The sequence below is a fragment of the Lissotriton helveticus genome, chromosome 2_1 (assembly GCF_964261635.1).
Source record: "Lissotriton helveticus chromosome 2_1, aLisHel1.1, whole genome shotgun sequence".
In the NCBI taxonomy this organism is placed as follows: Eukaryota; Metazoa; Chordata; class Amphibia; order Caudata; family Salamandridae; genus Lissotriton; species Lissotriton helveticus.
Window position 1 is genome coordinate 1,506,129,259 of NC_136059.1, and position 144,179 is coordinate 1,506,273,437.

At 46.8% G+C, this 144,179-nt stretch overlaps 1 protein-coding gene across 1 annotated transcript; it reads right to left on the minus strand.

The window, feature by feature from the left end:
- Window positions 1-9,346: 9,346 nt before the first annotated feature.
- LOC144818721 (C-X-C motif chemokine 2-like) lies at window positions 9,347-83,071 on the minus strand. Its single transcript, XM_078676395.1, has 4 exons — window positions 82,715-83,071; window positions 71,567-71,696; window positions 43,212-43,298; window positions 9,347-12,601 (listed from the first exon to the last, which is right to left on the minus strand). The coding sequence occupies exons 1-4, from the start codon at window positions 82,773-82,775 to the stop codon at window positions 12,583-12,585; spliced, it is 297 nt and encodes a 98-aa protein (XP_078532521.1). The 5' UTR covers window positions 82,776-83,071; the 3' UTR covers window positions 9,347-12,582.
- Between the last annotated feature and the right edge of the window lie 61,108 nt (window positions 83,072-144,179).

Below are 144,179 nucleotides of genomic sequence, written 5' to 3' on the forward strand. Positions count from 1 at the left end.
CATGACGTACAATAATCGGGGAAGGGCCATCATTTTAAATAAAACCGCCCGACCCATCATGGAGAGGGGGAGGGTCTTTCAATGCTCCACGTCTCCGTGAAGTCTATCTAGTTGCGCCAAAACGTTCATGCGGAAAAACTCTGCGTCCGATGCTGTGATCCATATTCCTAGATACAGAAATGTCTCTCTCCATACCAGCCCTCTGCAGTTATCCGCTAGTTGCTGCCCCACCAGAACATGCCCCAGGGACTTGTCCCAGTTGATACGGTACGCAGAGTACTCCCCAAACGCACGCAAAATAGCCATCAGCCTCTGTATGGATGTGGCCAGTTGTTGTACATATAGTAAAATGTCATCCACGTAAAGCGATATGGGTTCCTCCCAGCCTCCTCCCAAATCTATACCCCGTACCTCTGGATCCGTCCGTATCCAGTGGGCCAGTGGCTCTAGTGCCAAGGCATACAGGGTCGGGGAAAGGGGGCAGCCCTGCCTTGTGCCTCGCCCCAGCTGGAATTCTTTCGACAACGCACCATTGACTCGGACCCTTACAAGCGGTTCCGTATATAAGAGCTTCACCCATGACCTGAAATTGTCCCCAAACCCCAGCTTCTCCAAGACTGCGTAGATGTACTGCCATTCTATGCTGTCAAAAGCCATATGGGCATCAAGGGAGAGCAGGGCCGCCGGCACCCCAGGACGCGCAGATAGCGTCTGGATTACCCCAAACAGGCGTCGCAGATTGAGCCGCGTGCTTCTGTGTGGCATAAAGCCCGATTGATCCGGGTGGATCAAGGACTGGACAACCGCCCCAATCTAGTAGCCAGGATCTTCCCCAAAATGTTCGTTTCATTGATAAGGAGAGATATGGGTCGGTAAGAGCTGCACATCCCCTGAGGTTTGCCGGCCTTGTGAATGACTACTATCGTAGCCGAGCGTAGATCTCCCGGGAGGTGTCCCGTCTGCTTTGCCTCGGTGAACATGTGGAGAATGTGACGTGCGATTCTACTTGCTACACATCTAAACGCCTCTGCCGGGAATCCGTTGGGTCCCGGTGCTTTCCTCGTCTGTAAGTCCCCCATTGCCTCCTCCACTTCCTTGACCGTGATGTCTGACTCTAGGATGTCTTTGTCAGTTTGGTCTAGGGTGGGTAGCTGCAAAGGGGCCAGGAAATCCCTGCACTCCTGCTCCCCTCTAACTGTTTGCGACCGATAGACCGTCTCGTAGTAGAGCGCGAATTCTTCCGCAATCTCCACGCTCGCGGTTCGGACTATCCCATCTGGCCGCCTTATCTCCGGCACCCAGTTCCGTTCCCTATCCCCCTTTTCCAGCCAGGCTATCATCTTGTTGGCCTTGTCCCCTAAATCGTACACTCATCGCTGGGTGGCAAGGGCACGCGATTACGCCTGTTCCGTAAACAGGTCTTTCAGTTCTTTGGCCATAAGGCCTATGCTGCCTATCTTGTTCCTGTTCCTGAGTGTGACCTCTTTCATCTTCTACATCCTTGAGCTGCAATTCTAGCTGGTCAATTTGGGCATATTTGTCCTTACGTCGGTGCCCTACCTCCGCCTGGACTAAATCCCTTTCTGCAAAATATTGGTCTACCCTCTCTCTAAACTTCTCTTGGAATACCTGATCCTTAAAGATAAAAGTGTTTAATCGGGGGGGGGACACTCCAATCCCACCTTGGGCCCACCAGCTGCACCCCCACCGGGGAATGGTCAGATATCCCCCGTGCTTTGTGATGCCCATGCCTGAAAAAGCCTATACAGCCCGTCTGTGTTTAAGATGTAGTCAATCCGGGACCCAGAACCATGGGCCGCAGAGACATGTGTGAATTGTCGAACCTGTGGGTTATGTGCCCTCCATAGATCTACCGGGTCCATAGCTTGCACAAATTCCTTAAGGCGGGCCACCCCCCCTCTGGCCAAAGGGGTCTGTGACCTGTCAATGTCCCTTGCCATGACCTCGTTCATATCTCCTCCCAGGATCAGCATCCCATTAGGCATGTCCAAGAACAATTTCCCAACATCAGGGAGAGTGGCCGCGTGCAACTTAGGGGGGACATAGAGGGAGCATAAGTTGAGTGTTCTCTCCTCCCATTGTGTTGATAGCGCCGCATACCGCCCCAAGGGTCTAACCACTTTTTCCCCATGATCAATGGCAGGGAGTACTTAATAAGTATCCCCATGCCCCTGGAGCCCGTGGTGAAGCCAGCGTGTGCGCGTAGGGTGTACCCAAATCTATCAAGAGCCTTACAGTGATTTCCTAATAGGTGCGTCTCCTGGAGGAGACCGATATCGAGAGCGTGTCTACGAAGATATTGAAGCACCATAGTGCGCTTAATCTTATCCTGCAGGCCATTTACGTTCCAGGATACAACATTAATGTGCTGTGTTTTGGGTGTGTGTGTCGCAGCCATCTTGCAAACCAATAGTAAGGGGCAGTTTATTATGTGTGCGGAAAAATGCTTGATTTCAACTTCCTGTACATTTGAAAGGTAGCTGCTATTTAGCTTTACTGTTCCCTAAGGTGTAGGAAATAGTGACTCATGGAAGAGCCAGGCGTAGTTGGTGACATGACATAACCTATGTGTACACTTGAATGCATTTCTATGCTCTGCCTCTTAACATAACTGGGTTACATTGGCTGAATACCTTGCTAAAACTCACTCAGACATCAGCCAATTGCTACTGACCCACTCCTAGGGATCCACCATGCCCCCAATCCCGACCTGGAGACTAAACACTCTAGCCTTGGATGATCCTGCTTTACGGACAGGCTTTGGGAATGCGATTTGTGACTACATCATAGAAAAAAGGGCACAGCCTCATATCCGCTTGTGAGGTGGGAAGCATTCAAATTGGTCCTTCGGGGACACTGTATAACCAATGCCGCTGGAATTCACACTCACTTGCACAAAGAGATCAAGTGACAGCTTTTCGGTCGACCTGCCCCCCAGTTGCACACAGAACGTCAAACCCTCCTGGCACTCATTGAATGCCTCTGAAGCTATGACTGTAGGGCTTACACCACCATAACCTATTACGAAAGAGACAAAGCAGTGAGACTACTGGCTTGGACAGCTAACCCAGAAGGGCGAGCCTCTCAGATCCTTCATATACACACATCTGATGGTAGAGCAGTAAATACCAAGGTTACAGTCAATAGGGTTGAGTACAACGCCCAGCTCTAGGCCTGGCAAGACGGAACTCCCTCCAGCTCATGCCTGATTACATTCTAGACATGGACAGGAGCAGACTCCCTGATGCTGTGGCAACACTACTTTGAGGGGAGATACTGGTTCAAGATGTCAGGTAAGCCAATAAGGCTCTAGCCCGAGGTAAGATCCAGGGCACAGATGGCATCCCCATAGAATGTTATGCAACCTACATCAACACCCTTGCTCAGGTGCTGACCAAACTGTTTAATACAGTAAAATATATGATTTCTCTTCCTCTGATGCTCCACGAAGCCCTGCAATACCCGTCCTTAAGAAAGGGAGAACGAAAGAGCTGGTCACTTTCTACAGACCCTATCTATATTAAACGTAGACTATAAAATACTGAGTAAAATATTAGTAAATAGACTATTTCTCCAGATACAAGACCTCATTCATGAAGATCAGTCGGGATTCATCCCTGCCTGAAGCACTGTGAATGACATCTGCCAACTAATAAAAGTCATGCACATTGCTCCACGCTTGCATCTGAAAGCTTTTGTTATAGCTGTTGACATTAAGAAGGCATTTGGTTCCCAGGACTTGGATTACCTGTATGGTACCGGGGCCACCCTGGCACTCAGTAGTGATTTCCTGAGCTGACAATCCTTCCTTACACAACTCCAGTTGCCTTGGTGAGGACTGGTTTTGTTATCTCTTCACCACATGCACTTGAGAGCGGCACTTGCCAAGACTGTCCCTTTTCCCCACTCCTATTTGCCTTGGTAATGGACCACTCGCACCTACGCTCCACTCTGGTCGCCATTTTCATGGGTTACATGTGGACGGTTACTCACTCTTTGTCCCCCTCTAGGCAGATGACCTCCTTCTTTACACTTCAGGAGAGCTCACCGACGTTGAGGGAACAATCACTGCACTGACAGACTTTGGATTCCACTAGTGCCCAAAAATTGACTGAGACAAGTCGACCGCCTTCCCACTATATATTCCCCTTAAACGGGATCCCCTGCGAAGTACCATTCCTCCTTCACTGGGAACGGATTACATTTTGATACCTTGGAATACGGGTTTACCATGCTGAAATGGAGCTGATTGAGGTCAATATCTGGTTGACTCTTGCCTCCATATGTAGCTCTATACAGTTTTGACTTACCCTCCTTCTGTCCATCATGGGAAGAATCGTCATATCAAAGATGATACTACTTCCCTGACTACTCTAAATCTTTGCCATTTTAGCTGTTCACCTTCCCAGGACTCTTTTCATTGAAATAGATGGCCTACTAACTTGACTTATCTGAGATGCAGAATGCTATCATGTGGCACTGGGTTAAAGGCGCCTTCCTGCAGACGAGGGTGGACTCGTGGTGCCTGATACTGGGCTTTATTACCTTGCTCTAGAATTGAGATGGTCAGCTCTAGCCGCTGCACCACACCTCTCCACTGGGCTGTGAACTGTCAGACAAAGACTAGGCCAACGTGCTCCACTACACCCCCATATCTCCCACAATCCCGCTTTAAACTGATTCAATATTATTATCTTCACAGGGCATATCCAACTCCTAAACAAGTTAATATGATGTTTACATACGAGCTGCCTGTCCCAGATGTCACCTAGAGGACCCTGGCTATTACAATATGGTATGCGTTTGACCCACCCGTAAAACCATCCAGGAATTCAGTGACAACATTTATTAACACTGCCATGGGATGTAATCTTGATAGAACCCTGACTATGTCTGTTAAGACTGCTTCCCAAACCACGCACAAGAGTCATCCCCTGTAAGTTTGCAGACCTGGACCATATTCTGGCCCGTCGTTACATCCCCTACTGAGATGGAGACGAGAATTATCCAAGTGGGCAGAACGCAAGAGTGCCATAATGAAAAAGGAAGTACAGATGGGGCCTCTGCAGCTCCGAACACACACAGGTATGGAACCTGATACTACACGAGTGCCCCCTGTTGACTCCAGATGGCTACTTGCCTCTCCCTTTGAATGCCGACTCTTCTGAGGAGGACTGAGCAACAACCACCCATTCTGGGATCCCGTCGACACCTGTATGTTGCACACTGCCCTGTGATGATCACCTTGGGAATCCACGGGACTCCCCCTCCTACGCCTCACCACATTATAGTATCACACGCGCACACCACTTCCCTTCTACTATAAATAACAACTACACCCCAATCACTCAGCATCTTTTCTTTTCTCTTTGTTAGTTCCTTGTTTCATTATTGTCCCTTGCTTTTGCTCCTATTTTCCTGCACTGTACCATTGACTAGCGGGCTCATTCACACCCCTCTAGATGGATGACTGGGGAGAATATAACCACTAAACTCCCCACTTGATGAATATTTGACTCTAAGTTGCATTGTTTGCTCTCTGTACCATGTTACTATGTGGTGCTTGATTATCCCCACAAGCACTCATGTTGCTGTCATGCCTCAATGTTCCTTGCTCTAACTTCACGTTCTCCATGGAAAACGCCAATAAAGTTTGTTTTTTTAAAAAGTGGCTGGTGACATCCTTGGTGCTATGATTTCTTCTAAAGGACTAGTTTTGAATGATCTGAAGAGTAGACAATTGTCTAAAGTTGGTTGACCATCTTGCAACCAATACCACAGGAGCTTTAATTGCTATTCAGATGGAGCTTGTTGCAATTAGGGCACTGGTTTTCCAAAACAGGCTTGCTTTAGATATCATACAGAGGAAAGAGAGCTGAGTCTGTTGTATGTTAGGTGTCCTGCTGCCCTGCACCTATATGCCTAACAACAATAGTGGAATGAATACATTTGTCACTAACATTTTGGAGGGTTCTAAGGACCTGAAGGAGCTGGAGGAGACAGGTGTCCGGTAAGCAATAGGGAAAGGGCTTTCTGCAGTTGGTAGATGGCTTAGTTACATTTTAGGAAATATATTAACTCCTCTAAAGAGGAATTAAACTAATAACTGTGAAGAATGGACCGAAATGTAAGGGAGGAAAGCACCTGACAAAAGGGAATGGGAGAAAATAAATGAAAGAAGAGATGTACCTTGAGGAGTTGTAGAGTCACATTTATGATGAACTGAGGGATTTAGAAGCGTCTAAATATAAGCTGCAAAGGTCAACAACTAGTATATGAAATATAGTCTCAAGGGGATTTATGAATGTAATGTATGATGACTCCTAGAGTCATCAGATGGGGGATGGGTGTGATTTCTTTTCTAAATGCTTTAGCATACATTTATTAACAATAATCTGCAGCAGGTATCTATACTTATTGAGTCATATTCACCTTAAGTTGACCATAATTAACGTGGGCCTCAATTTAAAGTGGTTCACTTTTAGTTGTCATGCCATATTTCTCTGCCTGTTGTGTACTTTTAATCTTTCTAATTTCAGTAGCCAAACTATACCAGTCAACCTTAATCAAAATGTATTTCATGTTTAGTTTCCCTTTGAATATGTATGTGTGTATGTTCCTTGGAGAGTGGAATAATGAATCCCCACTTGCGCGTGGGAATGTCCTGACTGCTGACCTACTTGTTTCATCCCACTTCAAGATATACAGCTGAAGCTCACGCAGCGAGGACTCCATCGAATGCCAGTCGGTCAAAATAAATTGAGTTTGTTATTGCAACTTATTCAATCCAAAGTGGATCTCTTCACAGGAATGGAGGGAGTAGTAACATTTTGTAGAAGAAATAATTTAAGGTAAGCATTAAGTTAGTTAGATCAACTGCCTCAAATTGTAAAGCGCTCTGATATCCTTCGGGATCAAGTTTTCGCTATATAAAACTTTATAAATAAAAAAATTTAAAAAACTGCCCTTTCTGCCCTCCTTAGAGCTGACGCGTTCCTTGCTCTCAGCCAAAAGGGTTAGACTCGTGGGCCAATCCCTTCTCACTTACCTGACTGAATCTTCCTTTGATTCTGCCCTAAGAAGCTTTACCTGCTGACACCTTCTGCCTTAATTTCCCCCAACCTACCCGACCTTCCGAACTTATATAGAAAAGGAACTTCCCTTCATGGGAAACTGAGCCTGCTTTGATTTACTTTATGACAACTTTAACCGTTTGTCTTAGTATTTGCAATTTGGAATTGCTTTGAAGCAAATTTAACAGTGCATTCCTGTATAGATTACTTATTTATGACTAATTTGAATGGTTTGAGTTAATAATTTGCTAATAAATCTTCATAGTTTCCAAATTTATCATTCTTGATCTTTTTTGTGAGGCCACATATGCTTCACGTTATTTATTTAACTGAAAGACAATCATAAGAACACAAGACATTGATCACCTATAAATAACCGCAATACATAAATGCTGTACAGGCAAAAGATATTTCAATCCTCACCTATTTTGAACATATGTGTGAACAATTTCTTTCAACAACCATATTATTCAGCATATTGTCCATTGGGTTTACTAGTAGTCATGTCTTGTGGTCTAATAATGCGCCAACACGTGTTTCGGTATAGGTCCACAATCCTAGTCACACCTTCTTTAGGGTGCTAAAAAAACTCCACTTAAGGATTGTCTTTACATGTGAAAAGGCTTATGCGTAGAATGAATGTGCTATGAATGGTATGATTGATGAGTTAGAGTACCAGTGGCGATTGGTTATCATTATCTCTGTGGGTTCAATTAATTTTTCTCTTTATATTGATGGGCCTGTGTCATGCCTTGCAATGCAATATGCATGGACATAAAGTTATTTATATGACTATAATGAAATATATATATTTTTGATAACAAAATTGCAATCAGTAAACATTTATGTTTTTTAGATCTTTTATCTCAAGTATTGTTTCAAGCATATGTATAGACACTATGACTCTGTCAGGATCCCTCCGGAGGTCTCGACTTATCTGATGCTTTGAGTCCTTTCTCCCTCTCTCATCTCCCGGATTCGGAGATATACCTGCCTGAAAAAGACCCGACTGAAGGAACTCATTACTGGCCCTTTAAGGGTCCGCTAGAGACCAACATCAGCCACGCCCCCTGGGGGTGGAACCCCGCGACGTTGTCCAGTGAAAAGACGCCGTTCACCAATGAAGGGTGTGTCCCCACCCGGAAGACGGAGGAGGAAGAGACCGTGACGTTTCCAGTGAGCAGCGAGCCGCGAACGGAGGAGAAGACGCCGTGTGTCGACCTGCCCGGAGCCCTGAGGAACTGTCTGGAGACCAACGTCCCTGTGCTGCGCCCCGCCACGGTCCCGGAGGAACGTGGCTAGAGCAGGTACGTGCTCATCTCCTGGGTCCTGGGAGGTCTTTGCCTGCTCTGTCAGGAGGCGGGAGGGAGCCGGGAACCTGATCAGGGAGAGCCAGGGGCTCAGGACGCACTTAGCATAACTAGTCCATCCTCCCCGTTCATACCTCCGGTGACGGTTCCCTATCCCTGCACATTCCCAGCCTCACGGTGAAGCCTCCCACCACTTCCTTCCCCATTATTATCCCCAAAGCTCAACACTAATGGAGGGCTCTCTCCGCTTGTTTTTGTTTCCCCCTGTCGGCGGAGATCCGGACAGCCTTGTCCCACAAGACGCCAAGGAGGGAAAAGGACATGCCCCTGAAGAAGACGTCGGGAGAGCAAAGCATCGGGCCGACTTCATTGCTTGGACGCACTTTCTTTCTCTTGCAAGACCCATTGTAACCTCAATAAATACCCTTTTCTGAGCTAAATTACTGTGTGGACTCACGTGCTTACATATCACAGGTTACAGACTCCTAGATGACTTGACTAGTATCTTCCAAAGTACAGCAAGATATTCCGCCAATTGATTTGATCAGTTAGATTGTTTAGTTCTTTTGTGTAAGGGAGCATTATACACCAATCCTGTACTTTTAAGGATCCCACACTCCTGTATGTGTGTGGTGGGGTGCTTTGCTAAATTCCTAACAATGGACAGAGTGACATGTCAACCCAGGGCCAGAGAAGAAACTTTGTATAATGTCTGGAAAGTGTATCTTGGACTTTGTGATTGGTGACAAGCTCTTTGGTGGTCAGATGCATTCAGGTCTCTGGCATCACCTGGAGCCGTTGGAAGAGCTTTGCACATTCACTACTTTAAGATTCTTAATGTTTTTATACATTATGTCACTGTACTTAAACGTTTGAAAATAAAAACCTGGAGCATACCATAGACTGTTAAATCCAAATGTAATATTCAAACTGACATCAAAATATACTTGAACAGTGTTTAATTATCATAAAAGGAGTACACAAAATCATGTGAAAGCAGCAAATCATAATTCAGACATAATAAAACAGCGTTGTGAAGCAAAGTAGTTGGCAAGCATAATCACATATAGGAGCACTGTAAAGTTCAATCAAGCAACCTTAAAGGTTGACAAAGTGACAAACAGAAACTATAACCAGGGTCGGGCTGGCCTGACAGATCAGTGTGTGGTGCAGTTTTACAGCATTTTAGGATGGTTTTATGTCCAGATGGGCCAGTTTTTTACTGTTTATTTCCCATATATGACCACTTTTTTTTTAGTTATATCCTTCGCTAATGTGTGCCACTTTTATTTTGGTGCTTGGACCTATTTCTTGTCCAGTCCGACCCTGGCTATGACTTTTTTCATTGCTTTGTTATGAGAGAATAGTTTTGGATTGGTGTATGGCGTTCAGAACCACTTTTTGGAGGTGAGCACGCTTCTCCATAGCCCAAAGTTATGCTTGAAAGTGTTTGTAATCTGAGATAGGGATCTCTGCAGGAGCAACCTACACCCAGGGGTATATGACACGGGGAGAACACTCTGGGTGTTCCCTGCATAGTGGGATTTCATTCACCCAGATTATCAAGGGAGAGAATTCAATTCGGAAATATTGATTACAGACAACAGGATCATCTTGGGTAACAAATGCTTGGCATATGTGTGGTCATGGATCTTGTTGGCTTCAGCAGCAGGATTTATTGTTTTAATAGAGTAAACAATTGTTTTAATAGAGTAAACATGGTCCAGGGGCAATAGAAAGATTTAGAAAAGAGCTAGAGTAGCTTTACATGTTTTGTCTTTTTAGGCACATGGAGATTAAGTGATCTGCCAGTATCACAGTAAGTTGAGCAGAGGCCAAGTTTTGAACCAGGTCCCCATATGCCAAGGTCAGCAGATATTTCCCCTAGGTACTAAGGGGCATATTTACAAGCACTCAGCCCAACCGGAGCACCATTTTTTTTATTCTGCAGTGGTGCAACGTCATTTTCCATATTTTCAAGGTGGCTCTAAGCCCCTTTGCGTAGCATAACGCCAACTTGTCAATATGCCCCTTTCCTCCTCAGTCCGCTGCGGCAAAGGGCCATGCAATGGGTGTTGCTGGGGGTCTTCTACCAAAACACCCATTACTTTGTGAAGCTGCCCCAGATTTACAATGCTGAGGCAGTGCCAAAAACTAACGCCAAGGAATTACGTGCGTTAGAATGGCGATAAGTGCATACATTATTAATGTCTCCTGTTTTTTTGCTCTGTCCATGTGTGTTGCATTCTGCAGCACACATAGAAGGTGCAAATCACCATTATTAATTGTTTATGTGCAGGAAGATGTCCCTTCCTGCATATAAACAATCGTCCCTACAGCAGGCACCCTTTCAACATGGCAGCAGGATGTCTGCGCTGGTGCTAGGCAGCTTTTTTTGCACCAGGGCAATGGGATGCGCCATATTCTTGAGAATACGGCGCATCCCGGCATTTTTAAAATGTCGGAGCGCGGCGCTCCCAAATCTGGCACAGCTCCATGCTCCAACATTTTATTAGAAATATGCTCCTTAAAGACTGTAAGTTGATGTTGATGCTTGAACATGCATATACATGTTTACGTTTCCAGGCTCTGTCCATATGCGTTTAACTGTGCGTTTGCTTGTGTGTGATTTATATTTGTATTGTGTATACATGTTTTTATATGCACCTCTGTAGATGTTTTAGAGCATGCAGGTGTATAGAGAAAGGGAGAGTTTTTACACATCCGATGAACTGCTGTTTTAATTTATTCATAACAGATTTGTATATTTAGAATGGAGGAGGGTGATATGACAAATTAACAAGGAGAGCCGAGTCAGAGCTGAGGTAAGGGTCAGCTCTGGCCCGAAAGCCAGTGTTCAAAGTAAGTCTTGAAAATATTTTGCATATCAATCATGCGGCACAGACCATGTTAGAATATGATTAGTTGTCTTCAAAATAGTGTATTGCTTTTACACCAAATAATCTTTAGTGCATTAGATTGTTTGAGAAGTATTTATTAAAAATGAGAGGTTTTAAACTGTAACTGAGAAATATTCCTGCCTCCGCCCTGATGACAATGCCCCAAGTGAACTAAGAGTCCAGGCAGGGTTCATGCGTATCCTAGATGTGGCCTATGTTCAGATGGAGCAACGTTATAGACTATTAAATCAAATGCACAAGAGACAGAGACGTTTTTAAAACGCCCACATCCTGCACTCACATATTTGAAGGTGCTCTCATAAGTGACAAGGAACAGAAAGCAGGCTTGGTGAAATAAAATAATTGCAAATAATTTTAAAATTAGGTCAAGCGGGGAGCCATGGATTTTACATTGTGCATTTCAGCTTCTAGACGGGTATTTCTTTCTGATATCAAAACTAATACTTTTTCCTTAATTCTTGGAGAATGAGATTAGAGTGTGAGTGTCAGACATAATTCACTATTCATTGTTGCCAATTTCACACAATTCAAATCTTGGCCAATGATTTAAGAGGAGTTCAAAATAGACACAGCCTATATAACATAGCTTTTTCAGCGCAGGGAGATTTGCCAGTATTTACCGGATACAGAGCCAAGGCTGGGATTCAAACCTGGTGGCCCATGCTTTGGCGGATGTACGTCATGACAACGCGGGCTTTTACACCGCGCTGCCATTACGACGCATCCATTACAATGCAAGTCATTACAACGACTTGCGCTGTACGCGCTGGATTTTGGAATAGTACGATTTACTATTCCAACTCCAGCCTACGCAACAGTAGGGAAGGTGTTGGAATAGTAAATCTACTATTCCTTAGTATCTAGCGCCATCCAGCGCAAGTCGTTGTAACGACTTGTGTTGTGATGGCAGCGTTGTAATGGCAGCGCGGTGTAAAGCCAGCGTTGTCATGGCTGTCTCCCGTTTTGGATGCTGTAGCCACTAGGCCACATGATTCTGGGCACAAGGTTCGAAGAGGACTTCGCGCTGAACCAGAGCCAATCATCTGGCTCGGATTTTCAGTGCCTTGCCCACCTCTAATTTAGAAACAGACATTACAGTTCATATTTTAATGAATTGCAAAATCACGTAAAAAAATATGCCGATTTACAACGCCTTAAAAAGAGTACAACTGTACATTGTTTACAGGACAATATAACAGAATGCAGAAAATATTCAGGTACGCCTTGCTCTGTAATTTCCTTTTGCACTTTTCCAAGTCAGTCATTCCGAAAGAGCCTGCAAAACAAGAAAAATAATAGAAAAAATGGGATATCATTAAATGAACAGATTACTTGTAAAAGAATGAAAAGATATTTCATTACATAGCACGTTTCATTTACACTTCAAGATGTCTTGGCCCCTACTGTATTGCAGAAGACGTAAATGAAGCATTTAAGTTTCTCACAATTGTTGATACTCAGCCTTTGGAATAATAATAAAGATGCTTAGGTGATGCTCTTTTTCCAGAAGGAGAGATGAATCTGGGCAACATGTATCCGCACTTAGCCTTATGGTTGAGAATCTATTTGGAAGAACCAACGCGGGAACCTTCAAAATCACACGGATTTAACAATGCAAGGCCATGCACAGCAGACCTAGGAAGAATCTGCAGACTGAGAACACTGAGCTAACACTGAGGTTTGAAACCTTATCAAAGGTTTAACCAGAATAGATGATGAACTACCTGTATGTGACTCAGGAAGTAGCATACTTCGCAGCAAGTGCCATCTGGCACCAGGCAACCCACATCAGGCTTGAGTCTCGCAAGTTCAGTATGATTTACTGCTCAGATATCAGCTTCGATTATATTTTTAATGGAATCATTTTGATCCTGGGAAGTAGATTTACATTTTCAAAAAGGTACATTTTGCTATTAAATACAAACATTTAATTTTGGGTAAATTATATCAGTTTCACCAGACCAAAGCATGCCATTGCCATGATTAAATACCATGTCATACTGCAATGTCAGATTTTAATTTGTTGTAAATACTAACTTGGTCTCTAAATATCAGATATATATTTCCATCTAGTACTCAGTTGTACTGCTCCAACATGGACAGATTATGTCCTACAGGTGAACATGCCAATGTATCCCTATCACATGACTGAGATTCTTACTCAATGATGGCCACCATTATGTTTGAGATGACTGCTGTTAAGACAAGGGTGCTCACAATCGGCCTAGTTTGAGAATCAGTATGGCGAGGCCATCCATATACAAGGAGTGGCTTGTGGATCTGGGCTCTGAATGGTAGAATAGCCACTGTTTTTGAAGTGTTGACCAGGTGGGATGATGGGCTCATGTACCACTCCATGTATTGTTTACCTGTCTTATCTTCTGATATTGCTGAGGTTGACTACTCACTGGTAGCTGTTTCTTAGCTGTTTTTCTTCTTTCCTTATTATTACCCTTTTTTGTATGACTTTTCTTTATTAGTAATGTGCAGGGTATGTTGAGCGATGCTCTGTGAAGCAGTGCCGGGCCCGGGGGGGGGGGGATATAGTGTTGTCCACACAGTGTTGGTTGGTTGGCTGTTCAGTTGATACCTGTGATGTATTGAGAGGCGGGTGCATGCTGAGTTTGAGGCAGAACATTAGAGACTCCACTGTGGTGCCCCAGAAGGCCCTGATATTCTTTAGTTACACCTGGTGGAGTTGGAGCATGCCTGATATACATATACCCCATTACACATAAAATGACTATTGTGAAATGAAAGCACCGTAAATTGCTTAGTTGGAACAAGTGGTATGGCAGGACTGTCCAGGCAGCATTGGATATATGCTCTACTGTATAGAGGTATACATTTCGTCCGCTGCAGGACAAACATATGGGGAGAGAGAAAACCATTAGCTAGAGAAAAGAAGGGAGAGGCAGGTATATGGCACTCAGTACTCATTGTAGGCCAGTGGGCTCTCGTGTGGGGCAGGTCAAGAGTTCCTTTTTCACGCACCTCTTCAGTTGTTTAATGAAAAAGGCAGGTATGTCCTACTTCGAGGTAGATTGAATGGTGATTCACTCCTGTTGCTCTGTCTTACCCACCAAATGCAGCACCTATAATTATCTGACTAATTTGATGGAAGATTAGGCTTAGATCTATCAGTTCCAATCAATGTTCCCTCTTATTTTTTTTCCTCTGTGCACGGCAGTGTAAGGTCTATGTGCGCTGCAACTAAGGCTATGTGCGCCAGGAACCATAACGCGCGTGTGGGTGCAGCGCCAACTATCACTCCAAACATTTGCTTAAAAAGTGAAAAGACTGTGCATTTCCACACATACAGATCCACGTGAACGGTGTTAAGGCAGGTTTGAAACTGTCCCACATAGCAATTTGAAACCTTGGCAGCTATGTTGCTGCATTTCTTTTCTTAATAGAGCTGGGCTGCGGGGTGATTGTGCATTTGTTACTTTTTTCATGTTAACTGCACCTCATGACGGGCGCTGCTATTAACATGAAAACTTTAAGACATGCTCTCTTTGAGCAGGCGAAAATAAAATTATTGGGGCATATTAACACGGGCTTTATCTCAGCTTTTTTGGCTTTAAAAGCCAAAGAAGCATAGATAAATCTAGCACCCTATCAGCAACAGGGTGCTAACACACAAATTTGCATGTTAGCACCCTTTTACTCTACGCTTCCCCTCCCATCTCTAGTGGGATGCAAAGGGGGCGTTCCAGAGTAAAAAAATAGGAGAAATGTCGCTAAGCGACATTTCTCCTATTATCAAGGATTTAGCGATAGAAAAAGCAGAGCTATCCGTGGTTAACGCTGCTTTTTTACGTCTCGTATTTTTCTGATGTAGCTATGATATCCTATGTAAGGTGGATATCATTGCTAAATATGTCTATCCCTATCAGCAAGCTATCGCAAAACCTTGAGGAATTATCTCTTTATTTCTAGCGATAATCTCACAATTGGCATCTTGCGCTCTGAATTTTATCGCTTTGGAGATAAGCGTTGTTGATAGCACGCTATCTCCGCGATAAAATTCAGAGTTGACCGGCGATAATTATCCTAGCGCTAAGTGCGCTTAGCGATAATTATCGTCTGGCCTTGTTAATATGCCCCATAATATCTTAGTTATTATAATTTTATTTTTCACAGTTTCAGGATTGGGTTTAAGGTAGGGCCGCATCAGGCATTAGACTAGCGCATGTTAATGCTGGTTTGGACATCACTGCATTAAAATGCGTTAGTTAGGCATTCTAGCGTCCCTCTGACAATACTGCAAGTTAGGCGCACTGCCAATGAGGCAGCACCAGCATGCTGAAATTGTCTAACATATATGATCATGCAACAGCGCCTTCAAAATGCTATGTGTCAGAGATAGAATACTCATGAACAGCACTGAGCAGGTATGCCAGAGTTTAACAGATCAATTAGCCTTGCCCCAACCAGCCTTCATGTGAGTCTACTCTGGGGGTACCAGCCATCACGCGGGTGATCCCTGGGGTGGGTCTTGCCTGCAGTTTTCACACAATCACACCACCCTTTTGGTGACCAGAAGCACACAAATGCTTCGAAGATTGGACACACTGGCAGTCAGTAGCTTTGTTTTTCCTTGTCGCACCCGCCAGCAGAGAAGTCACATTACCTGAGCCTATTGCGCAGGATGTTATAGTTTTACAGCCTGCTGGACAGATTCCCTCCTACGCCCCCGCTTCAGCCTGGACAGAAATTGTTTTGGGTTTTTTTTGTAACTTTTTATTATATAAAACAAAAGGAAACAACACATCAAACATACAAGCAAGGCAATACAGCAATATTACAGCCATTAGGTCTGCGCTCAAGGAGGACGGGAGATACATGACAACAGGAGAAAGAATTTTCGAATACAGATGAGGGGAGGGTGCCAAAGGTAGAATTGCATATGAACAGCACAACACACCACAGCTAGAAGGAATGTGGTCAGGGCGACTGGGAAGGACTAGGAATTGCAGTGAGTGGGGGTGTACAGATATCTCCACGGTATGAGTTCCACTGGTCCCAAATCTTCCTCCATTTTTTTGGTCTGCCTCTTGCCATATACACTGTCTTCTCTCTGAACATGCACCAGTCCAGACTCTCTTTCCAAGCAGTCACTGTAGGCGGCCTCGGAGACCCCCACAACTGTGCATCCCTCTTCGCAACCATATTGGCAAGAGTCACCCACCGAAGCTGCGACGCGTCATAATCATTCAGACCCCACACATTCAATAAACATTGCCGGGCTTCCGGCATCATCACAACACACGTTACTTCATCCATCACCTCATGTATACGCTTCCAATATCGCACCACCTCAGGGCATTCCCATATGATATGGAGATAGGTGCCAAGGAGACCACACCCACGCCTACACATGCCATCTGTGGAGTAGCCCATATGGATCAGACGGGGACCGGTGACATAGATTCTGTGGAGGATCTTGAGTTGGACCAGACGGAGGCGAGCTGGAATCGCCACCTCTCTGGGAGAGGAGATTGCGGACTGCCAGTCCTCATCATCAAGTTTTTTTTTTTTACGAGAGATGAAATATACTTTATTCGAAACAAATTTCATAAAAGTACAATTATACAGTATCCGAAATACATTAACATATTCCAACCCGTATACATTGAACAAGGATAAACTATACATGAAAACATTTCAGACATCGGGTAACAGTTTTGACCTGATATACCAAGCATTCGCCACATATTTGGCCACACCGCAAACCATATGCATTGAATTGGCATTAGTTAGAATGATACGCACAGCTATTCTATGGTCCCTCACCCCTAAATTCCTACAAACAGGTTTCAACCATCTTACTCTTGGTTGTTTGTAAGCAGCACATGCAAATAGGAAGTGACCCAATGATTCTTTCGGGCAGGAACAACCTGGACATTTTAGCTCTGTTCCTCTAAATCCCTTCCAACCTTCTTTGAATGAGTTAAGGGGTAAAATACCATATCTGAATTTCAGAAACAGTGTTCTATCGCGAGGGACCTGGATGAAATCCATAAAAGACTCTAACTTTCTAAGAGGCTTGTGGTCAAGGAAGGTATTAGTTAAACGACCCCAATTTGGGTTCCTGAGTTCTTTTGCAACAACCCAATCCCAATAAAGTTTTTTAACAATTGGTTTTGAAGGTGGCATTTGCGAGATCCAACTATCCTCCAGAACTATAGATATCACCAGCCTCTTTAAATTGTTGAGCCATTTAATTTTATTGGCTACATTCAAACTAATCAGCTCATCCAAAACCTGGGCATAGTTAGAAAGTTCAGGGGTCCTTCTAAGACGAACCCAAAATAACAAGGGGCGAATTTGCACCAGATCAGAAATCGATTTTTTACCCAGGTCTAGAAATAAAGGTTTCAAGGGGGACGATAAGGGTAGCGAAACCATATCTCTAATAAATTTATTTTCCGCCACTACTAAGGCTTTTGTATTTTCCGCCCCCCAGAGTTCTGAACCATATACTGCCGCTGCCAATGCTTTCCCTTCATAAACTGCCAGGGTAGGAGCTATGGGTCTACTAATGGATCGTCGCTGATTCTTAGAAATTACTCCTGAAACCCTTTTGAGATTTAAAACCATTTTAGCGATATGGGCAGACCAACTCAAATTATTACAAAGTCTCACTCCGAGGTAATCAAATTCTTCTACCACCTCCAGCGGAGTGCTATTCAACAAGAGGTTTACCCTCCTGTGTTTCTTTTTGGCAGTCAACACCATCAACTTTGTTTTCGAGGTATTTATTGACAACCACCTATCGTTACAGAAATTGCAAAAACAATCAAGCAGTTTTTGCAAGCCCATGGGGGATTTCGACATGAGAAGGGTGTCATCGGCAAAGAGGAGAGTGGGTGTTTTCTCTCCTGCAAGGACGGGGGCATCAGCAGGGTCCTCCCTCAAATGGTCTACCACCCCATTGATAAAGAGGGAGAACAGAGTTGGAGCCATCACACACCCTTGTCTCACTCCCCTATTTACCGGAATCTTCTCTGTCAGTTGGCCCGGGGTTCCCCAGCGAATCCTAGCATAATTCCCCTCATGGAGTGTAATATTAAGTTGTAGGAGGTAACTAGGAAAACCCATATCGGATAAAACCGACCAGAGCTTAGCCCGTGGAATGACGTCAAATGCTGTCTTCAAGTCTATGAAAGCCAGGTATAGACTGCCCTTGGTAATAAACACTGACTTCCAACAGACTGCACAAAATCTAAAGACCTGGTCTATTGCACCTACATTGCATCTAAACCCGGCCTGAAAATGGGACAAAATGCCTTTATCCACAAGCCAAGACTCTGTACGATTTATGATCACCCTTCCAACCACCTTCTGAATAATATCTATCAGACTTATCGGTCTGTAATTGGCGGGGTCATCCCTTTCACCCTTTTTATAAATGGTTATCACCTCAGCACCTTTCCAGGAGTCAGGAACAGAGTGACCAGACTGAATCAGATTCATCAGACAAGATATATACTTAGCCCACACATTTGGTTCGTACTTTAACATATCCCCTGGAAGACCATCTTGGCCTGGGGCCTTCCCGGGCAGTAATTTAGAGATGGCATCTAATACTTCACTCTGAGAAAAGAAATCTGTGTTGGGGATCAAATATTCACAAGACATGCTTTCGGGGATAGTAACTAATGGTGATATCAAGCTATCCAAGCTGTCCTCACAGTACAATTTAAAAAAATGGGAATACCATTCTTGTTCGGTAATGTGATTTAAAATGGGTCCTGCTCCCTTTCTATCTAGAGCATTGATTAATTTCCAGAATATAACAGTATTTTTTCCACATGCTGCTTCCTTCAGCTGCTGCCAATGCTCTTCCTCCCAATCTCTTTTTGCTGATTTTATACTACTTAAATAATCTTTCCTAGCCAACCGGACGGCCACAGAATCCTTACTTCGTATTGCTTTAGTAATTGCTTTCCTTTTAATTCCACAATTAATCGTGTACCACGGATTACTTTTAGGTTTCATACCGTTAGAACGAGATTTTACCATTGGCTTCTTACAAAAGTGGGCTCCCAATTTGCTTATTAAGTTGTTATAGGAGACCGACAAACTGGGATCGACTAGATTAACTAGCGAGGAAACTAGAGCTGTCAATCTACTGGTTTCTTCAGATACCAATTCTTTAATATTTTGGAGCTTCCCCTCATCACATTTGACCACATTCCATTTTAGCTTCCGGTTATTATTTGTGGGGAAAACTTCTTTAGTTATCAACTCCATTTTCCGCCTAATAGCGCGGCCACTTACCCACTGAATTTGCATACATAAGGGGTTATGGTCACTATAGGAAGACTCCCTGACCTCCATGTCAATTACGTCGGGCCAGGAATGTTCATCTAAGAGGATGTAGTCGATACGAGAGGGGCACCCTAACCTATTAAAGGTCATTGCTCCTTCGCGATCTGACTTTGTGCGGCCATTAAGAGCCCATAAATTATGATCTAACACCAGGGCATTCAACTGAATAACTCTCGATGACCATTTCTTAATGGGGCTAAGTTTTAATGGTGGTATGATCTGTCTACCATCCACTACATTGGACCCCAATGCTTCTTCAACATCTAAGGGTTCGAATGTGCAGTTAAAATCCCCACCAACCAGTATTTTGGATCTGGTTGGGAGGTTTGATAGCTTCACATCCAACAATTCCAATATTGGGGAAGCGAGCCCTCCCTGGAGGCCTCTAGCATAAATACAAAAGATTTCATAACTATAGCCCCCTGCACAATTCTTTAAAGTAATGTGTAAGATGTCATTAGAAACATACTTATTAGAGATAACGCTACAGTTCAAGGATATTTTCACCCAGATATGTAACCCACCGGAGGGGCGCCCTCTCCCCAATGAAACTGCTGGAACATAAAAGGTAGAATAACCATTCATGTATTCGGGGGATAGGCACCACGTCTCTTGAAACATACATATATCAAAATTGTTAATAAAAATGTTCCATTCAGGGTTTGCCAAATTTTTCTTTAAACCTGCAATATTCCACGATAAAATGTTGATAAAGGAACCCGGTGCCTTGGATTCCATTCGTCCTATAGAAGCTGTATCTAGCGTACAGTTACCGACTGGAACCATGGGTTCAATACTATCTATACCTTTGCAGGTAAAACCTGCAATAGCCACTCTGTCTACAGGCGGTTTTACTTGATCACCAGGTGAAACCTGCACCACCCGACTACCCAATCGCTCAATGGGCTGGGTAGGGAGTCAATCGACTTCCTCCAGACCATTGAAACGATTGTAGCATTGGATAGGATAATCCAGCTGTGGGCCCAACCATCCCTCCTTAAACCAATTTCCACCATTGTAGGGTCTACCTCTCCCTCTTCGGACTTCTTGCCAATCTCCATTTATGGCCCCTCCCCAATTATTGAAACGTTGTTTCCCTTGGGTTTCAGGTCTCCTCCTACCATTTTCTTGCGTGGTAGCCCTTAACCAGCTCCATCTATTATCATGGTTCCCCGAGGGCATATAGAAAAATGACAGGGGTTTAACAGAGATCTCTGAGTCATTGTTACTGCAATGCCCAGAGCAAATAAACTCTACTAAACAAGGATCTTCAAATGTAATCACCACACAATCTCCTTTGAGATGTTTCTTTATCTCTCCTACCCATGGTGCCCTCTCTACCATAAGAATATTTTTATTAACATTGGGAGGGGGGGGGAATTCCTATCCAGCCAGTGACAAACTTTATTTTTGAGACCCCAAAATGTTTCGGGCTGGCTGGTGTAAGCTCTGGGACACCTGTTAACACTATCACAAATGGGCAGGCGTCCGATGGTAAGCTAATATTCCGCCGTGCCCTTGGTGTCTTCACCTGGGGAGGAGGGGGGACAGCACTTAAAGCAGAAGAACCAGCTTTTTCCAGAGGTTTATTAACGTCTGCAGAAACTTGTTTAGCGGCCACTTTACCATCCTTCTGCACAGTTGGAACGGTAGGGCAGGTCTTAATTAATTGATTGGGTACTAGTAAAGGGTTCTTGACCAATGGCAGTGGGGTTCCCAGTGTACCGGGGATATTCTTCTGGATTACTTGAGTTGCTTTTTCCCCCTTACAATTCAGGTCCTTGGATATGATTTCAAGTTGGTATTCTATACCCTGGAGTCTAGTTTCCAAGGGCAAAAGCAAGGACCTAATAAGTGCCGCTAGAGAATCAAAAAATGGCGCATTCTCATCCTCAGCACTCTCTACAGATTCATCTGGACTACCATTGTCAAGAATGCTAGCCAAGCTTGTATCAGATGCAGTTACATCTGGTAACCCTAGGGGCAGGGGGTGGGATACACGGTGTGGCCTGACAGTGTCAACTGGGCCATCCATACTTATCCCTCCCTCCTGTAAACCATTGCCCACACAAACTGAATTCCCCGTACAAGGCAATGTATTCTGGTTAACTACCGTATCACTAAACACCTCTGGAACAGTTGATTTTGGGGGGGAAGTTATACATTCTACAGGGAACCCTTCCGACTGTGAATGGGCTGTGTGTATAATAGCAGAGATAACCACTGGAGTAGTTATAGGGGCGGGCTCAATTGAGGGTACTGGCAGTGTGGGTGCAGGGGGTATATTTATACATTGGGACTGGGCCACAACCGATATAGGGGTCACATGAGTGGTTAACAATTGGGGCGTATCTGATATACTCAAATGTTTGTTCGGAGTACGAGCCAAGGCTATATTACCCAATGACGATCTTTTGGCATGAAGCAAATCTTGAGAAACCCTCCGTTCCATCAAGACAATACCCTCGTCAATTAGGGTGTTGGTGCGAAGGATAAAGCTATCCAGAGTATTTGTAAGTTTTTTTGTTGTTATATTCTTTGCCTCCGCCACCGCCTGACTTCGGGTTTTTCGAGATGACATAATATAAGGCCAGCAAGTAACTAACCAGGGGTACTCTAATCAAGAATAGAAGAGCAGATGCTTAGGTAACAACCCCTGCAATGTTAAATATTACAAAATTAAAACTAGTACACTTGGTGCTGCTAAAAAATAAACATTAACATCCCATACTTAAGTACAACACGCCAATTACAACAACAGTATTCAATTAATATGACCTGCAAGGGGTTGCGGCCAGTCCAGTCCCTACGGTCCTCGGAGGGCCTCAGAGGGCCCGCCCTTTGCCCGGGCTTAGCCCCGGGCTCGGTCCCGCGCGCGTCCCGCGTGCGCGGTCACCCAAAGGTTTAAATAGGGAAGCTGGGGGCGGGAAGAGACACCAGGTGCGCTAAGTTGTTAACGCGCTAGGCACCCTGGGTCTCGCAGTCCCGGCCCGGCAGTGACAGCGGTGGGTCCCAGCGGTCCTCGTGGATCAGGAGCAGGAACACCCAAAGTCTTAAAATCCTTAAAAACCAACAGCAACAAAGTATCCCCGTGTGAAGACTTGCGAGCGGCTCCCGCGGAGCGGGGGCCGCGAGTCTTAAGTAGCCGTGAGCCTGGGAAGCTGGGGCGGGAAGAGACACCAGGTGCGCTAAGTTGTTAACGCGCTAGGCACCCTGGGTCTCGCAGTCCCGGCCCGGCAGTGACAGCGGTGGGTCCCGGCGGTCCTCATGGATCAGGAGCAGGAACACCCAAAGTCTTAAAATCCTTAAAAACCAACAGCAGCAAAGTATCCCCGTGTGAAGACTTGCGAGCGGCTCCCGCGGAGCGGGGGCCGCGAGTCTTAAGTAGCCGTGAGCCTGGGAAGCTGGGGCGGGAAGAGACACCAGGTGCGCTAAGTTGTTAACGCGCTAGGCACCCTGGGTCTCGCAGTCCCGGCCCGGCAGTGACAGCGGTGGGTCCCTGCGGTCCTCGTGGATCAGGAGCAGGAACACCCAAAGTCTTAAAATCCTTAAAAACCAACAGCAGCAAAGTATCCCCGTGTGAAGACTTGCGAGCGGCTCCCGCGGAGCGGGGGCCGCGAGTCTTAAGTAGCCGTGAGCCTGGGAAGCTGGGGCGGGAAGAGACACCAGGTGCGCTAAGTTGTTAACGCGCTAGACGCCCTGGGTCTCGCAGTCCCGGCCCGGCAGTGACAGCGGTGGGTCCCGGCGGTCCTCGTGGATCAGGAGCAGGAACACCCAAAGTCTTAAAATCCTTAAAAACCAACAGCAGCAAAGTATCCCCGTGTGAAGACTTGCGAGCGGCTCCCGCGGAGCGGGGGCCGCGAGTCTTAAGTAGCCGTGAGCCTGGGAAGCTGGGGCGGGAAGAGACACCAGGTGCGCTAAGTTGTTAACGCGCTAGGCACCCTGGGTCTCGCAGTCCCGGCCCGGCAGTGACAGCGGTGGGTCCCAGCGGTCCTCGTGGATCAGGAGCAGGAACACCCAAAGTCTTAAAATCCTTAAAAACCAACAGCAGCAAAGTATCCCCGTGTGAAGACTTGCGAGCGGCACCCGCTGAGCGGGGGCCGCGAGTCTTAAGTAGCCGTGAGCCTGGGAAGCTGGAGCAGGAAGAGACACCAGGTGCGCTAAGTTGTTAACGCGCTAGGCACCCTGGGTCTCGCAGTCCCGGCCCGGCAGTGACAGCGGTGGGTCCCGGCGGTCCTCGTGGATCAGGAGCAGGAACACCCAAAGTCTTAAAATCCTTAAAAACCAACAGCAGCAAAGTATCCCCGTGTGAAGACTTGCGAGCGGCCCCCGCGGAGCGGGGGCCGCGAGTCTTAAGTAGCCGTGAGCCTGGGAAGCTGGGGCGGGAAGAGACACCAGGTGCGCTAAGTTGTTAACGCGCTAGGCACCCTGGGTCTCGCAGTCCCGGCCCGGCAGTGACAGCGGTGGGTCCCGGCGGTCCTCGTGGATCAGGAGCAGGAACACCCAAAGTCTTAAAATCCTTAAAAACCAACAGCAGCAAAGTATCCCCGTGTGAAGACTTGCGAGCGGCACCCGCTGAGCGGGGGCCGCGAGTCTTAAGTAGCCGTGAGCCTGGGAAGCTGGAGCGGGAAGAGACACCAGGTGCGCTAAGTTGTTAACGCGCTAGGCACCCTGGGTCTCGCAGTCCCGGCCCGGCAGTGACAGCGGTGGGTCCCGGCGGTCCTCGTGGATCAGGAGCAGGAACACCCAAAGTCTTAAAATCCTTAAAAACCAACAGCAGCAAAGTATCCCCGTGTGAAGACTTGCGAGCGGCACCCGCGGAGCGGGGGCCGCGAGTCTTAAGTAGCCGTGAGCCTGGGAAGCTGGGGCGGGAAGAGACACCAGGTGCGCTAAGTTGTTAACGCGCTAGGCACCCTGGGTCTCGCAGTCCCGGCCCGGCAGTGACAGCGGTGGGTCCCGGCGGTCCTCGTGGATCAGGAGCAGGAACACCCAAAGTCTTAAAATCCTTAAAAACCAACAGCAGCAAAGTATCCCCGTGTGAAGACTTGCGAGCGGCTCCCGCGGAGCGGGGGCCGCGAGTCTTAAGTAGCCGTGAGCCTGGGAAGCTGGGGCGGGAAGAGACACCAGGTGCGCTAAGTTGTTAACGCGCTAGGCACCCTGGGTCTCGCAGTCCCGGCCTGGCAGTGACAGCAGTGGGTCCCGGCGGTCCTCGTGGATCAGGAGCAGGAACACCCAAAGTCTTAAAATCCTTAAAAACCAACAGCAGCAAAGTATCCCCGTGTGAAGACTTGCGAGCGGCTCCCGCGGAGCGGGGGCCGCGAGTCTTAAGTAGCCGTGAGCCTGGGAAGCTGGGGCGGGAAGAGACACCAGGTGCGCTAAGTTGTTAACGCGCTAGGCACCCTGGGTCTCGCAGTCCCGGCCCGGCAGTGACAGCGGTGGGTCCGGCGGTCCTCGTGGATCAGGAGCAGGAACACCCAAAGTCTTAAAATCCTTAAAAACCAACAGCAGCAAAGTATCCCTGTGTGAAGACTTGCGAGCGGCACCCGCAGAGCGGGGGCCGCGAGTCTTAAGTAGCCGTGAGCCTGGGAAGCTGGGGCGGGAAGAGACACCAGGTGCGCTAAGTTGTTAACGCGCTAGGCACCCTGGGTCTCGCAGTCCCGGCCCGGCAGTGACAGCGGTGGGTCCCGGCGGTCCTCGTGGATCAGGAGCAGGAACACCCAAAGTCTTAAAATCCTTAAAAACCAACAGCAGCAAAGTATCCCCGTGTGAAGACTTGCGAGCGGCTCCCGCGGAGCGGGGGCCGCGAGTCTTAAGTAGCCGTGAGCCTGGGAAGCTGGGGCGGGAAGAGACACCAGGTGCGCTAAGTTGTTAACGCGCTAGGCACCCTGGGTCTCGCAGTCCCGGCCCGGCAGTGACAGCGGTGGGTCCCGGCGGTCCTCGTGGATCAGGAGCAGGAACACCCAAAGTCTTAAAATCCTTAAAAACCAACAGCAGCAAAGTATCCCCGTGTGAAGACTTGCGAGCGGCACGTTCAATACCATCAGCAATCCAAGCTGCACGAAGGCGATCAAGCAGACTCGATCGGTCATTAATAATTTTCTTATAGAACAATGAGATAGCACTGTCTGGCACATGACCGTCTAGTATACGATCTTCGAGGGGGGAGGATTCCGGAATGTCACTACCCACTGGCAACACAGAGTTCAGAGCATGGCGCACCTGGATATAACGAAATTTTTCCCTGTCACTCAGCTTGTACTCTACTTGCAGATCCGAGAAGGTCTTCACCTCTCCTTTAACCCAGAGATCACGCACCTTACTAATGCTTATAGTGTCCCATTTATCAAATCCCTTCGTCCGCCACAGGCCACCCAACCTCGCAGAGGCATAGAGCGGAGTCGCACCAGTTATTTTATCACTCCAGCCCATAGCCGCTGTTGCGCTATGCCATACCCGCACGGCTATAGCGGTGGGTCCCGAGAGTCGTGAACGCGAGGGTCCCGAATAAAGCGCCCTGTAGTAATCACCACCCGGGAGCAGCCACTTATCCATTTCAAATGCTGGGTTCAACGTCGGGCCATACATCCCGTGGTTGATGGCAGCAAGGTGGGAGGCCCAATAATACCGACGAATATCCGGAAGCGCTAGACCGCCATCATACCAGGGAAGTGTCAACTTTGGAAGAGCGATGCGGGAACGTCCGTCCCATATTAATTGTCTCTGCAACGATTCTACTTCCCGAAAATATTTCGACGGGATGACATCGAAACTATTCTGAAGTGCGTATAGGAACCCCGGTAAGGACATCATTTTAAAAAGAGCCGCACGCCCTAGGGGAGATAACGGTAATTTACGCCAACGCGCTACATCAGAGCGCAACCTTTGAAGTGGGGGGAGTAAATTGCGTTCATAGCGAACCGCCGGATCCAACGAGATGAACACACCCAAATACTTAAAGCCAGACTGCGACAACTGGATGGGACAGCCCCGCGGCAAACGAGGGACATCACCCGCAAGTACATAAATGTAGGATTTCGAGCAATTAATGATAAGGCCCGAGTTCTTCCCGAAGGAGTTAAGTACGTCAAACAATACGTTGAGCGATTTTTGGGGAGAGGTGAGGTACAGTAAAATATCATCCGCGTATAAGGAAATGCGATCTTCAAATTCCGGCGTCCAACGTCTACCCTTCAGCGAAGGCTCCCACCGTAGCCAAGCGGCGAGTGGCTCCAACGCCAAAGCAAAGAGGAGCGGGGACAGCGGACAACCCTGCCGCGTGCCCCTCCCAAGAGCAAAAGGCACGGAGACACGGCCATTGACCACCACCTGTGCCAGTGGCGTTTCATACAGGAGTTTGACCCAACCCATAAAACCAGCGCCGAATCCAAAATTGGCGAGTACCGCCCAGAGATAAGACCATTCGATTGTATCAAAGGCCATCGTGGCGTCTAAGGACGCCAAGATGGCCGGTTCACGCAGCGTCGGGGCCCTTGCGAGAACACCATGCAAACGTCGCAAATTTAATGCTGTGTTACAGTGCGGGATAAAACCCGATTGATCCGGATGAATCAGGTCGCTAATAACCGTAATCAGACGATTAGCAAGTAGTTTGGCGAGGATCTTAGGCTCCGCATTTAAGAGCGAAATGGGTCTATAAGACGAGCAAAGATCCCTTGGCTTGCCCTCCTTATGGATCACCACAATGGTAGCAAGACGCTGATCTCTAGGGAGGGAGCCGCTATCTCGCGCAGCCAAAAACATATCACGGAGATAGGGAGCTAGAGTATCAGGGCGCAATTTATACAGTTCAATAGGAAGGCCGTTGGGACCCAGAGCTTTGCCGGAACGAATGGAGCGTAGCGCGAGAGCCACCTCATCCACAGAGGGCGTGGCATCCAAACAGTCCCGATCCGATTCCGACAAACATGGAAGTGCTATATCTCGAAGCAACAACTGCGAATCCTCCTCGGGCCTGTCAGACACTGAGGTATAGACCTTTCGAAAATAATCAGCAAAGCATTCAACAATTTCAACAGGGTCCGTTACACGCACACCACCACATGTCTCAACCACCGGAACCACTCGACTCGCTCTCTCTCCCTTCTGTCCAGCCAGGCAATCAATTTTCCTGCTTTATCACCCACATCATATAGCCGTCCCTGCTGGTCCCTACTCATCATCTTTGCCGCATCAGTAACCAGAGTTTTATATTCTAATTGTTTAAGGCGGAGGACATGTAATGCCTCTCGAGTGACCTCTCGTTCCAATGCAGTCTCCAGGTCTGTGATTTCCGTCTCGAGCTGAACAATGGCCTCATTCTTACATTTCTTTGCACACCCCACCAAAGACAATGCCTGTCCCCTGATCACAGTCTTAAAAGCTTCCCATAACGAAACAGGCGAGGATACAGAACCAGCATTCTCAGTAAAATACAGATCAAATGATTTAACCAATTCAGTGCGAGTCTTAGGGTTAAGAAGATACCAGGGGTTAATCGGGGCCACCCTCCCTTCGGCGCCGATGTTAAGATTAAAATGAAACCAAATAGGGGAATGATCTGATATACCCCGGGTCAAGTGTTTAATCTCTCCAATCGAAGGGGACAGGGCAGCCGGTATCAGGATATAATCCAATCTAGAAAGACTATCATGAGCTCCCGAATGGAAAGTAAACTGTTTTTGCTCTGGATGCATTAGTCTCCAACAGTCTATAAGTCCCAATGTTTCCAGGAAGTCACCCAACCAGGATTGCGCAGCAGGAAGGTCTCGGGGCGGATAGCGGTCTATTCTGCCAGAAATGATGGAGTTAAAATCACCACCCAGTATCAAAACACCCTCCGGGAGACCCAGAACCATCCGCCCCAGATCCGTAAATGTCGTGGATTGTAAGCCCGGAGGGACATACACCGACACCAACGAGATTGATTTTCCCTCCCACCGCCCAACAAGTGCAACATATCGACCCCTGGCATCAAGGATCACATCGTCAACCTCTAGGGGGAGGGAAACTCTGAGCAAAATACCCACTCCTCTAGAACTAGTTGTAAATCCAGAATGGGCAGCAAGACGATAACCCCGTCTATTAAGAGCGTGACAAGTATTTCCTATCAAGTGTGTCTCCTGTAGCAAAACGACATCAGGCGAAAGGCGCCACAGCAGTTGCATAACCACCCCTCTCTTTATACGATCCCCCAAACTATTCACATTCCAGCATAATACTCTCAACCCCCTACCCCCCATCCAGATCCACAATGAACTCCCATTGCAAAACGAGCATCACACCAATGTCAAAGTTAATGAAAGCGCCTTGCCTTGAAAAAGAAAAAACAAACAATCCCAGAACATAACCCCTCCTCCCCCAAAGTTCCCCAACACAACTACCCCCCACCCTGCCCCCCTGCACCGACTCGAAAGCCACCCCAATTTGCAGCGTGCCTGTCGCCCTGACAATTACAAACAAAGAACTAATCTACACAAAGAAGACCCCAGAGGAGGAAAGGGGTCCCGCCATCCCCGCTATCTCCCAAGTACAAATGGAATGATCAAGGAAGTCAATGAGCCTCAGCTGGATACGTTGAACAGTGTTCCGGACACAGGCACCATAATCATTCTTGGTCCATCAGTCCCCCCTCAGCACCACCAGCACGTTCCTGGCCAGCACGGCGAGCCGGCAAAGTGTCCAACCAGTCACTCGCTTCCTCAGGTCTGACAAAGAAGAATGTGCGATTATCATATTCATTAATAAAAGCAGGGGGGTTATTGGGGTCTCAGGGAATTTATTTAACGACCGCTCACCACTATACTCCCCGGGGATAACCAAGCTAAATACAAATAATAGTGGTGGGTCAAGAAGAAATTCTATGTACTCGACTATGTGTAAAGAAGAATATTCAGCGGCAGTAGTCCACTAGCCAGGATACATCATTCATGATTGATGAAAATACCCATCAGTAGCTATTCCTGGGCGCCCTTTTCATCATGTGGGTTCCTTCAAACCATGAAGGATGGTTGTTCTGCTCCAGTGTGATTGATTTATACTGGACAAGGCCCAATGATAGTCTGGCTGGGTCTCAGGGAGCTACTGTGAAGCAGTGCGTGGGGGTGTGGTTAAGTGCTAACAGTGCAGGATTGTGATTTACGTGGGTATAAAATTAGATAAGCATGAGGAAAAATTATTTATTGCAGACCTCAATGTTTCTAAGGATTAAAAGAGTATTGCGAAATTGGTAGTTTTAACTAATAGCTACCAACAGGTTTCGGTCGACATGTTTCAGCAGATTTAGGGATCACAAGGGTATCCACTGCATTCCTCAGGACCTGTGTCGCTACTGCTTGTGATACGTGAAAAATAAAAAGGAATTTTATCACCTGGGTTCTATTGAAGAATCATTCTCCCGGCATTTAATGCAGGAGAGTACCGCCTCACCTCACCTGGCTCACAGCGGAGGTGACCTCCCCATACAGCCAGAGGGACGCTGGAAGTACCGACGGACAGAGCGGTGCTTCATTTACCTGTGCTGTGAGCCAGGTGAGGTGAGGCGGTACTCTCCTGCATTAAATGCCGGGAGAATGATTCTTCAATAGAACCCAGGTGATAAAATTCCTTTTTATTTTTCACGTATCACAAGCAGTAGCGACACAGGTCCTGAGGAATGCAGTGGATACCCTTGTGATCCCTAAATGTGCTGAAACATGTCGACCGAAACCTGTTGGTAGCTATTAGTTAAAACTACCAATTTCGCAATACTCTTTTAATCCTTAGAAACATTGAGGTCTGCAATAAATAATTTTTCCTCATGCTTATCTAATTTTATACCCACGTAAATCACAATCCTGCACTGTTAGCACTTAACCACACCCCCACGCACTGCTTCACAGTAGCTCCCTGAGACCCAGCCAGACTATCATTGGGCCTTGTCCAGTATAAATCAATCACACTGGAGCAGAACAACCATCCTTCATTGTTTGAAGGAACCCACATGATGAAAAGGGCGCCCAGGAATAGCTACTGATGGGTATTTTCATCAATCATGAATGATGTATCCTGGCTAGTGGACTACTGCCGCTGAATATTCTTCTTTACACATAGTCGAGTACATAGAATTTCTTCTTGACCCACCACTATTATTTGTATTTAGCTCGATTATCATATTCAACACGCAGTCGGGCCGGGAATAACATAGCGTATTTTAGTTCCATGTCTCTTAGTCGCCGTTTCACCCCTTGAAATCCCATTCGTTGTTTCTGGACCGATTGGGAAAAGTCCGGATAGAAGTTCACAGCAGCGTTCTCGAACTGCGTAGGGCCGCTTGTCCGTGCCGCCTGCAGAATGGCGTCGCGATCTCTGAAGTTGAAAATCCGAGCAATAATTGGACGGGGGGGGAAAACCGGGCTTCGCCTGTCCCCCTGGCACTCTGTGCGCACGTTCGATGGCAAAGAACTTACTCAGGCCCTTGGGTGCAAGATGATTAAGAATGAGGTCCTCCACTCGAAGATCTGTGGCGAGTGAACTAGAATCTTCCGGGACCCCAATAATACGCACGTTGTTGCGCCGTGCACGGCCTTCAAAATCCTCCAAGCAACGAGCAAAAAAGTCATTAGCAGATCTAAGGTTGCGCACTTCTGTTTGTAAGTCGGACACATCCGTGGTTAGGCTGGACGTCTTTAGGTCCAATGACTTCACCTTCTCGTTCGTCTTGGCCAAATCAGCTCGAATGAGGTTGACATCAATAGCCACCATGTCCAACTTCAGAGCCAGGGCTTCATACTGTTGGCCAATGGAAGACTGAATACCAGCAATGGCGCCCATCACGTCTTGTAGCGTTAATTCCGCCAATGCAGCAGGATCGTCGACAGCCTCTTCCCGGGCCTTAGGTGCGCCTCCAGGGGATCCTTTAGAAAGTGTGTAGCGATCCATGACATTCGTCTGGGTTGAACCTCCACGGAGAGTGGTCTTGACTTTCCGTTTTTCAACCTCGGGCTTGCCCGTCATGGCGAGCCGGGTGCCCCGGAGGGAGGCTTGGGATCTGGTCCAAATGGCTCCTTAAAATTCACACACAAGAATACAGGAGGCAAAGTTGGGCCAAGTTGAGTCCACAGCCAAACAGTCTCTAGATCTAAGCTCGATGAGCTGGCAGCAGAGCTCGTCCGATCAACAGACACACCACAGATGGGAGACAGTGCGCTGGAGAAACGAAACCGAAAGTGAAGTGAGGCTGTGGTCTGATCCCCTCAAGCCGTTGTTGTTAAATTACAACCTGGGCACTGCTACAACTCAAGGTCCAGGCTGTGCCATGGAGAAGGCCCCAAATTTCAAGACGGCAAAGCTCGGGGACCCTGTGTCCGATTCCGACCCAAAAACCTGCTAGGACATCAGCCGGGCTGTGTCTTCAATGACCTTCCGTCAAATCAGGATATCATCCAGGATAAATGCTGGAGGCAGCGAGGGTCCTCGGGAGCCCTGTGCTCACGTGGCCATCTCGGATGCGCGCATAGCTCCTCCCCCCTGGACAGAAATTGTTGACAAAGCAGTCAACCTCTCAGCCCCTACCTACTATGTCCGTCTGATTCCCTTCCTTTTCTGACTCCATGCACATTTTTTTTTGTAGTGACTGTCTAATCATGTTGATTCACTTTGTGCTCTCTAGCTTAGCCTTTCTAGTAGCAAGACGATCATTAACCCTCAAAGTAATCTGCTTGCTTCCTAAAAGCACCACACATGCAGAGGCCAAAGTGGGCGGGATCGGTAAGGCACGAAGTGCCCCTACTTCTTTAATTTAATAAAGTCCGTTCCCCTGCTTTTGTATTTTAAACATGCGTCCCAGGCCAAGGCCCATAGATAAGGCTCAGCGTTTGTGGCAGTTCAAAGTGGGACGGGTAGAGAAGTTAAAGGACTCTGTTGCTTCCTTCTTGCCCAGAGAAGACAAGGACAGTGTCCACTTCCGCTCGGCCGCTGGCAAAAGCACTCACTGATTTTTGAATAATGAATGTAAAAGCATTAAGGCAAACATGTTGTTCCTGCTGACATTTTCACATGCTTTACTTAAACTTGCATTCCCTACGAGTTTTTGCTTTTTCCAGGATGTTGTCACTTTTTTTTTTAGGTAGCATATTATTCTCGTCTAATGCGTAATTTGAGTTGAGTCGCATCCAGGTGTTTATAGCTGGGCACAATTGGGTTGTAGCTGAAGGCAGTGCAAGTTTCTCTCAGTGGGGGAGTATGGTGTTCAGTGGAGGAGATGATGTGGCACTATGGTCAGAGCTGCTGAATTTGGAACTGGGGAACCAGGTTCAACCTCCATGACCAGTCCACCAGACCACTCTCCTAAGGGAGCATATTCCCTTGCTTGACCTTAGAAGACCCGGCTCTGTTAGCCTTGCTTCAGAAGTAGTAGCTGTAACTAAGTTCACAAACTTCACGGTCTCTCTGCTTCATGCCCAAGCACTTTTAACATATGCTGCCTGCTTTGGGGCCACTGGAATTGTGCAGCAATGGAGGAAAAAATTATGCCGCATTGTTGACTAAATTATGCAGCAAAAAAAAGGCTGAAGCGTAATTCTAGATATTGTCTGATACTTTATTATTTTGACATTTTATACATGCTAACAGTATTTGCAAAAATGGTGTGTAATTTCTAATATTTATATGCATCTTTATTGCTTGATTTTGCTCAGGAGAAAGTGTAACTCACAGTAGATGAAATGTCACTCATAATTACACTGAAATTATGAAAATGTCACACATAGCAATTTGAAACCTTGGCAGCATTGAATCAGCCTGCAGCTACGCTTTATTAAGAAAAGAAAATACAGCAAGTCTACAAATACAGTGTGTGCTTTCAGAATCACCTTAAAGCACATGCCGTGTTTGTAGGCTTGGTGTATTTCTTTTCTTAATAGAGCGCAGCTGCGGTGTGATTGTGTGCCAAAACTTTTTGGGGGGCGTGGCCAAGCCGGCTATGTGGTCAGACGCGCTCCGCTGAGGCTCCACGGTCGGGCCAGCAATTCCACAGTTTCTTAGTTCCGTTCTGGTCTGCCGAAGCACCGAAAGACATCGGAAGAAGAGCGGTAGCCGTTGGTTCACCACCGGCCCAGTGATAGTGGCTATTACTGGGGGAAAACGGCAGAAAACGGGACCCGGGCTGGTGAGGACAAGATGGCACCCGTCCGTCTCGCCCGGAAGATCCCGAGTAGCTTGAACCAAAGCTGACTCCACCAACTGAGACGGGACCCGGCAAGCCGTCGCAACCGCCCCAGCCGCTAAATAGCAGCGCCGAAGACCTGCGGCGTGGGCTCTGAGTTACTGTGAGGGAGACTTGGCGGCAATTGCGGGAGCCCTCCATTTCTGACGGCGCCTGGGCTCAAAATGGCGTCTGGTTGCCGGGCGATCCTCCGCACTTAAAGCCGCGATACTGCAGCCCTCCACAGAAGTATCACACCACTGAGTTGACAGGGGATACCACGATACCCGCAACAGGTGGAGTACAGACTGCAAACCTCCTCCACCCCCTTCTTCACCAACCATACACGCTGCGGGGCAGCCCTCTCCCCGGGATTGCCTGGACCCAAGATGGCACCTGAGACCCACAACAAGCAGGAGTGCTGAAGTCACGACGTGGGAGCCTTGCAGGTCAGCTCAAGCACACGGTTCTCAGGTGAGCCATTGGCCCCTCCTCGCAGGCGGGCCCGCTGTGACAAAGGGCCCCCCCTTCCTTCTTCGGGGGTGAGACCCTCAGCCGAGCCCAAAATGAACGCTTCCTGGCCCTAACATGGCGATACCATAACCTCTGCTGCTCCCCCTCCCTAAGCCTGCACATGCCGCTGAGGGCGTGAAATACAAACAGCCTGACACCCTATTGGGGGCTTCTGCAATACCCCATTCACCGGCATGCACACACGCAGTATCATTCGACCTCCCAAGATCTGTAGGGAGTCGAATTTGAGCACAGCGACACCCGGGACAGGAGCGCCCCCCCGTCACGACAGTCCCCTAACCCTGCATTATCCAGCGTCTCACTAGTCAGGCACCAACCGTTCACAGGACCTGTGCCGGTCGTTCTCCATGACATCTACGGCACAAAATACCTGCATAACCGTCACAATGGGGAAACCAAGAGCATCGCAGCACACCATGGTGCCCTAGACCGCCACTGAAAACATGCCTACCACCAGGACGGTGGCCGCATCCTCCACACCTCAGACTGACCCATCAATCTCAGACAAACTGGATCAAGTACTGACGGCCATCGAACAGTCTAGGATCTCGATGGAAAAACATCTGGGCACCCTTGCAACGGACATCAGCTTTATACGGGGACGACCACCGCAAACTTGCAGACAAAGTGAAGGAAGGAGAGAAGGAACTAGCTGCGCTGTAACCCGCTATCAAGGCACACCAAACAACATGGCTAGATGTCCTAAACTACCTATCCACCATCGAGGAACGCACAAACAATTTAGAGGGGCGCTCACGCTGCTGCAACATTCGCATGCTGGGCCTTACGGAAGGAATCGGAGGCACGGACCCGCTAGGATACATGGAAACCTGGGTGAAATCATTCACCCCTGCAGCGGAAAGGACAACATTCTTGTCTATTGAACGTGCCCACAGAGTAGCAGCACGCAATTCTCCACCAGGAACACCCCCCAGACTGATGTTGGTGAAATTCTTAAATTTTCGGGATCGGGATGCTGTGCTCCGAGCAGCCAGGCATACAGGCCCCCTCCACGTGGAAAACAGGCAGATAATGGTGTTCCCGGACTATGCACGAGCGGTACAACAGCAAAGATCTTTGTTCCTGGAAGTAAAGCGGTGGCTACGTGTGAAAAAAATCCAGGACTCTCTTTTCTTCCCTGCCCGGCTCAAAATTCTCCATAATGGCTCGGCCATCTTCTTCATGAGCGCAGAGGAGGCGGACCAGCACTGCGCACAACAATCCAGAACAGACTACACACGCGATCCGACCTCTAAGCTGCCGAGATACAGGAGACGCACTCCAAAGCAGCACCATAATGGGGCACAGGCAACTCCCCGAACAGGCACCCAGGACTCCCCAGACCTAGACCAAATCATGAAAGAAAGACGTGGGGTCCTACAAGCAATGATCGACCTACAGGCCTCCTCCCAGATGGCGGACATTGATCAAGCTCCACACCTCTTCTCTTCAGGCGGGGAGGATGACAGCGATGGCACAGCTTCCGGAGTGGACTCTGTTACACCCCCCTCAGTCACCCCCAGACAGCTGATACCATAATGGATGGACAAATTAACTCCTCCCTAGCATGAACAGATCTCACTGCCATCCCCAAAAGATTTACATAATCTATACTCCCCTCTTATAAACACGTGACATGGACATGATTTGATTGGTTCCAGATGGCGCTCCAGGATCCTACGAAGGTCCGATCGGCGATACACCTCGCCTAGTGCATACTGCCACCCCCATCATTTACTTTTGTATTCTCCCGTTAAAGAGAGTAGGTTTGGACGTATTACTGACTTGTAATGGGTCCCCAGCATTGGGAACGTTTCTCGACCCCTGTTTTTACAGTTTCCTACCCTTGTTCGACGTCACTCCACCCCCTCATGGAAATACACATAATAGGGTACCCGGGACATGATTATGGGAGGCAGATGGGAGCGTACACGTTCCTCACACCACACATGGCTGCGAAGACACAGAATACTGACCTCAACATCCTAATTCTCAACGCTCGTGGTCTCCACACGCCCCGCAAGCAATATGCTTTCTATTCCTACACGAAGCGCCAAAATGTTTTTTCAAGAGACGCCCCTCACTACCACCGAACTAAAAAAGCTACAATCTAAGTGGCGAGGTACCATATGTGCCACATCATACTCCGCTTACACACGGGGAGCACTGATCTGGATCCGACCAGGGACTCCCTTCCAGGAACTTAGGCGGGTGATAGACAAGGAGGGCAGATACGCCTTATTAGAGGGCATTCTCAATGGCCAAGAGGTACTGTTGGAAAGTATATACGCCCCGAACATAGAGCAGGACGAGTATTGGGAACATCTTACCGGGGTACTTGCTCAATTTGCCTCCAAACCATGGATTTTAGGTGGTGATTAAAATTGCACACTAGACCTCATTTATTTATTTAAAGAATTTTATATAGCGCTGGCTAGACCCGAAGGTATCAGAGCTCTTTACATGAGAATCAACAATGTAACAGAAAAAGTTCAACAATTACACAATACATCAAAAAATAGGCAGTACAATTAGGAGAGGAGTGAAAGGAGAGAGTAAAGTAGTGGAGGGGGCAGGGGAGGTGAAAAAGGGAGGATAAGGGACGAGACAAACAAGGAGAGATGAAAGGAAGTCTGTCTAAAGAGCAACCGAGTAGCTGACGACCAAGGAGGGAATCCACGACCCATCTCCCCTATAGCCAAACCAGGTTGCTCCCCCCATCTACACACTCACCCGCCCAGAAACAAACAGAACGCTTCAAAGCCTGGGTCACACAATGGGCACTCATTGACGTATGGAGAATGCAACACCCGCAGACTAAGCTATATTCATTCCATTCCGTCCCACATAACCTGAGAGTCCATCTCGACAGATTCTTATGCTCCGCGGCGGTTTTACCCAAAGTGCACCACACAGACTATATGGGAGGGGCATTTCTGACCACGATGCTCACATCCTACACTTGAACTGGAGACACCCACAACCCCCAGTCCCTACATGGCGCCTCCTGCGAGACTGCCTCACAGATTCAGTCTTCAAACACGAACAGGGACAAAGTATACAGGACTACTTCATGCACAACGCAGGGACGGCATCATCCACATTGATAGAGTGGGCCACTTTTAAAGTGGTAGCCAGGGGAGAATGCATCAAACAAATAGTGGGAGTTAAACGGACCCTTGAGCAAGCACTCACCAAAGCTGAAAAACGCCCGCCAATGTCACTAAACAGGATGACATGTCGGAAGAGGCAGCGGCGCGGGTTGCCAAAGCTAGGACAGAATATAGAACGGCCTGCGTCGATCTCGTACGCTACAACTTCAGGTCATATGCAACCCGAATGTGCAAGGAATGCGATAACACGGGTACCTTGCTAGCATGGTTAGCCAGACAAGACAGCGGCATGAACCCCATCACTGAGGTAATAGAACCCCATGGCGACCTAGTACGATCCCAAGACCAGTTCCTCTCAGCATTCCACCAACACTACTCTGAAGTTTATCGGTAGCGGGCTCGGATCAAGCAGGTTGTAATAGACCACTTTCTTGATCCCCTAACAATCCCGGTAATCACAAGAGAGGATAGTGCATCCTTAGAGGCGAAGATACAGCCAGCAGACATTACCCATGCCCTATGCGCCTTAGCTCGCAACAAAGCACCAGGGCTAGATGGCTTCAGTTTAGAATACTATAAGACCTTTTCCTCATTACCTGTCCCCCAATTGGCAGCGATGTATACCTCCGCATTAGGCCCTGGCGAGCTACCGAAATCCCTTCGGGAATCGGTTATCGTGACCTTTATGAAACCCAACCGCGACACACCGTTGTTGACATCCTAGCGCCCCATCACGCTCCTCTCCACTAATTGCAAGATCCTAGGAAAGATTTTAGCGGATAGATACACACAAATCACACCGCCCCTAGTACACCCCGATCAACGCGGTTTCATGCGTGGCAGGACCACATCCCAGAATATACACCGACTATTTCTTGTCCAAGATCAAGTGAGCGTCACTTACCCCCAAGCAGCATGCCTTATACTAGACCTCGAAAAGGCTTTTGACACCCTGACATGGCAGTACCTTTTCTCGGTTCTGCAACAAATAAGACGTGGCCCCACTCTCTTGGCATACACTCGTCTCTTATATGCCAGACTCACTTTGCGCGTTCGTATAGGGCGCTATATCTCACCAGAATTTGAGGTGCAACGTGGCACGAGGCAGGGCTGCCCACTCTCGCCTCTGCTTTTCGCCCTTGTGGTGAAACTGCTGGCCATACTGCTATGGCAGGAGGGGGATCAATGGGGAATTCCCATAGCAAATACCATACATAGTGTCTCTATGTATGCCGATAACCTTTTAATATATATTAGGGACATCACTGAGGACCTAACACCTATCTGGGTCACACTGGTAGACTTCGCAGCAGTTTTCGGGTTACACGTAAAGTGGGAGAAGTCTACGGTATACCTGCTGCAGCTGAACCTTTCCCCCCGGGTCGTCAGACTAGGAGATCAGACCATCGCTTGGAGCGCGGAGGCTCCTCGTTACCTCGGAGTCCGACTCTACCACACCCCGGCCGACTTCTACGAAGATAACCATCCGTAGGGCTCTGGCTTGCATCAGATCCTCTGCAGGATTCTGGATAAACCTCCCGTTAGCGCCGATTGGCCGAGTGGCCATTGCCAAAGTGATAATGGTCCCACGACTACTATACTACTTCACAAACTTACCAATAATCCCGCCCAGAACCTTCTTTCGAGACTTAGACACACTCCACGGCTCACTGATATGGGGAAAGGCAGACACAGGATAGTGCCAGCGAACTTACAACTACCCACGACACAAGGTGGACTGGCCTCCCCGTCCTTCGAATCCTATTTCCTAGCTGCACAACTACACAGGGCGTACTTGACACCTGCGCGTCTCCAACGTTTTTACCCTGACACCCAGTTCTTATGCCCTAGATGCCAATCGCAAGCAATGGATTTGCAACACATATTCTGGAGCTGTCCCATCTTGCAACCATACTGGCGACACATAGCCATGCACTGGGAGGGGCGGTACATAAATGGACATTGGCGGAGGAAGAAACATTACGAGAAAAAGAGGCGATGGGGACACGCAACCACCCTATATCACTGGAATGGGCTATCCTGCTGAATCAATTCAAACAATTACCAACCCACGACAATCCAGAGGGAGTCCTTCACACACCACAAGACATGCAGTTGCAGATGCAGGCCACGTACACAGATGCTAGACCTCCCGTAGAGCACAGTTAAAGTCCCCAGGTATTGGTGCCAGGCTCAACGCCGTAAGAGTAAGCCGGAACCCCAGGAATAGACTGGCACAGATTCCCCCTCTTTGCAACTTATGGAACCACCGTTCACGGAGACATATGCCTCCCTAAGTCCTCATCGACACTCTTACCCAGAATCCCATGAGCACCCCCCCAGTTTTCTCTTCCCCCCCAAGTTAAATTTAGCAATTCTCCGTAGAATGATTTTAATAGTGGCAAATCATTTCACTATTCACCTCACGAAACACAAAGCATTATGATATTAACACAAGAAAGTGTGTTCTGAAGAATCGCGATTTGATGCAAAATGTCACTGTAAACCCAAAAATGTCAATAAAAATATGGTTGGAAAAAAAAACATGAAAACTTTTTTAAAAAGGCACAAATTCACCATGCAAGCCCAGCTCTACTAAGAAAAGAAATGTAGCAAGTCTGCAAACACAGCGTGCGCTTTCAAGTAATTCTGAAAGCACACGCAGTGGTTGGTGCTGCATTTCTTTTGTTAGTAAAGCTTGGCTTCAGGGCAGATTGTGTGCTTTTGTTTAAAGTATTCATGTTAATAGCAGCTCGTGATGTGTACCGCAATTAACATGAATACTTAAACAAAAGCACACAATGTGCCCCGCAGCTGCACTCTAGAAAATAAAACAAACAAAGTGCTCCCTCCTTGAGCCCACAGGCTGCCTCTTCCTCTGCAACCAGGAAATGTCCTTTTTTTGCACCGCTCACCTTTTTAAAAGCGCGGCGCAAACACTCTCGGGGATTTGTGTGCACGCCAGACACACCGCACTGACGCTCAGGGGCACAGAGGTGCACGCGCATACCTTAAAATGAATAGTGGTCCAAATAATATGTTGAGGTGATTTCAATTCTGTGTTCCACACAGAACTGGATAGGTCCTTTCACCTCACTTCCTGGAGTCCTCTGTAGCTAAATGAGCCTCAGAGTTTAAGGAGTGGACCGAAAGATAGAATTTGCATGATGCCTAACAGAATACACACCCTGCTTACAGGTACTAACAGGTAGTACTCCTATTATTCCCCAGTGCAGCAGGATTGATTATATCTTCACTATGACAGACAGGACTCGCAAATCCTCTAATGTAGAATAACTAGTTAGGGCATTGGCTGACCACTGTTCCTTGTTGCTTACTGCGAACTGGGGTAGGCTCCTCACTTGCATAATGTCACGAATGTTTCAGACAGAAAGCCTACAAGAACCAACATTTAGGGACATAATGAGGGAATCCCTTTGCCTCTGCGCCCACGCCGTATTACAGATGCGGGTGCAGAAGCAAAGAAGCTCTCAGGAGGCGCTTGGACAGTGGCCACCTAAAAGATGGTGGACTGTCAGTGCGCCCCCTGAGACCAGCCCTCTGGAGCTGAAAAGGGGGTCTTACGGACCCCCAGACATCCCCTTGCAGAAGGGAGCAGTCATTGGCTGCATCTTCCTGTAAGGGGATCTCCAATCCCCCTTCAAAGTGCAGGCAGGCTGCACTGTGAAAACACAGAGCGGCTTTAAAGCAGCCACTCAGTATTGCTGCCCCCGAGGCAGCGTAAGTTCAAGGCTGCCCTGGGGCAGGGCATTCCATGTAATAGGGTGCCCTTTCCCGGGGGCATCTTGTGTAATACAGCCTCAGGTATCTTGGTATAAATATATATCAACTTGACCTGGACATGGATGAGGGCAATGTGCTGAATATGATATCAGCACTAAAGGTCTGTTTTGGCTCTGGAGATGTGTCCCATAATCCATAATCAGCCAGGTGTCCCGATTGGAGTACTTCTTCATACATCTGGTGCTGGCGCTTTCTGTGAGCATGTTTCAGTTGTTGCAGATGTTCTTAGTTCTACTCTGGGATGGGGTAAGACAAAGGGCGGCCTTAAGCACACTTTTACTTCCATTGACTGAAGGTGATCTGGGATTGCATCACTTTGAATAAGACTATGGGCTGAATTAATTATGATTTTGATTCTGTTTTTTGACATGCCTAAACCATGTGCTATTAAGCCTAAATACATTTTAAATCATATGCACTAATGTTAGACCACTGACCATTATCGCCATGGTATTTGTCTTCCACTGTTCTTGGGTTTTAGTTTTTACTTGCTTTGAAAAACCATCCCAGAAGGTACCCCAAATGGAAATCTTATTCTATTTGACATGAAGCTGGAATAGCTACATTTGTTGTCTATGAGGAAATCCAATGAAAATATTGATAGAAGTGTATGCTATGCATGGGATGTATGTCGTTACTACGCATGCTTTTACAACGCATGCCTCTACCACGGACCTTTTACAACGCAAGTCATTACAATGACTTGCGTTGGGGCGCTGGATAGTGAATAGTTTAATTTACTATTCCAACTCCAGTCCCCGTGGATAGCAGGGAAGGTTTTGGATAGTAAATTAAACTATTCCCTATCCTACAGCGCCCCCCAGCGCAAGTCGTTGTAATGACTTGCGCTGTAAAAGTTGCGTGGTAAAGGTAGTGCGTGGTAAAAGTTGCATTGTAAACGCTGTTCCCCCTCTGCATGGGCTCCACAATGTCAAGAATGCCTACATAGCCCATATATAGCCCATGAATGTCCACCTTTATGTCAGGCACACCATTATGCCAGGAGCAGCTAGAATAATTCTACTAATGGCCACTACGTGCCAAAGAGGGTACCTAATGTCAGGGCTGCTAAAATGCCAATGATGACCACAATAGCACCTTTGATTACCAAAACATGCCAATGATTGCCACAAATCTTTGATTGGACACTTTGAAATCAATGCTGTATTGTCCTCCTTCTTCCTCACGCTCCGCCCGCTCTGAAAGATCTTTAAATGGATCCTCACTGAGTCCAGGAGAAGGGTCACCCATTCGCTCATCAGCAGCAAGTTCGACTACGCCAACACACTCTATGCCTGCACAACTCAAAAAATCCAAAAGAAAAATTGCAACATTCAGAACTCCTCTGCCAGCCTTATCCTCGACATCCCCCACTGAAGCCACATCGCCAGTCACCTGAGAGACCTTCAATGGCTTCCGAGCAACAAAAGAATCACCTCCAAGCTCCTCACACACGCCTATAAAGTCCTCCACAACACTAGACCTGAATACCTCAACCGACCAGACATCTCCACTCTGCCCATCCGACCGAGGCCCCTATCCCACGGATCCGCAAGACCTCGGCTAGAGGAAGATCCTTCTCCTACTTGCTGCTAAAACATGGAACTCGAAGATCCTTCCCTATCTCTCTGCGAAGTCCTGGAACTCCCCACCTTTGAATTTCAGGCAATCACCATCACTGTCTCAATTCAGGTAGGACCTCAAGACCTGGCTCTTCGACTGAACTGCTGAACCCCCGTTCCCGTACTCCCCCTCGCCCAACACCTTGCGACCCATACATGTTTTTAATCCCGCTTTGCAAAAACCCTAATTGATTGATTGATTAAAATCAATCTAAGCATGGTAATGAATGAGATGAAATAAGAAATAGACAATCTATAATGCTACTCAGCATTTCAAATCTATGGGAAACATACCTTCGTCTTAGAACACCGTCAATTGCTGGGCGCACTGCTTTCGAATTATAATCCAGGCATACTTTAGTCCCAGTCTTTAAGGTGACTCTGTGGAAAAACAGACCAAATCATTCTGTTTAACAGATTGTGTGGTGCGCACAGGCCACTAGAGTAGCTGTAAATGTTTTCATTAATGCAGCAATTGCTGTCAAGACTTTTTTATCAGAAAAATATGTTGTTGGGCACCAGATAAGCCTGGAGCTAGACATATGAACGTGAAACTATTTTAAGTTTAAAAAAAAATTAAATACACCCTGATTTTGCCAGAAGGATATTGGCACACAATATTGCTAGATTGCATGTGTCCTGCTCTACTGTATAATTTTACAACACATTACATAAGATGGCAACAATAACGTTTTGCAAAGCTGCCCTGAGCCATTTAATATGCTATGTTTGCAGCCAAACAAAACCTTATGGGCCATATCTCACAGAGCTGTGCTGACTGTGCGGAGCCGAGTTCTTGTGTTTTTAGGTCTCGCCTAAGCTATCGCGTAAGTGATGCTTTGGTGAGATATTAAGTAAGGGGCTTTTAAAAGTGATCCCAAAGGCTGCAGGCGGATCGGGTACAGTGTATGTGCGCCGGGCGCGGGCACCATTTGTCAGCCTGCAGCCTTTGGGAGCACTTTCTCGGCCGCTTTGATGTTCTCAGTGAGCCGCGCGGCCACTGAGAACATCAAAGCAGCCACAAAAGTGATCACACACACCGGTGATTACTGCTGCGTGCGCATCCCTCCGGCACATGCAACGCAAGCTTGATCGCGATCACTTTCACTTTTGCGGCCCAGCATTTTTTTCACTTTCGCGGCCGCGAGTTTTTTTTCCCTTTGGGTGAGGGCTTGTTTCAATTCCAGTTTCCTCTACTCTTCTTTGCTGTCTCCCTTCATCATTCTCGATGTTTCTTAACTTCTTCTTAAACCCCTCTTGTTCTGTCACCGCTTTCCCCCTTCTCTCAGGTTCTGCATGACCACCCCGTGTCCTTTATTTGTAGATCATCCGTTGTGCCCATGTGTTAGCATCTCACCCCTTCCTCTTAGCTTGATACCGTTATTCACGCCCCACTCTGTTTGTCACCCCACATCTTCACCCCTCTCAGAGGTTGTAAGCTCTGCCCCTTTCTCAGCCTGGCATGCTCTAATCGCCGTTTCTCAGGGCCATCCACATTCCCAACATGTAATCTTTCCCCCGCTCTCAGCTCATCGCACCTTGCACCCTCATTCTCGTCATATAAATAATCTCACCCCGCTTTCAGGGATTCACCCAATAATTTCAGATAGTACCCTCTTCTCCCTACCTGCAATATTTATTTCTGCTTCAAATGAACACCCACCCTACGTCTACAGCACCTCATTATCAGCCTGTCACGCACTATATCCTCTTTCTGACCGAATCCACCTTTAGCCCCATCTTGTCTTAACATGTCACCCCTTACTCTCACCAGCCTCCCACTCCCCTTTGCCTCTTCCATCTGTCTTTTACCCCCACATTTTCAGTCAATCCTCTGCTTTACTTCCAGGACAATAGCATTTCGCCCCTCCCTCCTCCCACATTAGTTCCTTCGTGGCAATACACCAGGGTGGCACCCCATGGCCTAACACTCACAGGAAGCAGCGTGACGTGTCACAGAGCTGCTTTACTCGATAATTTGTGTTTGTGGTCGGGAGGACTTGCCTTGAGTGCTAACACTTCGTGAGCAACCTGCTGTCCGAAAGCTCTGCGTGAATCGTGGCCTGGCAGAGGTGGCCCGGATTATCTGTCACGATATATTACACCCCTTGCGACAGTAGTATACTGCATTATGCGTCCCTCAGACCAAGGTGGACCGTAGCAGTGGTGCTGGAATAATTTTCAGAGTGGGGGGGGTGCTGCCATTATTGTTACATCACCTAAATCATAGGGATTATGAAAATCCAAGCATGGCAAATGTGCCACGCCCATCCTGCATTACAGAGATGAGGCGACCCACGTCCGCCTCCGCTGTCACGAACTCCAGCCAGGCCGTGCCCAACTGACCGAAACCAGCAACGCAAGGGTCGCCTCCGCTAGCAGTCCTCTTCACCTCTGCATGATGCCCTGCAGTCTCCCACCAGGCACAGCGGCTCACCTCGCCTGATCAGGGCCCACAGTCGCAGCAGCAGCGCCCGATGTCCCAATGCTCTGAGCCGTTCCCTCAGGCCACATACAGCCGCAGCAGCGCCCGGCCCGCTTACAGTCGGCGCCTCACCTCAGCGGGCGAAGAAGGAGCGCAGCAGCCAGGTCTCGTCATTTGGGCGCCCCGGCAACCGCCATCTTCCCGGCAACCGCCATCTTGTGTGTTCACCACAGGACTCAGCTCCTCCGGGAATCAGCCGTTATGGCGCACTCTGCCACTCCACAACTCCACCAAGGCGTGCAGGGGTCACATATGGCTAGGGTTATGCAGTTTTGCAGTGTAGATGCAGCTGTTACAGGCGGATTTTGGGTTGATGGTAGCTCAGCCAGGCAGAGCACCCTCTAGCGCCCCCTCTCTTTGCTTCTTATTTAACAGCTTTTTTATGTTGCATCCTATCAATCTTGCGTGTCCCTCCATGGAGCACAGGCCCTATGCCATCTCTCTGATTGGCTGACTTTCATACCTTCCACTGCATATTATTAGCAAACTAATATTTTCTTTTACCTTAAGCAGTTTGTGAGGATGCATGTGTTTTTCAGCTGTCTTCCTCATGTGCTTCTCTCCACACCTTACCCGGGGTCCTTATTGCTATCTCTCTCATTTGCTTCTCTGCCCCACATGCTCCACATTGCTCTTTCTTCCCTGTGTAATTCTTAGTCAAACCGCTCTGTATTTTGCTCTTCTACCCTTTGGTTCTTTTCCTCTGTCATGCGTTCCTTGTTGCACTCTATTGCCCATGTTGTTCGCCCTCTTTTACATTACCACCACCCTCAGTGTTCCTTCATCCCACCTTCAGTATAGCTACCCCACCTGCACGCCATGTTGCTTGAATCTATGCTGATTTCCCCAGCCATCTTGGTTTGATCTGTGTAGCTGCCCCTTCCCGCCTGCCCTCCTATCATTTGTGTTGGTTTCCCCATCTGTGTTGCTTTACCTGCCCATCCACCACGTTGCACAGCATCAGCGGTACTGTACAGAAGGGCCAAAACCATTGTCATAGTCAATAGAAACCTAAGACGAGACCCATTGGCTTCGTTAAAGATTGGTTTTACTTTCCATCCATAAGGAAATTAGCCCAAAATCACTCACTCACAATTTTTGATTGGGTAAAGAGAGCTGTATAGGAAAGAGAGCCACCAAAGTGGACTTTCAAATAACCTTCAGAGCATTTGATGAGGTCAGGAGGATCCAGGCTGCAACAGAGGAGCAGGCAGAGGATACCTCTGAAGCTGAGGAGGGGGACTTGGAGGTTGTGGATGGCGAAGACAATAGTCTGGCCAAAGGCCCTGAGCTGCAGCAACCTGAGAAGGGGGACCACTTGTCCACAAAAGTGAGGACACACACCATGGCAGGGAGTTGTGTTTCATCCAATGATATGTCCCCTGCTAGAGGTCAGTCAAGTTAGGAGGGACTGCAAGCTGCAACTGACCAAGTCACAACTAGTTCTTCTCCAAAGAAGCAAATCAACTTCAGCCTCCCTGCAACTAGTGGTGCCCTCTTCGGCTAGAGCTTGCAATCTCATCCTACTGGGTGAATCTGAGCTCCAGAAAAACTTCTAAGACAGAAGGTTGAAATCTTCAGAGGGCTCAAAGACCACCAGCACCCCATCAACGATGACGACCACCTCGGCGTGAATATCCAGCTTCTCCCACTCTGAGCTTTTCCCACCCATATTGACGGCTTCACCAAGACATTGTCAAGCGGCTCCCTGTTATCGATGACTCATACTCTTATACGGCCTGCTGCCTTGCCCCACTGAGAATCTACCTTCTCAAGAACTTTTTTAAATTTGTTTTACATCCAAAGGTAAGTCAAGACCAAGCCCAACTCACCCCATGTATCCGAAAAACACTCCATCCCGGTCAACCTCAACTTTACTTCACTCTACTGATTGGATTTTGTCGTTTTGGTGTCAAATAATTTATTAACTTTTACTCTAGTTTTCTAAATTGGTGTGGGATTTTTCTTGTGTGGTAGTTTTACTTTATTACTGTGTGTACTGTATCAACGCTGTATACATTGCTTCTAAGTTAAGCCTTACCAAAGGGGGAAGATGGACGGAGCGCTTGAGCAAATCAAACACTCATCCCCAGTCAAGTGATCTGGGTTTAATCCATCATCATTCTTTAGCTCACTACACCACCCCAGTTCAGGCATGGGCATATGCAAATCAGTCTGACCCTGTGCCTCATGGGAACAGTCCAGCCCAAACTGCCAAGCCATGTCTTCCCTGGACCGGAAACAAGCATCCTGGGACCTGTTTCGGGTTCATAACCCTCATCAGCCAGGCTATCATGAATCCAGTGGCAGAGTGAACAAGGGACCCACGTCTCGGCATACCCTGCCAACTTAGGGCAAACAAAGCGATACTAAAGGGGGATGATGGACGGAGCGCTTGAGCAAATCAAACACTCACCCCCAGACAAGTGATCTGGGTTTAATCCATCATAATTCTTTAGCTCACTCTACCACCCCAGTTCAGACATGGCCATATGCAAATCAGTCTGACCCTGTGCCTCATGGGAACAGTCCAGCCCGATCTGCCAAGCCATGTCTTCCCTGGACCGGAAACAAGCATCCTGGGATAGGCTTTGGGTTCATAACCCTCATCAGCCAGGCTATCTTGAATCCAGTGGCAGAGTGAGCAAGGGACCCACGTCTGGGCATACCCTGCCAACTTAGGGCGAACAAAGCGATACCAAAGGGGGATGATGGACGGAGCACTTGAGCAAATTAAACACTCACCCCCAGTCAAGTGATCTGGGTTTAATCCATCATCATTCTTTAGCTCACTCTACCACCCTAGTTCAGACATCAATCAATCAGTACATTTGTAGAGCGCGCTACTCACCCGTGAGGGTCTCAAGGCACTGGGAGGGGGGAGTGCTGCTACTGCTCAAAGAGCCAGGTCTTGAGGTGGTTCCTGGAAGTGAGGTGGTCCTGGGTCAGTCGTAGGTGGGTGGGGAGGGAGTTCCACGTCTTGACCGCCAGGTAGAAGAATGATCTTCCTCCGGCAGTGGTTCTGCGGATCCGTGGGACAGTGGCGAGGCCGGATGAGCGGAGTTTGCGTGTTGGAGTGTAGAACGTGAGGCGGTTGTTGAGTTATTCGGGATATTTGTGTGCGTGAGTGAGGAGCCTAAGCGTGATCCTTTTGTTGACGGGGAGCCAGTGCAGGTCTCTCAGGTGGGCTGATACGTGGCTGTGGCGGAGGATGTCGAGGATGAGTCGTGCGGATGTGTTCTGTATGCGTTGCAGTCTTTTCTGAAGTTTGGCTGTGGCTCCTGCGTATAGGGCATTCCCGTAGTCTAGTCAGCTGGTGACGAGGGCCTGGGTGACTGTCTTTCTGGTTCCGGTAGGGATCCACCGGAAGATCTTACGGAGCATGCTCAGGGTGTTGAAGCATGAAGATGAGATGGCGTTGACTTGCTTGGTCATCGTGAGAGAGGAGTCCAGGATGATTCCCAGGTTGCGTGCGTGGTCAGTGGGTGTCGGTGCGGTGCCCAGTTCTGTGGGCACCAAGAGTCGTCCCAGACAGATGGGGATGGTCCGAGGATGAGGATCTCCGTTTTGTCTGAGTTCAGTTTCAGACGGCTGAGTTTCATCCATTCAGCGATGTTTTTCATTCCTTCCTGGAGGTTGAGTTTGGTGGTGGCTGGATCTTTGGTGAGGGAGAGTATCAGCTGGGTGTCGTCGGCGAATGAGATGATGTGGAGGTTGTGTTTGCATGCGATGGTGGTGAGGGGGCTCATGTAGATGTTAAAGAGGGTTGGGCTAAGCGATGAGCCTTGAGGTACGCTGCAGATGATCTTGGTGGCCGTGGAGCGGAAGGGAGGGAGGCGAACTCTCTGGGTTCTGTCGGAGAGGAACGAGGTGATCCAGTCCAGGGCTTTACCTTGGATCCTGGCGTTGTGGAGGCGGGTTATTAGGGTGCGGTGGCATACTGTATCAAAGGCGGCTGAGAGGTCTAGGAGGATGAGGGCGGTGGTTTCCCCGTTGTCGAGTAGGGTCCTGATGTCGTCGGTGGCTGAGTTGAGGGCGGTCTCGGTGCTGTGGTTGGCTCGAAATCCGTCCTGGGATGGGTTGAGGGAACCATTGGCCTCAAGAAATGCAGTCAGCTGTTTATTGACGATTTTCTCTACCACTTTCGCCGGGAAGGGAAGAAGAGAGATGGGGTGGAAGTTCTCGAGGTCTTTAGGGTCCGCTGTGGGTTTCTTCAGCAGGGTGTTTATCTCTGCGTGCTTTCAGCTCTCTGGGAAGGTGGCGGCGCAAGGGAGTTGTTTATGACGTTCCGTAGGTGGGGAGCGATGATGGTGTTGGCTTTGTTAAAGATGTGGTGAGGGCATGGTTCGGAAGGAGAGCCGGAGTGGATGGTGTTCATAGCATGGGCGGTGTCTTCTGTGCTGATGGGAGTCCATTCAATGAGGGTGGTTGTAGGGGGCGTTGGTTCGGTGGCTGGGGCGGAGTCCGGGCACCGAAGCGTTTGTGGATATTGGCGATATTGCAGTGAAAGAACGTGGCGACGGAGTTGCAGAGGTCTTGCGATGGTGTGATGTCACTGCTGTTGGCGTTGGGATTGGACAGTTCTTTTACGATGCTGAAGAGTTCCTTGCTGTTGTGTGTGTTGTTGTCCAGCCGTTCTTTGAACGATGTCTTTTTGGTGGTGCGGATCAGCTGGTGGTGTTTAAGGGTGGCGTTCTTGAGGGCTGTCATGTTTTCTGTCGTCTGTTCGCGGCGCCAGGTTTTCTCGAGCGTTCTGCAGGATTTCTTTGATTCTTTGAGGTCGTTGGTGAACTATGTTGTTTTCCTGTTTCTGGGCTTGCATGGAGGGTTCTTCAGTGGTGCAAGGGCGTCGGCGCAGTTGATGATCCACTGTGTGAGGTTGCGGGCCACGTCGTTGGTGTCAGTGGTGGTGATTGGTGGGTTCTGGCTCAGTGATGTGGTTAGCTGGTCTGCGGTGACTTTGCTCCAGCATCTACGGGGGATCTGTTGCGGGCGGTGGTGGGATGTGGTCTTCTTAAAGGTGAAGTGGATGCAGCTGTGGTCGGTCCAATGTAGTCCGGTGGAGTGGCTGAAGGCAACGTGGCTGCTGGCGGAAAAGATGGGGTCGAGCGTGTGGCCGGCGTAGAGGGTGGGGGTGTTCACCAGTTGCTTGAGCCTGAGGTTGGCGAGGTTGGCGAGCAGGGTGGTGGTGTTGTTGTCCTTGTTGTTCTCCAGGTGGAAGTTCAGGTCCCCTAGGAGGATGTAGTCTGATGAGGCGAGGGCATGTGGGCTGATGAAGTCGGCAATGGCTTCACTGAATTGTGTGCATGGGCCCGGGGGTCTGTAGACGAGGGTTCCTCTGAGGGTGGTCTTGGGGTCGGTGTGGATCTGGAAGTGTAGGTGTTCGGCGATGGTGAGGGCATGTTGGTCATGACGTTGATGGTGTTCCTGTAGATGATGGCGGTTCCTCCTCCGGTTGGTTGACGCGGTCCTTTCGGGTGATCTTGTAGCCGTCCGGGATGGCTATGGCGATGTCGGAGGCTGAGGAGGCGTTAATCCAGGTTTCTGTGAGGAAGGCGACGTCTGGTGCTGTTGTGTCGAGGAGGTCCCAGAGTTCGACGGCGTGCTTGTGGACGGAGCAGGTGTTGAGTAGGATGCACTTGAGGTGGTTGTTGTTGTTGCCTGGTCTGGGTGGTGGGATGTAGGTTCAGACGCAGGTGAATTTGCAGGTTTGGTAGGAGAAGGGTCCGTGGGTGCGCTTCGGACTGTCTTGGTAGCAGGCGGCTGGTCGGCCGGTGTTGAGTGCATGGAGGGTGGTGGTGTCGTATCTCAGTCGGGTTTCTTGATTTCAGCGGAGGCCAGGGGTTCTGTCGCTGGGCGCAGATCAGGCGCAGACGGGCTTGCCTCTGGCGCGCCAGCGGCGCGACCTCCATAAGAAGGGCTATGGGAGAGAGGAGCAGCTGGTAATCGGGAGCGGGCGGCGAATGGGGCACCAGGGGGGCGGGCCACAGGGAGGCAGCAGCGGGAAGCGCAAGGGAGGGGAGCGGGTGGGGGGAAGGGGGGGAGGTCACGGGCACTATGGCGATGAAGCAAACAATGAGGAGATCAGTAAAAATCAAAAGGAAGGCAGTACAATGGTAAACCACCGTTACAACGCAACTTTTACAACGGACTACTTTTACAACGCAACTTTTACAACGCAGGAACCATTACAACGAACTACCATTACAACGCATTTTTTTACAACGCAATACCTTTACAACGCAATACCTTTACAACGTAAGTATTGGTAAGTATATTATTATAGTAAAAATGTTATAGGTTTGGGTTTTTGGGTAAAGGGGTATTTTTAGGGTTCAGGGCCAGGTTTGGGTTTTTGGGTAAAGGGGTATTTTTAGGGTTCAGGGCTAGGTTTGGGTTTTTGGGTAAAGGGGTATTTTTAGGGTTCAGGGCCAGGTTTGGGTTTTTGGGTAAAGGGGTATTTTTAGGGTTCAGGGCCAGGTTTGGGTTTTTGGGTAAAGGGGTATTTTTAGGGTTCAGGGCAAGGTTTGGGTTTTTGGGTAAAGGGGTATTTTTAGGGTTCAGGGCCAGGTTTGGGTTTTTGGGTAAAGGGGTATTTTTAGGGTTCAGGGCTAGGTTTGGGTTTTGTGGTAAAGGGGTATTTTTAGGGTTCAGGGCTAGGTTTGGGTTTTGGAGTACAGGGGTACAGGGTAAAAATAAATCAAAAATAATATTAAATTAAAATAAATTAAATTAATTTTAATTAATTACATTAAAAAAATTATTATATACTTACCATTTTGGGGTACAGGGGTACAGGGTAAAAATAAATTAAAAATAATATTAAATTAAAATAAATTAAATTAATTTTAATTAATTACATTTTAAAAAATACTATATACTTACCAATACTGACGTTGTAATGGTATGCGTTGTAAAAGTATTGCGTTGTAAAAAAATGCGTTGTAATGGTAGTTCGTTGTAATGGTTCCTGCGTTGTAATAATTGCGTTGTAAAGGTAGGCGTTGTAAATGTATGCGTTATAACGTCATACATCCCAGTACAATGGCACACAAAAGGAAAAGAAAGGAAAAAAAACAGTCCGAGGCAGGAGAAGGACTGCAACGAATTACAGGCGAAACAGCGGGCAGCGGCGGCACAGGGACCGTGTGGCGGCTGAGGGGGCAAACTACCTGGTGATAGGGTCAAAGGTCGCTCCCTTCACCACCGCGCGGCCTCCATAAGAAGGGCTATGGGAGGGAGGAGCAGCTGGGAAGCGGGAGCGGGCGGCGAATGGGGCACCAGGGGTGCGGGACGGCAGGGAGGCAGCGGCGGGAAGTGCGAGGGAGGGGAGAAGGTGGGGGGCAGGAGGGGAGGGCACGGGCACTATGGCGACTAATCAAACAATGAGGAGAGCAGTAAAAATGAAAAGGAAGGCAGTACAATGGCACACAAAAGGAAAAGAAAGGATTGGCCATATGCAAATCAGTCTGACCCTGTGCCTCATGGGAACAGTCCAGCCCGAACTGCCAGGCCATGTCTTCCCTGGACCAGAAACAAGCATCCTGGGACCGGTTTCAGGTTCATAACCCTCATCCGCCAGGCTATCTTGAATCCAGTCTGGGCATACCCTGCCAACTTAGGGTGAACAAAGCTATACCAAAGCACCGCCTCACTCCGCACTGCAGCCCTGGTCTCACCGACACCGCTGGACAACCGCCACTGAGCCATTGCATGCACTGCGTCTTAAGGGCACCGCAAGCCGCAACGCTACGCTTCACATCGCAACCGCAGCGGTTGCCACGGCCGACCTGCCACGACCGGCTCCCACCAACGCGGTCAGCCAGATCCAAAGGTACAGCTTATGAGTCTGCTGACACTAACGCCAGTCCACACCAACACGGTCAGCCTGAACTGTTGGATTTTGTTGTTTTCAGCACCATGGTAGCCCCGGAAGGAGCTATTGGCTGTAAGGAACTACATTTTGAAAGTTATTCTTGCAAAGGGCATTTTTTTTATTACTGTATGTTGGTCTTTTATTGTTTGGTCTTGTTTGCACAGATACATATTGGTTATTTTTCTAAAACTGGTGTGGTATCCTTTTGTAGTGTTTTCACTGTATTACTGTTGGTTTTGTCCAAATGCTTTACACACTGCCTATGAGATAAGCCTGACTGCTCATGCCAAGCTACCAAGAGTGTGAGCAGAGGTTATTTCAGGAGTGTATCCTCCTTATCCTGACTGGAAGGTAGGGTCCCTATTTGGACAAAGGTGCAAACCATTGCCAACTAGAAACCCCCATTTCTAACAACGTATCTATTAAAAGTCCTAAGTGCAGTGAAACCAAAAAAACAACTTGTATGGTGGGTGCAAGACTTTTTCTTACACAGGTTTCCATGTGTTTGTTTTCTGACCATTCTTTGCTGTCCTCCGCTGTGGTGCATTGCTCCTTGTCAGTTGTGCTGTCTTCATTTTTGTGTCACCACCCCCCTGTTCTGCTCATCCCTTTCAAGGTACGTATTTCAGATGGCAGTTCTTTTCTTGACAAGTACCTTCTTTTCTTGTCTTACCTGTTATTTTTCCTTTTTCATTCCTTTCTTTAGTTCCGTTCTTTTTTTCCTTTTCTTTTCTCTAGGTTGGCTTTCTTGGATGATTTCTTCTCCTTCATACTTTTTGTTTTGCTCTTTACCTTTTTTATATTGATGATCGTGTAGTTTCATATTTAATTGTTGAAAGTTTCATTCAGAGTCTTATCCTGGAATGTAAACTGTTTTATTAATCCTATCCAAAGGCAGAAGAATATTCTCTCACTTCGCTGCCTACTTTCTAAAATTAAAGCCGGGATCGTTTTTTGAATCTCCTACCTCTAATAAGAAGAATAAGGTTATTATATTGGTTTATAAAAAGTTACATTGTTCTGTGATTCCTCATTAATCTGATGATGAAGGTCCTTGGCTAATTGTTAAATTGCTGATTAATAATGTTTCCTTAACAGTGTTTAATGTTTATGGACCTGTATTGCCAGATTCTCAGGTTTGGCCTACCATTAATAAGAAATGTCTTTAAACAAGGATTCATTTTTCCTTTTAGGGGGGTATGGTAACCAGAATATAGATCCCTTTATAGATTATCAATCCCAAATTCATTTTATTCCTCTCAAAACACATTAAATAATTTAATTCTACTATCGCCCAGAATCATCTATTAGATGCATGGCGTTTATGTAATCCTACTGTGAATGAGTTTGCTTTCTATTCTCTTCTTCATGGTTGCTCACACGTTTAGATTATATTTTCCTAAATTACCCTTTGGCACAAAATCTAATTTTATCATCTTTTGAACCTATTGTTTTTTTTACCATACCCCGACCATTGTAGATTTAGATTTACTCCTGATACACACCAAATCGAATCATTGACGGTTAAAAAAATTCTCTTTTATTGGACCCCTTCATTTCTTTTCTTTTTTTTTTTTACAGTTTTTGCTAATGAATGTTTTACACTTCATATTGATCCTGATATATCCCCACAATTATTATGGGATAGGTTTAAGGCCTCTGCTCATGAGTTTGTTATTGAAAAAAGTAATTGTTTGCAAAGCAATAAAAATCTTTATTGGCTACTATTAAGCACTCGAAACACCAATTCTGAACTTTCACTTCTGAATCTACTTTAAAGGATTTGGTTCATGCTAAACTAAACTTTAATAAAGTAACTACGGATAATGCTGCATCTCAATTATTTCGTAGTGGTGTCGTCATTATGGAGGACGTAATAAGGCTGGAAGACTTCTTCCTTAATATTTAAAGAACCGGAATCAACGTTATTATATTGATTCTTTAAAAATTCTTAACTCCACCAACAGAGCTAAAGACATTTTCTCTATTGGGGATGAACTTGTCAAGCCCGACCGTATTACCACCAAGCTAGTCCCCTCACAACAGCTCTGTGACTCCCTCAACACTTATTTTTTCGACAAAATCTCTAAAATCAAAGCCAGCATCCCCAAGAACGTCTCCCCCCCCCGGAGCCTGCCCTGACACATCGCAACCCGCTCTCATTTGACTTTTTTCCACCTATCACTCAAGAGACTTTCTTTTCCCTCCTTAAAAAAGTTTGCTCTGGTTCCCCCACAGATAGCTGCCCCCCCCCACATTGCCCGTGAGATTTTTCTCCAGCTCCCCGAACTCCCATTATCCCTCCTTAACAACTCCCTGTCCACAGGCATTGTCCCTAACTGTTTTGAAATGGCAGAAGTCAGACCCATCCTGAAAAAAGCAGGGGCCGACCCTGCCGTACCCAGCAATTTCCGACCCATCTCGCTTTTACCCTTCTTGGGTAAAATCCTGGAAGCTTATGTCGCAAGCTGCCTCAGTGCATTTGTGGAACACTCACACTACCTGGATCCACACCAAGTGGGTTTTAGACCCGAACACTCGACCGAATCCATCATGTTGGCAGTCCATGATGAACTGAGAAAGGGGGCGGTCCAAAACATATTGCAGGCTCTTGTCCTCCTGGATTTGTCGGCGGCCTTCGACACCGTCGACCACAAACTATTGGTTGAACGAGTCCAAGGCGCCGGCATCGAGGGCATCCCCCTAAAATGGATCACCTCTTTCCTCAGCAATCGCCATCAAGCTGTCCGCCTCTCCGACTTCACTTCGGAGGAAAATAAACTCATCTGTGGGGTCCCCCAGGGTTCTTCTCTTTCCCCACTTCTATTCAATCTGTACATCCTGCCACTGATCTCAGATCCACGGAGGAGAGACATAGCTATTTTCAACTATGCCGACGAAATCCAGCTCATCTTTACCATTGACCCCTCTCCACCCGCAATGGAAGCTTTTCAGTCTACCATGACTTTCATCAGAAATTGGATGAACCTAAGCCAACTAACATTAAATCCAGACAAGAGGGAACTGGTACTCACAGGCCCTCATTCAACCCCTGGAACCATAACTTCTGGCCACCCACTCTGGGCCCTCCACCTTCCCCAGTTAGTGTGCTCAAAAGCCTTGGTGTCACAATTAGCAGTGATCTCACCCTAAAGACTCAGGTCAACTCGGTAGTCTCCTACTGCTTTTTCCACTTATGCAGGATCCGGAAAATTAGTAGATTTCTTTCCTTTGAGGCCCTCGTCCAGGTCATCTTGGCCTTAGTCATGTCACAAATCGATTATTCCAACTCTTTATACGCTGGAATCCCCACCTACCAGTTACAGTGGCTTCAACTGGTGCAGAACCAAGCGGCCAGGCTAGTATACGGCCAACCTAGGTCGCACCACCTAAAACCCCTGCTGAAAAGTCTTCACTGGCTACCAGTTGCCCAACGCTGCCTCTTCAAACTAGGCTGTTTGATCCACAGAGCCCTGTCATCCCATGGGCCAGTCTTCATAGCCAACAGAATTCAGCGCTATACCCCCGTCGCGCCCATCGCTTTGCCAGCTCCAATCTCCTAACTCCCCATTCCTTTAAACGTAACATAACATGGTGGACCTCAATTTACGTTCCTGGCCCCCCAGTTCTGGAACACACTACCACCCGAACTACGTCAAATCGAGTCTTACTCCATGTTCAGGAAAGCTCTCAAAACATGGCTATTCTCCCAGGCCTACAACCAATAAGTTACCCGCTCTGCCTGTCCACGCACCCTCCTGCCTAGCGCCAAGAAACCGCTGGTGAACGAGCGCTCTATAAAACCCCATTATCATATCATATCATATCATATCATCATATCATTCTGTCCAATCTTCTGATGGATCTCATTTATTTAAAGATCAAGATATTTTTGAGGAATTTGTAAAGTTTTATAAATCCATATATACTTCTGCTTCACATGTTGAGTCTTCTCCTATTGATACTTTTCTTAATTTCACTCCACATCCTTCCCATCTTAGCCCTAATTTTCATCTTTGGAAAATTATGTTTCTATTCCTGAGTTGCTTAAAGCTCTCTTTTCCCTTAAGAAAGGTAAAACGCCAGGCCCTGATGGTTTTCCAGCAGAATTTTGTTTACACTTCTCTAATATGCTGCTGCCTAAGATCTTCCAGCTTTTTAATTTTTTCCAACAATAGGGCTTGGCTGGAGGTACTTTTTAAGAAGCTATCATATGACTCATTCCTAAAGATGGTTATGATTCAACACAGAGTAAATATTATCAGCCTATTTCCCTAGTAAATGTTGATTATAAACTTTTTGCTAAATGACTTGCCCCACGCCTTGAATTATTTCTCCCTAAATTAATAGTAAACAAACAATCCGGATTCATTAAGGGCGGCTGCCACTGAAAATTCAAAACTATTTTTTTATGTTTTAAATAAGGCCTCCTCCATTTCCTATTCTTTAGCAGCTGTTGCTATTTATGCAGAATAAGCAGTGGATTGCTCTATTCTTCTTAAGACTTTGACTTGGCATTGATATGGTCTGAAGATTATGTTGCTCATTTCTCTACTTTATTCAGCTCCAAAAGACTCTGTATTGGTTAAGGGCCGCATTCCCAATATTTTCCGCTCATGAGAAGTGTGTGTCAAGGCTGTCCCTGGTCTCCCCTCTCATTTGTCCTTGCCTTGGAAACCTTACTGACTCGTATTCGTGGTAATGATCTTCTACCTGGTTTTCAACATGGGATTAATCATTTGAAACTTTCTACTTATGTGGATGATAGTCTTTGTTTCTATATCCAACATCACGCTTTCCGCTTTGTTCCAGGAGATAAAATTAATTTGGACAAAACAGAGGTAATGCCCATCACTAAAATCTGTTTAAATCATTCCTATGACTCCACTGATTTACCCTGGAATTAGTCTAAGATTAAGTATTTAGGTATATGGTTTACAAACTCTATTCAAATGTCTGTTAATCTTGATATGAAAGAAGGTCATGACAGAATTTCTGGGTATGCCCAGACATGGGTCCCTTGCTCACTTTGCCACTACATGGTATGCCCAGCAGTGGGTCCCTTGCTCACTTTGCCACTAGATTCAAGCGAGCCTGGCTGATGATGGCTGATTAGCCAGAAACCGGTCCCAGGATGCTTGTTTCCGGTCCAGGGAAGACATGGCTTGGCAGTTCGGGCTGGACAGTTCCCATGAGGTACAGGGTCAGACTAATTTGCATGTGGCCATGTCTGAACTGGGGTGGCAGAGTGAGCTAAAGAAAAATGATGGATTAAACCCAAATCAGCTGACTGGGGGTAAGTGCTTGCAATGTTCAACACTCCGTCCATCATCCTCTTTGGTTTTGCTTTGTTCGCCCTGAGTTGGCAGGGTATGCCCAGACGTGGGTCCCTTGCTCACTTTGCCACTGGATTCAAGCTAGCCTGGCTGATGATGGCTGATTAGCCAGAAACCGGTTCCAGGATGCTTGTTTCCGGTACAGGGAAGACATGGCTTGGCAGTTCGGGCTGTACTGTTCCCACGAGGCACAGGGTCGGACTGATTTGCACATGGTCATGTCTGAACTGGGGTGGTGGAGCGAGCTAAAGAATGATGATGGATTAAACCCAGATCAGTTGACTGGGGGTGAGTGCTTGCAATGTTCAACACTCCGTCCATCATCCCCTTTGGTTTTGCTTTGACAGAATTACTAAACTTCTTTTTTCTTGGAAATCGTTATTTCTCTCTTGGTGGGGTCGGCTTGATTCCAACAAAATGATGGTGTCACCTGTTCTTCTATATACTTTGTCTACGACTCCGGTCCATACTGCCCTCAAGTAGTTGAAACAGATTGATTCTCTTCTTTCTACATTCCTTTGGAATAATAAAAAGGCTAGATTATCTTTAGCTCGTTTTAAGCAATCTAAATTCGTTGGAGGTGTTAATTTTCCTAATTTTCGTTCTTACCACAAAGCTTTCTGTTTACGTCAGGCCTCTAAATGGCTTCTTCCAATATCTTCCCCTTTTACGCCAATATGGTTAGATATTGAACGCTCCTTACTCCATCAGCTTTCGATTCAGGAAATCCTCTCTTTTTCCTCGAGAAACATCTTTACATCCTCCCCTCTATTGATCATACCTGTCGTCTTTTACAATCCTCAGGGAGTCTAACTCAATATTCTTTGTAAGCAGCTATTCTTTGATACAATCACTTGATCACTTTAAAAAAATAGACCTATATTGGAAAGCCTAGAGGCAATGTAGTATTATTTAGGTCCAAGATTTATTTGATGGTGTAAATCCACATTCTTTCCCTAAATTTCAAACATCCTTCAAGTGGCCATGTTCCTTTTTACATGAATTTTCTATTCTTTTAGAAATTGTAGATATTTTCTATTCTCTTCCCTCTCATGATCCTGCTACTTTTCCTGCTAATTCGCTTTTACAATTGCTTAGACTTACTCCTAAAGCCTCCTTTATTTACAAATATTTTTCACTCCAGATCTTTCTCAGGTTAAAACTAAGATTGAGCTTAGTTGGGAATCTAATTTGGGATGTGTCTGGCCCATATCACTCTGGAACAAAATTTGATGCAGGATATTAAAAACTTCTATAAAAGCCTCCACTACTCAGTCTTTGTTTTTTCTATATCATAGATTAGATTTCACTCCAGTATCTATAGCTAAATTCTCGCACACCCACAGCCAAGCCTGCTGGTCTTGTGGACACTCTCAAGGTGACCTCATGCACCTTATTTTTTATGCGCTCCCACCGTGGATTTTTTTAAAGAAATTTTGGTCTCAACTAACAATCATTTTTTTTTTGTAAATCTTTTTATTTAAAAGAAACAACAAAAACACAAACACAAAAGCAGTTGTCGAGATGATCAAATCATGTGAAATAAACACAAGGCACATATAATCAATATAATAAAAAGAAACGTTACTGGTAATATTTTGGGCACATACTGGCGTTAAACCTTAAAGTGTCTCAGTGTCAACATTAAATGGGGAACCGTCACCAAAGGGGGTGCACAGAAAACCTCTGCTCTCCTTCTAAGGTCCCCATATTTTAGTCCATTTACCTGGGCATACCCTACTCTCATATACCACTCTTTCGGCCTGCATGCACCAGTCCATGTCGGCCGCCCAGTCTCTGTGCTGGGGCACGGCTCCCCCTTCCATGTTCTGGCAATATTGCGTTTTGATATTATACAGCCTAGCGAGACCCATGTTTGTTCAGTCTGAGAGAGGTCAGTGGTGTCCCAAATGTTTAAGAGACAAAATCGAGGAGAGTTTTCTATAGATTTATAACATATTTGGGGCATGGTGGACACAACCGTACTCCAATACCGTTTAAGGACAGGACAGTCTCACCACTTGTACAAGAAGGTGCCAGTGGAACGACAGCCTCGGGGACAGAGTGGGGAATCCAAGAGACCCATTTTAACAAGTGCTGTGCAGGTATACTAGGCCCTGTGAAGTATTTTAAGCTGTATGAGCTTGAAGCGGGAATGGACAGTCACCTCTCGGGGAGAAGCCAAGGCCTCTCTCCAATCTTCATCAGGTAAATCCCTGACATCATCACACCATTTTGTGCATAGTTTGTCAAGAGTTTCGGGTGAATTATTAAGTATTTTATGATAGGTCAAAGAGATGGCTTTATCAGGCAGATAGTCATCTAGAAGCCTATCCTCCAAAGGTGAGGAGATGGGCAGATCGTAGCCCCTGGGAACTGCCTTACATAATGCACTATGTCCCTGAAGATATCGAAACGTTTTCCCCTCATGCAAATGGTATTTTGCTTGTAACTCACCAAATGGAACCACGGCACCCCTCGCCCACAGGTCCCCGACTGTGGAGAGACCAATCATGTCCCACTTATCAAACCCTGGTTGGCCCAAAAGCATACCCAATTGGCACGATTCCAGCAACGGAGTACCCTGCGATATTTTACCGTTCCAACCCAGTGTGGCGTTTCCGTATGCCAGACCGAAACTGTGTTAGAGGTCACAGTAAAGCTGGGTAGTTGCCGAGGCCCTCCATACAATGCCCGTAAGAAATTGCCCGCAGTCCTATTAAGCCTGTCCATCCGGTATGCTGGATCTGTAAAAGGATGGTGGGCCCAGTGATTGAGAACCACCAATTGTCAGGCCCAACAATACGCTTTAATCACGGGGAGAGCAATACCCGGATGTATGACATTACAACGCATGCTTTTACTACGCATGCCTTTACATCGCAGGTTTTACAACTCATGATGTTACAACGCATAGCGTTAAGGGGTGCTGGATAGTGAATAGTTTAATTTACTATTCCAACTCCAGTCCCCGTGGATAGTAGGGAAGGTGTTGGATAGTAAATTAAATCCATTCCCTATCCTAGAGCCCCCCCCAGCGCAATGCGTTGTAATGACATGCGTTGTAATAGTTGCGTCGTAAAGGCACTGCGTGGTAAAAGATCCGTTGAAAAGGATGTTTCCCGCAATACCCCCATCGTACCAACTTTGTGTGAGTTTGGTCAGGGCAATTTGGGGCGTGCCGCTATTCCATAGCAGTGAGCGGGCCTCAGATCAACTGTCTGGAAGTAGTGGGTCGGGACAGGATATGGCGTATTCTGCAGGGCATAGAGGAAACGGGGAAGTGCCATATTTTTAAAAAGGGCAGCTCTACCCAATAGAGTAATGGGTAATGCCTTCCAGTGCTGCACGTCACCCCGGAGGTGATGCAGGGAGGCAAGAGATTCCTCTGATGGAAGATGTCGTCCTTGTCCCTCATGACATAGATGCCCAGATAGCGGAAACCGTTTGTGACTATGTTGGCACTGCAGCCCAGGGGAAGACGTGGGGGCTGTCCACTTAGGACATAAATCAACGACTTGTCCCAATTAATGGTGTAGCCGGAGTATTTTCGAATGAAGGCGAGAATATGCAACAACGCGTAAATCAAGGATCGAGGTTTGGCCAAGTACAGGGGAATGTCATCGGCGTATAGGGAGATCCTATCCGACCAGTCCGGAGACCAATTCAGTCCTCAAATAAGGGGATCACCTCAAATCCACAGCGCCAAGGGCTGCAGGTTCAGGGCAAAGAGTAACTGTGACAGAGGACAGCCCTGCCTTGTACCCTTCCCCAACTCAAAAATCGTTGATCTGGCACAGTTCACTGAAATACGGGCCAGGGATTTAGTATAAAGCAGACGCACCCAGGACATAAATTGCTGCCAAAACTGTACCTTTTCAGAGAGGCAAACAAAAAGGGCCACTCAATCATGTCAAACGCCATCTTGGCGTCTAAGGACACAATTACTGCATCCTATTGTATGGTGTGGGCTCTGCCCAGCACTCCGAAGAGACAACGGAGACTGAGCACCGTATTTCTAGCCGGCATAAACCGGATTGGTCCAGGTGGATTAATTTGTGGAGATGGGGTGAGAGGCAGAGGGCCAAAATCTTGGCCAAGACTTGACCTCCGAGTCGAGGATGGAGATCGGTCAATATGAACCACATTGGTCCGAGGGTTTCCCCTTTTTGTGTATGACCGCAATGTTAGCTAGCCTCTGCGCTGTGGGCAGGAATCCACGATCCACAATCTCATCAAACATCCGTATGAGAAACAGGGCCAGCACCGAAGAGATGGCTTTGTAGAGCTCAATGGAAAGGCCAGTAGGATCCATGGCCTTTCTGGACTGCAATGAACCAATCACCTTAGAAACCTCCTCAGAGGTCATGGTGGTGTCTGGGTCAGTGACATCCTGGGGGTCCAACCTTGGTAGGGGGAGTATGGTAAGTAGATTGGCTGCCTCCTCCTGTGTGGAAGTGGACGTGGGGGCATAGAGCCACTTAAAATGGTTAGCAAAACCCTCAGCGATCCCATTTCAGTCGTATTGCCTCACGCCATCTGGAGTCACAATATCAGCCACCTACCTATTGGCCAACTCTCGCTTGTTCAGCCATGACAACAATTTACTGGCCTTATCCCCAATCTCGTACACATGATACTGAGTAGCACGGTAGTGCTCTCAAGCCGCATCTTTAGCTATATCGCTGTATTCTTTTTGTTTTACCGCAAGCTTGTGGGAGGCGTCCGGTGAGGCGGATGCGACTAGTGCGCGTTCGAAACCGGCCACCTCCAGTTCTATGTCTTCCAACTGCTTACATTTCTCCTTCCTGTGACCCGTAACCGCTGCCACCCCGCAACCTTGGAGCACCGTCTTTTATGCCTCCCCGAGTGTCACATCTGATTTAACGGAACCCTCATTATTTACAAAATAATCATTAGTGGCCTTTATCAAATTGTCCCGTATCTCCGGCACCTTAAGATACAAACGGTTGAGAGCCATCTCGCAGCGAGAGCGAGAAGGCACACCACCATAGTGAGCCAGGATAGGAGACTGGTCAGAGGTACCCTTGGGCAAGAAGGAGATTTTACTGAACATGGAGAGTTGAGTGGCTTGGCAGAAGAGGTAGTATAGACGAAACATACTACCATGGACTCCAGAGTGGAAGGTGTATTGTTTATCGGAGTGGTGGTGTGTGCGCCATGCATCTACCAGTCCCATGGCTGCTAGAAATTCTGTTAAGAGTTTCCCTTGTGGTTCTCCTTGTCGGGTGGTAAGCGATCCAATTCACCAGTTAGGGTAGCCTTACAGTCTCCCCCCAGTAAATTGTCCCCTTCAGGTAGATTCAACAAGTGGGGGCCTAATTCAGTCACAATGGAGGAATGGAGGAGTGTAGCCTGGGAGGTATGTATAGGGCAGTTACATTGAGGGACCCACCCTCCCACCGTCCGGATACCATGACAAAGCGACCACAAGGATTGCGTGTAATTTTTTGAATATGTAAAGGAAGGGAGGTGCATGCGAGGATGTCCACCCCTCCGGACCCCCTTGTGAAAATCAGTTTGTAACCCCATCTGTTAAGTGTACAGTAGGTGGTGCCAGGAATGTGCGTTTCTTGGAGCACAAGAACGGGGGGTGGCGCTTGAGGAATTGTAATACTATCCCCCTCATAATTCGGTCACCCAACCCATTAACATTCCATGAGATTATTTTGAGTCGACCCAGTGATGCATAAGCGGTGGGGTCACTACTCATTCGTGTCGGAAATCAAGAACCCCATTTCCCACAGAGGCAAAAGTGCAACAGTGCATAATGAGATAAAGTACCAGAGCAGGAGAGGAGAACCGCAGATCACAAGGACCCTCAAGAGGAATTTGGCAGAGCCACTCGGGGTGACCCAGAGTCCCATAAAGGGTACATCGTGAGTGGAACTGCACCAGAAACACAGCGGAAGTGCACAGGATAGAACATCGTGCGTGACAGTAACCCCATCAAGCTTAAATGTGACCTTGAAAGACAAACTGCTCAAAAAACATAATAAAAGATTAAAAGAATACCCTGGAAAACTCCCTGGAACCCCCCCCACCCCGCCTCCCTGCAACGTGGACTCAGAACTGCCCACCATGCCAATTTGCAGAGCGCTTGTGTACCCATAACTAGAACCATGTGGAGGGGAACGCTACACGACCAAATTACCCCAGAGTTTGACCATCCCCCTCTAAAGAATATTTACATTTGCCTAGAATAAATACCATGGGGCCTCGTAACCCTGAGCCTAAATTACGCTGCTCCGACCGCCTTGGGCAGAATGTCTTCCCACCCCTTTCTCCAAAATCGAGCCTCAAATAAACACTTGATAGGACCCTAAGGCGCCCAGTTGGGGACTCAAGACGATTATCAGACAACGTTTGGAAGCAAATAACACCTCCCTCCTAATGAACCAGGAACTGTGTTGAGGGCCGCTCTATTGCCGGTGCCTCAACTAAACACGAATGACGGGGTGAGACCCCAGTTCATGGCAACGTCTTTTGACATCTTTATCCGGTTCTCTCAGTCAACCTTTCCCAGATGGCGGTCGGGTCCATGAGGCTGATCTGGGGATGTGTGACCTTGTTCCTTGGAGGAACGTCATCTCTCCAACCAATCCCAGGCATCCTCCGAGACTTGAAAAACAACAACTTACCGTCCGATTGCACATGAAGTTTTGTTGAAAAGAGCATAGCATATTTCAAAATGTGGCCTCTGAGTTCCCGTTTTACTTCCAGGAAGGAGCGGCGTTTCTGTAGCCCCTTATACGTAAAGTCTGGAAAAAAGGTGATGCTTGAGAGGTGGTCTGACTCTTGCAGCTTGGAGGATAAGGTCCCTGTCGCGAAAGTTGAAAATCCGCGCCAGGATGGGACGTGGCAGAGCACCCGGCTTCGGAGGGCCTCCAGGCACCCTGTGGGTGCGCTCGCCAGAGAAATAGTTGGAGAGGGATCGGGGCTGCAGATGATATTGGATTAAGTCTTCAACAAACAGGTCTGCAGCCTGCCCCTCCGCCCGCTCGGGAACCCCCAGGATACGCATATTGTTTCTCTTCGCGGGCCTTTCATATTCTTCTAGTCGAGCCTTAAGGTCCGACCTCTGGGCCAGCAGTTGCTTGACCGTCATCTCCAGCTGTGTCGTTGAGTGTGTAAGCGATGTGACAGAGTCTTCGTCCGCCTTGACTCTCTCCCCATGTTCCTCAGATCGGTACAGATGAGGTTTATGTCTATAGAGACAGTGTCAATCTTATGTTCTAGTGCTATACGGACTCACTGGATAGCCTCCATGATGCCCAGCAGCGTCCGAGCCTCGCCTTCAGGTTGCTGCTTCGCCTCAACGCCATCTTGCCTTCCTTCTGCACCATCTGGCTTGGAATGGGCACATTTTGACAATTTTTGCACGGAGGACTACCTGGGGCCCTCGTGATGGCCATTGCGTTCTGCTCTCTACCTCAGGCAGGGGTCCACCGGACCAAGGAAACAGCAAATCTAGGGTATGCGGAATTGCAGGCAGCAGAGGCCGGTTCAGCTGCCTCTGGACCCCTACTCGAAGTTCAAAGCAAGTTGGGGGAGTCAGGGCCCTCGGGGGCGGGAGTCAGGTACCGCAGATATATCACTCAACCTGTGTTCACCTTAGGTTGTATCAGCCCCTATTGATCCAAAATGGCGGCGAGTGGCTCCCAGCCAGCTATGACACAGTCACGGGGCCCCGAAGCCCAGAGCAGGCTCTAAACTTTGTGACGCGAAGAGGGTTGCCGGAGCGTTGACTAGGCGTCCCCATCTGCCGCCACAGAGAACACCTGGCCACTCGTGGAGCACAAAAAGGAAAGAAAGCGTCCACCGGAGTGCAATTTCCAAAATGGGCTCCAGCGCCGTGTGGAGGTGTAGCGGGCGCAATCACTTACTGAGGTCTCCGATCGTGTTCCACAAGGGCAGCCGCTGGAAGAGCACCCCAGGCTGCCGCACGTCGCAGGCACACCGGGTGCGTTGCCCTGGGCACCGCGAGTCTCGGGAAGTCACTGGCGATTCGCGGAGGCCCGAACGGACCTCCAACCTCGGCAGGTTCAGAGCAGCAACAGATGTAAGTGGGGCCTCCTCTTACCGGGTGGCCTCCTGGGCCAACGAGCTTGCATCCGATACGCCGAGCCGGGAGCAGGAGAAGCTGTGCGTCGTCACAGCCGGAACCTCGCTCCCCTCCCTGCCGGCGATGTCAAAGTCGATTGTGCCGGCAAACAGGGTCAGATTTACGCCGGTGGCAGACCGGACGGATCCTTGACTTCAGGGGCTTTAGCGGCGGTCAGACCTGTGGGCAAACGGATGAGTTGAATGGATGTAGGGGGAGATTCAGTTGGTGGCCGACCAGAGCTCTAACCGGGTGCGGCCATCTTGGGTGTTGGCTAGCCATGCCCCTAACTTACAATCATTTTTAATCTTCACTATCCTATGTCCCCATCCTTGGTATTTTTGGGTAGCTTGCCTGATGTTCTTCTGCTACACTCTCATAAGACAGGATTGTTTGACCTTATATTTTCTCTACCAATTCAGAAAATTACTCTTAATTGAAAATGTGCTACTAATCTTTCATTTACAACCTGGTGGTATACTGTTTGTTATTATGACCGTCTAGATGTTGCTTTTGCTTTAACATGTAAACCATATGTTAACACACAATTATTTGCTTTCCCTTATCTGATTTCTTAGATCTCTCGGCTAGAAATCAGGTTAATTCTGCATGTTTGCAACATTTTAATACAATGTGAATTGTATTTTGTATCTCTGCTCTTCTTGTCTAAACTGATGTATTCTTTATATCTCTTTTTCATTTTATCTATGTTTGATTAAATAACGCATATCCCTATGCGATCCTAAATGGTTATTGTTATAATTATCTCTTCCTTCTTCCCGTCCTTCCCTTCCCTTCCCTTCCTTCCCATTAATTGTATCTACATTTGTAAACAATGTTATCTTTTTTGCCATTTCGTTTTTATATTTATGACTTTACATTTATATCTAATATGCTTATTACTCATGTTTATATTTCTTTATTTTCAATAAAGCAGCTTAAACTAAAACCTTATGGCATTGAGTGTAGTATTCAATCAGCCAGGGAAGAGAGATCTCTGAAGTGTTGTAACGTAGCCTGATCTTAAGATCTTATCTTAAGAAGCAGCTGTTTAGCATTGCTTTGTACAACGAGAAAACTCAGTGGTAAGATGTCACATTAGGTGTCAAACGTGGTTGTCAGTTTGACCTCACATTTGGTTGCTACCACAAACTCACCATTGGTGTAACATGAGCAAGCGAGTGGGGTAAACATTTAGGAGCACACATTAAAAAGTGTGTGCAAAATCAAATGTAGGTGTAATGATTATGTTTCTGCGCAAACCACTTTTAGGTTCAAAGTCACTCTTGGTGCAAAGGAAACAGGACTGTGGTTCAATGAATTATAAACAAAGTCAGATTTAGGTGCAAAATCTCTTCATGGTCACAAAATCATTCTTCATGCAACATCATAAGTGTTAAAAATCTTTAGGAACCCAATTCATGCATAGGTGCAATATCAAGAGGATTGTTAACACTCTTGCTGGAGCAAAAAGAAGTTTTAGGATTACAAAAACAATAAGTGCAAAATCACCATAGTTGACACATCAAAAAGACAGTGGAAATACCTTTAAGAGCAAACATATATTTAGGTACAAAAATAACATGTAGTTGCAAAAATCCACTAGCAAAATGTCACATTTGGACAAAAAAGGCGTGCCTCTATATAACATCACATTTTGTTGTCTGCACATTGACATGCAAACTCACCCTCGGGACAAGAGCATCTTGAGTGTGGAAAACCTTTTGTAGCACAAACCACATTGATGTGCAAGGACACAGTAAGCAGATTTGTGAATTTGGAGTAAATTCAGTTAGGTTGAGAATCTCATGTAGGTGAAAAATACTGATACAACACCAGATGGACTTTAGAAACACTCTGAGAGTGCAAATCAAATTCTGATGCAGAAACACATATAGACACAAAGAATTTGCCCTTGCCCTAACAGCAGCTGGAGCATGAAAATACCTGTAGGAGCAAAAATCCTATTAGGCACTAAATCAAATTTTAAAGCAGGTATGTGCAGGTGCAAAATAACCACTGATGCAAAATCAACATGAGTGGGAAAATACTTTCAGATGTCAAAAAATGTTGTGGTGTAAAAATATAATTATGTGCAAAATCACATTTACATACAAAATCGTGATTTTTGATAATTCACAGGAGTGTGCAATCAAATCATCCTTGGTGCAACATCAGTATAAGTGTGAAACATTTGAAGGAGCACAAATAACATTTATGTGAAAATTCCCAATAAAATGCATTATCACCCGCAATGCGACATCAACGGGAGTATGGAAACATGTTGAACTGCCTAGCCAATTTTGGGCCACTACAACGAGTTAGACCTAGTTACACTTTACCTCTACTGTGCTTGAAAAGTTGGTCAAAAAGCTCCCTGTATCCAGTGACAGACACCTAAGCTCTGCCCAAAGTGTACATCTGTGATCACACGAAGGGGGATTGTGGGTCATATTGTCCTTATAGACATAAATAGCACTAGGTGACAGATTCTGTTTAAATATGTGTGGTAAGCATATTTAATGATGTTAGGAAGTTTCAAATTCGCTTTCAAACTTAGATTTGAGTTCCCATTCTTGCTTCCTGTGTATGCCATGAGTGAAATTATTTCCTTGTACTTGAACGTATTGGTTCTATACATTTCCCTGAGGAAGGCTCCAATCCAGCTTTAGAGGCTGAAACAGTAAAGTATTTTGGAAGACCTGGAGCCAACAAAATTCATTGTGACTTTAGATAACAACACGTTACTTGCCACAATTAGAATGTGTGATCTGTCTCTTGAAAGCAGAGTGCTGTTTTTATTCATGTACATAATTATGTTAACCTTTACAACTTTCCATTAAATCATTAATCAAACGGTTGTCCGTTTGCCTTTGGCAGACTTTTTCACCCATTTAAGAAGTTCAGTCTCGAGACCGACCAGCAGGCATGTGTTATTGGTGGTTTGTATACTAGTATGACCGTCATCTTTCTGTTGAACTAATAACAAATTATCGGGGTATTCAATGCTCTCCTGTTCCAGGCCCACTACAGAATTGCTTGTTTTAAATGAATGATAATTAATTCTGCTTTAATGATCATTTGAGCCTAAACCTAACATTCGCTTCTAGCTGCCAGTGAGTTATGAGGAAGGAAATAGCTCTGCATGCCCCCAATTGACAAATTAAACACAACCATAAAAGAGGCTCGCTATGCTCTTCACTCTCTGGGTCCTGCTGCCACTGCACCTGCTGCACGGTATATAGCTACAGCCTTCTTACAGAGGTATGTGTTCGCTACTCTAGATTAAGTGGCTTGCTTCAAGGAAGCTGTATCTGGGGATTGTCTCCTGCACACTTATTACTTGTCAGTCTTGAATTGGATAACTATATCTTTGAGTCAACAAATCTCTGGGCAATCTCCTTGACAAAGTAAGTGTGTCCCTCACTGGGAATTGCGCTTCTTGACATATTTCATTGCGAATAGATGAGGCTTTTGGTCAATTTCTTCACGGCCATCTATTCTTACATTTTTTGTTGTGTGTGACTACAGTATTACCAATCTCCACCCAGACCATGAAGCTGGAATAAACCACAATTAGGGTAAGACTTTTTAGAGTATGAACGTACTTTGCCACTCTCCGCTATTCACAGGTGCTGCTTGATGTAAGGTTTTGGGGTGTCACCTTTGTGTCAGAAGTGCCTATCATTAAACCTGTCACTGGCATGAACAGCTAGCAAGCATTCATTTATGATTGTAAACTATATATGCCTCATGTGTTTCATTTTTAAATCCCCTAGGTTGCGTTTAGTTGTCCTGTGGAATCCTTCTTACCATGTATGAAGGAAGTACATTCAGTAAGGGGTGCTTAATACACCCTGACGAATGCCCCTGACCTGTTTCTAGGCTCTAGAGAGAACAGAAACATGTTGACACTATATAGGATGTAAGGGACACTGTGCTCTATACCATCCATTATTTAACCATATCTGAGGTACCTAGTATTAAAGGTAGTTTCTTTAGATCTACCTCAAGGTATTTTTGCTGATCTAGATCCCAGCTATTATCCAGGTATGATTTATTGAGGATTGAGGGCTCCGTCTCAGCGAGGTTGAGGCCACCCTGGTAGTATCATCTTACCGGAGTAAGATGAGGTTGTTAAGTATAAAGCATTCTACAAGTTGTGCCTGAAGCCTCCTCATCCAATGAAAACAGCTTCTTCAGCATACCTTAGGGATGACTTATATGATTAATTAGACAATTCCATCCTTTCCACCGTATCTTTAGGGTCATCTTCTCACAACAAATATCCTCACACAAAGAGAATGGGTTTTCGAAAACTTTAAATAAACAAGCCAACTATTCTACGCTATTACAATACCAACTATCCACCTTCTGTGGAGTTTGACAAGTGGGGTATTCTGTCACAAATGTCATAGACTGTATTGTCTGCCAAACTATCGGTTGACCCGCTCTATTGTGAGTTGGGTATACCATCAACTTCCCGTCAGTGTGCTCCATTGGCTTTGTCGACAGCCAACTCACTCTAGCAGCCTGACAGGGTGCTGGCTGTCAAAGTAAGGCAATCATACCGCCCACCCAATTTTGGCAGTCAGATGTCCTTTTTTTGTCCATCATCACCAGGGAAACCCTGGTGGTAACAAACTGAAAAATGTAAATAATGACCCCCACGCCCAGGGAAAGTTTTGGTACCTTCTGTGGAACAATGACATTGGTTCCTCTAAAGGTACAGCTGGGACTGACCCAGAGGAAAAAATTGCCTTAATGATGATGGTGTAGGATGAATGATTGTCAATTAATGCAGATCATCCGCAATACAATACTTACATAACTTCTTTTTGAGTGCATCTGTGAGACTCCGGATAAATCTCCAGTTTCACAACACGTCCTGCCGGAAAACGTGTGGCTTTCTTCTTGCCACAAATACACCTCTGCCCATAGCCTGCGATTGACATCCCTGAAAACAGGAAATAATGAACTGTAAGAACTCCAAATAATTTCCGATAACCAATTTTTATTGATTTTACAACACTAACACAAACATGGCCCCATCCACCAGGATCACTGACATAATATCGACCTCACAAAAATCGAGATACAAAAATATCGAGTCAAAAATATCGAGAGACAAAATATCGACTCCCTATCTTCAAACAGGTAAGTACCAAAATATCGACTCCAAAATATCGACTTACAAAAATATAGACAGTCAAAATATCGATTTTTTTAAATGTTTTAAAATTAAGTTAAAACTAATATAGTAATAAATATATTTAATATAAACTTAGAAATAATTATTAAATAAATGTAGTATTAATAAATAATTAATATAATTTAAAAAATTATATCACCAAAAAGAATACATATATATATATATATATAAAAACATATTATTAAATAAACATATATAACATTTTTAGCGTAGCATAGAAAATGGTTAAAATTTATTGTTACAACTATATTGAGTTCAACATTAGCAAAAGTGTTGGATAGCGTAGAGGTAAAATTTACTATTCCCACTCCAGTGGGTGCAACAGTAGGGAAAGCGCTGGATAGCATACGGGTTAAAATTACTATTCCAACTCCAGTGGGTGCAACAGTAGGGAAAGCGCTGGATAGCGTAGGGGTTAAAATTACTATTCCCACTCCAGTGGGTGCAACAGTAGGGAAAGCGCTGGATAGCGTAGGAGTTAAAATTACTATTCCCACTCCAGGGATGTATGACGTTACAACGCATACTTTTACAACGCCTACCATTACAACGAAACTTTTACAACGCAAAAACTTTTACAACGCAAGATTTTACAGCGCATATACCTTTACAACGCATACCATTACAACGTAAGTATTGGTAAGTATATAATAATTTTTTTAATATAAATTAATGAAAATTATTATAATATAATTTAATTTTATTTAATTTTATTTAATTAATTTAATTTAAATGTAATTTTACTTTATTTTACTTTATTTTTACAAAGTACCCCTGTACCCCAAAAACCCCAAACTGACCCTGAACCCTAAAAATATCCCTTTACCCAAAAACTGAAAACTGACCCTGAACCCTAAAAATACCCCTTTACCTAAAAACTGAAAACTGACCCTGAACCCTAAAAATACCCCTTTACCCAAAAACTGAAAACTGACCCTGAACCCTAAAAATACCCCTTTACCCCAAAAACTGAAAACTGACCCTGAACCCTAAAAATACCCCTTTACTCAAAAACTGAAAACTGACCCTGAACCCTAAAAATACCCCTTTACCCCAAAAACTGAAAACTGACCCTGAACCCTAAAAATACCCCTTTACCCGAAAACTGACCCTGAACCCTAAAAATACCCCTTTACCCAAAAACTGAAAACTGACCCTAAACCCTAAAAATACCCCTTTACCCCAAAAACTGAAAACTGACCCTGAACCCTAAAAATACCCCTTTACCCAAAAACCCAAAACTGACCCTGAACACTAAAAATACCCCTTTACCCAAAAACCCAAAACTTAAATTTAATTTCCAAAACCAATTACTTTTATTTACAAAGTAAATTTTATTTAATGGTCAATTATTAATCAATTAACAAATTTAATTAATTAACATATTTAATTAGTTATTATTAAATTACTCCCCACCCTATCCCCCTATAAACTCACAACCCACTACAGAAATTAATTTACTAATTATTATTTATTTATTCTTTAAATATTTATAATTACAATTATATTTTAATTAATTACCAAATAATAATTAATTAACAATTATTATTAATTTACATATTTAGTTAATTAAATTTAAATTACTTCCCACCCTATTCCCCTATAAACCCACAACCCGCTACAGAAAATATTTTACGAAAATGTAATTATTGATCAATTAATCAATTATTATTAATTACCTATTATATTTTAATTAATTAACAATTAATAATTAATTAACAATTACTATTATATTACAGATTTAATTAATTATATTTAAATTACTTCCCACCCTATTCCCCTATAAACCCACAACCCGCTACAGAAAATATTTTACGAAAATGTAATTATTGATCAATTAATCAATTATTATTAATTACCAATTATATTTTTATTAATTAACAATTAATAATTAATTAACAATTACTATTATATTACAGATTTAATTAATTATATTTAAATTACTACCCACCCTATTCCCCTATAAACCCACAACCCGCTACAGAAAATATTTTACGAAAATGTAATTATTGATCAATTAATCCATTTTTATTAATTACCAATTATATTTTAATTAATTAACAATTAATAATTAATTAACAATTACTATTATATTACAGATTTAATTAATTATATTTAAATTACTTCCTACCCTATTCCCCTATAAACCCACAACCCGCTACAGATTTATATTACACAATTATTACAAATTATAAAACACTTACCTTATTTTCGATATTTTTGTTGTCTATATTCTATGTAGTCGATATTATGTCTAGTCTATATTTTTGATTCGTTATTTTGGCTATTAATATCGATAGTAATCGATATTTTTGTAGTCTATATTATGTCTGGTCGATATTTTGTCTAGTCTATATTTTTACCTCGATATTATGTCCAGTCGATATTTTTGAGGTCGATATTATGTCTGTTCACCCATCCACCAATTGACATAATAATGACATTACACAAAAACAATTAATTGATCCCCACATCCAGTCCATAATAAGCCCACCATCTGCCCCAAATCTTCTCATGTTTGCAGGGGCAGCCTCTGGCATCATAGATGGGGCGCTCCTGGTGAGCACACCATTCCACCCCCCTCCTCTGCTCCAACCCTGGCTGGAGGGTCTGGGACTTCCAATGGCAGGCTCGGTCCCACTTGATCACCAGCGTCGCCACCCCGATGAAAGCGCATTCCATCCTCTGCCCACCCACGCCTTCCAACAGCCCCAGCAGATCAATCCTTGGAGTCAGGTTGATTCATTGGCCCAGAATTGAGGAACGTTTCTTTTCGAGCCCCTCCCAAAAGGGAACCAATTCTGTACAAGACCATACCATGTGGAAGAAGTCCGCCTCCTGTAATAAACACTGGGCACAGCAAGCCTGGGACACCCTCCCAATCTGATGAAGGAGTTGAGGAGTCAAGTATGCAATATGGAGGTAGTTGAGCTGGATCAAGTGGAGGCAAGTGGGGATGGGCAATTGTGTGTGTCCCATTTTAGCCTTTTGCCATTCCTCGTCCTCGAGCTCACCCACTCAGATCTTCCATCTCCTACGCAGCCCAAGAAAGCTGTCTGGAACAATAATGACTAGGGAACTGTAGATTCGGGAAATGGCTCCCTTATCCAGCTTCCCCATCAACAGTTTAGACTTAAGTGGGCTAAATTCTGGGTTATGAGCATCTGGGGGAATATTAGTCGATAGGGCATACCACAGTTGTAGATATTTATGGATTGGGTGCAGGAGAGCTGGTATCGTTCTTGCAGCGCCTGGAAAATGTGTACGCCACTGCCCACCCAGACAGCCCCAAAGTGGGAGATACCTATTCTATCCCATTGGGTAAAGTCATCCAGTCCAGCAAAGTGATGCAACCACGTCCCTTGCCACAGTGGGGTCAATGCAGTGAGTTTGTGGTACCTTTCTATAAAATAGAGCGCCACTCTCCAACACAGTAGCATCACTCAGGTACAGTATGGGGAATCGGGTTCTTGTAAAGCAGGCCCAGCAGCCCATCTAGGCCCAGCAAAGCCAGCTCCACCCCCCGTGAGCCAGTCATTAACAGCGACCATCTGCAAGGCCAGGTAATACCAAAAAAGGTCCTCCGTACCCATCTCTCCATCCTAGGGGGCATGGCGGCCATTAACGAATGCCACCTGAGCATGTCTCCCAGCCCAGAGAAATGTGTTGACCTTCGAAGCCAGGGCTTGGAACCATTGTCTGGGGATAGGGTGGGGAAAATTCGAAAACATATAAAGAAAATGGGGTAAGACCAATATTTTAAAAAGGGCAACTCTCCCAAGGACATTTAATGGCAGGCAACTCCACTACTGCAAGCCCTCATTGATTCGGTTAATCAGGGGGGTCAGGTTAAGGCTCAAGGCCAAGTCCGGAAAGTGGGAAACATACACACCTAAGTACTTGAAGGGCAGTTGGTGCACCAAGAACGCGGGCTACCAGGACCAACATCTGCATCTCCAGCAATGGGCACCAGCAGGGATTTAGGTTCATTCACCTGGGTTCCAGAGGTTTCGTCGAACAGCCACAATATATCCATGCAACGTGGACCCAAGGTCTGTTGGTCAGCCAAGAACAACAAACTGTCTCTGTCGTAGAGCGCGATGAGCTCCTACAGCCTCATGTCCCATGACATCCCCTGAATATGAGCATAACAGCAGATGAGATGCGCCAGGGGAACAATCGCTAAGGCAAATAAGACTGGAGAGAGGGGGCTGCCCTGGCGGGGGCCTCTATATACCAGGAATGGAAAAGATAGTTCACCTGGACCTGGGAGGTAGGGTTGGGATTGAGGAGACCAACAAGGGCACTGAAGTGAGGTCGAAGCCCAGCCTTCCGCAACACCACATACAAGAAGAACTCCCTATAGTTTAAATTAGAAACTGATTTGCTAGTTGAAAACATGGCAAAACGTGTAACATTAATATGCTTTGGATTTTTGTGGGATATTTTGAAATTGTAATTCTGATGAAAATTGGTTGTTATTAGTTAATAATCAGTTGTGTAAAGTAATCCAAGCTGTACACATTGCTACTAAGCGCATACTGTAAAAATGAAACCCAGAATGCATTCTTGTTGTGGAGTGAATAGATGTGTTATGGTGGGAAGCTCCTTCTTTTCTGTTAAAGGCACACATACCTTATTTATGTCTCATAAAAGTTACAACTGTCACATCTGGAAGACCCCTTGTATTCCAGGCTTTGACTTTGGAAATTGGGGCTTCTCCATAAACCCCCAGGACTGGGGAAGTAGTCTTTTCAAATTTACCACATTTATCTCACAAAATAAGGCCTTCATATTAAAATTGCATTTTCATATAGTGCTCCTCTACCAGAAAATCAGGTGTGGCAAAGTTCTGTACATAGAACATCAACAGCGATAGAGAACATCCCTTGCACAGAACTGGTAAAACATCAATGCAAGAAACAGGTGAAAACAAAAAAAGTATTATAGACAAAAAACAATATGTGTAAAGGTTTGAGAAGGAGAAAGTGTAGGTAAATAAGAACAATGAGAAACTAAGTTGCCAAACTATGAACAAAAGAACCATTAGGACTAGGACAATGGGATCAAAATGCTGAAGCGATGTGAAACCAAGAGGATTAAAACAAGATGAATCAAGGAGAAGGTGCATTGGGTAAAGTAGAGCATAGAGCGAACAGCCGGCGATTAAATGAAGCTTTGAATTGAGTGAAGAGGAAATTTAGAGGGGGCAGAAGATATATCAAGAGAATTATGGAACAAGCAGCTGAGAACGTAAGTAAAAGTGAGGGGAGAACAGAGGAAGCACCAGGCAGAGAAGTAATCTAAGAAGATAAAAAGAGGTTACTGGTCTCAATAGACTTAAAGCAGGTTTATTTTTAAATTTGTTTTTGCAGAACAGTAGCAGATTCTCTGACCTTTACATGTCTTCTGAGAAAGAGTTCAAAATGGAAGGTCCACCTCAGAAAAGGAGTGATTTGCAGTCTTCTGTGTTTTGAATATTTTTGCCCAAATTTACTAACCTTTTCCATTGTGTAGAAAATGCTAGTTAAGATTTGATAAGCCATGCAAGGGCCAATTTTCACTGCCTTGCATGGCTTTAAAACAAAAAGCAACACAACAAAGCTCCTTGTGCTGCGGTGTGTTACACGTCATCGGTCACAAGTTGTAGGGGCGGAGCATGTGCATTTCCATGCATCCACTCATGTATTTTGTATATTTACTAAAGGCAGTAACACTGTGCTTGCACGATAATTGTGCTCCTAGCAGAGAGAGGTGTAACCGGGAGAAATATCATAATTTCTCCTTGTTACCAGTAGCGGCTGCTACGGAACAGGGGTGGTGTGGCAGGGAGGGGAGCAGATGGGGGGAATAAAAAAATGAATAAAAGCACTTACCTGAATACCGCCAGCCGCCATCTCTCCTCGATCTTCTTCTCTGCTGCATGAAGAACACCGCCCCCCAGTATTCCCTAGCCAATCATGACACTGCCTTACACGTGCTAAGGCGCTCAGAGAGGGTCGGGAGGCTGTGCATGTTCTCCACCCAGGCTGCACAATACAGCCTATGGAGAACATGCAAACTGCACATGACGGTTTGGCCGGCCCGAGATAGCCATCAAAACCGTCATGCGCACTTACGGTGCAGCAACCACTCCTCCTCCCTCGACGTCACGGGAGCCCGGCCCCGCCCTAACCTAACCTGGCTTCAATGCAAGCTCAATACAAAAAATAAAATTATACTAACGGAATGTTATTGTCATTTTATTTTTTTGTATTGAGCTTGCAGTTGAAGAAGTGGGGCAACGCTACTCCGTCGCTTTAGCGGAGGAGCCGCCGCTGCTTGTTACTTACTCTTCAGCCGCGGTCCGTGCAGGTAATAGCGGTGGGGCCGTGTGGGGGGGATTCCGACGGACGATAATGAGGGAAAAATAAATAAATAATTAATTTCCCCTCACAATCGTCCCTCGAAATCCCCCCCCCCCCTCCCACGGCCTCACCACTGTTACCTGCACGGACTGCGGCTGTTACTCTTTCCATGTGTACTGCATCTCATGCCAGAGAAAGAAAGAAGCTCTTGAAACAGTGAAGACAAAATACATTTCAGGAGCGTTGAACAGGCCATGGCAGAATCTCCATGAATTGGCTGTTGCTCTGTGAGTCATCATAGCCGCAAGATTCCTGCTGCATTTTTATGATCTCCACCTTATCTTTACTATAATGTATTATAATCTGCCCTACCCTTGATGGAGGCAAATAATCGCCTTCTTGTCGAAACCATAGCCCAGTGTTCCCTCCAAACAACCCCACAGTTCCAAAAAAGAGACATTGCTAGCCTGTCAAGCAGAGACATTTTGAGGCATTGGGCAAAGTGGGCTCAGGCCTAGGGCCTCTGCCTTTAGCCCCCCCCCCCCCTCCATAGAGCCAGCTCTGTTCTGCAGAGAGTCTTGCCCTGACAACTTTGAATAATATTTAAACAGATTGTTGTACATAGCGTTTTTCTATCATTTATTGTTAATATTATGAAAGTCTATTACAGACATATTGCAGACAAAATGTGTTTATGATTCATGCAAAAATCCATAAAAAATATTCTTTTAGATCAATACAGAACCTCACATGTGAGAAATGGGAGGGTGTCACAGAGATTATTTGCAGTAATATTAGTAAACTGCTGCTGTGTTACAAGACTGAAAACACACATCACTATCCCTGAATATCACATTTAGAATTTGACCAAAGAGGGCATGAAAGAGCTGAAACTGGATCATAAAATCAAAGCTGTTCCGAACATGGGTCCCTAAATACATTTGACCCAGGGCCCGCAAAATCCTTAAAATGTCCCCGCTGTCTATAGGCACAATCCAGCTCTCTGGGCAGGGAGAGAGCTGACAACAAATCACAGAAAACAGAGCCTCAAAGTGACACTGGCATTGCAAGGGCACCCTAATGAAGAACTGCATCTGTGCAGCCAGGAGGCACAAAGGCCGCCCCATCATGGCACCAGCTTCATCCTCTCGGTGCATCCACGCCAGCATTTGCCGCACACAGACCCGGGTCTACAGTTTATTTTTGGAACTAACTCATTAATAGGTGCATGTGGAGTATTGGGAGAAATGGAGGAGCGCGCATGAAAGTGATCAAATCTACTAAGCATTTTAAAGCAATGAGTAGTTTTGTGTTGTTTTTATCTATGAACGACATAGCCTTAAGTTTGCAGAACATTTAATCTTTACCTATCTATTCTACTAAACAAGGTGAAGGGCATATTGAATTGTCTCTGATTTGTTTATTTTCATTTAATTTTTTTATTTAAAAAAAAAACCAAGAAGCGTACCACAATAAGTTGAAAAAGCTGTACTAATTTTGTATTCTATAATCAATTATATTCGACAATATGTGTGGTCCTTCCGATCCCCCAGGAATTCATTCATCCTCCTCGGAATTAAAAAAAAATAATGACAAAAGTTTTAAACAGGTCTTGTTCCACCTTAAACAGAATACAAAACTGACTGAAGACGTTCCCTTTTCGGTATTGCTTCTTGTTAGTAAGCAGCCCCCCCTCCATTGCCGCTGCTCTTGTTATGTATCCCCATCACTGCTGTTCTTTATTGCTGATGTATTACTTTATTTATTTTGAGAATTTGAATAGCACCGACTGTAGTCGAGGGACATGGGGGCGTTGGATGTGTGCTGTGCACTTCAGCACACATCACATGCAATGCGTGGGTGTTTCCGAGATATGAACGCATTTCACCTTGATAACACCTGCTTCAAGGTGGTGTTATTTTTTGATGTTTATTCAAGTCTGGTAACGTAGCAGGTGACGTTTTAAAAACCTATAGGCGTTTGCACTGATCCGCCCAAATAACGGAAGTAGTGCAAAAAAGCGCCTTTTTTCACTCAGAAAAGGGCAGCTTCCCAGCGCTAAACATTATTTGCCCTTCAAAGTGAAAACCCATGCATGTCACATTCCAAAACAGCAAACTGCAAATCCTTAGTAAATGTGGGCCATGCTGTTTCTGTGTCACACCAAAGCCAGGCAGTGTAGGTTCTGTTACTGTATCACCTGGGTACAGATCTGCTAGTTAAAGTCAGTGCTATCAGTGCGAGACAGTGCTGCTGTTTGGAAACAGAGACTGCTATGTGCTATGCTTTGTGTGTAACGCTCTCTTCTGTGTACAGAAATCTCATGTGAGATCACTGGGACTTTAGAGACAGCTAAAGTCGGAATATTCCGACCCCCTTCGTGTTCAGCTCCTCTGAGAGGCCTGAGCCTGCTGTCTAAAGACAAATTGTGCATGTTGGGAGGTCGTTTCACAGGGGTGTGCATTAGGCGGCGCTAGTGACCTCCAGATATGACAGGGCCCTGGTAGAATACATGTGGAGGGTTCGCGTTTAAGGTGTTTTTTTACGCCACTTGGGAAGACTCGTAAATTATTTCTTTATTGGCATTCATTGCACAATGGTAGTAATTGATGACGTACTGTTGGCACACATGACATGATAGTGCCCTTCCATCCACCATCTTCCACGGGCCATTAAAGTGCCATCAATAGTGTAACTTACGAAAGTAAACTACCATTGATGAAGCAGTTGCCACCACTGTCCTAAACAACGGCAAGGCGACGACGGGTGGCTACTGGTCGTATGACACATATTTTATTGTTGCCTCCAGATTGTTCACACTTCGCTCCTCTTGCAGCTATACCTACGCGAATGAAACAGGTGCGCTGCCGGTTAATTGTCCATGCAGCATGAAGATTAATTGCACAGTGCCTCTTTCTGATACTTTTGCCCCTAAAATTATTCATTGGAGATCTTCGACTATCTGCCTGTCCCGGAAAGCACGCAAAGAAGGAAACGCTTCAACATCTAAAGTACACCATCGGCACCAAACGTCACCCTTTAGCGCGTCTCTTTTTCAGGAAGGCATACCTAGGGGCTCGAGCTGCCCCACGCGGGCGGCGTGAGCGAACTCTGTCTGTGCATTGAGGATCGTCCGGTAGCCTTGCACTTCTAGCTGTTTACTTAGCTGCCGCTTAGTTATACATTTATAGTGCACCAATAACGCATAACAGGCCTCAGTTTGACTGTTGTTGCTGTCTCCATGAGTCCTGCCATCGGCATTTAATTTGTGACTGAAAGAGTTCCGGTGCCGAGGCGCTTCCCAGGACAGAGCCGGGGGCGTGCGTGCTGAAACCAAGGCTGTGCTTCTTGAATCCACTGCCAGACACACCCCACACATTTTTGTCACTCGTGCAGTTTTCTGTCTCCTTCCTTTGTGACGGGTTTCCCATCTTTTCTTCACTCGTCTTTCCAACCTGTGCGCTTTTCCTTCTCTAGCACATTGTCAATAATCTGATGCGGGGAAACAAGTGTCGGTCACAAACAATATGTGCCGGTGCCCCCCGCCGGCAATCACTGGCTCAAATTAAGCACTGCTGCTGCCGACAGCACTCAGGGGCAGATTTACAAACCCCTTGCGCCACTTTTGCGTCATTTTTCACATGTTAAAAATGACACAAACGTGTCTCAAGGGCTTGTAAATATGTCATTCAATGTTTATTAAGTAAGCGTAGGTCCCCTGCCATTTCTCGTTCATTAAAGCATCACAGATGTGACTCGAAGCCCCAACTCCTGTTACATTCATTCAGATGTTTCACAGTCGCGCCTAGGGATGTAAAACTACATTTATTAGAAGATTCATTTTCATTTTCGGATGAAACGGGAGAACCTATGGAACATGTACACGCACTCTATTCTTGATCTTTCCTTGACAGAGTCTGTGGTACTTGTGGGCTGCATCCTGTGTCCACCCTGAGGGGGGCTGGAGCGCTCATGGCTGCTTGTGACAGCCACGCCCACTGCAGGGGGGGGCGTCCTTGCCTGTGAGAGGTTGTGTGGGCCCTGCTGAATTTACCAGCAGGTCAGGAGTGATTATTGCACTGGGGATTTTAACGGTCTTTTGGTGTTACCCCTATTGGTAGGTTTTGCTCCATAACTACCTTTAATTAATAATAAATACAGCCTTGATATTTTTTTAACAGGACTACACCTTGCAGAAGTTCTCCAATGGACCCCGATATCCGAAAGGCTGTAGAGGGGCGAATGCTACCATTTACTATGCAGAGTGCACAGTGACCTGAGCCCACAACTGTACTTTCCCTGGAACCTCCACCACACCACCGTCTGCACAGGATTGCTCCACAGTTTTTGAAGCAAATAAAAATAATTCGCGTACAACGAGAGGAGGGGGGAGCGTGAAGTCAAACAGTGACCTACCTTGTACAAGCAGACAGGTAGACAGAGCGACGGCAAAGATCAGGACAAGGGTCTTCGCCATCACGCTTATCTTGTCTTCTCCAGCAAAGAATCTGAAAAGTCTAAAACGCAGTATTCCAAACACGCTGTCTCTTTCTGAAATTGCTCGACAGAACTGATCGTAGTGGCGAACACTACTCTATGTCTGAGTGACTGCTAAGAAAGAGACCGCCACACACGGTAAATTATTTTATAATCGAGTGCGAGCCGGGGGATTTCCCCATTCTTCGCCAGGACAATGCCTGCTTTGAAGATTGGGCCGCTGTCCCTCAGCATCACCCAGCAGCACCTGCGGCTCCGTCTCGAAGGTTCTATGACGACATGCATGCTCACCTCTCGAGGCAAAGCATCCGAGGAGGAGTGCAGGGAGTTTCCTTTGCGAAAATCCCCTGGTAATTCCACATATTACGTCATACTCCCAACATTTCTCGATGTCCACTTCACTAGAAGTGCACACCCAACCCGTCACCACAAGGTGAAACCTCAACAGTCTCAGTTTTGCTTTTGTTCAGATACAAGTGCGGGAAAAATTCCAGACATTCCGCTTTGTACAAAGTTCCTTAAATCTGAGCATGAGAGTGATATAAACACGCCGCCTTGTGTCGCCTTTGCTTTTGGTTTGCACTTTACACATTTTTTAGTGGATCAAGTCAGGCACATGATTGGGTCACTCAGATGGTTTTGCTTGCAGTTAAAGCAGAACATAGCCGTATGGAAGGCTGATCAAATAAATGAACAATCGGTATGAAAGGAAAAGTAGCACTTATTGGTAAAATATTGGCATATACTAGATAAATATGGATTTTGCAGAAATAGTTGCACTGCCACTAGTCATCTTATGACCCCCTATCGCAGCTGACAGTCCGGCAGGGCAAACCTTGAAATCATTTCTATGAAAGCTACTTTGTGTGGCATCACAAATACGGAGTATGGCAAGGCAGGGTAAATCGCTGCGTTGCTTACTCTGCGTTCAGCAGGCGTTTCATAGGCGTTGCCGCGGGTGTTCCCAAGCAACATCCTTGGATTTTGATGCTTCCACAGATTTACAAAACCATATGAACCTGAGGATGTGCCAAAACCTTACGCCTCTCCAGGGGAGGCAAAGAGAAGAGAAAACAATTTATTTCTCTTTGTTTTTCCTATTTCCATGAGTGTTGCATTCGGCAGCCCACTTAGAAAAAGGAAAAAGCCTCCTAGGATTGATTTTGTGTGGGAAGGTGCCCCTTCCTGCACAAAAATAATCCTGCCGACAACACCAGCACCCTTGCACAAGGGGCCCTGAGTTGGCGCTACACTGCCAAAATGGTGCCAGCGCTGGGGGAAAGAACAGAAATGCACAGTAGTAGATAAATACGATGCATTTCTGCCCTTTCACTTTGACATAGGGCAGCACAGCAAGGTGACTTAGCGCCAAAACCCCATAAATGAAGCCCCCAGTGTCAGATCAAACAGCATTTTGCACAACATAACGCAGGAAGACAATATGCTGCACTGTTCTGCGTCAAATGGGGAGTGCAGGAATGCAAGGCAGTCACTTTTGCTGACTTGTGTTACTCCAGATTTACTACGCCATGAGTGGCATAGCAAACCTGACTTGCGTTGCCTTGCGTCACCTTGCATGACGCAAGGCAACGCCACGCAGGCCCTTGATACAGCTGGCCCCTAATATTTAGCACTTTCTTTCATCAGAAAACTCCCACAGTTGCTTTTATTGGTTCTTCAATATTTCATAGCTGACAAAGAACTATTCTCAGAAGTGCAGCGGAAGTACCATTGCCCTTTTTAACCGCATGCGTGCGGCCGTTTTTCCCGCGGTATGCGGCATTTTTTGATTTACCGCGTTACATGACGAGCTCAGCTCGTCATCAGCACACGGCAGGTAACGCTGATGACGAGCTGAGCTCGTCATCAGCATGGAAGGGGTTAAACTACTGATAACACTGTTGATATAGATGCAACACACTTTAAATACCTTTTATAACCTGAAGTCTGAGTTTCTCCACAAAATCACTGCATTTAATGGTAAGTCAGAGTCAGGGTCTAGGTACCTACATTCATTTTATTTCATTGGTACACTACGGGCACTTTTCAGCCGGACGCATTACTATCAGTGGGTGAGTAACATCAATTTTCAGTATGGACACCGTTCTATCAGTACTTTTCAGCAGGAACGCATTTCTACCAGTAGGGGAGTACAAATACTTTTCAGCAGGGATGTATTACCCCCAGGTCCCTCCTGTCCTCTTCCCATTCCTTACTAATTTGAGATGACTATCTCCACGACAGAAAAAATTAAAAGGTGCATGGGGATATCCTACCCACTCCCTCCCACTGGGAGTACATAAGCGGTACCAGCCCAGCATGCAGCCTGTTCTTTTCTTCTGTCTTCCGACAGATTTGGACGTGTTGGACTTACCTGATGGTTTCTTCAGTGGACGTCTCGTCGGGGCTGCGGGGCTGTCCTCGCCATCCTCTTATGCGTTCTCCTGGCCTGCCGGGCTTGCCAGGAGCTGCGTTGTTGCCGCCTGGCCCTTTGCGGCTGGGGCGCCGTTCCTCCCAGTCTCTTCCGGGTTACAGTGCGCGTCTCCCTGTGGCTTGGCCGGTCTGGGGGACGCGCTGCTGCTGCTGTTTGGAGGGTCCTGGGGCTCTGCTGGGCGCTGCTCCTGGGCCCCCTACCTGGCGTTTGATGTCCTGCCGGACTTCTCTTCTTCCTACGGCTCCTGCTGCTCGGTTGGGTCGCTGCAGGGGTGGACCATGCTGTGCCCTCTGAGGCCAATTAGGCAGTCTTCTCTGCCTGGCGCTGGATTCCCGGTGCGCGCCTGGGCTGGCTGTTGGAGGCAGGGGGCTTGTGGTGCACCCTTCCTGCCTCATTGGTGAGTACCGCATAGCGGTCCCTTTTTTTCCTTGCTGTTTGGGGATCTGTTGGCTGACTCTCCTTCTGGGTGCTGCCTGGCTGGGCGGGCTTGACTCCTGGTAATAGTGCCCGGAGCCCCGTGCAAGGGGTGCAGGGGGTGGGCTGTTGCCGGCGGATGGTTTACTGCTCCTTCACGCACATGCTGGTTGCTGCTCCTGGAGTCCCCTACCTAGTGCGCGCCCTGGCTGGCTATTAGGGGGCAGTGGCCTTGTGGTGCGCCCTTCCTGCCCCCTTGGTAAGTACCGCACACCGGTCCCTTTTTGTCTCCTTCCTATTTTTCTTTTTTTTTGGCTGGCTAGTCTTCTGGGCGATGCCCGGATGGGCGGCAGTGGCTCCTGGAGATGCCGTGGTTTGTACCCGGGGCCCTGTGCTTGCAGAGCTGGCGCTCTGCCACTGGGCTGCTTCCCCTCTTTTGCCCTCGCCTGCGTCTCCTCTGGCCACTTTTCTTCTCTGTAAGCAAGGTTGTGGTTTATGGCTGGTGCTGGCGACTTTCGAGCCTGTGGCGGTTGGTTTGGGCCTGGCATCCGCTCCATACCCTGTGATTCCAGGAGTTGATATGCGCATTCTTGTGTAATGTGACTCATGTTTGTGTATATGACGCTGTGCTACGATTCGCTTTGCGATTCCTTCCCTACTGTTTTTGGTTTGGTGGGTTCGGGCCGTGGGCCTGTTTGACGGAGACAGCGCTGGGGCCTATGTTCCTGTGGATTTGCTGCACGCTCTTGTAGTTTCGCTGCTTACTGCTGCGTCTCTGTTCTTTTTCGCCTGTGTTTCCGGGTTCGGGAGGCTTCTGCTTTCCGTGGGGTTTGCTTGCAGCCCTGGGTTGTGTCTCTTCCCCATACCATCTTAGGATGTTTGGGTTGCTGCTTGCCGGCCTTCTGGTTGCTACCGTGTTGTGCACCTGGGCCTCTGGGTGGTGCCGGGATTTGATCTCTTGGCCTCCTGCTTGCGCTTCTTGCACTCTATGGTTTCTTTCCGATGCTGTTGGCTCCCGTCATCCTCAGGTCTCTCCCAGTGCTGGTGTTTTCCTGATGGGCTTCTCTTTGCTGGCGCCTGTACCTGTGGTGTCTTCGGCGGCCTGCGACATGGGCTCCCCTGCCTTCGCTGTCCTGGGCCTGGTTTCCCCTGTGTGGCTTCCCCTTTTTGGAGGGGGAGAGGGGCTGGTTCTTCGGGGCTTCCTCTTTGGGTGGTGTGTTCCCCGGCCTTCTGGCTTTTGCTTGCCTGTTGCTGATTGGTGTCTTGCCTGGGGGTCGGTCCCTGTGGGTCTGCTGTTGGCCTGTCCCCTTGGTGCACGCATATTGGCTGTTTCTTGCTTGCTGTGCTCTCCTGTTGTGCTGGCCTGTGGCCTTGGCTTCTGTTTCTCCTGCTGCCCGTCTCGTGGTTTTGCCAGGTGGGTCCTGGTTTGTCCCTGGTGTGGTGTCTGCCTGTTGGGCCTTGGCTCACTTTGGTGCTCTCTCCTGGGGCTTTTTGGCTTCTTCTTGTGGCCTCTTTGCTCTGTCATCTGGGTCTCTGGTCGTCCTGCCCTGAGGGCTTCTGTGGTCCCTGGTCGGCCCTGGTTGATGCCTGGATGGGGCGCACCTGATTTTGCCTACTCTTCCCTGTTCTGGTCAGCCCTGGATGCTTGTCCCTGTTGCCTTGCGGTTCTTGGGCTTCCTTTGGCTGCTTGTGGTCCTTCCACCCCTTAGTTCTTGCTCTCCTGTGGGTTCGGGCCGGGTGCGTACCTGTCTGGGTTCTTGCCTGCCTGCCTGCGGTTTTCACTGTCGGGCGCTTCTTGCTTCTCCCGGGTGATTTTGCTTGCCCCGTGCTCGGGGTGTCTACCTTCTGCTGGGCTCTCCCCCTTGTTTTGCATGTGGGGAGGGGGGGCGGTTGGGCCCTCCCTCTGTCCTGGTGGGCCATGGCCTTGTTGGGCTGTTGGCTCCAGTGCAGTGCTGGTGGTGGCCCTGGTGGGTTTCGGCTAGTGTTGGGTTTGCTTCTTGCCTGCTGCCTGCTGCCTTGGTTTCTGGTTGCAGTTTCCTTCCCCCTCTTGTGCTTTCCTTGCTGGCTTGTTGGGGTTTGGGCTTGCCTTCCCGCCGGTCACTTTGTTTCCCTCCTCTGGTGGCTGGGGTTCTTTGGTCTTCCTTGGCCTCCGCCTTGGGTGGCCTCTGGTTCTTCGGGTGCTCGGCTCTTGTGCCCTGCCCTGTTTGCCCTTTCCCTGCTTGTGGGTGTTGGGTGGTGGCTTCCCCTGTTGTGTGGGCCACTTTCCTGCTTCCCGCGATGGTGGGAAGTAGGGATGTGGCCTCCCCGGGAGCAGGCTCCGGTCGGTGTTGCCCTACTGGCTCTGTCTGCGCTGTGAGTCTCCCAGGCATTCAGTGTTGTGGTACATTTTGCTGTGCTGCTCGGTGGGGTACTGTGGTGGTGTGTTTGCTACCCCACCCTTCTCACTCCGCTTTGGGTTGCGGTTGGCTTTGCCTCGTGTCTGGGGCTCTGGCCTTTTTCCTTTGGGGGCCTGACGTTGGTCTTGTGCTCCACCGTGGGCTGTTTTTTCGGTCTCTGGTGTTTGTGGCCCTTGCTCTTTTGTTGGCTCTGGGGTGTTCCTTCTCCCCTTGTTTGGGTCTGTTCCCGCTCTCCTGTTGGGTGGTGCACCTTCTGCGTCTCCGGGCTCCTCTCCTTTGCTTTTGGTGCCTGGGTTGTTCCGGTGTGCTCTGGGGGCCTGGTCTTTGCCTCTGTTGGTTTTTCCCTTGCAGTCCCTGTGTTTGGACTCCCGTTCGCTTGTGAGTTTGGGTTTCTGGTCCAACTCTTGGCTTGGTTGTGTTGGGCTGTGTGCTGTGGGGCCCTGGTTTACTTGGGGTTCTCTTTTGGTCCCTGCTAGGGTCCTTTCCTGTCCGCTCGTTCTCGTGTGCATTGCCGCGGTCCTGGGCTAGTCTTCTGTCCTTTCCGGTGCCGCTCCCTTCGGCTGGCTGTGGCGCTGGGTCAGTTGTGTTGGCTCTGGGATCCCTCCCCCTGCTTCTCCGCTCTCTGGGTGGCCTGGCTGTGGTTGTCTGCTGTGCCATTCCCTGTGCCCCTTCGTGGTTGGGGATTCTTTTTGCCTCTCCTTCCGGGTCCTGGTGGTGCTGTGTTATGTGCCTCCTGGCTGGCTGGCCTGCCGGTTTCCGGCTGGCTTCTTGGGGTTGGGCTTTGGCCTCCTTGTAGGTTTTTCCTGTTTTGCCCTTCTGCCTCTTGGGGTTTGCCTTCCATGGTTCCTGGTGTCCTCCTTTCTCCTCCTGGCGGTTGGTCGGCTTTTGGTTGGTATGGTCCTCCTTTCCGGGTCTGGGGTTTGGTTTCCCCGGTTCCTTGTGGGGCCTATTTGGGCGCTGGTGTTTGCCGGGCCTGTTTCAAGGTTGTGCCTCGTTGTTCTCCCTGGCCTACGTTGGGCGGGTTGCTGGGCGTCTTGTCCCGGTGTCTCCTACTTTGGGGGTGTGCCTCTGGCCTGGCCTTTTCTTGTTCCCCGGGTTCTTCTCCTGGTGGGGTGGCCTTATGGTTGCTGTGGCGCTTCGGTGTCTCGCATGAGGTTGACCATTGGTCGGTCCTGTCCTGTGGACTGGTCCTTCTGTGGGTTTCTGGCCTCCGGTTTCCATGTTGCTGCTGTGGTCTGTGGTGGGAAAGGGGGGGGGGGCTTGCTTGGGTTCCCGGCCACTTCTCTTTCTGGCTGTTCCTCTTGGTGGGTGCCTGTTTGCTTGTCCGGTTCTGCCCTCTTTGCAGCTCTGCTGGTGGCTTCCCTTGGTGCGTTGGGGTCGTCTGGTGGTTGGTTGTGTTTTGCTTCTGTTTTTTTCTTTCCTGGGCCTTCCACCCTGCTGCCCTGTGTGGTCTGTTTTCCTCCGCTCTTGGCCGTTGGGCTGGGTTGGCCTGTTTGGTCCATGGGTGGGTGGCTGCCTGGTGGTCCCTGGGTCCTGGGGGTTTCTCCCTGGTCGCTTGCCCTTTCTGGCTCCTTTTCTCCATTGGTTTTGGCCCCTCTGGTTGCTCCATTGGGGGCTTGGCTCTGCGTGTCCGCTGGGTTGGGGGCGTGCTTGGTTGGGTGCCCCTTCCTGCGTTCCTCTACTTCTTGTGGGCTCCTTTTGCTTCTGTGGGGTGCCGTTTTTTGGTCTAGTGCCCTTGGCATTGGTGGTGCTCCGGAAGGCCGGGTTCTCTGCTTTGGAATTCTTCAATTAGTAAGGAATGGTACGAGGATAGGACGGACCGGGGGGGTAATGTCCTATTACCTACTGGTAATCTTCATTACTCCTGGTCCCGTTGTCCCATTCCTTACGCCCCTCCCTCCCTTGCGACCGGCCTTCCGGTTGATTGCTTGGTGTTTTCAGGCTGCATGCTGGGCTGGTACCGCTCATGTACTCCCAGTGGGAGGGAGTGGGTAGGGTATCCCAGCATGCTCCTTTTATTTTTTCTGTCGTGGAGATAGTCATCTCCAATAGTAAGGAATGGGACGAGGACAATGGGACCAGGAGTAATGAAGATTACCGGTAAGTAATAGGACATTACTACATCACAAATGTTGTAATTCTGCACTAATGCTTTAAAAATGCCAATTTTCCAAAAGGAAATGGCTGGTGGTACCCCCTTCACTTATAACATAATGAATACATTTGTGGAAATATTATTAATTACATTGTTCGCCAGTTATGTGCGGAAAACCCTATTCCAGGTATAAACTATGCCTCCTGATTGTAATTAACTTAATTAGGCATCTGAAAATTACTTCAAGATTCAGCATGGGAGAGTAAATAACTCTTTGGTTTTGTTCACAATACTGATATTAAGTGAACTTTTTCCTCATTGGACTATTAACTTGCGTCTTCTCCCTTTTATATTATTTCACGTCTTTAATCAAAAATAATAGCATATCCAACAACATTGCAAATCACAGCATTTTTGTGAACACAATGCATGGTAGAGTGGTGAGTTATAGTTTGTGTAGCATGTCTGCCCAGTTCAATATACCGTGTATGGAGGTGCACGAGTGATAATAATTTGAAGGCGTTACATAAATTATAAATTAAAGGTATAAGTATAAGTTTAGAATACATTTCTTTGTGTGTAGTTTACACTTGGTTTGTTTACAAAAACAAATAAACATAGTAATTTAAAGGTGGTGTGTAAATTATACATTTAAAGTATAACTATAAATGTAGAGTTTATAATATTTGTATAATTTAATTTTAGCATGTATAGAAATAATAAATAACGTTTTCCTAGCTGTATATATAGATTAAGACTACCTACTAAATATTCTTTTCTTTTTAACTAATAAACTATTTAAAATAAATTACTTTAAAGTCGATATTTATTGAAAAAAAGATATTCCTTCGTGTTTCTGGCCGATATTCTCTTCCACAATATTTTTGGCACAATATTTTGGGTGTTTCCGTTATAAGTATAGGAACACCATATTTCTTGATGTAAGCCATATTTTTGACAGGATATTTGTGTCTCTTGATGTTTTTGACACCGATATTCTGTCAGATAACCTTTTGTAGCATATGCTTTCAATAAAAATTAAATCATGTAATCAGGGCAACAGCTTGCCACAGCTATTGGCTTTGAAAATAGCTGTTTTTTGTATAACACATTTCTCCCACTGTTTTGTAGCCGTGTAAGTAATATAAGCCATTCTAAAGCAGTGTATTTGTACTCAACTTATAGACCATCGAAGTTTGAAGGAATGAGTCGCCCTGTCTAGAATTCCAGATGTCTGACCTGCAAATGTCTGCCTAAATTGTCCAGTTTGAAATAAATGTGGGGCCCAAAGTTTAAGAGCCGACCGGTGGTGCTGCCCAATGCTGTGGTTGGCAAATACCCCTGCTCTCTAGTCTTGATTTCCATTTATGCCTCTTTCTTCCACCACCCTACACTATGTGTCTCTTTTTCTCACTCTTGAACTGTTATTTTTGATCCATGCTTTCATCCATTGTCACTGTTTTCTCATCTTTCTCGCCCTCCTTCTTTCTTCTTTTTCTGCCCTTCTCGTTCTCGCTCGTGGTCAAAGTCTGATTAAGTAAATTCAGGCTCCAACCACCTGGAGCAAGCCCACATTCCATATTTATTATACTGAAAACCTGGCTCTTTGTGCATGCCTAACTCCTCACCGTTCACTTTCTGCTAGTTCTGCGCCGGGGCACTCCTTGGAGTAGCTGCGTGCAATATAAATAACCTATCATATCATATCATATCATATCATATCATATCATATCATTATGTATTAATTATTCATTGTAAGCCTTGGCCAAGGATGGTATAATTTATATACCATAAACGGAAAGAGAAGTGCCACTCTTTACACTTGAATTCACTCATACTTAGTACCTTACTTAAGTCCAGAGACTTGCTTCAGAATCAGATGCCGTCGTAGTGTATTACGCTATCCATACACAATAGTTGATAAAAATGGGCTCTAAAAAGCTACGTTGGGTGTTGACGTAGGAGCGTTATGTATCTCCAGGTTTGGGAATGCACCCCAGAGGTTGCTCCCCCCTGAGTGCAGGGAAAACCTCCATAATTAAATGAGAAACTTAAGATGCATATTGCTTAGATTAAAGTAGAATCCCAAGTGATTGAGTTGCTGTCCATGGACATGCATGGCCTTTTGAGCCTGATGGGATACTTTCACTCATTCTGTGACTGAAATGGTGAGGACGTCTTTTTGCAACGCTTTGCTATCAACATCACAGACGACTCAGCCAGAAAGTAGGAAAAATGCAATTCATTTCAAATAAAGTGTCAAGAGCAAAGCTGCCTGACTCAAATTCCATCTGCAGGGCTTAGACAGATGTACACAGTTTGAATGACAGAAAGACACCGTCCAACATTTCTTAAGTCCCTCAGTTACCTATGGCAATCTCAGGCCCAAGATGTCGGACCATAAAAAATAGAGCATTACTTCATGAGGAAAGTTATTTTGCAAAGAACAGAGCGTTATGGCCCAAAAATTCGTATAATACCCAACCGTACAGCTTTCGCTTTGCTTGTGCCAGCATTGGGCCGGGTCAAACTTTTATGGGAACTTGAAAATATCACCTATAAGTGTATAAAAATACATGAATCCAGGTTTGTTCCTTATAACCACCATTTATCCATACATCTTGTAGAGAAGACCTGGACCCTTGACGTTAGAGTGTTGGTAAGTTTATTTTCCCGGCCATGCCGTCCCATCCACTGCTTGGCATGTTGTCTAGGATAACAGAGTTGTTGTTAGACATTAATGCATTTACAATGATACTGTCAAACTTCGGTAGAAAAGCATCTGTGACCAGCAATAAAACTGGTAAGCATTAAAAATACAGAATACAGAGCAAGTGGGCCAGTACACATTCCTGTGTAAGCCACTTTAATATGCGAAAGTCGGAAATGCATCAATTGATTTGGGTACTAATATCTGTACAGACCTACATTGGAAACGTTTTTAATTAATCCCAATAACAATGGTCTTTATATAGGCAATACCGAGCTGCACATTGACCATGGATGTTTGGTTTACATACAGACACTGAAGTCTAAAGATAGTAAAGAGGGATTACAAACATCGATCATTTACATCCCTGATAAAAAAGGTTCCACATATAGCTGCCCCCAAGGGACCACCACAGGCACTGAACAGGGTTTGTTGGCTCTTGAGCAGCCTTGCTATGCTACGTTAACACGTTGACGCAGAGGGGAGGGGTCAGGATTCTTGCCACAGCGGTCGAGCAGGGCGGAGCGGCTGTACTCTGCTTTCACCTGTGATCCCGCATGCTGGAAGCATGCTGCAAGCACCGCCACCACTCGGTAGCACCACCGGAGTTGTCCGTGGGGCCCAGTACTCAGGGAGACTCCTGGAGGCAAAGACAGGGCTCTGATAGGCGCTGCTTGAATCCGCATCCCCAGCCTCCTCGCCCTGCTTCTCACGTGGCTCACTGCAGAGTGGAGAAGGTGGTGATTGTGACCTGGCCAGTCTGGTGCAAAACTGGTGAGTGGCGGTTTGGCCGATGAAGCTGACGGTGCAGTGGGCTAGTCCAATTGCAAAGGCTGAACCCCTGCTTTCACAGAAGCGGCACAGCTAAGCTGGGTGCAGCTTGCGTCCAGGTGCACTCCCTTGCACCTGCAGCCCATTGTAAGGATGTCAGGAACGCCTGCTGCATCCCCGTCAACAAGTAACAGCCCAACAATTTTGAGGTCTCTCCAACGCTGTCTCGTTGAGAGAAGCTGTATACAGTATAGCTGGGAAGCTCCGCCCTCTTTTCGGCCATAAATTTGATTGGCTTTAATAATAAAATCTGCATACTGATTGGATTTGGGCTTCTTAGTCCCGCCTCCTGACTGCCATGGCGTCATTTTTGCTCTTCCGAGGCTATCAGCCCCTTTACTTGTAAAACCGTTTTTTTCCCTGTCTCTCCCCATTCCCTCCCGCAGTCCCTAACTTCTTATACTATAACCAACCAACAACCCCCCAACCCCCGCCCTCCCGTTCGTGCCTTCTTTCTTGCGGGCACTTCCATTTAAAATGCAATAGGTCTCGGGTAAATCCGAGTCCTATTGCATTTTCAGTGCTTGATTGCGTTGTGATTGATGGGGTAATTCGCATGCGCAACAAAACAGTGGCGTTCCTAATTCACGGCAGGAGGCAGAGACAGCACAAGCAGCACCCGCCTGACTACACAATGCTTGTTTTGTTTTGTTTGTTTGCAGGCAGGCGTATGGCTGTCGTAGTTTGCTTGGAAGAGGTCAGTGACCTCAACGCCAACACTGAAGCAGACATTTACCGCTCATCTGAAGATGTTTCTGCAGGTCAGTCATAATGTGCCCTTCTCGTTTCCCCTATCTCCCCGTTTCTGGAACTGTACACTGCTGCTGCTGCCTATTTAGCAGAAATAATAAAAGAGACAATCACCTGCATCGTATTTTACAAAAAAGGGGGGCCGGGGGATTTTGCGTAATCTACTGTGTAAACCATAGCCAGTTAATTCTTATACGAAGTCCTGCTTAGGCCACGCGTTTATTTATTTGGCTGCTAGAGCGCTGCATGTCTTAGTTCCATTACTTCAGAGAACTGAAAATCACGAATCTAACAATCCGCTTTAGTGATTAATCAGGTGTAGTGTCGCGCACTAGTTGTTGCACATCACGCCGTGACGTGACGTGCGGGTGGCCATTTTGGCGGCTGCGCGCGCACCGCGCATTGAGAGGCGCGAAAGCCGACACGGACAGAGATCGGCTCGGCGCTCTTTAGGGCTAATGAGATAAATAAAAGACGTTCACTATACATGGCTGCATAGTCTTTACTGTGCATCAGAATAACGTTACAATGGCGACGAGGGCGGGATCCTGAGCCCCTGCCCCCTGGAAAAGAAAAAAAACAAAAAAGAAAAAAACATTCCAACAGGAAAATACACCGAGGGAGGCAGCAGGATACCGGTGAACCCACGCACAAAGCAAGAAGCAGGACAGTGAAGCCAGGCAGCCAGGAGACAGTTGATGAAGAGCGAACCAGCTACCACACGAGGTACCATACCCTAAGGAGCGCGGCAGAGCCCAACCTCACCCCACAGGGAAGACAATCACGCAAAGGGGACAGAAAGTACCCAGGCGGAACCAGGGGTGAGTGCGCCAAGTCTACACGGCCATTCCTTAAAAGGGGAACCGCGCTGGCTACCTTAAAAGAGGGCGAGGGGGCTGACGCAGATAAACCCCAGTTACAAGCTGAAAAACAGGAGCCAGACAACACCCCAGGTAGTCCCAGAAGCCAAGGGAACACATCACCCACCGTCAAAAGTGAAAGGATGAGTGCGCAAGCAGGATACGCCATGGCGCCAGTCCAATTCCTGCCTAAACCAGGAGAACCACTTATGAAATGGGAAGATTGGAGGGAGTATATAGACAACTTCATAGAAGTCCTAGAAGATGAAAATGAGGAAAAATTCAACCCCAAAAGAAAAAAACGCATCCTACTACTCAATTTAGGCCCGGAAGGACTCAGGATTTACAAAAGCCTGGTACCCAAAGAGAGAGGAAGCACAGACGACGATGTGTATGCTCATGCCATTGATGACTTGAACGAACACTACCGACCGGCAGTGTGCGTATCAGTAGACAGATTCAATTTCCAGCAGAGGACACAGCGTCCAGGAGAGTCGGTAGAAGAGTATGTGGCGGCCCTGAAGAAACTGGCAGCCACATGTAAATATGACGCATGGGAAGATGAGTTCATCAAAGATCAAATTGTGATGCACACCACGAGCACGAATGTACAGGACAAGCTGTGGGCCAGCGGGGAGACCACGCTGAAGGAGGTGATGGTCATTGTAAAAAGGGCAGAATTGGCACGCAGGTGTGCAGACGCTGCGAAGAAGGAAACGACACCCAGTCCCATGGTGAACAAGGTGGACGATGAGGAGCCACGTAGAGACCATAAATACAAAGTCCCTTCCTCGAAAGGTCCACATAGATGGCAAGGCAACCCTGGACCACCAGGAAAACAACCCGGGCACAACAAGAGAGCGTGCTATAGATGCGGTAGCTGGTCCCATGAAGCACATGACAGAAAATGCCCGGCGGCCCGGGCCAAATGTATGTACTGTGGCATAATCGGCCATTATGAGAAGGTGTGTCGGAGAAAATCATCCAAGAGCATGGTAAAATACATCGACCAGGATCATGAAGACCAGGAGGGAAGCACAGAGGAAGAAGTCGTCACAGTACTGTGTATATACGACCAGGTGTTGTGTGTGGACGGCAAAAGGACAACCAAACCAGTATTAGACATGACGATCGGTGGAGTACCGATAAGAGTAGTGGCAGATACAGGCTCTCCCTACACCATCGTCCAGAAAGCAGTATGGAACGAAATCTTCAGGCCACACTTAGGCCCAGAACTGGAGAAACTGGACATCCGACCAGTCACGTACAATGGAGACCGCATACCGATGGCTGGATTCCGACCTTTAAAGTTCGAGTTCAGAGGCCGATCCGCATTTTGCAAGCTGTACATATCAGAGAAAGGTCCGTCAGTATTGGGATGGCTGGATCAAGGTGACCTGGGTATCAAACTAGATCCCAGCGGGAAAGAGCAGATACTTCTCACGGAACCAGAAACATGGCCAGACCTGGTCCGGTGGAAAGATGAATACCCCAAAGTATTCGCGGGTACAGTAGGCAAGCTGGAGAAATTCCTACACAAGATAGTACTGAAAGATGGAGCCGTACCAGTGGCCCACAAAGTGAGGAACGTGCCCCTAGCAGTGAGGGAAGCCGTTCAAGAAGAACTACAGGACTTGGAAAAGAAAGGAATTATCGAACCAATCACGTGCGCAGAATGGCTCGCGCCATTGGTGGTGGTCATGAAGCCCAGTGGTAAGGTCAGGCTGTGTGTTGACCTGAGGGAGTTGAACAAGAATATCGTGGTGAAGAAGTTCACTCTACCAAGAATCGAAGAAATGTTGGCAAAAACCTGAGGCGTCAAGTGGTACTCCACCATCGATCTGACCTCGGCCTACCATCAAATTGTCTTGCACCCCGACAGCAGGAAATTAACATCATTCATCACCCCGTTCGGATGCTATCAGTTCTGCCGCATGCCGGTCGGACTGGCCTCAGCGGCTGCAGTGTTTCAGAAGCTGATGCACCAGTTGTTCAGGGAGATGGACGGCATCCAGTATTTCCAGGACGACATCCTGGTAATGGGGCGAGACAAAATGGACCACGACGCAAAGCTCAACAAGGTGCTGAAGACCCTGGAGGTCAAAGGCCTCACAGCCGAATGTTTCAAGTGCCGGCTGGGCATGGAGTCAGTAACCTACCTAGGCCACGAGATAGGGGTGCAAGGAATCACGCCGAAAACAGAAAACGTTAAAGCGATTTACGAGGCACCGCCACCCACCAATAAAGAGGAGGTCAGGTCATTTTTGGGCATGGCGGAATATTATGGAAAATTTGTGCAGCACTTTGCCTCAAAGACACACCACATGAGGATGCTGACAAGGGAGAGCACAGCGTTCCAGTGGACAGATGAGGCTCAGAGTGAATTTGAAACCATCAAGAAGGACGTTGCAGGCGCAGTGCCACTCCAGGGATATGACCCCCAGGACGTAACGATACTCATGACCGACGCCAGCGACAAGGGGCTGGGTGCGGTACTGATGCAAGATCGGGGACAAGGAAAATTGGAAACAATCAGTTTTGCATCCCGTGCATTGAGCGACACAGAAAAAATACAGTGTTATTGAAAAAGAGATGTTGGCCGTCGTGTGGGCAATGACAAGGTTCAGGCAGTTTCTATGGGGCACACGATTCCAGCTGAGGACTGATCACAAGCCCTTACTGAAGGTGTTAACATCCAGCGGACATGCCAGTGCCACGCCCAGGATCTCGAAGATGACCCTGAAATTGCTTGAATTCAGATACGACGTGGAGCACATTCCGGGAAATCGGAACAGAGTAGCGGACTACCTAAGCAGAGCGGTGGCCATGGAGCTAGGAGAAGAAGACCAAGGAGAAAAGGAGGAGATGGTAGCACTTACAGAGGACCAAGAGAGAGTCATCTGCAATCAGGAGTGGAGAGAAGCCTACGGAGAAGACCACACCATACAGGAAGTGAAGTTATACATCGTCAAGGGTTGGCCGGACAAGAGACGAACGAGCGAGAACCTAAAACCATACCATGAGGTCAGGGAAGAGTTGTCGATGGACGACCAAGGAGTGTTCGTGTACAGAGGAGATAAAGTCATCTCCCCGGAAAGCATCATTCCCAAGCTACTGAACATACTACATGAGGGCCATTTGGGAATCGGAAAAATGAAACTAAGGACCAAGCAAAATTACTGGTGGCCGGGTATGGACCTGATGGCGGAGAGACATGTCAGAGATTGTCTACAGTGCCAGGGAGCAGACAAGACGCTCAAACCCTTGCGTCCAGCATTAGGAAAGTTCGACCCTCCACAAAATCCGTGGGAAGAACTGTCGATAGACATTTTGGGCCCGATCCTCGATGGCCAAGGGGTCCAAAAATACGTATGTGTCCTTATAGACAGATACTCTAAATGGCCTGAGGTAAAGGTAGATGAAGCAATGGACACTGAGAACATCTTGAAGTTCCTGTCTGACACTTTTGTGAGAGAGGGCATCCCTAAATCTATCCTGAGTGATAATGGCCCCCAATTTACTTCTGATAAGTGGAACAACTTCATGCAGAGGAATGGAATCGTTACCAAACGTACGTCGATCTACCATCCGGCCGGCAATGGGCTGGTGGAACGATTCAATAGAGTAGTGATGGGAGCAGTGCAGTCAGCGATCTCCAGCGACAAAGACTGGGAAAAGGAGATATGGCACATGGTGTGGGCGTACAGGATCACCCCCATCGGGATGGGGTACAGCCCCTTCCAGATACTGAGAGGTCGTGAACTATTTACTCGCGACAACCGCGTGTGGAAGGAAAAAACCATAACGAGTGAGTGGTCCCCTGCAGTGGTACAAGCCAACTTGGAAAGGGCACAGACCATATATGCCAACCACTACAACAAACGCAGGAATGTGAAGAGCACAGAACTGGAAAAAGGCGAGTGGGTTCGAGTAAAGTTGGCAACGTTGCAGAGTAAGGGAGACAGTAAATACAGTAAACCAATGCAAGTTAAGGAGGTATATGACAGAGCGGCCTTGCTGAGTGATAGGAATGTGTGGCCCCAAGACCGCATGGCCAGATGCAACAAAGTTTTACGATGGCATCAAGGAGGAGCAGATCTGGAGGACATAGAGGAACCCATCGAGGAGCAGGAATGGCCTGGCGTAGAGTTGCAGGAGAGAAGAGGCGAGCAGCAGGGGGAGAGAAACCCTGACGGCAGCCAAGAAGCTGCGATGGAAATGGAAGTGAGGAGAACTGATGGAAGCGCGGCGGCGCCGATAGAGGGAAGGATTGGAACAGAGAACCAGGAGAAGGGAAAACTGTCTACCCCAGCAAAGGTAACCCGGAGAGGAAGAACCGTGGTGAGACCTGCAAGGTTTCGAGACTTTGAGATGGACAGCGGACTGTAAGTTAAACGTTCCTTGTTTGGGAAAAAAGGGAGATATGTAGTGTAGCGCACTAGTTGTTGCACGTCACGCCGTGACGTGAAGTGCGGGCGGCCATCTTGGCGGCTGCGCGCGCACCGCGCATTGAGAGGCGCGAAAGCCGGCACGGACAGAGATCGGCTCGGCGCTCTTTAGGGCTAATGAGATAAATAAAAGACGTTCACTATACATGGCTGCATAGTCTTTACTGTGCATCAGAATAACGTTACATTAGGGTTATTATATTTGGCCATTATTGTATACCATTGTTCACTGACTCGTTTTTTGCAATATGGTGTTTTCAGTTCGTCCTCCCAAGTAAGTTAGCTAAGAAGGCCCCTTCATCTTCTGCTAAAACCTGTGCATCTGAGGAACTAGTCAATTGTGTCTGAGTAAAGAAACTGTACCCCATCATTATTGGCCGTGCCCTTGAACGATGCACTGACATTCAGCTAGCAGTGAGTTGATGCCCAGCTACCCGAACTTTGACCTGGATTTGCACAGACCATGTTGCTGATCGCACTTTAAGATTGGGGAACTGAGCGCTGCCCATTTCCCTGTGGATAGAATCAAAACTTTAGGCCCTGGTTGAAGATCTGCAGACTGACCTTGTATACACGGTATCTCTTATACAGTTTAAAGATTCCAGAGATGCAGGCATAGCCTTTACCAGAGTTCAGAAGAAGGCTACTTAAGGACACTTAAGAGTGGTGGCTGTACTGGGTGAGCACACTCGTTCACTGCAACTTTTCTTGGTTTCGTTCATCATTTGATGCACCTGCTGTGGTAGTGGTCCAGCTCCCAGTTAGCTCTCCAGCTGACTGGTTCAAGACAGGTCTCGATGACTTGAGAGGAGCCTTTTATAACCATGGGCTCAAAATGATTTATATGGGTCTCACCACGGTATGCTATGGCATTAGAACAGGGACCCCCTGAGTAAGATCAGAATCCTGGATCAGGGCAAAGCAATTTTTAGCAACAAAATATATCCAGGCATTGACAAAGTAGACAGTTGGCACAAATTGAATATATCAAATAAAACACAAGTAAAGAAAACTAACCAGTAATCATGGTATCATAAAATGTTATAATAATGATAAAAGTTTGATAATCACATTCAATTAAACACTCAAAAATGATGAAAGATACAAGGGATAATAAAAAGAGAATGCAATATTCGATTGTTATATTCTCTATAGGGTAATAAGGAAAAGGGGGGTTAAAATGATTTCCCCAGCTGATTATAAAAGTTGATGTCTCTCTGCCAACGCGTTTCGACACCAAAGTGTCTTCGTCAGGACAATATCAGCATATATCTATAATTTAAAAAAATCAAGTTTACAATAGATATTTACTTGTGTATATACAGATATTTTTACATTTCTTTTTTTCATTTTCTTTTCTTTTACATATAGCCAGTTATGTCTTACAACAAGGACAAATACAACCACAATAATCAAGAACACATGAGAACATATAAGGATGGAAAACACACAAAAAAGTTCTAAACAACTTATCAGTATCTTTAAAGATACTGATAAGTTGTTTAGAACTGAACCGAAATGTTCTCATGTGTTCTTGATTATTGTGGTTGTATTTGTCCTTGTTGTAAGACATAACTGGCTATATGTAAAAGAAAAGAAAATGAAAAAAAGAAATGTAAAAATATCTGTATATACACAAGTAAATATCTATTGTAATCTTGATTTTTTAAAATTATAGATATATGCTGATATTGTCCTGACGAAGACACTTTGGTGTCGAAACGCGTTGGCAGAGAGACATCAACTTTTATAATCAGCTGGGGAAATCATTTTAACCCCCCTTTTCCTTATTACCCTATAGAGAATATAACAATCGAATATTGCATTCTCTTTTTATTATCCCTTGTATCTTTCATCATTTTTGAGTGTTTAATTGAATGTGATTATCACACTTTTATCATTATTATTAAATTTTATGATACCATGATTACTGGTTAGTTTTCTTTACTTGTGTTTTATTTGATATATTCAATTTGTGCCAGCTGTCTACTTTGTCAATGCCTGGATATATTTTGTTGCTAAAAATCTCACCACGGTATGCTCCAATATCACTGAGAATAATCCGACCTGCGTTTAGAACCTCTAAACATTGACCTTTACTTCCTAAAGCATTCAGGTATTCAAATAGCCCCATTTTAATAAACCAACACCACTTACACAACATCAAGGAGCCAGGCCTACCTTCCTGTAGCCAATAAGTGCACTTTCTGCACTGTGTGATGCTGCCCCACTCTTGTGAAGGTTACCACGCACATTACCTGTCATTTGGCATTGTTTAGAATTGTTGTTTAAGGTACTTATTATAAACACAAGGGTACAAAAACTTGATCATTCACTGACTTGTAGCAAAGTCTGGAGGATTGTGACCCCCTCTTTTGTGATAATCAAAAGTCTGCAAACATGGCTTAACCTTACAATGACTTCTGTTCGGTGCTATGCTTTTCAAGGAAAGAAGCTGCCACGGCTTAAGGAAACAAGCATTGGCATAGCCAATAGGTCGCGCCTTTGGAACCTTATAAGTGTTTAGCCATGCAACGGTTGATGTTGTTGCACCAAGGAAATTGTGCTCCATAACTAAATACTTATAAGGTCTCAAAAGCGAGACCCATTGGCTATGCCAATGCTTGTTCTACACTGCTACCCTGTGAAAGATCTCTGCAAAAGCACTTTGTTAATTTTTGCCTCCCTAAACTGCCCACTGAACTGCAACTGTAACTAAACCTGTAATTACATTTGCAATTCTCAGTTACACCTGCCACCAGAGACTTAGCGGGGTATTTTCTTATCTAATGGTTTATCCCCTCATTTGTTTCTAACCCTAGGACCACACCAGCATGTCCCCCACCCCCACAAAAGCTCTGTGAACTTGCAAGGCAAAAATCTCCAAGGGATTCGCAAGGACTGGAAACCATGTAGAATCCATCATGCAGTCATGTTGTGAAAGGGCACCACATCCCTTGACAAGAAGGAAGTAAACACTTCAATCCTTATTATCAAGAAATAGCTTCAAGGCCGAACCTGCATGGGAAAATCAGCCATTGATATCACCAGTGGCTTGCATGTTTGAAAGATCAAGAAAAATCCCACAAAAACGTAACTTTTTAACATACACAGTTGGGTCATTTTTTCCACCCCAGGTGACACAAACTTCCTCCCATCTCACCAACTAAAAATAACAACAGTGTTCTTCATGAACCAAACCAAAACCTCAAGCACCCGATAGGGCCCTCGACTTTATCAGTGAAGGACGAGTTCAAAGAGAGCAAAGAGTCAGCCAGGGATCCGGTAAGCGACTTGGAGATACTTTCACTGAGGTCTATATCTCCACGACCCTGCCCTGGTCAATCGTCATCACGTACACTCCCTAGATCACTATTAACAGTTGGTGCCCCACTTCCAATTGAAGTAAGAGATCAAGTCAATCAAGGGCATAACAGCATGTATCCATGCACAGTTGAACAACACCAACCCGACTACAAAGAATTGGTCCTTCTGAGCTCCAACATCCAATCCCGGGTCGCGTGCTCGGCTTTTCTCAGCACTCCCGGACCGTCCAAAGCAGTCAAAATAGGAGTGAATTACGTCTCCAGAACGTATCCCCAGTAAGGATAGACCAGGGATCAAATAATGCATCTCTCCACACAGTGGGGGTAAATTATAGCAGGAACCCTGCGTCACTAACTACCACCCCACTAGTTGCGTCCAAAGACGCACAGTTTAAAATAGTTGCTGGGGCGCAAACAAAATCAACTGTACAACTTGAGTCAGGGGAAGGAACCTGCTGAAACCTCCAAAAAGCATGACTTCCCCTTCCCCCGAAATAAAAGGCCCTAGGGCCGTGCGGGACATTTGGTTCAGAACGTCACAGCTGACTCTCGACTCTCTAACCTACCAAACAAGAGGGATGTTAATGAAGACTTACTGAACCGTATGGCCATAGCAGTGTCAGGAATCGACAGAAGCTGGCTGACAAAACTACACGGCCGCAACCAACATAGACTGCACTTGTGCTCCGATGGTCAACAAGCTTGCAACAATCCCAGATGCTTTGACCACTTTGATTGAAAACCTAAAAATGTACCTCAAAAAACCCTTGGCGCGTACTATTTTGTAACATATTTCATCCGGACTGTATGATATCAGCTTCGGCTGTAAGGCACCACAATTCCAATAAAGTTTTTTTTTTATTTAAACCTGGCCACAGCAAGCATTCACAACTGCTTGTGCAACAGGCCTTGACAAGTAACTGATGCTGGGACTCCAAAAAACACGGGTGATTACCAGGGTTCCAAAAAGAACACTGGCCCCTCGAAAGCTGAGGAACCCCCTCCAACATAACACTCAAATGGAGGTCATAGGGCCCCCACCACAGTCATGGACACACATCAAGAGGGGAGTTTTAGCAAACCTCAACCACTCCCCAAGCTGCATTAGAGACAGTAATGTCAAAATACTGAGGAAAAAACAGGATAAAGCAAGAAATAAAAAAGAGCAAGCTTAGTCATTGTCACTGGCACAAGCACAATGAAACAACGAAACAAAGAAAACACACCTACTCTCGAAGTAGAACCAACTGAAACTGACAGCAAGGACATGTCAAGGAATGGTAAATTCTTTCCCCGATTAAATAAAAAAATGGGAATACCAGCTGGGGGAAGGCCTATCATCGAAACTGCTACTAGGGACGAACCAGTCCAGCCGCCCTCTCCTGAAGATGCTAGCCCCCCTACAGAGTTAACCGAGCGAGATAAAAGAGACATGGAGGTGGCGCAAACACAAAAAGAAAACTTGGCCAACAATGGTGGACAATCAGAGCTCTTAATATCTAACAAAGGTGTGCCCTGACTTTCAGTCTCACACCAAAATCCACTGGCAATTGGTTGTGTTAATGCCATCGCAGGGGCTCAACGACACATACTAGCTACCTCCGCCTCCCGGACAGTAACAACTGACACAACACTGGCTTGTGAACCCTTGAAATAGCACTATAGGTAAGACAATATCTGATCACATTGGCCAAACACCCGGCACATCTTTTGCGTGTAACCAAATAATCTTTACTCTGGAATATCAGCCAAGGGGGAGGCATGAGATTCTCTACCGAGATAACATCTTAAAACTACTATAGGTGTTCCCCTCCCTAGACCAGGTGACCACGGAGGACATTCGTTTAATTCCTGGCGTCAACGGACAACAAGATGCAAGATTTTACTCTTGTGACCTGGGCCTCAAACTCGCTTGCAAGGAAGGTTCTCCAGAAAAAAAGAGTGCTTATTTGTCTGGGTGATTAAAATCAGCATCCTCTTCCTGCAGCCTACGCAGCACCGCTTAACCCCCAAAAGGAGAACCTAAACTTAAACAACCAAAAAGATAGTAAGCAAACATATTCAATTCTCAGGAACCCTGTTGGTATATTGTTTATATCTGCTGCTTCATTTCACAATACTCTTTCTACAACAGACAAAAGTAGCAACATACGGCTAAATTTAGGCTGGCTTTCAGCAGTCCTACATGGCATCAATCGCTCATGATAAGATAAACTCCAGAGATCCCAGCTGTTAGAAACGGGACCTCCGGCTGGCCACGGTCAGTCAGGGATCACCATTTCTAAGGTCAGGGCAAGGGAGTCACACACCAAGATAACCCCTGCTCACTCTCTAGGTAACGTGGCGCGAGCAGCAAGGCTAATCTCAGAGGCGATGTGTAAAGCGTTTGCGCGCGCACCCCAGCGACAACACCCTAGGCCCACCACAAAGGAAACTCCACACAAGGTTATATCAAAAATAGCCTTTGTATTATAATAATAAAAACACATTAGATAACACACACACTTTACAATGTGCCGACAGGCACGGGCAAGATTTACAAGGGATTATGTACAGGACAGGGCCACCTGGACCACTGTCAGGGGTATGCACTTTTTAGAAATAATACTTGTAGGTATCACACTTAGCACATAAACATATAATGACTGTAACACAGAAATAGTAAATGTAGCATACAACCAGTAACTACTGGTAAAGGGAAAATACCTCCTACGCCACCCTAAACACTGTAGGGAAATCACGCAGGGAACTAGGACCTTATCATCAGGACCTATGGAAGGAAAACCTATCACCTAAGCAAGTCACATTTAGCAAAGGTAATATCAAACAATCCTCTAAGCAGGTCACTTTTAGCAAAGGGGAATAAACCATAAACAATTACCTAAGCAGGTCACTTTTAGCAAAGGTAACAACAAACATTCCTCTAAGCAGGTCACTTTTAGCAAAGGGGAATAAAAACATAAAGAATCACCTAAGCAGGTCACTTTTAGCAAAGGTAATAACATAGACAATTGCACATGAAACATTAAAACACATTCAGGGGTGCAGGTAGAACATTTGCGCAGAAATTACATCAGCAAGTAAATCACAAATTGCGCAGGGTGCACGTAGCACCACACTAGAAATGTCCCTCAGGCCAACTGGCCTCGCAAGGGGCTTAAATGCCCTGAGTCTCAATGTCAGGGAAGGCTGCGCAGGCAGCACAGCACACAAGCCGAAACGTAGCAACTGTCCACTAAGTGCTGGACAGTTGTGAATACTGCTGGCCAACGTTGGAGCCTCGTGGGCTCAAGAACACAATGGGGCAAAACACAGAGTGGGAGCCATGGGGCTCTGACCACCTGACTGCCTGTGTCCCCCTAGAGCCTCTCAGGGCTCGTAAAACAAATCTGCTGGCCTTAAAAGAGCTTCAGCGCTCTTAAACAATGGTATGCCCCTAGAGCCTCTCTGGGCTCTAAAACAACTGTGGCACTGCAGAGCCTCTCGGGGCTCTGAATCAAAATGGGGGCGGGAGCCTCGGGGCTCTAAACAATGTAGGCGGGAGCCTCGCAGGCTCAACAAAGAAATCAAGGTGCCCCCTCGAGCCTCGGGGCTCGTAAATATCGTTTAGGGCGGGAGCCTCTCGGGCTCTACATAACCAAATTGCCCCCAGGAGCCTCGGGGCTCCTAATCCCACTGCGGGCTTCGTTGGAGTCCCTCACGGGGGACTCAGGATCAAGTAATGCCCCCAGAGCCTCACTCGGCTCTTCTCACTTGGGCCGCTCTCAGGCCCCACTCACCGGCTGTCTCGGGCTGCGGCGGCTCCTCTCTCTTGTCCCGGGGCTCTCCCTTCGATCGGGAGCCTCGGGCAGGACACGCCGGCTGCTTCCTTCGTCTCGCGGCTCGGTGGGGGGCGGGACTTCCGGTTGGCTTCTCCGGGCCGCGCTGTGAGTGGCCGGCCGGCCCAATACTTCCGGGTCGCCGCGGGCAGCGCGGCGGCTCGTCTCAGGCAGGCAGGCGGGCTCTCAGCATCCGAGGAGTGGGCTCCCTCGTGATGATTTAAATATCCAAGGACGGGGCAATGCCGGGTGGGCACCGGCTTCCAAATCACATATAAAGCGAGGTAGGCACTCGCGCTGCCGAAAATCGGCAAATTAAAACGGGCAGATGCCGGGTGGGCACCGGCTGCACACAAAGCGCTCCCAAGCGCTTAGGGCATGAAATAAAGCGCTCTCAGCGCTAAGAGCAAAACGAAGCGCTCCCAGCGCTGGGGACAAGGGAGAGCGCTCCCCAAGCACAGCAAAGCTCCAGCAAGGTCTGGAGGCAGACAGGGGGGGCAGGGCAGGGCCAGAGCCAGCACACTGGGTCTCCAGGCAGGGAGACAAGCCAAGTGGCGGTCCTCCTGGCCCCAGCAACAGCAACAGCCCCCTCTGGCAAGATCCAAAGTAGAACAACTTCTGTGGGGACACAGCCCCATTTTTATACAGATAAATCCTTTGTTGCAGGGTGCAGGGTGGGGGGAAACCAGTTGCAGCTGGCTGGGGAGTACCCTTGATGGCCCAACCACCCCTTTCATTCACTGGGGAGGCTTGGGTCGTTAGACAAACCACAGGGGAGCGGAGCCAGCATTGTGTGGGGAAAAACCCAGCCCATCCAGGACCCAGGTGCACTCCTCCCACACATCACTCATGCTGATCTCACACTCACCACCGAGCAGACCCAGCCAGACTTCCTGGAGCCTGGCATGCCAGCCAGCTCCAGCCAATCACGCTCCAGCACCCTCACTGCACACATACATCAATGTCCAGAAGTAGCACTTCCCTTCTAGACACATACAAGCCGCACATACCATCGCGCAGCATTCATTCTCACGAGTTCACACATACCAAACTCGAGCCTGCACTCCCCACACATCAGGAACTAACATGGACACACACATTCCCCATGCATTCCTATGGGAGGGCAGGCCAGCCATACTACACGCACGCACTTTACTCTGGGACACAGGGAAAAAGTGCGCAGAGACCCAAAAATCACTAACACTGGGTCACAAATAAAAGCAAAAAGATTAGGGGTGAACCTGCCCTAAGGGCCAAGTCCAACACAACCCCCTTCCAGCCAAAACGCAGGGCAGACCAATCACCACCGTGATGGACTTCCCTGCTTGGGGCGATAAAACACGGACGCGGGCCCACAACTGCAGGGACACCCTCCTGTTTTACGCCACGCTGAACCCCTAGGGTTCCTTCTAAAACTACTGTAGGGACTAACTGGGGTACCCCACTGATACTCTCCAGCTGCCCTCGGCCAGGACCAGGCCCTAGGCCATCCAGGTACCACTGGATCCTGCCTACTCACAAAGTGGGGGGTAGTAACCCCTGGCACATAATAGCCATTCTCCACCCTTCCTGTCTGCAAGACAGGGCTAGACTGCCACTGGTTCTCCAGCCTAGGGTCTACAACCTCAGGTGGACCAGGAGTCTCAGGGAAGGCGCTCCTCCCCTTACCTCTTCTCCTAGGGTTCCTCCTCCTCCTGCGAGGGGTCCCCTCTAAACAACATTCTCCCAACCTGGGGTTTAACCCCTCAGGTTGCACCGGGTTCAGAGGTGGGCTCTCCCACCCTCTGCACCCCCTTCCAGAGTCCTGCTCCCTCCCAACCGGGGCGGTACCTCTGGAAAAAGAACTGGTCAGGACACTGATTACAGTAGTCCCACCCTTCAGGTCAGACGGATCCTGAACCTGGCCTTCCAACCTCCGGTCTAGAACCTTTGGTGGAACCAATGCCTGGCACTCCAGGACTTCTGGGGACTCACATACTATCCCCCAATCACTCCTTTCGCCGGACTCCTGTACCCTCCCTACTGGAGCGGTACTGCCAGACTCTAGAACCATAGAAGCTCCGCTTACAGATGCTCCAGGTCTTCTACACACTAGGAGATCTCCCTCAAGTGAACTAACAGGCAAGCTTAGGTTCCCATCCTGGTGTTCCCTAAAGAAACCATCCAGGCTCTGTGACAGGGCTTCGGGCGTCTGGGGACTCTCGGTCACACACTCACTCCCGCTCCACTGAGACAGGCAGTCAGCCCCTACACCCTCCTCACTAACCTGGGACCTAGCTGGGCTACTCTCACCCTCCTCCACCACACTGGGCTGGAAGACACCTGACCCACTATTGTTGGAATCACTCACTAGTGACTCTAAAGAACCTCTCGCACTGTCCCAGCGCTCTGCTTCCTTTGCAAGGTCCCAAGGACAAAAACATTTCAACTTCAGCAGGTGCTGGCGCAACTCTGGACAAACAACACTGAGCAACTGCTCTTTGAGGAACATATTCACCACTTCGTCCACCTCATTGTCCGAGTTAGCCCTCAGCCAATCCCACATTGCATCAGAACAGTCATCCACAAAATACCCCCACTCCTGGTGAGGTGGTTTCCTAAGGTTCCTAAACTTCAACCTGTTCTCCTCCTCTTGGGAAACAGGTACCATACTTGGGGAACTGGGAGTGGGACTGTCTACACTTATATTTAAAAAGCTGCCACCACTGGACTCCACCCTCCCTGGGGAATCCAGAAAACCACAACTGCACTCAGGGGATAACCTATCCTCTAGGGCTACCTTCTCCCTGAACAAGGCCCTTTCAGCCTCTAGCTTGGCGTGCTCCAACCTGAGCTGTTTCATCGCTAGCTGATGCTCCCGCTCTTCCCTCCTATCCAACCACTCCTCTGGGGACAGAACAAGGGATGGGGCACTGGTACTGACACTGGACCCAGCAAGGGACTCCCTATCTATGGGGTCCTCACTATCTGCTGGTGCCCAATCACTGTCATCCTCATACAACTCACATTCTTCAGGGCTCTCCACAGACTCACCACCCTCATGGCGTGCGGCCCGGGCCCTATCTCTCTCACTGTGCTCAAGATCCCACTGACCCTTTTGCCATTGGATCAGGCTGTCCCTAAGCTGGGACCGAGTATCTAACTCACTCACCTCCATGCCTCCCTCTTCACAGAATCTGACCAGCTCTGACCTACTGTACCTAAAAAGACAACGGAGATCGAAAACAGGCTCCATTTTGGCGGACGTTCTCAAGAAGAGTTTGACACAGGGAACCTGGGGGTCTGAGCTTACACAGGAGTACACAATTACACAATTCAGCAAGATTCCTATCTCAGAGAACTTGCACTCCACTGTCCAGTGTAACACACCACTCATTCACACACAACCCTCCCCTCGGACCGGTAAGGCAGTTTCTACCACCCCTGACTTCTCAACCTGACCACAAGTGACACAGGTACCAAACTCTGGAAGCAGGGCGGGGAACAAATGTACTGGACAGAAATTACAAAATGACACCTTTCAGGAGAAGCAATACTGATCTTCCCTAAAAAACAATAATCCCCAAAATGTGGTTATCTAAAATTGCAGAGTTTTGTAATGTGGCCTGTCGCCACTGTGGTACAGCGCAAACGCAAGTCCAATCCGCACCGCCACAGCCACCAATGTTAGAAACGGGACCTCCGGCTGGCCAAGGCTTGCGCCAAGGTCAGTCAGGGATCACCATTTCTAAGGTCAGGGCAAGGGAGTCACACACCAAGATAACCCCTGCTCACCCTCTAGGTAACGTGGCGCGAGCAGCAAGGCTAATCTCAGAGGCGATGTGTAAAGCGTTTGCGCGCGCACCCCAGCGACAACACCCTAGGCCCACCACAAAGGAAACTCCACACAAGGTTATATCAAAAATAGCCTTTGTATTATAATAATAAAAACACATTAGATAACACACACACTTTACAATGTGCCAACAGGCACGGGCAAGATTTACAAGGGATTATGTACAGGACAGGGCCACCTGGACCACTGTCAGGGGTATGCACTTTTTAGAAATAATACTTGTAGGTATCACACTTAGCACATAAACATATAATGACTGTAACACAGAAATAGTAAATGTAGCATACAACCAGTAACTACTGGTAAAGGGAAAATACCTCCTACGCCACCCTAAACACTGTAGGGAAATCACGCAGGGAACTAGGACCTTATCATCAGGACCTATGGAAGGAAAACCTATCACCTAAGCAAGTCACATTTAGCAAAGGGAAGGAAACCTAAAATAATCACCTAAGCAAGTCACATTTAGCAAAGGCAATAAAACATCAACATTCCTCTAAGCAGGTCACTTTTAGCAAAGGGAAATAAACCATAAACAATTACCTAAGCAGGTCACTTTTAGCAAAGGTAATATCAAACAATCCTCTAAGCAGGTCACTTTTAGCAAAGGGGAATAAAAACATAAAGAATCACCTAAGCAGGTCACTTTTAGCAAAGGTAATAACATAGACAATTGCACATGAAACATTAAAACACATTCAGGGGTGCAGGTAGAACATTTGCGCAGAAATTACATCAGCAAGTAAATCACAAATTGCGCAGGGTGCACGTAGCACCACACTAGAAATGTCCCTCAGGCCAACTGGCCTCGCAAGGGGCTTAAATGCCCTGAGTCTCAATGTCAGGGAAGGCTGCGCAGGCAGCACAGCACACAAGCCTAAACGTAGCAACTGTCCACTAAGTGCTGGACAGTTGTGAATACTGCTGGCCAACGTTGGAGCCTCGTAGGCTCAAGAACACAATGGGGCAAAACACAGAGTGGGAGCCATGGGGCTCTGACCACCTGACTGCCTGTGTCCCCCTAGAGCCTCTCAGGGCTCGTAAAACAAATCTGCTGGCCTTAAAAGAGCTTCAGCGCTCTTAAACAATGGTATGCCCCTAGAGCCTCTCTGGGCTCTAAAACAACTGTGGCACTGCAGAGCCTCTCGGGGCTCTGAATCAAAATGGGGGCGGGAGCCTCGGGGCTCTAAACAATGTAGGCGGGAGCCTCGCAGGCTCAACAAAGAAATCAAGGTGCCCTCTCGAGCCTCGGGGCTCGTAAATATCGTTTAGGGTGGGAGCCTCTCGGGCTCTACATAACCAAATTGCCCCCAGGAGCCTCGGGGCTCCTAATCCCACTGCGGGCTTCGTTGGAGTCCCTCACGGGGGACTCAGGATCAAGTAATGCCCCCAGAGCCTCACTCGGCTCTTCTCACTTGGGCCGCTCTCAGGCCCCACTCACCGGCTGTCTCGGGCTGCGGCGGCTCCTCTCTCTTGTCCCGGGGCTCTCGCTTCGATCGGGAGCCTCGGGCAGGACACGCCGGCTGCTTCCTTCGTCTCGCGGCTCGGTGGGGGGCGGGACTTCCGGTTCGCCTCTCCGGGCCGCGCTGTGAGTGGCCGGCCGGCCCAATACTTCCGGGTCGCCGCGGGCAGCGCGGCGGCTCGTCTCAGGCAGGCAGGCGGGCTCTCAGCATCCGAGGAGTGGGCTCCCTCGTGATGATTTAAATATCCAAGGACGGGGCAATGCCGGGTGGGCACCGGCTTCCAAATCACATATAAAGCGAGGTAGGCACTCGCGCTGCCGAAAATCGGCAAATTAAAACGGGCAGATGCCGGGTGGGCACCGGCTGCACACAAAGCGCTCCCAAGCGCTTAGGGCATGAAATAAAGTGCTCTCAGCGCTAAGAGCAAAACGAAGTGCTCCCAGCGCTGGGGACAAGGGAGAGCGCTCCCCAAGCACAGCAAAGCTCCAGCAAGGTCTGGAGGCAGACAGGGGGGGCAGGGCAGGGCCAGAGCCAGCACACTGGGTCTCCAGGCAGGGAGACAAGCCAAGTGGCGGTCCTCCTGGCCCCAGCAACAGCAACAGCCCCCTCTGGCAAGATCCAAAGTAGAACAACTTCTGTGGGGACACAGTCCCATTTTTATACAGAGAAATCCTTTGTTGCAGGGTGCAGGGTGGGGGGAAACCAGTTGCAGCTGGCTGGGGAGTACCCTTGATGGCCCAACCACCCCTTTCATTCACTGGGGAGGCTTGGGTCGTTAGACAAACCACAGGGGGGCGGAGCCAGCATTGTGTGGGGAAAAACCCAGCCCATCCAGGACCCAGGTGCACTCCTCCCACACATCACTCCTGCTGATCTCACACTCACCACCGGGCAGACCCATCCAGACTTCCTGGAGCCTGGCATGCCAGCCAGCTCCAGCCAATCACGCTCCAGCACCCTCACTGCACACATACATCAATGTCCAGAAGTAGCACTTCCCTTCTAGACACATACAAGCCGCACATACCATCGCGCAGCATTCATTCTCACGAGTTCACACATACCAAACTCGAGCCTGCACTCCCCACACATCAGGAACTAACATGGACACACACATTCCCCATGCATTCCTATGGGAGGGCAGGCCAGCCATACTACACGCACGCACTTTACTCTGGGACACAGGGAAAAAGTGCGCAGAGACCCAAAAATCACTAACACTGGGTCACAAATAAAAGCAAAAAGATTAGGGGTGAACCTGCCCTAAGGGCCAAGTCCAACACCAGCCACTTCAAGCATTTAATTTATTAAAACATTAAACTTGTGCTTGTGAAACATCAATAGTGCATATACCAAAACTCAAAATAAGGATCGTATAGCTCTCTTGAGAGAAACCCATTTCATCTGCCTACAAGAAACATGGGCAGTTCAACCATTCCCATTGGACAGATTTGCCGGTTATTTCATCCCTGTGTTCAAAGCAAATGACTCTGGATGCAACATTTATTTGTTTTAAAAAAAATATATATATATATATATTTTTTTTTTATTGACTTTTCCATTGTGCAACTACAAAACAAGCATGTCATTATTGATCATCATACCCCTCCATTCAACCCCCCGTCATCCCCCTTCCACCCTTAAAAACCTAACACAATCCTCTTGATCCACTGGTACAATCACACCTCCCACCCCGGCCCATTCTAATACATTTCTGTGTGTCCCAACCCTCTCCCCTCCATTTCAGGAGACAACAACATTTTAATAGTGAAAGTGCAGAAGTGTCATAAAGAAATTGAGAATCCTCTTCTACTGATCAACCTTTATATACATTCAGTCTCAGGATCAAGGAAGCCAAGAGTATATAAACTATCAAATATTTTACTAGATAGCCGACAAGATAAATTGTCCAAAGACATCATGGTTACAGAGGACTTTAATAGGAATTTATCGTGGCCATTTGCTTGTGACGAATAAATCAACCAACAGAATCATCTCTGGGTCGTCCCTGTTCAGTCGCTCAGAGGCGCTAGCAACAAACCCCAGGATACTAAAAATGTGGCACCTGTGAAGGATTTAGAATCCCTAGGACTAAGAGTGCTGAACGGCAGATACCAACATGACACTTCACCAGAGTGGTCTTACTATTCAGCCGGCTCACACTCCACAATAGACTTTACAGCACTCACCCTGCCCCTACTTCGCCTAGGCACATCATTTAAGATTTTAAAAAAGTACCACAGTGAGCAAGCGCAACAAAGCTTATAAATCATTGCCTAGAGCCTCCTTCACCAAAATGCACCTTCCTTGCCGGGAGTTCATCCAAACAACAAACTTTCAGAATCCCCGCTCGTCAGAAGACACAATAGGACCTATTGGTGACACAGCATTAGCACTCATCAAGCACTGCTTCAGCAATGATCATCTTCTTAACCCAATCTCCAAATGGTCACTTTTCACTCAAGAATTAACAGGTAGCCAAGGACCGCACCCAGGTCACATCAGGAAGGAACGCAATCAGATTCGGAGGCAGGTCAAGAGGCACTTGGGAAACCCAGATATCCATAGGACCCTGAAGGACCCTGAAGAGTATAAACAAAACCTTCCGGAAGATGACGTAGGAAGAGAAAATAGCAACAAAACAAAACCTTTGGGCAAAAGCACCACATCTTTGCTAAAATAACTACTTGCTGGATTTTTATGGAAAATGGTAATCAGCTTGAACCAAACCCCACTACGGTCAGAAGCTCTAATCTAACAGAAACCAGCTGGGTCAAGTCCTACGACTGAACATTTAAAATACTTCCCAGAGATGACTCCTTCCCTCTTCTACAAAAAGGGTTCTACTATTCATCTCACACTGTCTAGCCCAGGTGGTGTCCCGTTCACCTTCTCAGAGGAACAAACACGCAATTCAATTTAAAAGTGCAGGCAAGATGGGGGCCTAACAGTCTACCACAAGCACTGTATAAATCAGATCCAACTTTCTGGGCAGCAACCCAGAACAGTGCCTTGCAGCAAGAAACTACCTCAGCCTCTTGGAAGGGCTCCATTATAACTACAATCTTCAAGAACAATGATCGTCATTGGCCAGAAAACTATCGTCTGATCACCCTCTAAGACACAGAGGCAAACACTTTGCAGGTCTGTCACTTGCAGATTTGCTGCAGTGGGCAGAAGATAATCAAATTGCCCCCCTAATCAAACAGGGTTTACTCAAGACGATGGTACGGCTACCAACATCCTGTCTCTGTCAGTAATATTGGATAAGTTTAAGTTAACCAACCTACCTCTTCTTCGTAGACCTGAAGGCCACTTTTGACTGTATGTAGCGCAACCTCCTTTGGCAAAAGCTGGCACTTTAGGGCATTCCAGCTCACCTTCTAAAAGCTGTACAGCTGCTTTACTCGGATGCGTGGGCAAAGGTGAGAATCAGAGATGGCTCCATTTTGTCGAGGAAAATAGAAACTTTCGCGGGCATAAAGCAAAGCTGTATCCTGGCGCCATATTTGTTCAATCTCTTTTTCGCCGACCTGTCCCCTGCCTTGAACGCAGTAAACACTCACACCTAAATTAGGTGGCATGCACATTTCGGATCTTCTGTATGCTGACGATGTGATCCTCCTCAGCCAGACAAAATTTCGCCTACAATGCCATATTCATAAATTATTCAAATACTCCTAAGCTAACAGCATGACAATAAACTTGAAGATCATAGAAGCGAGCAGCAGGATCCAGAAAATACATAAATGGTTCTTGCATGGTCAATAACTGGAGCTGGTAAAAACATACAGATGTCTAGGAGTTCTATTCGATAACAGAGGCTTCTTCCAAAAGCAGAAGAAAGATTTGCTGAGCATACAAAGATCACTGGCCAGTCCAAGCTATTTGCCTCTACTGAAGATAATAGCTGCAAAACTCATACCAAGCATTTCTTATGAAAGTGAAGCCATCCACGTTAGAGACCCGGCAATCATAAACTCGATCTTCTCTAAAATATTTAGATCGCTGTTTCATCTTCCTCCAAATCCATCACCAGCCGAGCTAAAGCTGGAGTTCGACCTATCAAACCAGCTAATAGCAAGAAAAGGGACCTACATAAAAACATGGAACAGGATCAAGTCCTTGTCAGCAAACCAACAATGACAAGCACTCTCGCAGAAAGTACAAACAAATGAAAGTGCTCCAGCTCGCCGGTACCTAGACTTGGCCAACAATGACCTCAGCTTTCCGCCAATATGGGAAAATTCCCCATCTCCAGCTTCCTTTAGGAAACTCATCAATGGGATCACAGAAAAAATCTCCAGACACAAAGACAAAGAGTCATTATCCTCCAGATCGCACACCTGGATGATTCTAAATGAGTACATGATCTTTAAGCCCAATTTTTACTTAGAAGCTGGGTGGTCCAGACACCTAAAAGTCAATTTCATGCGCAATTGGGTTGGCCTCCTTCCAGGTGAAGTCCACAGGATGTCATGGAATAGGGTCACTGAAAAGGTTTGCTGTAGACTGTGTAATTCTGGGTAAGAAAATGTTATTCACATCACATGCTTATGCCCCACTCTATTGAGGGGAAGGAGGTCACTGCTAAAAGCCCCTTTTAATCAATGTGGTTTACGTTCCGGCAGTCAAGAGATGATTGCAAGGCTAAAAGCAATGGATCCCATTTTGAACTGTCATTTCACAAAATTTCTAAGTCTCGCTGAAAAAAATGTGGACGCCTGTGATGTCCTCCAGTGCTAAAAATGAATCCTAAATCTGGCCCACTGGTACTCTAAAATCCAGAAAAAGCAAGTGACAGTACTCTTAACGTGACACAATACATACAAACCATCTTTGTGGAAGGCTGTCAAGCCCAAGCACTTGTCTTGGTCTCTCCCTCTTAGGCAGCTTCTCATATGGCATTTTAGGTCAATGGCTTCTTTAATATGCTCCTTAAGCCTAGACTCATATCTTTTGAAATTTTGTTTTTGGTTTTAACTTAAAATTAGCAACCCCTTCACAGTCTTACGGTACCCCCCCCCACTCATGACCATACCCGATATACATTACTTGTCTGCACTCTGCACTTTTGTCTGACATCAAAATTATTTGACACATGGTTTATTTAAAAAACAATGCAGCATTCGACACTTTAACTTGCTGTCTGTTCTTATTATACTTTTTTTTAACAAACCGTGTAACTGATATGCTATAATTAAAAAAAAGTTTTTTATGAGATGTTTGTTTGTTAAGGTTTTAATTAACAATACCAATTGACTTGATAAAGAATCCGGTCTAAATTAGTTTGGTAAGCCAAAAAAACAAAAGCAAAGAGAATATGCGAGGTCAGGACTGGATCACAATTTATTCTGTATCAAAATGAAGATATGAGTATGGAGAGGTAATATATGACCCTACACTAATCCAAATTCCAAATTCACTTCACTTGTATCCCCGTGGAACCATGTTTTCAACTATGTTAGGATTTGTTTTAGACATAATTAGACAAACCAGCATGCAATAAAATTCGGGTAGAGTGTCCCGGGCCCATAATTCAAGATTAGGATCCTGAGACTGCATTAGCTGATCCGAATTAATTGGTTTTCATCCCTAAATATAGGAAAGGTCCCAAAAAGGGTGCTGACCTAATAATGTCCTCATGTCTGATAAACCTGTATGTGCTTTAGCTCCCTTGACCAGTGCTTTGATTTGGCAGAGCAGGACAAATAAGGAGATTCACCAGTGGACCGTGTTGCTTTGGTGTATTACACTGAACTCAGAACAATCTGTTTTTGGGCAATGTGAATGCAGCCATGTGCACAGCATAGTATGGAGTAAAGGTCTACTATTGAAAACAGGTGTAGAATTAAGTGACGTGGCATCATCAAAGGCAGGTCACTGAGCTTATGGAACACATTTGGTGATTGGTTCCTAAAAGAAATTAGCAAATTAATAATAGCTTTCACATCTATTCGAAAGATACAGTCCACCTTACAAATAACCCTTTTTTCACAGGATCAGTAGGTACAAGAGCTGCCCTATCAGCAGATATTGCTTGAATTTCAAGTCGCACTACTCCTCCAAAGTGCAATTTGGAGGAAATCAAAATTTCGAAAAGCAATATTCAGTGTACTTTCGGCAGTGACTCATTACAGATTTCAGACACAGTGAGACTTTTCTTTGATGAAAGGTCATGCATTTTGGCAGATCAATGAGTCATTTTCAAACAGGCCAGGTTACAAAACAAAATGCTGCTAATTACCAATACTGGGATTCCTGCCCCGCCCTTTACCTTAATTTCTGGCAGAGTGCATTTTAATTTCCCAAGAAATGTGAGATTTTTTTAGGTTTAAATCTTTTTATTGGTATGGAACATGTATGCAGCAAACAAAACAGTGCCGTCAGTGAAGAGCCAAGCAAATCACGCAAATACGTAGGGCACATAACAATAGCAGAACCCCAACTCCCCCCCTTGCCACTGCCCCGCCACCTCCCTCCTGTGTTCCCCCTAGGGCCCCAGCCCCCAACTCCTGCTGAGTCCGCCTAAAGCTATCCCTTTTTGTCTGCCTTTGTGCGATCTGAGAGGGAATGTGAGCGCGTTGGGAAGGCCCAGGACGACCTATGCTGAAAAACGCAGTATCTGTGTATCAAAATGCTTACCTATTTTGTTTGGGATCTGTTCCCAGTATGGGGTAAGCATGGGGTAATCCCTTAGCAAATGTGTCAGTGTGCCTCCAGCAGCCTGATGCGCGGAGAGGGTTACTTTAATGCAGTCTGGGGGGGGTGAAATACCAGTATGAGGCCATCTTGGTCACTGTTTCTATGCTGGAGACGTTTTGTGCTGTGTGGCATACCCGATAAAAGATGTCTTCCCATTCTTTCAGCGATAGCGTGCGCCCCAACTCTGCCTCCCAGCACCTTTGCCCTGCGGATTTTACTATTTGCCCTGGAGGCCGCAAGATGTGGTAGAGCTCCATGATAAGGCGCCTGCTCGTCGACTTGGTGTGCAACCACTGTTCATACGGGGTAAGGGGTCTTGGCATATTGAGGGGTGCATGACCCAGTGGCATATCTGCTGGAAGTGATAGAGCTCGGTCTCTGGCATCGCGAGGTCAGAGCGGAGGTCTTTGGAGGTCAAATGGCCCTCTACGTCAAAGAGATGGCCTACCTATCTGCACCCCCTCTATCCCAGTGTTTGAAGGCCACCAGATCAAGTCTCGGTGTGGAATCCGGATTATTAACTATAGGTGTAAGGGGTGATGGTAAGGAAGTGAGTATTCATAGCAACAAGAGCAACCCATATGTCCTTGTGAACTGGGTAAGTACATATGTACCAAAAAACAATGTTCACAAGGAACTCATTTTGAAAATCAATAACAAATTTCGCAATTAAAATAACTGCAATGCTTAATCATACACAAATTATATATACACTGGTTCACTCTTCTATATAATCCTGCATTAATCAGACCAATCATATAGATACTTTAGACAAGCTCACAGAATTTTTAAATAATTATACCTAACTTCAGCCGAAGTAGGCACATTTATTTATACAAAAAAGTAAATACAGTTTAATGATTTTCTTAATATTTTTAAATAGAAACTATTATCGTGACCACAAGTGTAGTGACCATTACCTTATTTACAGTGAAACAAGTGACATATTCAAACATAAAACGGTTATCAATAGGTTCAAGAAAAGGACAAATTATACCTATAAAGATAAAAAAGATTTGTTTTTCAAAGTTGTCTATTTTCGTAATTTCGTCGACGGCGTTTCGACCCTCTCTAGATACCGGGTCTCATCAGGATAGTGTATCTGGGGACAGTACTTGGATGTAGTGCATTGGCGTATCCAACGATATTCAGTCTCGTAATATCGAATTGTATGGCAACGATAGGGGGAATCTGTTTCTCGCGTACATTGACGCTTTGGATATCTCATCCACTAAGTAGCGGCATGAATCGGTAGCATTTACTTCTCCTAGCTTCCTCGGTTGCGGCATTCGCTGGTTACGAGTCACTACACTTGGGGTCACGATAATAGTTTCTATGTAAAAATATTAAGAAAATCATTAAACTGTATTTACTTTTTTGTATAAATAAATGTGCCTACTTCAGCTGAAGTTAGGTATAATTATTAAAAAATTCTGTGAGCTTGTCTAAAGTATCTATATGATTGGTCTGATTAATCGACAGCTCTCAGAATTCGTCGAGACTCACCAACTTCTCGACGAAACGCAATTTGGCTTCAGGAAAGGGCATGGAACAGAGACCGCTTTGATAAAGGCCTCTGACGAGATCAGGGTGATCATGGATCAGGGAGGAGCGGCCGTCTTGATTCTTCTGGACCTATCAGCGGCCTTTGACACGGTCGACCATGTCACTCTAGTCGACCGTGTCACAGCCATGGGGATAAACGGTTTGGCAAGGGATCTTATTTCATCCTTCCTTGCAAACCGTACCCAGACGGTGAAGCTGGGAGAATTCTACTCACCCATCTCTGCTCTCCCTTGTGGAGTCCCACAGGGCTCCTCGCTAAGCCCGCTGCTATTTAATATCTATGTAGCGGACTTGGCGAGGGTAATAAAAGCCCATGGGGTACGGCTTACATCTTACGCAGATGATACCCAGCTGGTTCTGGGTATCCATAGGGATGGTCCTGCTGTGGCCGCCAACTTCCAGAGAGTTATGCTGGAGGTCAGTACTTGGATGACCTCGAATTGTCTTAGACTTAACTCGGACAAGACCGAGATTATGACCTTCGGAAAACTCTCCCCTGACTGGTCCCCTACTTGGTGGCCGGAAAAACTCGGCCTTCCGCCTGTCCCAGTGGAAAAAGCCAGAAATCTGGGAGTCATATTTGACAGCAAGCTGGCTTTTGACCTTCATACCAACAAGGTTGTTTCGTCCTCGTTCTTTATCTTGAAAAAAATAAAGAAATTATTGCCCTATCTCCCTCTTTCAGCTGGGAAGACTCTGGTTTCTACCTTAGTCTTCTCAAAAATAGATTATGGGAACGCTCTCTTTCTCCACACCCAGAAGCGTGTCATAACTAAGCTGCAATCCATCCAGAATGCGGCTGCCAGGATCCTCCTAAACATCCCCCGACGTAAATCCACCACCTTTGGCATCCGTCAGCTTCACTGGCTGAGAGTGGAGAGCCGTATAAAATTTAAGGCCCTCTGTATTGCCTATAAGGCAGTACATGGCACAGGACCTAGGTTCCTGACTGAAGCTTTTCAGCTTTATGTCCCTAGAAGGCAATTACGATCGGCTAACACCTGTCTCCTCTCTGTGCCCCGCACAAGAACGGCCACCTGGGGAGACAGGCGTTTTCTTGTGGCTACGCCAAAGTTGTGGAACCTTTTGCCACCTGCCATCAAATCCGCTCCGAACCTGATGAGCTTCCGCAGGCTCTTAAAAACATGGTTGTTCAACCAGTAATAGGACGACTGATTCAGTAGCTCCACAGCGCCGAGACACCTTAGGGTATTTGTTGCGCTATAAAAGTTGCATAAATAAATAAATAAATAAATAAATGAAGGATTATATAGAAGAGTGAACCAGTGTATATATAATTTGTGTATGATTAAGCATTGCAGGTAAGGAAGTGAGGCCACATCATGCGGTGGTCGAGTCCCAAGCCTTTAATGTTGCACGTGTGACAGGTGATTTGTATAGCCCAGCAGGCCGCTGGTTATGTGAAGGAATGGTATCTTCCACAGAGACTGATAAGCAATGGAACGTTCCATAAAAAGCCAGTGTTTTTCAGATTCGCTATGAGACCAAGTCCAGCAAGACCCGTAGTTGAGTGGCCTGGTAGTAACAGCTTATATTAGGAATCCCCAGGCTGCCCTCCCCTAGAGACCTATACCTTAGTTCTCAATTCATCCTGGGTTTTTTATCTGCCCAGACAAAGGAGAGAAATTCCTGTTGAAGTGAGTTCAGGACACTGGGGGGAAGTGGGGGGGGGGTGTTCACAGGGAGCATCTGGAAAAGGTACAGTATTTTTGGGAGTATATTCATTTTAAGTGCAGCCACGGGACCCAGCCACAAGAGGCTGAATGGCTACCATTGACGCAGGTCTCGTAGAGTCTGGGACATGAGGCGGTGTAGTTTAGGGTGACCATGGCTTGGGTTGATGTTGCTAGTCTAATGCCGAGGTATGGGATTGATTCCGGCTCACACTGGATCGGACATTTCTGTCTATGAGCTTCCGTGGTGGAGGGCTGGAGGGAGATCCCCAGGACTTGTAACTTGGAAACATTAACCCGGACGCCCAAGGCTTCCGCAAAGCTCTCTAGTTCAGCAAAAACCGGTGAGAAGGAGGTCGGGGGGTCCTCAAACGTGGTGAATATATCATCCGCATATATTTGCATATGGTGTGGTATTCCCCCCCGAATCGGATCCTGAGATCAGAGGGTTCTTCAGCACTCTTTGGGACATGGGCTCCACATACAGAGCGAAAAGCAGCGGGGAGAGCGGGCACCCCTGTCTCGTGCTACGGGTAATCAGGAAAGGATCCAAGGTGTACCCATTCACCCGCACCTTGGCTGTAGGGCGGCTTTGGCCGCTAGATACCCATTTGCGAAAGCGAGCCCCTATTCCAAATTGCGAGAGGGTGGCCTCCAAATATGCCCAATGCAGCCTGTTGAATGCTTTTTCAGCATCGACCAACAGAAACCCCCGCTCCAGCCCTTGATGATGAACCTTGTCAATAAGTATTCTCTGCGTGTTGTCACCGCATTGCCTAGTCATCACAAACCCTGCCTGGTCCGGATCCACTAGACCCGGCATCAAGGGCCCAAGCCTAACTGCAGAATCCCAATGAAAAGTTTTAGGTCAATGTTCAGGAGGGATATTGGCCGGTAAGAAGCACAGTGCCGGCCGTCCTTGCCTGGTTTGGGGAGCACAACAACCGATGCTAAGAGTATTGTAGGGGGAATGTCGGAGGTGTCGCCTTTAGCGTTGAAGAGTCAGGTTAGATGGGCGCTAAGATATTGCAGAATGTTTTGTAAAAAATAGCGGTGAACCCATCGGGGCCTGGGGATTTGAGGTGTCTGAGTCTAGCAATGGCTGAGATCACTTCCTTAATGTGGATTGGGCTGTCCAGACTGGAGGCCCGGTCAGGTGTCATTTGGGAGAGAGTTGTCCCGTGTAGATGATTTAGGGTGGCCTGCTCCGGAAGGTGTTGTGCTGTGTACAGTTTAGCGTAGAAGTCGCAAAAGGTGCGAGATGTGTCTGCCATATAGAGAATTTTTAAATAAAATAAATTGTATATTACTCTTCATTCATCTATGATGTTTCTCAGTAATCTATTAATTGCTGTGAAGAAAAACAAAAATGTAAAACCAATAATATATATATTGAAGAGTTCAATGAATTTGCTCCCTACCGCCATTTTTCAAAATGGAAATAATTCATCTCATTGAATCCCTCTATTTAATGGCTGAGCTAAAGTTTGTTTATCTCTTGATAACAAGTCAGGTACATTTCAGGAAGTTTGAGCAGTTTTTGACAGCATTTCTCAGAACTCATACAGTGAGAAAGATTATCTATCCGGATGACATGATATCTATGTACCAAAACCCATCTGAGCTCCATTCTGATCTTTCTTTAACAATTTTCCTTATTTAATAATTCCCAAGAAATCCACTTTCTCCTTCCAGGCATATTTAACTCTTGAAAAATCAATTCTTTAACCACAATTGTCAAACGTTCAAGGTATAGAATTAGAGGTTCAGTCCTTATTCAATCAAGCTCAGATTTCTGTTGGAACATTGAACATAGCTGTAGTTCTTCCATGGAAGCAAACAATCTTGGCCCTTTTCATTACACAGAGTTACACTGATAGAACAATCTTCATTGAAGAACAGGTCTTTTTTCATTTAGGACTGATCATTTAACACCTTGAACGCTATGGGGATTTTTCTCCTGTGCTGGAATTTGACAGATACCACTATTCATGACGAGCTGGGCTCGTCATCAGCGTAGCAGCAGGCTACTGCATGACGAGCCCAGCTCGTCATGAGCGTGGAAGGGGTTAAAGTACAAAGGTATGTGAGGAGATGCATTGCTGATTTGATCATCTTAAAACATAGAATGACAAAGATATCAGCATTTTGTCCACAGGTCTGAGATATAAATCGCATGCAAGCCAAACAGGTTGGGGTGTGAGATACAGTCATTTCTCGACTGAGGTGCGTGGTTGCAGATGAAGGTAAAGTGCAATGTAAATTGTTTAGAATTGCTTGCAAGTTCATTTGTGTTCCGCACATTCACAAAACACAGAACTCAGTGTTTAGAGCTGATCAGGATGGCCAACCACATGGCTATCCTTCCTACATGCGCGGCAGGTCCATTGGGGTTGAGGGGCCACGCCCTCCAACTTTTACCACTTACAATAGTGTCTGTCAGGCTGCACAAAGATCAGCCTGACAGACACTGTTCACTTTCAGATCAGGCAGCCAGAAGCCAGACATGCACAAAATGCGCAGGCTCCTGGCTGCCTAAGCTGAACTTTGCTGTGCTGAGGAAGTCACAGGTCCTGTGGGTGTGACTTCCCTAGCTTAGCATAGGTCCCAGAGGCCCTCCCCTAAGTGACGAGGGGACTGGTAGCGTCACTGATTGCCTCGCACATCGGCGTTTGAGTTTTAAGCCCTGAATCGCCCAGGGTCGAGAGTCAATCTGTGACACTCCATCACAGAGTGGGGTGTGGTCAGCAGTCTCACTGATCCCATCCCTCTCTGTGATGACGTTAGGTCAGCCAATGAGGAAAAGCAGCAGTCCCAAGCCTCCTGGAACCTCCGAGGCAGAGCTGGCTGCAGGAAAGTGTGTGTTTTGTTATCTTTTAAATTAATGTTTGGTACGTGCATGCGTGTATGTATGAATGTTTGGTAAAGATTGTTGTGAATGGATGGGTTTGTGTGTGTGTGTGTGTGAATTCCTGGCTGTGAGTGTTATGTTTGCATGTGTATGTCCCATCCGCCCCCTCCCTCCAAAACCTATCAGCTGCCACTGCCTTCATATTAGTCATTTTGGCGGTACCAAGTCCAAACCTTTGGCAGTTTATCCCTGGGACATTTACAACCAACCAGCAAACTGATAGTCAAGGCATGTCTTAGAGTCCAGCATTCTGTAACTTTATGAGTCTGTGTTTCAGAAGCTCAGTATGTTATGAGGTCCAATACAATCTGGTCATTTTGAAGCATGTTGCAATACTAACACCCTAGCTTTTTCAGTTGGAGTCAAGCTTCAGCAGCAACAGACATAGGTTATATCTTGCAAAAATGGTTACTGGGATTGAATTATATCTTACTACATTTTTACAGAATTTCCAGGTTTCTATCTCATGTATGTCAAAAAGTAACTTCTTACTCCTCATCAATCCATTTTGGACTTCCATTATATGGTTTCTGGTGATCTTAGATCTGACGGTGGATTATCTGATATGAATGCATCTTTCCGCAATCTTCTTCTTGATGCCCAAGGCAATCCTCTTGGTCTTGCCTAGCAGGAACCCTGCAGCTATAAGCCTCTACACTTCAGGTCATCTTGCTTTCCACAGAACTTACTGAAGACCCTGTCGCTCTCATTAAAAATTCATGGGCTCCAGGTACTTTAAAAATATGTGCCTATGCAGCAGGTCTGGCTTCTGTGCGAAAGGAACATCAACCAAAATTCCGGCAATGCCCAAAATAATTTATTTCTTCCAATTTCAATGAAGAAAATGTTTTCCCAATCCAGGATTCCCCAAAGGATAACATAAAATCGCATTTATTATGATTTTCCATGCTGTATATCAAGGTTCTTCAAAGTCGTTCCTGGAGAGTCAGATTCATGCCAGATTGTTCAGATAACTACATTTATCTAAATGTGGATACGTTAAAAATCTGACATGGATCCGGCCCTCCAGGACCGAACTTGGAGAACCGTGCTGTAGAATAACATATCTTTAAATCTGTTAGTTTGTTCTGTTGCAGTCCAAAGCATTTTCTTTCGAAGTACACAACAATTGGTAGTATATTTCTATTTGCTTTCAGAACCCCAGTCCTTTAATCAGGAGCTGGACTGCACTATTTACCAGTGAACACAATTACATATCTCTTCAATTGAACAATAGCAATAATATTATATGTGACCAATAATGTTTTATTTAATCACATAATTAGTCAGTATCAAATATTCAGTTCCTATTTATGGCCAACTCTTCAAATCATTGAATTAAAGTCATACTTGCATTAACATACCCAGGGATCTATTGACGGATACTTCCAGGCCTTACATATATTTGGAGCTGTTCACATCTGTCACATATCTATGAGAGCACATTGGGCACAAGACCATCCACCTGGAGTGAAGCTCCCTCAGTTAACCAGGACTCGGGAAACGGTGCACCAACAGTGCACACAGAGAGCCCTCGGATGATGTAGGCAGTGCATGTTTGGAGGACATTCTCAGAACGGTGTACTGGCCTATTGTAAAAACTGATAAAAGATTTTACTGCAAACCAGTGACTCATACTTCAGTGTTTTTGTCAATATGCTTCAAACAACATGATAGCAACCTCTAGCCTTGTCAAAAAAATGCAGATTTTTTTTCCATCTTTTAGTTAAAGTTTGCTAACTGAAAAGGAGTGTTTATAAATTGTGTTCGCACTGCATGTTTCGCTTCAAAAAAATAAAAATAAAATAAAAAGGCACACTGTTAGAAATGGGATCTTTGGTTGGCTAAGGCTTGCGCCAAAGCCAGGCAGAGACCACCACTCTAGTCAGGGCAAGGGAGTTACACGCCGACGATAACCCCTGCTCACCCCCTTGGTAGCTTGGCACGAGCAGTCAGGCTTATCCCAGAGGCCATGTGTAAAGCATTTGCGCACGCACACAGCAACAACATCCCAGGCACACTACAAAAGGAACTCCACACAAGGTTATATCAAAAATAGCCTTTGTATTCTCATAACACATTAGAATAGTAAACACATAACCGGGAGAGCAAGATGGAATCAGCCTGAGCCCACGCTGCTCGGCTGCTCACGCCGGACGTGTAACGCTCGGCTAGCTGCCCTGCGCCTGCCTTCGGGATGCTGAATCATCGCGCACGCCAGTCTTGTGGTGCAACAAGGATTTCGAGGTCGTTTTTTCTCGGAGGGCCGGGGGGCTCCTTTCAGGATCCATCTAGTCGTGCCAAACCTCTCCGTACCGTCTGCACTGTTTCTGGGACATCGGAGCTCCAAGCACTGGCCGATTGGAGTTTAGCCGCGGTCGCGGTAATTCTTTACTCCGCATCCCGCACAGCCTCTTGCAAGGGCAACGATCGCTGGGATTTTCGTACTTTACCACTGAGGGGCCCGCTCGGACACAGCAGGAGCAGTATGAGTGCCCGGAGCGCGCGCCGAGGCCCTAAACAAAAAACACCTACTGCTGCCACGGAAGGAGCACCCGAGAACAAGCCTGAAGTTAGTGGGGACAAAAAAGCGGTGGGGAAAATGCCTGGCAAAACAGGGGGGGGGCTCTGCCCAGAGATTCCAAGAACATTGAAACCACTCATCCCCCCCCTGCCAAAATTTTCTTGGGGGTTAAAAAAGCATTGCCAAATCTCAGTAACAAAACCCACTCACCCCCCATCAATAACCCACCAGTAGGAACTGAAAACCTAGGTGCTCAGCAAGCGGGGAGTGCGGCAGAAACCAATATCTTGCCCACCAGCCTAAAAACCAACACGGGCATACCCACAGAACCCGCAAAAATTCAAGAGGGACCCCCCCAAGCCCCTGCCTCAGCACATCCACGCGCTGATCTCACGATTTCTAGAACGCCGCTCGCCCCCCCAGGCACAGGTGTCAGACAATATACTCGGGGACAATAACCCTGGAACTCTGTTAATTACCTCTGATCCTGGCGAGGCAGACACCAGCAAAGTTATTCAAAATCTGGTTGTGCCCCCCCGGCTCCCAAATCCCTTGGACCCCTGAAGCAGGACTGGAAGATTTCTATTCTGTCTCAGACAGCACTCCGACCTCCTCCAATGAGGACGTATCTGAGGAGGCCAGTGAAGGGGACAGCGAGGTCTCTCACAAAGACACAGGCACGGTTCAGCGTTCAAAAAAGCCCATTAGCAAAAGTAAACGCCGCAGCCACCTTAAGTGGGACTATTCTGATTCTCAAATGTCATACCCCCTTGAAGAAGACGATCTAAATTCTACTCAGTGGGGAAGTACTAAGAGCCTGCAAACAGACACCCCAGAACCTTCCCTAGCCTCCATCTTGGCCTCTATAAAGGAATTTCATGAAGAAGTCCGGGAAGACAGTCGCATCGCTAAAAATGCTGCGAAAAAGCTGCAGGGCGGGCTGAGGCGACTGAACAAAACCTGCGTTGACATCAGTGACCGGGTCACTATGGTGGAGGCACGAACCGAACACCTTGAAACAGAAGCTCTGGTCACCAAACAGGGGGAGTCCAACCAGTGCTTAATTTGTAAAATATGAAGTGCAGGTGCTAACATTTTTCTAGGAGGCCACACCCACTTCCTTCATTGGCTCCACCCATTTCCCTTGTTGGGTCTACCCACATCCACAACTCTCAACACATCAGAGCCACCTCCTCACTTCTTGAGTTCTGCAAGAAGCTGAAGCCGTGGCTCTTCACATAAGCACCTAGGGTACCTCACAACTACAAAACTGCCCAAGCACCCGGATTCTCTCTTGGGTGATTAGTGCGCTATACTAATCAATATACCATCATAAAAAATATGAGAAGCCTATAACAACTTAAAAGTGAACTTGAAATACAGAATGTGTGAGTGTGCCTGAGCAGAGACGTCACCAGAGCTAAGCAGCATGTCTTCAATGCGAGAAGTGCTGTATTCTGGCCAGTAATGGCACGTAATGACTTCTATTATTGCGTGCTCTTAGCCCGGCTGCCATCCATGCCAGCCTGAGTCAGCGAGTCCACAGCACCTACCCCTCCAAACTAAAACAATACAATAGTTCGCTTTAACACTTAAATTAGTTTCTGCAGGCAGGGAGAGGCCCAGAGGATTTAAAGGGCTCTCTCTGGCGCCGTTCTGTGTCCTCTTCAGCAGGGCAATTAATAATTCCTCCGGTGGACCACCTGTCGGGTGGTCCGGTCGTGGAATTACAAGGCAGGGGAGAAGCTTTACGAATATTTCTTCTGGCCCCGTGTAGTAATACTGTGTGCCATTGTCGAAAATGACATCTGACATAGGGTGCGTTCACAATTACTGCTACACTTATATATACAATTCTGCATACTGAATCGTCCTTAGGCAGTGCAGGAAAGGCAATATGAAACAGCCGCCTAGGGCGCCACCCTTATGTCTCATTACCCAATATTCCAGAACTTTCCTCTCTTCCCTATACTCCCTTACACTTCTGTTCCCCACCAGCACTTCAAAGTAAACGTAAGATGACATATTGTTATACTAACATCAAAATTTCCCAACATTCCCTTTTCCTCTCTTCCCTTCTATCTCTCTGAACCTAACCTCATGTGTTTTCAAGCAGCATAAGGATGTCCCCTAAGCAGTGAGTAGGTCAGGGTAAGGTAGTATAGATCCCAGGTCATCAGGTGACCTGATTGTCGAATAAGAGCTTTTATGGGTATATTTACATTAGTCACCACTCATCCCTCAAGTACCTGTAGAACATTCTGGTACGATTCGGGCCAATCCGTGCTCTTTCACACTCTAGGGACTTTGCCGTCAATCAAACGCAGACTCTAAAAATAAGTAGATTTCTGCCAGAAGGCGGCGTGAGGTTAATGAGGCCTTTTTTCACAAAGACATGCCTGCAGCTATTACAAGCCCGCTGTATATTTAGCAGGCGGGTGGGGAGGCAAACACTCAGTACCTCTGTAGTTGTGCATCAGAGGTGTACTCACCAGTGTGAAACAACATTAACACCTCATAAAAAATACATGTGTCTCTTGGAAATGCACCAGCGAGAGTTGTATCAAGCTACTTCAGCAACAAGAGATTACTTTAGAGGCACTCACTTACTTTGAGGATGCGAGCGGCAATTCCAGGGCTGCTCACCTCTGCAAAGGCTGGATTAATGGAGCGTGTGCGGCTGGTTGCAGGGGGGAGGGGGAAGCAGTGAGACCAGCTCTCGCTATGACCTCTGCCCATCTCTGCCAGGCCTCCGTGGGGATTCAGAGTAGATTCTTTTTTTCCCTCGCTTACAATACATGAATCTGGCAGGAAGTATTTAAATGTCTCTGCATTGACATTAAGCACAAAAAAAAACGGCAAAGGAAAGTAAATGCAAAAGTTGTTTTTTTATCTCTCTCTTTCCCTAATTGAGATGAGAGTCGTCCAGGCTGTTCAATGAGTCCAGAGCGGGACTGTTCAGTAACTGACTGTCTTGCAACAACTGGTGCAACGCGGATCACTGACTCCTTCCTCTGTGTCCCTTGGCAGCAGCAAGACTTGAATATGGCAGGGTGCAGCAAGTGACAGCACACTGCGGCCAGGCTCGGGTCGGTGCGAGCTGCAGGAAGAAGCTGGAAAGCCATGAATGGTTTGCGGGTGGCACATTTAGCAACCAGCCATCTCCCTCCCTAAACAAACTGAACTCCCCCTCAGATAGACAGGATGTGACGACGGTCCACAATGGCCCCAGCAAGTACTAGCACACAGCCTGACACGGGGCCCCGTGACGTCAGGGTGACAGCCAGAGCTGCAACGCGGGGGAATGGCAACATTGTAGCAGTGTCATCGCGTGGCGCGGAGGAATATATATGCGGTAGCCTGGCTGGGCAGATTTGTTACAGTGCTCTCTCAGCCGGTCCAGAGCTGAGAGCAGAAATCTTTTAACTATTTATGACCTTACTGAGCCCAGCAAGCAGCTGCTGGCAGCAGGTCTCGGAGTAGTGTGCGAAGTGTCCCATTATGGCTGAACGCTTATCAGTTCTTCGCCACCACTGGGAAGACGTGTATGCAGTCAGTGAGCAGGCAGCAGCTGATATCCTGTGTAGACCCGGCCCTGACCGATAAGTGCCGGTGCCAAGCACCGGAAAGCACCGGCACAAATTAAGCACTGAGTCCAACACAGCTTGCATGATAGACATGATGACTAAGTTGAAGGAACAAGAGAACCGCCAGCGCCGGAACAACCTTCGCCTTCTTGGCATTCCGGAGGGGAAGGAGGGGGACGACCCAAGACGCTTCATAGTCAAACTACTACAGGACTCCTTCCCTGATCATCCGGGCTGGGACTGGGACCATGAGGTGCAGAGGGCCCACCGGTTTCCTTTTCATCAGAAGCGTCAACACAATAGCGGCAACTCATCTGGGGGGCAACCAAGGGTATTCCTGGTGTACTTCGGTAACTTCCTCCTCAGGCAGATGATCTATGACCAGGCTCGCTTCAATGCAAAAAAAAGGAGCCAACGGGATAACCTTCTTCGCTAAACCAGATTTTTGCCACCGGACTGTTGAACGAAGATGGCGTATGAGGCAGCTAATCTCCCCTTTCCAACAGCAGGGTGCGGAAGTTTACCTTATGGTTCCTTCGAGGCTCACAGTGATTTTCAACGGAAGTACCAAGGTTTTCCTCTCCGAGATCAAAGCTGGGGAGTTCTTGGAGGATTTGAAATCCAGAAGGAAATAACACACATCCAATCTATCTGCTGAAAAGGGGGGGGGGGGAATCACCCGGGCCTGTGTCACGCACCCCCTGATGCTACCTGACTATATTTGACTTGACCTGATACTTACTTTTGTTTCTCTCTTGCCGTATTTGTTTTCTTTGCTTCTCTTTCGATATATATATACCCTACTTCACATCACATAGAGCACAGCAATAAGAAGAAAAAAGAAAAAAGGGGGAGGGGGAACAATATATATATATATATGTACACTACTTCAGATCACATAGAGCACAGCAAAACAAATAAAAAAGAAAAAAGGCGGGGGCATTTGGCCGAAATTTAAACTAGAGCGAAAGTCTCCTATCATTCTGGCGTGGCTGGCAGTCGGGGCTCATGATGATTGCCATCATTCAGGCTTTGCCTGTTTGCTCTAAGAAGGGGGGGGAGGGATGGGAAGGGCACCGCAATAGGAAAGTTTGGCACAGAAAATCTAAGCTCTAGTTCTTTTTTAATCTTTTCTGAACACACACATGTATATTGGAAATACACTTGTTACTTCATAGGACAAAAGAGCAGGAGTCGGTTTTGTTATCACTTCTCTACTCTTTTTGTTTGGTTGATTTTTTTCTTTTTTTCTTTGAATGGCTAAATCAGATACTTTAAGAATCGTTTCTGTTAATATATGTGGGTTAAACGATCGCTCGAAGAGGCAGAACGTGGCCCAGGGACTTCGCTCTCTGGGAGGGGACATCAACTGCATACAGGAAACCCATATTGAGGGCTCCCAGAAGCACCTTTTAGACTCCTTGGGGTTTCAAGTCCTGGGGGCTACCACACAGGGCTCTAAAACCAGGGGGTTTGGAATTCTTGCTGAGAGAAGACTCCACATCGCATCACCCCGGGTTAAGGTTGATTCCCTAGGTAGATGGATAATTACTGAATGTCGTATCTCTAACAACCCCCCTTTTACCCTATGTTCAATTTATGGGAGCAATGCGGATGACCCGGGAGTCATCAACTTGGTTTCAGGTGAATTAGCACATTGGCCCACCCCCATTGTCCTATGCGGGGATCTCAATCTACATTTGCCTTCCAAAAAAAATTGGAAATACAAGGGTAGGAAGCCCTTGGTCTATCAGGCTTTGATTGACCTAGCACAGATGCATGGCCTAAGAGATTGCTGGGCTAGACTGAACCCTTCTCAGCCTGGGTACACCTTTTTTTCCACCCCACATCACATCTTTGTCAGGTTGGACTACTTCTTCCTCTCATCCTCAATCATTAATAACTGTACCATTGAAATAGCCCCCCGCTTCATGTCAGATCATAATCCTCTCATCATTAATATCAGAGGATGGGGAAAGCCCAGAGAGGCCGCTACCTGGAGCTTTGACAAGGCTCTGCTACAGGATCCATTATACAAGACTCATATGCAATGCTGGCTACCGGAGTTTTTAGGCTTTAACATTGGCTCTGCCTCCCTTATGACAGTCTGGGATACGCTAAAAGCAGGGATTAGGGGCGAGACTCTTGGATTCTCAGCACGCAAAAACAAAAAAGAGAAGATGGTGATAACTAATCTACAGGGGAAATTAAAGATAGCTGAGACTAAGCTAACTCAGTGCATCCAAGTAGGACAAGACACTGAGGCAGTCCAGAAAGAGGTTGTGCTCGCCAGATCCGAAATTGGGGCAATTTTTGCTGAGAAAACCGCTGCAAAATGGGCTAGCTCTCGAGAGAAAAACTACGAATGCAGCGATAATATTGGTCACCATTTGGCTGTTAGGACCAGGCAACAGGCTTCCTGCAGCCAGATTCACACTATTAGACTCCCATCTGGGAGCGAGGCCAATGACATTGATCTTATAAGAAAGGGATTCCAGGATTTCTATTCCAAGCTCTACACTGAGGAGAATCCTGGTCCAAATGATTTAATCTCAGGCGAAACTACCAGCTATCTTGGTGAGATCGATCTTAGATCTCTTTCCCCAGACAACAGGGAAATACTAGAGTTAACCCCCACATGGGAGGAGATACTGGATTCACTCAACAGCCTCCCCGATGGGAAAGCCACTGGGCGAGACGGCATCCCAGTAGAGTTTTATAAAGTCTTTGCCCCACAAATTCAAACAATCCTTACAGAAGTAATGCCATCAATATTCGACGGTGCTTTACCTCCGGCATCGTGATCCATGGCCAGAATAGCCATTTTTACTAAAAAAGATAAATCCCCACTAGAGATGAGCTCCTATCGACCTATTACACTCATCAATTGTGATTCAAAAATCTTCTCTAAAATCTTAGTTAATAGAATCTCCTCGGTGGCGGAATCGTTGGTATCATAGTGGCAGCACGGGTTCATCCCAAAGAAAGGAACAACCGAGCACGTTAGAAGAGCAATTACTTTGTTTGATGCCGCTCAGGCTGCCGGAGACCCAATGTCACTCACACTTTTGGACGCTGAGAAAGCCTTTGACCGGGTCTCCTGGCAATTTTTGTGGGCAGTTATGAGTAGAATGGGCTTTGGGCCAAAGATTATTCAGGCGGTGCAAGCTCTATATGTAAAACCAACAGCTTGCGTCTCCATTATTGGACAACTGACCGGGCAATTTGAGATCTCCCGGGGCACCAGACAGGGGTGCCCTTGCTCCCCTCTGCTGTTCGCTCTTTACTTGGATCCCTTTATCAAGCAAATAGAGAGAAACACCGAGATTCCTCCAGTCATCTTTCAAGGGATTTGCACCAAGATCATGGCTTACGCCGACGATCTGGCCATCACCTCACCTGATCCCTCCAATGCCATAGTGGCTATTGAACTCGAGGCGCAACAAATCGGGAAGATCTCTGGCTATGCCCTGAACCAGAACAAAACTCACATTTTAACAAATAGCCAAATATCCTGGATTGACTACAGGGTTGTTGCTAAGGCCAAATATCTTGGTGTCTCTATCTCCGCTAATCTAGACGAGATCGTCACAGACAATTTAGGGCCACTGGCCACACATACTAGGAAAGCCCTGAAACAAATTGACAATCTACATTTAACTTTGGTTGGCAAATGCAATGTCATAAAGATGACATATTTCCCTAAACTTTTATACTTCTTCCGAACAATACCTCTGGAATTTACTAAATCAAATCTGCAAAAATTCCAACAACTATTTACACAGTTTATCTGGTCCTACTCTCAACCCAGGAGAGCCCTAAGGCAATTATGCTTACCAAAAGAGCGAGGGGGGTGGTCTTTCCCTAATGTAACTCTTTACTACTGAGCCTCGGTGCTACAGTACAGCTCAGATCTGCTAAAGGAAGCTCCATGCCCTCATACTTTTGGGCTTTCCTCGCCCTTTCAGCTACTACTGGGTGACCAACTCTGGGGCTGTTTACTTCGGGAAATCACATATGGATATTACAAATGGGTGAGATTCAAGACGCTAATGAACTCTTTTAAAACCTTCCGTAGCATTCGCCGGATCTTTGGGCTGGGCTGATTCAATTACTATACTCCCACTATGAATAATGACAACCTGCCTGCCATTTTCGGCAGGGCCTATTTCTCAGACTGGCATAAGGCAGGCATTTTGAAGCTAGGAGATGTTATCACCTGCAAAGGGGTAACTCCCTTTTCTGACTTATCTGCCAAATATAAACTCAAGAATGAAGATTCTTTTAAATATTTTTCTGTTTTTGATTTTCTGTCTAGGAAAGCTGGGGGGTCCTCAGGATTTAGGGAAATTGATCTTCTTGACACCTTACGCAAACCATCAACCCCTCGAATTGGCCTGCTATATAACATAATAAACAAGCAGACGCTTGATGACCTACAGAATATAGCTGATAAATGGCATAATAAACTCTCTGCTCCCAGCAGCATTTTTTTGTAACTCACTCTCTTTATCACAGAACATATTAATCTCAGCAAAGCTGCAGGCACAACACTTCAAAACCATTTTCTTTTTGTATTTTACCCCCAACAAAATTGCGATATGGGGTTCTGGCCAAGGTACTCTTTGCCCTAGATGCTCGGAATATGGGGCTGATTCCATTCATATTTTCTCCACATGTCCAAAGCTCTCTTTCACTCTAAACCGCATACAGGAATTATTAAGTGAAGTTACAACTCAGTCCATAACACTAAACCCTACTATCATCATGCTGGGAACACAGACTGAGACTTCACGGCTAAAAAGAGATGGCTTAATTTTTATTGCAATGGCAGTTTGGAGAATCTGTGTGGCCTTTGCCTGGCTCGACCCTGAGCCCCCGGCATTCTCACAGTGGTTAGCTAGAATTATCGCTACTTATCACTTAGAAATTGCTGTTTATGCCAGGAAGGGTCGTAAAGGCCGGAAAAAGGGACTTGAGGTGTGGGATAACTTGACCACATGGCTGTCCCAGTCAGGATAATCACCATTCCGCCTTGTTTTCTCGTTTGTTTTTTCTTTGTACTCTTCTTACTTCTTTTTCTCTTTCTCTTCTTCTGATTAACTTCTTTCTACTACCCGCAGAGTTGGACTATCCAGATCCTATCTTGTTCCTACTGACTCCCAGATCCAGAGTGTTTTATCGATTGGCTCTTTTTTTTTTGTGGCTCTTTTCTGCCTGTTGTAATTCTCTCTGGCCTATTTTTTTTTCTTCTTTTTTTGTTATTTCTTTATACACTTGTATTCAGTTGTGCTGTGCCTTCTTTCCTTAAAAAAAAACAAATGTAAAAAAAAAAAAAGAATAGTAAACACATAATATACATGGTGCCACCTGGCACTGGGTCATATCTACAAGGGATTATATACACCTGACAGGGCCCACTGGACCACAGTCAGAACCATCACAAAGCGAAATTAGTAAAAGTAAAACATGTCATAAAAGTACAACCAGTAACCACTGGTAATCACTGTACTTAGCATCAGCCTGTAACATAAACTACATTATGCACAGTATCACATCAGGCGCAAATTACATTCTGCGCCAACCTCACCAGCATAAACACATTATGCAATTCTCTCATAAGTCTAAACACATTACACCCTAACCTCCTAAGCAGAACTCACATTAGGGGCATAAATCACACAGTGAAACATAATCTCACTAGCATAAACCATAATATGCAAAACAACCTCCTAATCATAAAAAACACATTTAGAGGTATAAAACAGGGTGAGTAAATCATACTACATACATTACATTTCCTAGCACCCTATAAATCACATCAGGTCCTGGCGCCCTACAAACCTAATAGTCCCTCTGGCCAACTGGCCATCTCAAAAAGGGGCTCAAATGCCCTATGTCCAACAGTCAGGGCGCGCTGCCAAGGCAGCAGAAGTCAAGGGTGCGCAACTGCGCAGACCTAAACGTTGCAGCTGTCCACTACTTGTTGGGCAGCTGAGAATATCACATGAGGGCCTAAACGATGCAGCTGGCACTAATTGCTGCATAGCTGTGAGGACCAAATGAAGTCCTGGGCTCTCAATATGCCGTCTGTCCCACTCAGGGACTATAGATCAATCGTGGCAGTTACCTGCACTCTTGCAGGACAGCTGGGAAAATCGCCTAACTGGCATGCAGAGGCGCTACTGGCCATCTGGACTCTCACTGGGCCCTAGAAACAAATGCCAACATTGGAGCGGCCCTCTGGCAGGCGGGGCTGCTCAAGGAAGAGGCACTGGCACCACACAACATGCCACCCAAAGCGTTGGAGCAGCCCGGGATGGCAAGCCTGCTCATGGGAATCCATCTTCCAGCACACAGGCTCCTCTGACCTCTTAAGGCCACATCTTGAGCCCGGTGGAGCGGCCCTCTCTCTGGCGGGACCGCTCGGAATTGGTGCCTCGACCAGCACCACCCCGCCCCCTCAAATCCTCACTCACCGGCTCTGGGGGTGAAGGCAGTATTCTCCTATTTACGGTGGCAGCACTTCTCTCATGGGGCTTCTCCGGACTCCTGGGAGCCCCATGCTGCCGTCGGCGGTCCTTGGCCGCCTTTGCTCTTCACCGGGCTCCCTCCTGGGACCCGGGACTTTTCTTTCGGGCTACGGAAGGCGGGGTGGGTTCCCGTTCTCCCTCGATCTGCACACCGGGGCTCCCATTGGTTAACGGGCGCCCCACACCAACACAGCACAACTTCCGGTCCTGCCGCGGCCCCGCCCACATCGTGACAAGGGTTGCCTGACTTCCGGGTCGCATTTGGCAGCGGCCCGGCAGCTTTCTCTCTGTGACTTCTCCGCAATACGGGGTAGGCTCCCGTTTTCGCACAAAGATACCGGCGGGGTGGGAACCCGCAGTGACGGCAGATAAGCTGGGTGGGCACCGCACAGCTCCATAAATAAGTGGGGTGGGCACCCGCAAAGCTCACAAAGAATGCAGGGTGGGCACACACACGTAAATAAAGAAATAAGTGGGGTGGGCATCCGTGACAGGTACAAGGGGGGGAATCCCTATGCTGGGGATTCCCGCCCAAAAGGGCTGCAGCTATGCGCTGCGAAACCCACGCTCTCTATCAGCTGGGCAAATTAAAAGATAGCGTTCCCAGGCGCTAGATGAAGCTGTCCAGGAGTAAAGAGAGTAAGTCCTTAGGAATAAAGGGGCAATGCAGGGCCCAGGGAGGCCAGCGCTCCCCTGGGCCCCAGCAGGAGCACACCCCCAGCAAGATCAGCACACTGAAAACTGAACATTTTCATGGGTTCACAGCCCCTATATTTATACTACCAAATCCCTTTGTGTCACAGCACAGGGCTTGGGGATACCAGTTAGAACAGGTTTAGGGGAGCTTTGGAGCACTTTGTTTTGCTCAGCTCCTCTCTCCTTTGTCAGTTGGGGGCTCAGGGATTAGATGCACCACAGGGGGCGGAGCCAGCATTGTGGAGGGAAGGCACAGCCCTATTCAGGTCCCAGATGCAACTCCTCCCTCCCATCTGCATGCACATCTCTCTATTCACCACTGGGCAGACTTCCCCTGTCTCCTAGAGCCACCCACACCTCTCAGCTCCTGTCAATCACAAGCCAGACGTGCAACTCACATCAGGCTGGCAGACACACAGTACACAGAAATGCAAACTTCTAAAAGTGGCATTTCTCCACCAGTCACCATAAATCTGCACACACCGTTGCGCAGCATTTATCCTCACGAGTTCATACATACTAAACTCGCCCCTGCACTCCTTTCATACCAGGAATTACCATGGACACCCATATCCCCCATGCATTCATATGGGAGGGCAAGCCAATCTCACCACACGCACTCAGAGAGCACACACACTTTACACTGGGCCACAGTGCTAAAGTGCCCAGAGGCCTAAAACCACTACCACCCTGTCAGAGCTTAAGGCAAAAAGTTCAGGGGTGAACCTGACAAAAGGGCCAAGTCCAATACACACCGATTTCAATACAGACACCTGCATGTTTGAAGGACTTTAACTATGGTTAGCCCTAATAACAAGAAAACAAATGCCTTCTGCGACATGGAGGGTGTGCTCGTTGCCAAGATGAAAAATGTAGTGGAACAATCTTTCCTTCTCTGCATCAGTGCACCCTTGGTACTTCAGCTCTTTGACATGCTTTAAATGTGTTTGTGGCCTGTCCACCTAGCCCTTGCACTTCAGGATTGGAGGCACTTTGGAACTCAGTCACTTCTTGGTGACTACTACCCTCTGATGTAGGATTGTTCTGATACATTCTATTAAATCATTAAACTGCATTATGTTATAAAATTGTTTTATATAAAATGACTGTGCAAGGAACCTCATCCCCATAGTTCTTTTAATAAAAACTGAAAGTGAAATTGAATTGAATTGAATTACTCATTGGCTCATTGTAGGGAGTACATTTCCCTGTTCTCATAAATGGCTCTCTCGGAAAGTACCACTGATTCCCGTATGACTTTTTAACCTTCAATACGTCTTTACCACACCACAAGAGTATTCCTCGATGTTTTGTTAACGCTGTGGTACATTTTAGAATGCAGGCTGGGGGAATTAACACCCTGTCTTGGACGACCGACTGCTTTAGGTAAAATCCCTTTAGCTGAACTTGGTGGTTGTTTAAACATAGCTTCTCTGTCAAACGAGAAGTCATTCTTCAATGCAGAATACTGGCAAGAGGGCCTGGGAGTTAGAGCTCCTGGACTGAATTCAGGATGATTTGCCTGGTGCTGCACCCAAATATATTGGATGTTTTTTAACAGCTGAAGTTTTGGGTAAAACGCCAGAAGCCTGGATTACTAGTAGCAAGGTGCAGGCATTGGGAACTACTGTGGCTTGAATTACTGATTCTAGGCAGTAACTCGTCCCCTGCCTGCACCCTGCTATTCTGAGATTTCCTAACTAGAACGGGGGACTACTGCAGAGCCCAGATTTACCAGACAAACGTTCTTATGTTTTCCTGCAGTGTTTCAATGCACAGAGTCTTCCTTCTTTCAACGGGAAGAATTATTGCAGAAACATAGGATACATCGGCACTGATTCCCATCCTGTGCAACTCAGAACAACGCAGGCCATGCGCTATTTACCCCTGCCCTATTCTGTAATCCCGACGGGGTGTGCAACACAAGCTTCTGTTGACTGACGGAAGATAGTCCTATATTAAGTTCCATGTGGCGCCTTCCCCGCTGGCTGTAACCTTGGAGTTGGGCTGGGAGAAGACACTTGGATCCATAATCATGAAGTGGCCATTAAATGCACTTTAGAGGAAAGTACACATCAACTTGCTTCACTTCAGGATGACACTCTGGTAAAAAAAAAAAAATCAGCAGGTGAAAATATTGTGCACCGCAGCAGTGCTTTTTTGTTAGCAAGCAAACAAGATGCAGTATCTCTCGCTTTAAAAAACATGTATTACACACATTTCCCTAATCCCCGGTACTCATAGCCAGACCCTGCAGGGCGGTTTAACATAGGCTGCACTCTTGCACGTTTAATCGGCATTTGCAGGTACAGGTGACCCAGAAGAGGATCTGCTATTGGGCCAATTGAACCGGTCACCCAGCTATATGCGCAGAGCCTCTTCATCGCAGCCCTCTGCTAGGGACTCACCGTGGCCCAGGTCCCATCTGTTGTTGTTTACGGGTGTTTGCTGCAATGCATATGCCTTCAATAAATGTATCCTCTGAGGAACTACTTACCACACATGTTATGTTACGTTACATAGTTTTATCGAGCACACTATTACCCAAGAATAGGCATCTTGGCGCTATTGGCAGGAAACTCTTGAGATTTTCCATAATCTGAAAAACCAAAAAGCGAAACATTCTTTTAAGGACCATCAGCCATCTGATACCAAGAGAAAACCAGGTTTTCAGATCCTTTCTAAATTTGAAAAGATTAGGCTGAGCTCGTAGGTTATTCAGCAATAGTTTCCACCATTTTTCTGCCATATGGGAAAAACTTCTCCCTCCCCATTTAGCTCTTTTTATTATTGGATATTTCTACTTTGTTTGGCAGTACTAGATCTTAAGGTACGTGGGGTAACATACCAGTGAAAGATGCCCTGCAAGCGTGGATGCTGCCCTGAAGCGACGCCGGTGCTGGCTATGCGGTTGTTTATTTGGCTAGTTGGAGCACAGCGTGGAGGGCTAAATACTGCAGAAACGAGACTCAAAAAAAGAACTTGGACAGTGATTGAGACAGTGATTAAAACTGCGCGAAATCACTGGAAAGTGATCTGTAATAGCCTGAGCGGAATGTCACAGCGAGGAAAGAATGGAAAGCCGGATAAAGAAAAAGAGAAAACACTGCCTACAGCGGTTACTGCAAATAAGATGCCAGGATCTGGTACGATCCCCAAAGTCCCCCTCCCAGGCAAACGCGGGACCCCAGCACCAACTATGGCTCAGAAAACTCAACAAAGAAAAGCTGAGAAAGAGAGGAAAACAGAAGTTAAATCCACCGCTACGCGGAACGAGGTACCGCTTACAGCATCTGGCCAAAATAAAGACATACCCGCACCCGCACGAAGCAATAAGTCAGCGGCTGCAAAAGACGTCAAGGAATCAATCTTCAGACAGCCTACCTTATCGGAGTCATTTAGTGCGAGGCCCACAGCAAACGTAGTAGTCAAGTCGTCAGCAAAACAATCCCCGGCAGAGAACGACAATGAAGACGCCAACGGAGACGCGAGTGCAATGGGAGCCGTCCTCGAGGACGTAAGCGTCTCGGTTACCAGGCAACAAACAAACCCAACTACAGACTGTGCGTCTTCGGCGGGAGCAGCAGAGGCAGGAGAGCTGGAAGAGGTGAGCGGTAACCCGAATAAGCAGGGGAGTCAGGGGCCTGAATCAGATGCAACCAGAACGGCAGAAGGGCTAGGAAACGCTAATAATGCCCAGATGCTGGATGCTCTTTTGCAGGTAGAGGAGGAAATGGCTAATAATTTGAATCAGCCTAAGTGTGCAAAGTGGGGGAGCCTAGCAAGTATTGAATCTCAGAGAGAACGTGAAGGCGATAAATTCTTCTCTGTCAATGAAGGTTCAGACACTACCTCCAGTGAGGAGGAAGGCAAAATTTCAACAGAAATTAGCTCAGATACAGAGGAGAGTGATAACAGAAATACAAAGAAAAGGAGGAAACCGACCACAAGGCGAGGGGGCTCCCCAGATAAGACTAATAAAAAACTTTTATGGGACTATTCAGCAACTTCATCTGTCTATCAGGAGGCTTCACAAGGGGAAGGTGGAGCAACAGGAGGAGGAGAATCTGGAGCCTCACAACATGCTACGATGGACATGTTGTTTAATACATTAAAACAAATGCAGGCTGAAGCGAGAACAGAGAGCCGGAGAGCCAGACATGATACTAAGAAAATTCAAGCATCAATAAGGAAAATGAACAAAAAATACGAGGAGGTGGAAGAGAGAGTCGTACATGTAGAGGAACGGACGGGCAGAATCGAGGATGAGATTACAGATTGGCAGTCATTCAAATTGGAACAGTCTAAAATAGCAGAGGATCTGCAGTGGAAAATCGAAGATTTTGAGAACCGCCAGAGAAGGAATAACGTGAGACTCCTTGGGCTTGAGGAAGGGGTAGAGGGGCAGGACCCAAGAGGATTGGTTATTAAGTTACTGAAAGAGGCTTTTCCAGAAGTCCTATGGCAATGAGAGTTAGAAGTCCAACGGGCGCACAGGTTCCCACTGTCAAACAAAAAGAAGAAAGATGGTAGACAGGATAATCTGCTTAGAGCCATGCTAGTTTTTTGTGGGAATTATTTGGCAAGGCAGGAAATAATTGAAAAAGCCAGACCAGATTCTAAAAAAACAGCTCAGGGAGTAACCTTCTTCGCCCGACCCGATTTCTGCCACGTTACTGTAGAGAGACGGTGGCGGCTTAGACAAATGATAGCACCTTTCCAGCAACAAGTGTGGTATTGGGTTTCATCAGGTCTACATACTTAGCAAAACTGCTCGAACACCATAGAATAGAAGTTGGCACGGAAACTGGAAATGCAAAAGACAAGTTTATTAGGACCCCATGGGGTGGTGGTACATTCCTACAGCACCCTTCGGTAATGCCAGAAGTATCACACCGAACATCGGTGCGCGACCTCTTTTATACAGGTTTTACAGTAATAAAAAGGTAGGCGGCATATTCTTTTTACAGTTTAGGTACATATAAGGGCATTTTTGGAACACAGCCAACATGTGGGTGGGGTTTAGTACCACTGGTCAGTTGTAGAGAACATTCCTAAGAAGTGACCACTCATTAACCCGAATGTTCGAGTACGCATGTGTGAGCTTGACCAGTGCTAAAAATAGCCTGTTGCTGGGCAAGGTAAATAGTCATTGGTACAGAGGAAGGACAAAAGGGCATGCTGACCACGAGGTCGCATGTTCATACAAAATGGAAGCCAGGAAATACAAGATGGCCCCCGCTCGTTTGGTCAAGTTAACGGTGAAAGTTCGTGTAGCTGAGCTAAATGCTAAGTCAGGTGCTGCCAAATTACGACAGACGGCCCTTTTAGCATTTAGCTGAAGCTGCCTCATAATGGAAGTAATCAGGATACTCGTCATCAATATTAATCATCATTATTTTCATCATTTCTGCGTTAATCATTTGCTCGTTTTTGGCAATAGCTCGTTTGGATGGAATACAGGCTGTAATACATACAGAGCATAAGGTAGGACCACATTGAATACATAAACAAAGGAAAAAGAGTATTCCAATAATCATACATAGGTGTGTCAGTAATTTCCAACCCCAGGTACTAAGCAAAGTCCAGAACCAATTAGAGAATGTCCATGTACCATTTTCGGGGTGAATTTCAGCAGCAATTTTATGCAATTTGGAAATGGCATCATACACAGAGGGCGAATTATCTGGAACGTAAACACAACAACTACTTCCGATAATGCGGCATGCACCCCCACGATCAGCTAGTACGACATCTAGAACCATTCGGTTCTGAAGCGTTACAATTC

Excerpts from the sequence above, each read along its gene's own strand:
- LOC144818721 (XM_078676395.1), bottom strand. The coding sequence starts at position 82,775 with ATGGCGAAGACCCTTGTCCTGATCTTTGCCGTCGCTCTGTCTACCTGT. Across the intron at positions 71,697-82,714 it reads TACCTGTCTGCTTGTACAAG|GGATGTCAATCGCAGGCTAT; the intron begins GTAGGTCACTGT and ends TCCTGTTTTCAG. Across the intron at positions 43,299-71,566 it reads TGCACTCAAAAAGAAGTTAT|AGTCACCTTAAAGACTGGGA; the intron begins GTAAGTATTGTA and ends GTTTTTCCACAG.